A 144,179-nucleotide genomic window follows, 5' to 3' on the forward strand; every position below is an offset into this window, starting at 1 on the left:
AAGAAGGAAAGACGCCTCAGATGCAACGGGACAACCAACGAAAGCAAAGATTTTCCAGCTTTTCCATGATCCATCTGCTCTCTGTTCAAGGCCCTTTGATTGATGATTGTAACGTGAGCGTGTTCGATATGTGCCTCAGCTGAACAAACACCTTTACAGACAAGAGGGTGCAAAGTTGATCCTGTTTGTTTTGTATAAAAGACGTACAAAATGAAAATTGTTCATTGGGTTGTTTTTTTGTTTTTTTTTTCGTATCAAACTTTTTTTTTTTCTTGCTAGGAACACTGATGTGTCGGCTCGATTGCCCTTCAAAAGACGTTAGGGGGAGAAAAGAGCGTCTAACGCTACGTTACAACAGACTAACGCTTGGATACACAGTATCCACAAAAAGAACTGATTGATTTTTCTCAATTTGGTGTGGCTGTCGGCGGTCCTTTTAGTGTCGGTGGGCGTTTGATGCTGGGTGAAAGGGCGAAAGCGTCTCAACAAATCAAAACTAACTCAGAATACTTCATCTGTGACTCTGCTTGGACCAATCGCCAGCTTAGATGATTTAACTGTTAAATGTTGTGAAATTAACGGCATAATCCTGTAAATCTCTGCTTTTTTCCCCACTCTCACCGTCGTTGCTCGAATTAAATATTTATCTAGATTTCAATGCTAAATGTTCCCACTTGAGGGCTGGAATAACATTTAATTTAACTCCCGAGCTTCAGGTTAGAGCCGGGTATTTGAAATCTGATTTAGTATGACGTGGCCGTACCAATGATCCGAACTTTTCGCCCGTCTTCGTGCTTAAGTGGAGTATAAGGACCACGGTTAAAGGAATTATTTTTTTTTTGCAAAACTTTCCTCTTTGTTTTACGTACATTTACGTTAAGACTTTCTCTGTAAATTTACGACTTTATTCTACGAAATTCTGACTTGTGAGACGACGGGCCCGATAGCCGTACTCTCTGTTATTACAGATTCTTGTAAAAGTACAACTTGTTTTGAACAAAATTATGTCCTCATTATGTTATGAACCAAAATTGGAGCTTTTTTTCACTCCAACATAACATTATTCTCAAAATCTTTATTTTTTTAACGAATATTGAAGTACAATTTCTGTCCCAATCAGATTTCGAATTTTTTCGTTCAAATCAACGAATTTATTATTTTTCCAACAGTGGCCCTAATCCTCTGCTTAGGTTGGACTGCCTACTTTGATTTGTTTATCCCATGTTCCTCACCTCTTTCCTTTCTTCATCTCAGCTCCCTGACTGGTAGAGGTTCAGGTTGCCACCACCCTCATCTCCTCTCCCCTAGTGGTCAGTTTTTCTCTCTCGAAATAATCCGTTTGGGGGGTTTCCCGGGGCCATTTTCTCTTTAAATGCCACTTTACACAGCATCAAAGAAGGAAAGCGAATCACACAACGTACAGCCCACCATGCACCTGCTTTGTAACCTGATCACCGTCTCACTGATAAATCTCTCAGCCACTTTTTCTGTTCGTTCGAAGTTGGTTTCTCCCAGAATTTGACCAAAAAAAGACCTTTTTTTTCACCTGGTGGTCTCATCCCTGAACTCTGTAGGAAAATTGCCCGTATTTACAATAGCTGTGTAAATAGTGATTCACAAAAACAATCGTGTAACAGTAAAACTACATCTGTGACGTTTGTTAATGACAAATTGAAAACACAAACATTCTATTTCTACACCCTGATGCACATCAGACTTTTTTTTTTTTAATTATTCTTTTTTTTTACTTTCTTGGACTGTTAAAAACAACCAAAAAAACCATCATCTGCGCTCGTTCCAAAACAGACACCTAAACTGTGTTTTATCTTCACGTGCGCGCGCTCGTGTGTGTGTGTGCATGTGTATCAAATGAACTGTGTGTGTAATATGAACTAACATAACTGGTAATCGTATTTGCTTTTATTGCCTTTCTACTGTACTGACAGACTAAACCAGAAGAGAAAAAAGCACAAGGACTTCACAATAAATAGGAAAAAATACATTTTGCCTGGCAAAATAACCATATTGACTTCTACGCTCCGTTCAAATATTTTACTGTACACCCGTGTTGGCGGCTACAATTGAATTATGTGATTTATTTATTTAAAAAAAAAAAGAAACAATACATTAACTGATCATTGAATCGCTCCCTATTCAAACACTTAAAATATTAGTGCTTCCTTAAATCTTTTTAATCCTCCATGATCTGCGACAGTCCGTCCTTTTTAACCTGAGAAGAAGGTTAAGTCATGGCCGCCTGCTCCTAGCAGCGGTCTCCTAGCAACATCTTCCTCGCTCGTTTTTCCTCCCTGTTGGCGACGCGTCGCTCTCGGATCTTTCGCGTTGAAGTGAGATTGAGTCGTGATTTCGAGTTGTTGGCGTTCCCAAACACACGAAAAGAAAAAAAAAAAGAAATCTGTAAACTTTTGAGGGATCCTGCTGTGCTTCTTTACCACTCGAGCTAAGGAGTTGACTGATTGTGTAGATTGTGTCCCGTGAGATTATGTTTTATTTAAAAGCATGTTCGTGTGCGCGTCACAAATAAATGGTGTAATATCTGCACACTGTGAGCCGTGGCGAGGCAAATGATTAAGAGACGCTTCCCACCTCGGGTGCCTTGACCATCAGCGCCCGCCCCAAAAAAGTCAAGAATCAAACTAGTTTGCATTTTTGAAAAAGTCAATAAACAACAAAGGCTTCGCTGCTGAAGTCCCTTCTTCTCTCCTTTCACCAAGAGAGAGATTATCAGCGTTTTTTTTTTTGTTTTTTTTTTAAAAGTGCTCCTTTCGAGGGGAGGTGTTGCAGGGTAGAGCGGCCTGTGGTCCAATCAGGACAGTCCCATTGCGAAGGAAACTTCTGAGACTGGGCGCTATAAAGACAAGATGGCCGCCAGGAGCATGAGAGCGGAGCTGAGCAGCAGGACTGAAAACTGGTGCCGGCCGACAGAGTTTACATCCCTTCTCGCTGGTTCTGGTGACTCGTGACTGATGCCATCTGACGGGGAGAGAAAGGATCATCATCATTAAAGGGACAACAGCTGGAAAACCACAGCCTGAAAAAGATGAGCGCGTCTTCACTCAGTTGATTAGACGTTAATGTTTAAGCTATAGACGGGTAATTTATTATTAGAATTAGCCAACAGTCTGTTGTCTGAGACGTTTTATCTTAAAAAATCTATGAGCAACTGTGGTGGTGATGGTAAATTAATGTATTTAAAGGGATAGTTCGCCTCTTTTGACATGAAGCTGTATGACGTCCCATACTAGCAACATCATTTATGAACATTTTCTTACCCCCTGCTGCGTCCTGTGAGCAGAGTTCCAGCCTCGTTTTGGCGTTGACGAAAGTAGTTCCGGCTAGTTGGCTGGGGTTTAAAAAATAAACCGTTTTGCTTCTCAAAACAATATGCGTTCAAAAGAGTAATACATTTACATCACAAAATGGTTCTCCAGGAAAAAGTCAGACCTCACAATCGCTTGGCACTATTTTCTCTCCCTTTGTATCACTGCCTGCTGCCGACAGCCGCACCTGTTACAGTGTTTGCTGCTCAGTCTGCACTTCGGTCTGCACAGCAGGCAGTGATACGAAGGGAGAGAAAATGGGGCCAAGAGATTGTGAGGTCTGACTTTTTCCTGGAGAACGATTTTGTGATGCAAATGTATTACTCTGTTGAACGCATATTGTTTTAAGAAGCAAAACGCTTTATTTTTTTACACCTCAGCCAACTAGCCGGAACTACCTTCTGTGTTTTTAACTTTTGGAGGGACTGTGAACTCCTTGATTCATCCAGAATAAGTAAGTAACATTTGTCTAGTGTACCATTCTGCTTTTTGCTATATTTTGACTGCTAAGTAAGCTTGCTGCTGGTTTAGTTTCTCTGTGTGATAACAGCCCCCATTGAAACTAGTTTCAGCCAATTGTCTTCCCATTTGTCTCGGTACCTAACTTATGATTTCTTGTGACCTGAAGTTCTTTTGCCTACTGATGTGGAACACACTTATTGTAAGTCGCTTTGGATAAAAGCATCTGCAGAATGACCGTAATATAATATAATGTACTTTCGTCAACACCAAAATGAGGCTGGAACTCTGCTCACAGGACGCAGCAGGGGGTAAGAACATGTTCATAAATGATGTTGCTGATATGGGATGTCATACAGCTTCATGTCAAAAGAGGCAAACTGTCCCTTTAAGAATAACCTGCACAGACCGCTGAGCGTAAACACAAACATTATGGGATGTATGTTCCCACTCACCTCTGGGTTCCAGGGAGTTGTGACTGTTCTCGTCAAAATCCACTCCTTCCTGCACGCTTCCCGAGTTTTTCACACAATTGTCTTCGGAAAACAAAGAAGAGATCGGACAAGATTAGCCGAGTCAAACGGGCCCGATCACAAGAGAACGTGCACAGCAGACACAACAACCTGCGACTCACTCTGGGGCCTGACGAAGACTTTGAGTCGAAGGCAGCTCCTCCTTCCTTTGATGTCGGTGATGGAGGCTGTAGGTGCACAACACAGGGTAGAATGAGAACATTACATTCAATTTTACACATCGAAATACCTCCGCTGATCTAATCTACGGCTCGGCGATGTTGGGAAATGTCATTACAAATTAAAATGTCAGTTTAAATGTCAGAATTATTACTGCATTTGAACCAAGATGTAATTAAAATATCAAATAGCATAATTCGATTACATTTCAAGCATCCAGGTTTAGGCAACGAACCCTTTCAGGGTAATTTTCTGTCATTCAGTCCATTGTTTTATGCCTATTCTAACCACCTCGCACTCAAGCTTTAGTAAAAAGGACTTAATAGGTACTCAGCGCTGTTTTTTTTATGAATCAAGGATCTGTACTTTCTGGAAGCTTGCAAGAAATTTCTGTTAAATTCAACTTCTGGTCGGTGTGGTAATGAAAAAAAAGGCTTCTGTATGAAGTATCAAATAAAGAAAAGGAAGGGTTTTATGATCGTTACTGAAAGCATTGTGCCTTCAGTGCCCCAGTGGCAAAATATATCGATTCATTTTGCCCGCAGATTCATTTATGCTGAGATCAAATCATGAAAAAGCCTTTTATTGACCCCCATCTGCAAGATGGGGACATTAAAAGTTTATCTCAGGGGTAATTAACCAGAGAAACAACATAAAGTGGGAGAAGAATTCCCACCATGCTGGTCAGCGGGCCCACGGAGGTTCTCCCAGGAGTCACCTTATCTGCCTACACAAATGCAGAAATACACTGGGAAAAATGCCCCTCCAAAAATAAGTAAAAAAACAACAAATACGAGACGTTTTTGCATGAAATAAGCAAAAAAAATCTGCCAATGGAACTAGTGAAAATCGGCTTGTCAAGATATCTTGAAATAAAATGTGATATTTAGGACTTTTGAGATAAAAATGATCTGGAAATTAGCTTAAAAACCTCTTCAAATGAAAAAAAAAAGCTTGTTTCATATGAAATCTGACTCAAAACAATTTGTTTTCAAGACTTTCACTTAACAAGATGTATTGTATTAAAACAAGTCCCTATATCTGGCTGAAATAGTACTTGTTTGGCAGTTGTGTCTTATATTAAGTGTAATGAGATACTCAATGAGAAAAATATACTTGGTAAAATTTAGATTTTTTCCAGCGTATACTTTTCTGGATCAGTCTCCATTCACATCAGTATTCGCTCGCTGATTGAACAACTGAACCTCGGACCTCTTCACACAATACATCTATCTTTGCCTCAAAAAGAATCAGCAAACACCCGGAAACAATCCAACAAGGTCGACTGTTTCTGCATCTTATCTCCTTTTGAATGGAGACTTTGGAGCTTTTATCTCCCCCCTCTCGCTCTGATGTGAAAGGGTCTCTGCTACATATTTTATATCAATGTCACCCTCCCTTTTCCAAGTCTAATTTGGCCACGGGCACTCGTATCTGCAGATGTGTGGCACACCGATACGCTCACCTTTAAAAAATCTCATTTCCTGTGTTTCCTGATTGTGAAAGGCAGAGATTAAAAACTTCTTTTTTTTCCTCATCAATTTTCAAGGAGTAGCTGAGAGTATCTAGCTGTGACTAATGACTTGAACTTTTCTTTAAGAGTATTTTCTTCTGTTTGGTCCGGATCTTATCTTCATCTGACAGTAGATTTTGTCTTCCCTCCCTCTCCGACTTCGCCTCTCACGTCTCAACGGCCTGACCTTTGTCATTTCCTGCAGCCTATCGAGTGTCTCAATCTGCTCTTGATCTGACTGCACAAACACGGATTCGTTGAGCACGTGTGCGTGCGCGTATGCGAGGTCGCGGTTTCCCGCCCATGTGCATCTGTGCACAGGCGTGTCCGCAGTTTGTCCGCAGGCCGATCGGCCCAGCAGTGAATTCCTAGTAAAAGTAAAACCGTGTCAATGTTTCCACTGTCGCAGACGACTTGAGCTTTTATTTCAAATGGCACTTTATCAGATGCCGTGCAGCCAGGAGAGAGGATAAAAATGATCTTTAAACTACGGCTGGGCAAGTTAACTCGTTATTATCGCATTAACGCATGTTTTATTATTATTTTGGGGGGCTTTTGTGCCTTTAATGGATAGGAAAGTTCAGAGAGACAGGAAGCAGGGGGCAGAGAGAGGGGGAACGACATGCAGCACAGGGCCGTCCGACTCGAACCGGGCCCAGCTGCAGCGAGGACTATAGCCTCTTGTACATGGGACACCTGCTCAACCCACTACGCCACAAACCACCCGTTTTATAGGCTTTTATTTTGTAAAAGTCTGTTGCCGTCTGCTGCGGAACCGGATTTAATTTTTTTTAATTTAAAAAAAAAATTGGGGGGCTTTTGTGCCTTTAATGGATAGGAAAGTTCAGAGAGACAGGAAGCAGGGGGCAGAGAGAGGGGGAACAACACGCAGCAAAGGGCCGTCTGATGCGGGACTTGACCCACTACGCCACAGAACACCCCTGTTTTATTTTTTTCTTATTATTGTAAAAGTCTGTTGCTCACAGGCTTTTATTTTGTAAAAGTCTGTTGCTGTCTGCTGTGGAACCGGAAAAGAAAGTAATCGGCGGATCCACCAAACATGGAGAAGGGTACGGAACTTTTACTCGGCCATTTTCATTTTAAAGTCCTTCCAGACGGCGGAGTCGACAGAACCAAAGTCATCTGTAAACTCTGCCAAGTTGAATTGTCTTCTCAGCGTAGTAGTTCCAGTCTAAAATATCACTTAAAGGCAAAACACACAACTGATAGCAGCAAGTCATTCAAGGAAACAGACAGTGGAGCGAGGCTTCTACATAAAAACTACAGAAAGATGCTGATGTTAAAAGTGTGTTTGCACAACAAATGTTATGGCACTTTCATTCATATGGCAGCACATTTAAAATAAAGCTAAATGCTAAAAGCTATACACTACTTTTGGATTCATTTTTGGATTTTGCGTACAAATGCGATTAATCGTGATTAATTAGATTTAACATTTTAATCGTTGCCCAGCCCTATTTTAAACCCTTTCCTGTTGAAGCAGCAGAGGGAGAAAATAAACGATGTCCGTCACTCTGCTTCTGTCTGTGTCGGCGGGTATCGAGCAACTCCTCTCACACCCAAAGCAGCGGCTGGAACAGAACTGGCCAAACGCCGCCTCTCCTTTTACGTCTTCCTCTCATGCTCCTTTTGTCTGGGTTTCCCCGCCTGTCTTTATCTCTCACTTTATTAGACACCCCGATAAAGAAAAAAAAAAGTACGTAATCTCTGGAGGAACAAAGAAGCCGATTGCTCGGCTTTCCATCCAAAAGCATTGAATAAATCTTAAGAAATGATTTGGGTTAAGGGCTGCGGCTCAAACTTAATTTGCTTGTGAAATCATCTCTGTAGAGTTCCACCGATGAAACCATGAATTTTTTTTAGTCAACACAATGTCAGGGAAAATAAAAAATATGCGTGTTGTGAGCTCCAAAAGTCCAGATGACTTTCTCTGGCTGCTGTTTTTATTGGAGCAACATTCAAAAAACCCCCCAAATCCACTTTATTTGCAATGATACGTGACACAGCCAAGCAGCAAATCTTCATCTCCGAGAGGCTTGGAGGCAGAATCTCCACTTGACAAATGACCGTTGAATTTCTGTGCATTAATCACCTCGGAAAAAAAAGGAACAACAGTACATCTATCTTTTTCCAGGACTACTTCATATATTTTCAAACTCCCGGTAGTCATAGCGACGATACACACACATTTCCCACTACATTGCCAATTAATGTGGCGCAGGAACAGACGCCATATGTAACATATGCAGTCGATTTAAATGGAAACGCTCTGACATTACTGTTATTGGCTGCCGTGACGAATGGGCCTTCTCATTATCTTTATGAACATCGGCTGTGTTCGAAACCGCATACTTCTCCTACTACTCCTACTAACTTTTTGAGTTAGTAAGCAAGTTTGAGTAAGCGAGAAGTTTCCGGATGCATACTAGATTGGCCGAAATGTTGGGTATGCATCATGAGGTTACTACTCATACTCAAACTACCCAAGATGCAACGTAACGTGACGTCGCCGATCGTCATTTCCTGTCAAAACGGCAGTTTCAAGCTAGCTACAACGAGGGTAGGTTCACTTCCTGTTTTCAAAACAAAAGCACCAATTGTATCGTAATGGCTTTCCCTATGATAAAAGGCAACGGGTATTTTATTTTGTGAAAATAACCGGAAGTGCGTTGCTCACTGCGGCTAGCTTTAGTAGCGCCGAATTCGTGGGAACAAAATTGTAAACAGCCGGTATTTTGTCAGGTTTTCAACACGTTGGGGATCTAAACGACTACTTTCTCACCTGAAAATGTTTCAAATGTTGCTAAAGTTTACAGAGTTTAGAGCTTAAGCGAAATCAGCTTCAGGCCGGCCGATTTCGGCTCGGGCAGGAGCGAAATGCATTGTGGGTAAACGCTCTGCATACTGTCTGATCGATCAGTATGCAGTATGGAAGTATGTACACTGGAAAAAATGCCCTTCCAAAAATAAGTAAGAAAAACAACAAATAAAAGACGTTTTTGCTTGAAATAAGCAAAAAAAATCTGCCAATGGAACTAGTGAAAATCGGCTTGTAAAGATTTCTTGAAATAAAATGTGATATTTGGGACTTTTGAGTTAAAAGTGATCTTGAAATTAGCTTAAAAACCTCTTCAAATGTAAAAAAAAATCTTGTTTCATATGAAATCCGACTCAAAACAATTTGTTTTCAAGACTTTTTCATTTAACAAGATATTCCAGATGTATTGTATTAAAACAAGTCCCTATATCTGGCTGAAATAGTACTTGTTAGGCAGTTGTGTCTTATATTAAGTGTAATGAGATACTCAATGAGACAAATATACTTGGTAAGACTTTATTTTTTTCCAGTGTAGTATGTAGTATACGGTTTCGAACACAGCCAGTGTCTTTCTGCTAAAAGATAAGTAGGAAAAACAGCTTGATGATGGATGTGTGCGTTATATCTGAAGTATTTTCAACAACTTGTTGCCTTGCTGTGGTGTTTTTCTTCAGGTTTTCTTCACTGTAGCTTTTAGAAAAGGTAAAAGCTTTTTTCTAAAATCTCGTGCTTTTTCATCTCTCACTGACATTTTGTCACACTTTCTTTCACACTCGCCCTCCTTTCCCCCCCGTGCTGCCATCCCAGTTCACAGATTCCAACTGTCTCTCCTCCTCATCTCATGTCTGCCACTGATGTCAGAGTCTGACTTTTCTATCCTCGAGCAACGCGGCACCGTAACTCCAGCTCTGCCTGCAACTCTAAACCGCAGCGTTAGTCAGGTCATTTAGCGGATACCCGGATGCTGCCTCACCATGACGACGGTGAATTCCCCCGGTCACACACTGTACACGTTCAGTCATGTGCTGCATCACAGATGTAAGGCCCTGTAAGGCCAGGCGGCTGTGAGACGAGTTCCACGGATCCTGATATAAATACTGTGGGATCAGATGTTTTTCCTGTGATGATCGGGTTATCTCTGGGAACAAAGCCTTTTGTCTCTACCTCAGCTTTCAGATTGCTAAAAGAGGGGACCTGAGGGGGCGCTGTGCCGCTGGGGTTCACGTCATTATCGATGTAGATCTGCGCGGAGCGGGACCCGGGCGTTTGAAGCACGAGGGCTTTGCAGGGAGACAGTCATCTCTCTCACACGGGGAGAGCCAGACTCTCAACTGTCTCCTCTGAAAATTGGATTTCTATCCCCAGAGATTAGGATCAGGCTTCCCCCCTCCTCCACGGTGGCTCTATTGGAAAAACACGAGGCCAAGGAGGAGCTCATAGCAAAGACCCTGTCGTCATCTCTGCGACCTTTGACCTTCTGGGACCAGTCATGATACTAATCCCACACCATGGCAGCTTTCCCTTAGGTGTCTGACTGTCTGCCAAACACACAGAGCAACATTCAGCTGCAGGTGTCATCCATTTGACGTGGGCCCACCCTCTCGCCCCTGCGCCTCGGGCAAATGACGATCACTTCAGAGGAGGACAAAAGAGTGTCTGTCTTCAATGAGACAAGCAGACACGAACCTCATCCAAAATTACATTTGACATGTTCGCCTCACGGATTCTCAAGCCATACTATATGTACGGTATTCCACTGGTATTCACTATAATCTGCTGCTGGAGCTACACACTGTCGACATGAAACCAGCAGCATGGATTTTACTCTAACACCAAAAAGCTAGATTATCTCTGGATATCATTTTTCATGTGTAAAAAGCAAACAGCATTTTTTTTAAAGTGACATTAGTTGAGTTTAAGATATATTTCTGTTTAATTCATGGCATGCTCGGGAGATAACAGCCATTTTATATGATGCAACTCAAAGATTTCTGATACTTACATGGAGAAAAAGTCAGAAAGTCAAGTGAGAAGCCTGATAATACATCTTAAAGTCGTACTAAACAGCGTTTCTTTATCTAAAATGTATCAAAACGGTTACTTTTCACATGAATAATGTTGCTCATAATGGAATAATTTAAGAATTTGATACCACTGCAGCTGCCCTCAGCTCTATGTAGCATTTTTGCTTCTTTAAGCTAATGGTTTTAGCTTCTTTAAGTTAAAGGTTTTAGCTTCTTTAAGCCAACAGTTTTAGCTTCTTTAAGCTAAGTTTTAGTTTTTTTAAGCCAAAAGTTTTAGCTTCTTTAAGCCAACAGTTTTAGCTTCTTTACGCTAACAGTTTTAACTTCTTTAAGCTGAAAGTTTAAGCTTCATTAAGCTAAAAGTTTTAGCTTCTTCAAGCTAACAGTTTTAACTTCTTTAAGCTAACGATTTTAGCTATTTTAAGCTAACGTATTTAGCTTTTTTAAGCTAATGGTTTTAGCTACTTTAAGCTAACAGTTTTAGCTTCTTTAAGCTAAATGTTTTGTGTTTTTTGGGGGGGTTTTTTTCTACCCTTTTTGGCTCCAAAATTAGAGATAAAAGGATTCTGGATGTTATATCCCAAGTAGCCGAAGTGCGACTCCGTGTAATGCTGTTAATGTTCTGTACAAACTGACCAACTGTCCCAAGCTGTTCATATTACTGTAAATGTGCTTGCTTTTAGTTCTGGCTCAGTTTAAGATTAATTCAGCATGTCTGGTCTTTTCTTTAGTTCCCTGATGAACAGAAACAGCAGCTAATGTTATTAGCTGTGTAAAGCGATAAACAACATAAACCTATATGCGTTATTCATGCTTCTATGTAGAGGAAACGTCGCTCCTGGAAGCATCATCTCTGACTACAGAAGTACATTAAATGTTTTGACTGTCCTATGTTCCTGGAGGAGTCTTTGTCATCTGTTGTTTCATCCCCTGCTTTGATCTGTTCCCAGAAAAAAACAGAAAAAACAAGCTTCTCCTGAATGAGTCACTAATGTGACTCAGCAAGAGATAACCGACATGGCCTGAAACTGCTCAAAGCCATATGGACCGTCCCTCTGCATTCTTTTCCTTTCGTCTCTGGACGATCAATCATCATCAAAGTCTAGAAGAACCTCGCCTTCGCTCAGCTCGCAGCCAAATGAACAAATGATGCAGAATTACGTATGTTATGACTTTTCTAATCGCCTTCCAAAAGAATTGCAAATAATATCAACAGTTCTCTGGCATGGCTGTCAGCCGACCACAGTTTCCCTAAACAATGCAGTCACTTTTCATGCTAAGGAGTCGCGCAGACGAGCCAGCAGAAACAGAAACTGATGGGTCATACTTCACGATTCAAAACACTGCCACACAGAGACGGATTAAGGTTCAGATGAGTTACACACAAGTGAGGGCAGGCCGAAAGATGAGAGGCTATTTAGTTTGAATAAACCTTCAACTGGGCGACACCTTCTTAAATTTCTTCTCTGAGTCTGAAACCAAGGCAGTAAAACTGCATCAGAGCAGTAGAAGGGGTTCATGGACGGAAAGAAATCCAACTTGTTTTAGCTTCTTTAACCCTCATACCTGATTTAAAACACAACTTAATTTCTGAAAAGGGACATTTTTGTCCCCATAAACATCATATGTTAATATTTTTTTCCGTAGATCTTTTATTCCACTTCAATTCTGATCATAACTACCAAGTTTTCAATTATTTTAAAAAATTTAACCCTTTAAATACTGGTTTATATGATGTAAACGACAATTTCTGTAAAAAAAAAAAAAAACAACACAAAAACTGCTATATTTTCAATATATGGAATGCAAAGTGGAATTGTTGAGCGGGGATAATTATGGTCTGGGATATGTCAATGATCAGCAACAACATTGATTTTTAGGGATTTTTAATTTTTTTGCTATGTCTGATTTAAAAAAAAAAAACTCCTTTACTTCTGAAAAGGGACATTTTTGTCCCCTTTTAAAATGACCTAAAAACATCATATATTAATATTTTTTTTCCACTTTTTAATAACTCCTGGTGGTTCTGTCCAGACACTCCTCATCCTGCAGATACCTTAAAAACAAGGAATTCACTGTAACAATGTTTGAGTTTAAGTTGAATGGAAAGATTGAAACGGGTACATTCACATTCAACTTAGTTAAATCAGCTGCATGGTTTAGGATTATTGTCATTTAAACTTCTTTAATGATCCCACAGAGATGTTATCTTTTCACAGAAATGTTGTTGCTAACACCAGCTTTTTTTCTAAGAAGTCGTTTTTACATGATGTTCATAATATCCTTGTTATCACCAGAGGAATGATGATACTCCATTTCTTTCATAATTACAGCTATTCTCTGTAATTAAATACCTTTTTTTTTTTATTGTTGTTGCTCTTATAGAATATTAAAAGTTGTCAAAAGCAAAATAATGATGAGTTACACACAAGTAAGGGCAGGCCGAATGAGAGGCTTTTTAGTTTGAATAAACCTTCAACTGGGCGACACCTTCTTAAATTTCTTCTCTGAGTCTGAAACCAAGGCAGTAAAACTGCATCAGTGAGAAATCCAACTTGTTTTTAGAGTCTTTTAGCTTCTTTAAGCTAAAAGTTTTAGCTTCTTTAAGCTAACGGTTTTAGCTTCTTTAAGCTAACGTCATACTTCAGGATTCAAAACACTGCCACACAGAGACGGATTAAAGTTCAGATAAGTTACACACAAGTGAGGGCAGGCCGAATGATGAGTGGCTTTTTAGTTTGAATAAACCTTCAACTGGGCGACACCTTCTTAAATTTCTTCTTTAAGCTAAAAGTTTTAGCTTCTTTAAGCTAAGGGTTTTAGCTTATTTAAGCTAACGGTTTTAGCTTCTTTAAGCTAACGTCATACTTCACGATTCAAAACACTGCCACACAGAGACGGATTAAGGTTCAGATGAGTTACACACAAGTGAGGGCAGGCCGAATGATGAGTGGCTTTTTAGTTTGAATAAACCTTCAACTGGGCGACACCTTCTTAAATTTCTTCTTTAAGCTAAAAGTTTTAGCTTCTTTAAGCTAACGGTTTTAGCTTCTTTAAGCTAACGGTTTTAGCTTCTTTAAGCTAACGGTTTTAGCTTCTTTAAGCTAACGTCATACTTCACGTTTCAAAACACTGCCACACAGAGACGGATTAAGGTTCAGATGAGTTACACACAAGTGAGGGCAGGCCAAATGATGAGAGGCTTTTTAGTTTGAATAAACTTTCAACCGGGCAACACCTTCTTAAATGTCTTCTCTGTCTGAAACCAAGGCAGTAAAACTGCATCAGTGCAGGAGAGGGAAAGAAATCCAACTTGTTTTTAGAGTTATCTTTCTTATTTTCTCTGTTTTGGTGCCAGAATACTGCTCCCTTTTCCACTGACTCTTCCACTCTTTATTACTGGTTCTTGTTAATATCCTTGAAGTTCTTGCCTGACCTCAGGTGTCAGCTAAATACCTCGAGTCTACCGCTGCGTCTTACTCAGTCCATCTCTTCTGCCCCTGCAGGGCGCCGACTTCACTTATGAAAACACGAGTTCCCAGCTGCTTGTTTTGCCGAGTCCTTCTCACGAGGAGGAGGAGGAGAAAAGCTTGAGTTCAAGCCAGTCGGCAACAAAAGACACTTTTAGGCGAGACCTCACCAGTTGATATGTTTTCGCTCCCTCAGGCTCGTGTTTTCATTTGGCCCTCATTCCAATAAAATCTGAACATCGCTGCAGGAGTACTCCAAGATGACACTGATATCATTGTTCTGATGCAACGCCGAGTTCAAGCTTGTGAATGCTTTTTCTGTTTGGATATCGGGTGCTATAACCAGCCCTCTCGTCTCTTCTTTTACAAAAGAAGCCACAGTGCACAATGTTCTTTGAGTAATTGGCCCAAAATATCCTTCATTTAAATGATGACAAAACTGAATGCCTTGTGTTTGTGACGGCTGGCTTTGGCACCTTGGCTGTGTTGGAAACCGCATACTACATACTTCCATTCTACATACTGCATACTCATCGATCAGACAGTATGCAGAGCGTTTACCCACAATGCATTTCGCTCCTGTCGGAGCCGAAATCAGCCGGCCTGAAGCTGATTTCGCTTAAGCTCTAAACTCTGTAAACTTTAGCAACATTTGAAACATTTTCAGGCGAGAAAGTAGTCGTTTAGATCCCCAACGTGTTGAAAACCTGACAAAGTACCGGCTGTTTACAATTTTGTTCCTACGAATTCGGCGCTACTAAAGCTAGCCGCAGTGAGCAACGCACTTCCGGTTATTTTCACAAAATAAAATACCCGTTGCCTTTTATCATAGGGAAAGCCATTAGGATACAATTGGTGCTTTTGTTTTGAAAACAGGAAGTGAACCTACCCTCGTTGTAGCTAGCTTGAAACTGCCGTTTTGACAGGAAATGACGATCGGCGACGTTACGTTGCATCTTGGGTAGTTTGAGTATGAGTAGTAACCTCATGATGCATACCCAACATTTAGGATAATCTAGTATGCATCCGGGAACTTCAAAAAAGTTAAAGTTAGTAGGAGTAGTAGGAGTAGTAGGCGGTTTCGAACACAGCCCTTGTCTTCAAAGCTTAGTTCAACCATCAGAAATCTGGGAGTGACCTTTGACCTTTGATCTGAGGTCGGACAATCAAATGAACAATGTTGTCAGGACTAGTTTTCTCCAGTTGCGTCTCCTGGCCAAAGTTAAAATGTTTTTAAGTCGTCATGACCTTGAGAAAGCCATCCATGCCCTGATAAGTTCAAGGTCAGACTATTGCAATGCGCTTTATGTGGGCGTCTCCCAGTCTTCTCTCAGCCGCCTTCAGCTGGTGCAGAACGCAGCTGCCCGTCTTTTAACCAACACCAACAGACGTGTGCACATCACTCCTGTTCTTAACTCCCTCCATTGGCTTCCTGTCCTTTATAGAACTGATTTTAAACTTTTAATGTCTGTTTTTAAAGCTCCTAACGGCCTCGCCCCATCGTATTTATCTGAGCTTCTAACAGTCCTGGTAGAGCTCTGAGGTTTTTATTTGTTTCTACTTATTCTTCTCTTTATTTATTACCTGCTGTAAAGCACTTTGGTACATCATAAGGATTGTCTGTAAAGGGCTGTAGAAATAAAATACATTTACAGTTGCGAAACACACAGTGAAAGTGTGCGGCGTACTCACAGATGTAATAATACTCTCTGCCGGGACGGAACTCGAAGCCCAAGGAGAAAGGAGTGAAGAGCTGGAATTTCTCGGAGAACTTGAGCGGGCCGTTGGGGGACAGAGGCCTGTTGCACTCCCAGCGCTTGAAGCCCTTGGCGGTGTGGTCGCAGGAGCTGTAGCCGTCGTAGTTCACCATGTAGAGGACGTAGCGCTCGGCCCGATCGTCGGACACCGGGCTGATGTAATGCGGACAGTAAACGTCAAGGTAGTCGTTGATGCAGACGTCGATGTGGTAGTCGCCCCGGTAAAATCTGGAGGGGGAAAACAGAAGGGTGGACACATGAATTCAGGGTACGATGCGTTCTCTGAAGAGTTGACGAGAATCCTGAAGGCGAGACACTACAGGTGAATGGGGTAATATTTTAAAATAATAGATATCACCATGAAACTTCCTCAATTGATTACTTATACAAGTATGAAAAAAAAGTGTATTACAAGTTTTAGAAATTTGTACGTTTAATCATGCAAATTAGGCATTGTCTCATTAATTATTGAGCAAATTTGCATATATTTCCAGAAGATAGATCTGAACATATGATAAAGTCAGGTGCAAAATTCTTTTTTTCATTTTGTTTACACACAAAATGAAAATAGAATTACAGAGGGATTTCAGGATATCTGCTTTCATTTCCTAGGAAATCAAAATATACTGTCCATAGCCTAAAAACATCGATTTTTGCCATATCTTTTTATTATAATGTCACATAAATCAGGCCAGGAATTATTTATCAGCAAATCCTTCTATAAATATCAATAGAATACTGCTAAGTGAATATCTTGAAAGTTTGGTGTTAGTAGGTGCTCCATAGGCTGAGATATTGATACTGGAAAAATACAAAAAAAATTATTTTGAGAAAACGGCATTTAAAGATTTAAATAGGGGAATTTAATACATTTGTATTGGAAACAATTGCTCAAAAACAGAATAAATGCTCAGGCCCTTAGTAATACTAATATTGAATACAATAATCTTATTAATAAAGAATACAAGCTCGATAAAATACAATAATAGATCGTTATTAAATCCCTTCGGTTTCCTAACGACAGTTTACGGTCAGGTGTGCTGCTTCCCGGTGCTTCATCAGCTAATCTAATAGATTTTCTTTTATTGCATCTTGCAAAGCGCAATTGTTGCTTCCTTTTCTTTGAAAGTTGTGGTGTTTTGGGGCATTTTCGGAGATTCAGCGAAAGCTGAACACGGGAGTTTTAGAGTCCACGTTAGCAGAAACGAGCAGCAGCCAATGAGATTTTGTCATTAGCTATAAATCCGCCTTTAGACATTCACGATTGGTTACTGATAGAAAGGAAGTGCCATTATTTGGGTGACATATCATTGTGCAGGAGACTCAGAGCTTTCCAACGACACCGGTCATGACAGACTTCAGTAAATAGACGAAGCTCAACATGGCGTGTTGGAATGCTAACTTTTTGGTAAATTCGGGCGAAACATACTGCCGCGAGTAAACAAAATGTAATAAAATAAACATTTTAATTTATGTTTTCAACGTTTTCTTTATAGCAGGTTGAAAGAACACATATTGAAGGAGTAGACTGGCGCAAAATCTCAAAATTGAACCACTGCATTACCCAGTCTCCGCCCTCGCAGTGACGCAACACCTTCGGCTCTGCTACACTTACTCAGGCAAACTGCTCATTCAGGTGGATTCGAGTTCCCGAAAAAGTGGGAACTCCACCCACTTTGTCGGGAAGCAATCAACTTTGAGCAGCGCCAACGGCCCAGGGTAGAGGCGTGTTCAAGGTAGTGACGTGGTTGAACTGCCACTCAACCCATGGATTGTACACGGAAGCGCTTCATTCAATATCAACATGGAGCAGCGTCAAGCTTTTGACACTGCTGTAGATGCTGTAATGAAAGTGTTCGACGGGAGATTCTCGTTAAAAATCGAGCAAAGAACAGCCTTTGAATCATTTCTTGACAGGAAAGACGTTTTCGCCTTGCTCCCTGCTGGCTTTGGTAAGAGTTTAATCTACCAGTTAGCCCCGCTGGTAGCTAAATCATACGTCAGAGGAAAGAGTGGTGTGATTGGCTTAAGCTTAGGCACAGCCTTTTCTGGCCACAACCAGTAGCAACCCGAGGGAGGCGGGTTGACCAGGCCATTTCGAATCGTATTCGTTATGGTCTTGGTCAGACCAGAATCTCGAAGAGATTTGAAAGTTTATGTTAATCAGGCTACCACTGCATGAAAAATCCCTGTTTTTGCCCGCCGTGTCTTGCCTTGAGTGTCTGAGCAAAGCATTTCCATGTGTGCTCGGGAACCGAGGCCGAGCTGTGAGAGACGCATCCATTTGCTCTGGTCGTGTTTACAAGATCTCATCATGTCAAACTCAATCATCCCGACCCTCCTGTGAGACTCGGCCCACCCGTCCGCCCCTGCAGAAACCTCTCCTGATGCGCGCTCGTTAGCCCTAAGCCATATATCAGTGTTGGTGCTCAGCAGCAATGACTTATGCCGGTGCTGAAATTAAAGTCCCCCCCTGCGTTACAGGGCTAATCCCCTGGTTAGCATGTGCCTTTAGCAGCTTTAAGAGGATCCCTCTGTAGAATGAGATTTTCATTAGCCAAATATGACAGCTTGATGGAGGAGCCCCTTGTGAAATCCGTGAGTCTGGGAAAATGAAGTCTGTTCTCAAGCCTCGCATGAACACAGCCTAAAAGTTCCCTGTAAGCCGAGTGGACAGACATGTCAGGTATTCATTCTGGAAGATAGAGATGTGAGACGCATATATATCCCCATCGGCTGCCTTTCCTGAAGCTTTAGGCAGAGACGGACAGTAGTGTGTAAAGTACTGAAATCTCACACTCAAGGAAAAGTATAGGTTCCCCTCCAAAATATGACTTTGGTAAAAGTCCAAGTCACTGACTGAAATGTTACTTGAGTTAAAGTCTTAAAGTATCCGAAACGTCTTGTACTTAAGTATGAGAATTACTGTAAAAATAGATGTACTTAAGTAATGTAATGAAAAGTATAAGTAAAAAGTAAACAAGGCAAATGCAGTTTGAATGTCATTTTTTATATTTTGGTAAACTTTGAAGGTCAAATACACTTAAAATCTGCACACAACCAAGTGCAGGCAACATTTAGACAGAAAATACAAACTTTGTGAACCTTTAAGTTTTTCTTCTTCAAGTAAGGTCAGTGCTGAAAATGAGGCGTACATTACACCATTAAGAAAAAAATGAAACAAAAGAGGCTGCTGCTGTTATTGCCATCACTATAAACAAAATTTAAAGAAAACAATAGGAGAAAACTGCAGCTTATCTGGCATCTGAAGAGGAAGACCTTTTTTGTAAAACTACCTTAAAACCTAAAAAAGGGGAGTTTCTGTAAGATAGAATTTCCACGTCTTTGGGCAGGCAGAACATGCATGGGGTCAAAACACTGTTGTGTTTTTTTTCTCTCTCTCTCTTTTTTTTTGTAACGAGTAACTAAACCGAACAATGAAAATGTATCGGAGTAAAAGTATGCCATTAAGTTTCGGAAATATAGTGACGTAAAAGTGAAGGTTGTCAAGAAATTTTAAACCCGAGGAAAGTACAAAGTATTCCAAAATATACTGAAGTACAGTAGTGAAGTATTTTTACTTCGTTACTATACAACACTGGAGACGGATCGGGCTCGGACAGCCAGCTGCCCGGTCTCTGTAGCTGCTAATGGCCTCTGGTTCAGTATCACTGACATTCTGCGGATGTCTTCAATGCTCCACCTCTGCTCATTGACTGGGTCAGAGAGCGAGCTGGAGAATGCAGCAGACCGGCGATCCGACACCGGTGAACTCGCTGCAGCACCACAGGGGGGTGGGGGGGGTTCTACCCCGACTTCTCCGGCCTCGGCGGTCACAGATCAGCTGTCACAATGGAACCAACAATCAGCTGATCTGAAGCCAGGCGAGCCGGTGACGAGAGTTTAGAGGCAGCTGCCGACGTGGAGGTTTTGGGGAGCAGCTAATGTGGAGGTGTGTGATGGTTGTGGCCTTCCGGGAGTATCGGGTTTATCGTTACAGACTGTGAATGTGCTGCGGGATTAGTGGCCATCCAACGGGGTTTCTGCGATGAACAGACTACTGTAACAGCATCTTTACAGCTCTACCTAACCCAGGGATACTCACTATTGTTTTCACCAGAGCCACATTAGCAGAGCAAAATCAAGGGAAGAGCCACTTTTACGTCAACATACTAAGTTCCCTTTTTGCAAATATGCATTTCTACATATAAAAAAGAAACAGCACAGCCAATATATTTTCAATTCAGACCATATTTTCCTTAATACTAGGATAAGTGGAAGCTGGCGTGCATGTCCTTGACTTTCTTCATGTTGTATTTGTAGTTTGTTGTTGTAATCATAGTGAGACATTCAGGATGAGCATGGTTTTTGTGCTGGTTTTTGCCCTTTTTTAATTAAAAACCGATCCATTGTGCCTGCATCTCGCGCTGGCTAAAGGAGCTAGCGTGCTCTGCGGTCAAGTGTGACGGTGGTTTAAGCGGGCTGCGTTGCCAGGTTAACAGTGTGCCCCCTTTAGGAAACACCATTAAGCCTTAATTAAGACTTAATAAAAATACTTAATACTGTCTAGTATTCGCTGTATGTTATTTGAAACAATGTATTGTTATTGTTACCATATTGTTATAAGCTACTATGTAAGTGCCAGCCGCCAATTAAAGCTTGAGGAGCCGCGCAATGAGTATCTCTGACCTAAAAAGTCAGTTAGACACCTGCAGCTCATTCAGAACTCTGCTGCTCGAGTCCTCACTGAGACCAAAGAAGTGGAGCACATCAGTCCAGCTCTGAGGTCTTTACACCGGCTGCCTGTCCATCAGAGGACAGACTTTAAAGTTCTGATGCAGCTCTATAAAGCTCTGAATGGTCTAGGACCAGAATGCATCAGTGACCTCCTGACCCAGTATGAACCTTCCAGACCCCTCAGCTCATCTGGATCCGGTCTTCCATCAGTTCCCAGAGTCAGAACCAGACATGGAGGAGCTGCATTCAGCTTCTATGCTCCACATGTCTGGAACAAACTCCCAGAAAGCCTCAGATCAGCTGAAACACTCAGTGTGTTTAAGACACACCTATTTTCAGCTGCGTTTGGATAAAGCTCCAAATCTGAAGCCTGAGTTTCAAAACTTAATCACATTTTAACTCCTGATTTTATCTATTGTTCTCATTTCTTTCTTTTTTGTTTAAAATTTAAATCATGCTTTTTATTTCTACTGTTTTAATGTCTCTGTAAAGCACTTTGAATCGCCTTGTGGTTGAATCGTGCTGCACAAATAAACTTGCCTTGCGAGAACCACAAATGAGCGGATGTGAGTGAATGCATGATGGCAGGTTGTGTGAGGGTGTCTTGTCGCGCAGTCATTCATATTCTAATCTTTTTCTCTCCCTCTAATTATAGTCTGGTAAAACGTGAAACCAAAGCCCCTGTTTTCCCTCCCAGTTCCTTCCCCGTGCAGCACCAGCTGAGCGCTTTGGCTCCAGGCAGGCACAGCATGGCCTCCTCGCGGCTCAGTTTCAGAGTAGTTTGCTGATATTATGGCTACCGAGGGTCAGCCGGCTCTACGGTATCATGTCCTCGGTCAGAAGCACTGAGGGATGGCCTGCTTTGTCCTCCTGTCTTTACTAAACAGTGAATGTTGGCTTCGGCTTTGTAAGCGTCAATTGCTGTCAATCAAACTCGCCCCGGGAGTAACGGCTCAGATTAGTCAGGATTAAGAACGGCTTCTGACCAACGCTTTTTTCGAGAGAAAGGTGGGGAATATATTCTCTGAAAGTCGCGGTGACCCCTGCTCCAACGAGGATATTTGTGCTGAGAATAATCCATACTGTGTCTGTAGTGGGAGCAGCGTTAACAAGCAGCAACAAGCTTCTCAAAATTAGTCTCCAGTGACTTATTGATTTAACTTCTGCACTTAAAACTGGAAATAAATGCGTGCTGTCATCATTTTGTCAACATTTCGGTCCTGGAAAATCAATATGACGTAAAGCCGAGGCTGTTCACTCAGCAAGGTAAAGATGCACTTTTCAGATTCTTAGATAATGTAAATGCATGTTGGCAACAGAAACTTTGAATTCCTTTCTTTCTTTTAAAAAAGTTTTGCTTTTCATTGGGTGGTGTCACGTGCTTTGCAAAGACGACTTCCTCACATCAAATCCCAGTGATCGACATTTCCGAACCGGTGCTTTAAATCGATGCATCCTGCTGGATACCATTGGAGGTCCAACCCTGACCTAAAGCCTCGAGCCGCCACCTATATTCCTTATATCCTGCTTCCAAGGAGCAAAACTAATCTTTAATCTTTAAAAGGCCTTTTGGGCAATCGTCACCTTGGCTTTCTGACTGTATTTTAAAGTTTTCCTTCTAACATTTTTTTAACTTTATTTCCCAGATGCATACTAGATTCTCCTAAATGTTGGATATGCATCATGAGGTTCCTACTCATACTCAAACTACCCAAGATGCAACGTAACGTAACGATTTCCTGTCAAAACGGCAGTTTCAAGCTAGCTACAACGAGGGTAGGTTCACTTCCTGTTTTCAAAACAAAAGCACCAATTGTATCGTAATGGCTTTCCCTGTGATAAAAGGCAACGGGTATTTTATTTTGTGAAAATAACAGGAAGTGCGTTGCTCACTGCGGCTAGCTTTAGTAGCGGCGAATTCGTGGGAACAAAATTGTAAACAGCCGGTATTTTGTCAGGTTTTCAACACGTTGGGGATCTAAACGACTACTTTCTCGCCTGAAAATGTTTCAAATGTTGCTAAAGTTTACAGAGTTTGGAGCTTAAGAGAAATCAGCTTCAGGCCGGCTGATTTCGGCTCGGGCAGGAGCGAAATGCATTGTGGGTAAACACTGCATACTGTCTGATCATGAGTATGCAGTATGCAGTATGGAAGTATGTAGTATGCGGTTTCAAACGCAGCCTGTTCCTGCCCTGTCCCTTTTATGGTTGAACCCTTTTATGGCTGAATTGGATTGAAGGGTCAACATTGCCCAAACACTCACCAGAGAGGCCGCGGGGATTGTAGGTGTTCGCGGGATAAGACAATAGAATGCGTAGCAGCAGGAGGAAAAGCACCAACAGATGAGCCAGATGTTTGCCAGATGGAGGCCATGAGGAGATTTTTGAGTGGCACAAGTGAAATATTGAAAAGAAACAGAGCAATAAACACACAGCCCGACTCGAGAAGTAAAGGAACAGATGAGATTACAACACTCTCTGCGCTCTGGTTCGCACCTTTCAAGCAAAAACTTTCAGAGTATCTGTCGCCTTTCCACTGTGGGCTGGATTTAGGTGTGAAAATGAAAGCAAGCAAGATTTATTCATCTGCTCTTCTAAACGGCTTTGTTGTTATAGGCGATTCAGGGAATCATTAAGCCCCGACGGAGCCGATGGAGGGCACTTTCAACATTTGCCGCTTCCTTTTTCAGTTCTCCTGAGCCGCAGGAGGTAGAGAAAGCTGATCGAGAGGGGGGGGGGGGCAGAGAGAATGAGAAAGGGCATGCTTCTGCAGTTCAGTATCAGTTATGAATGTGTCATAATGTGCTGCTAAGAACATAAAGAACCTAAAACCTAAATCCGTTTTGTCTTGGGGATTAATGATCCTTGATTGGATGAATTACTCACGGCCAGTTAGAGGGGCTAATCAATGAATCAGTAACCAGAGCTCTTAACAAAGCACACATCCTGGGATAATCCCTCTTTTCAGCCAGCTCCCCCACTTGTTTGCTTTCTTCAGCCCCATCTGTTGTGTTTGTGTCCCTCTCTGGCCTGGCACAGGTAAGGAATGACTGAGCCCGGAGGGAGTGGGAAAGAGAAGACGATAGAATAACCGAGCTGATTTTCATATTTTAAACCTTTCTTTCATCAATTAGCAAGTCAATCCAGACTCTGCTGCACACTGTACGGTCTTTATTTTCTGTCATACGTGCCAAATTACAAAGATCTTTCCAAGAAATGTTGAAGGAAACTCCCGGGAGACTGTAGAACCATAAATAAAGTGTTTTATTTCCCAACATGAGGGTTTGAATAATATTTCAAAACCTCTCAGTCATGCCAGGAATTACATTCTTGGGGAAACTGAATTCTTTATATATTTACTTTCTATTTTATTGCCGTGAATACAACTGGAAAACACACAAACACACACACATGTGCTTTACCGTCATCAGGAAACACGTCGAAAGTTGTCAAAATGTCAACATTTCAAGTCTAATTTCATTGGAATCGGCTTAAATCAAGTAACTTATTCGGCACATTCAAACTGACCAAGTTAAATACTTAACTTGTAAACAGTGCGCTTTCATTTTAGAGTTAACTTCTTTATAGGAAACATGACCAAAGCTCGTGGGAAATTCAAATGTGGGAATTAACAAATGCGTGACTTCAGTTTTCTCAGTGCAGAAACAGCCCTGAGCAGAGAAAAGGAGGAAAGAGTCCTTTTAGAAATGAAAGCTGAGTGAAAACAAACGAGTAAAGACGGAGGAGGAAAGGAATCAAGTGAGGGAAGCTGGGAGAGGAAGGAAGTTAAAAAAAAAGAAGAGGAGAAGAAACGGGGTGAAAGTACAGAAGAAGGAAGTGGTGACAAAGAACGAGAGCAAGTAAAAGTATGTAGAGACCCAAAGGAAGTAATAAAAATAACCTTGTGTTTGGAATCATGATCAAGGCATTTTTTTGCTTGGACACGTTTTCAGTGTGGAAAACAAGAACAATGCAAACAGCCACCGTGACATACCTATGGTACAGCCAGAGAAGCGGGGAAGACGCTAATAGGCTAGCCACGCTAACAGCTACTGAAAATGGAGAAAAGACAAGAGCAAATTTTCACTATAGACCATAAAAAAAATCTCTTAATTCACAAACTTAAGAGTTGTTTGAGCAAATGTTACATTTTAGATTTTTACATGGTGTCACTTTGGCTTCAGATGGATGTTTTCTTTGGCACTAAACGTTCTAAACGTTGCACAGGTAGCGGTTAGCGGTTAGCCACCACCCAATGATAGCTTTGATGAGTTGCCCATTACTGGCTCAACATGAATGTTCAATCATCTGAAAGCTTAATAGACTGTTTGCTGGAGGTTTGTGAGGTCTGAGTTGGGTTAGTTGGTAAAAATGGCTTCTTTTTCTTGCACTATTTTAAACATCTGTTAGCACGGTTAGCCCCCGACCGCTCACAAGTGCTTCATACAACCCCAGTTGTAGTGTGTAGTTTGGTTTTAGACTTGATATCAGAAGATACCCGACTCTGATTGGAGAAAAAGTCTTGATGAGGACACTATGAAATGGAGAAGAGACGAGTGAAACTGACAAGAAACTAAGGAGCTGACACCGTGACAAACCTATGGTACAGCTGGAGAACAGCCAGAGAAGCGGGGAAGACGCTAATAGGCTAGCCACGCTAACAGCTACTGAAAGTGGAGCAAAGACGAGCGAATTTTCATTATAGGCCTACAAAAAAAACTTTGATTCAAAAACTTAAGAGTTGTTTGAGCAAATGTTACCTTTTGGATTTTTACAAGGTGTCACTTTGGCTTCAGATGGATGTTTTCTTTGGCACTAAACGTTTTCAACCGAACGTCCGTGTTGCACAGGTAGCGGTTAGCCACCACCCAATGATAGCTTTGATGACTTTCCCATTACTGGCTCAACATGAATGTTCAATCATCTGAAGTCTTAATAGACTGTTTGCTGGAGGTTTGTGAGGTCTGAGTTGGGTTAGTTGGTAAAAATGGCTTCTTTTTCTTGCACTATTTTAAACATCTGTTAGCACGGTTAGCCCCCGACCGCTCACAAGGGCTTCATACAACCCCAGTTATAGTGTGTAGTTTGGTTTTAGACTTGATATCAGAAGATACCCGACTCTGATTGGAGAAAAAGTCTTGATGAGGAGTGACGAGTGAAACTGACAAGAAACGAAGGAGTTAACAAGTTGGAGATGACCAAAGAGGAGCCAGCAAAGGGAGGAGAAGATGAACAAAGGAAGAGGAAGACGGGGAAAGGAGTTAAGAGAAGTGAAAAGAGGAGCCTAATTAAATGCAAGAAGAATACAGACAAAACAAAAGGCTAGAAGTAGCTACAAGGGTGAAGGAGGAAAGTATGAAGGCCTCCCGTTGTTTTGTTCATGAATACGGCCGGGTCAGGCGGGGGGCAGCTTTCCCAGGGTTATTCCACAAAGACAGAAAGAGATGTTTCCAAGCCACAGTAACACATGAGCCTCGTGTCTTCATGCATGAACGCACACACAATGACGCAGGAAGATGTTTTCACAGGAATTTAGTTCCCTAAAAACCCTCAACGGCACTCAGAGTGTGTTGTTCCCGACTGCAGCCTCTACGGGGAGCTGTTCCAGAGACCTAAAGAGGTAATAAAAAGCCTGATCGTGTGATGATGTCACCAGATGGGGGTCTGTCCACCCATAGCTGCCCTTAGGGTTGGGAGGTCTCCATCACCCTCCCTCCACCTGTTCCATCATTCATAGCCCTCAACCGCTGGGAAGTTAAAGCCATTACTACTTAGCGGGCTAATTATACACACACATCTGTCCACGAACTCACGAGCAAACAGGCAGAATGCATTTAAACGCACAATATGTTTGCCGGAGGGCAGAGTCCGGCTGGGTGCTGACAGCAGAGAGATGGGAAAAGTTGAGCCTGCAAACTATAGACAGTTGTCTGCTCCTGTGTTTCTTTTTTTTCTTTTTTTTTTGTCCAACTGCTGGGAACAAAACCAGGGAGGTGAATAATTGGCCTCAGATTAAAAACACATTGCTGCTTGTGGGAAGGCACCTCAGACAGTTAAAGTGAGGGCGGGTGGGGGGGGGGGGGGGGGGGGGGGGTGAAGGGAAGGAAAGGAGCAGGGAGAAGGAGATCCTGGTGGTCCCGACTCTGCCATTCACAAACTCGTAATATTCTGATCTCTGTAAACACTATGTTTCGCCCAAAAAAGGTCCTGAATTCTTAAATATTAGCTCAACCCATTGACTATCAAATCATAGTTAGGGCTGGGCAACCATTAAAGTGTTTAATCTAATTAATCACATGATTTCCCTGATTAATCACGATTAATCGCATTTGTACAGAATCCAAAAATGAATCCAAAAGTAGTGTATAGCTTTTAGCATTTAGCTTTATTTTAAATGTGCTGCCATATGAATGAAAGTGCCATAACATTTGTTGTGCAAACACACTTTTAACATCAGCATCTTTCTGTAGTTTTTATGTAGAAGCCTCGCTCCACTGTCTGTTTCCTTGAATGACTTGCTGCTATCAGTTGTGTGTTTTGCCTTTAAGTGATATTTTAGACTGGAACTACTACGCTGAGAAGACAATTCAACTTGGCAGTGTTTACAGATGAAAACGGCCGAGTAAAAGTTCCGTACCCTTCTCCATGTTTGGTGGATCCGCCGATTACTTTCTTTTCCGGTTCCACAGCAGACAGCAACAGACTTTTACAAAAATAAAAGCCTGTGAGCAACAGACTTTTACAAAAATAAAATAAATGATAAAACCTGCGCTAACGCGATAATAACGAGTTAACTCGCCCAGCCCTATTCATAGTGCATCAAGAAAGTGAGAGTGGGGCCTCCATTTCCCACAATGCAACTAATGCAGAATCTGCTGTATTTAGCTGCCCACTTCAACCTAACTCAGCACCCATCTGCTACATCTGGTCATTGAGCACGTGAAGCAGGAGAATGATTTTAAAGTTGCTGGTTCTCGGATTACGAGTCCTGCAACCAAACTGCTCACGAGGCCCTGACCCCTGGAGGGTGATGATTGCAGCGTTTGAAGTCAGTTTAACCACGGTGCGTCCGCTCATTATGCAAAAAGGATCTCCAGCAAGATGCCGAAGGGGAGCGTTTCGAAAAAAAGATGCTGAAGGGACACCGAGTGTGTTGGAAACTGAGGCGAAGAATCACTAAGTGATGAGCTGGGAATGAGAATGTGTTGTTAAAGGACTTTATAAAGTCGCGGGAGGCCTGGAGTCTATCCCAGCTGTCATTGGGCCAGAGGCGGGGTGCACCCTGGACAGGTCGCCAGTCTGGATAGACCTCAGACCAGAGATACTCATTGCGCGGCTCCTCAAGCTTTAATTGGCGGCTCGCACTCGCATAGTAGCTTATAACAATATGGTAACAATAACAATACATTTTTTCAAATAACATACAGCGAATACTGCACAGTATTAAGTATTTTTATTAAGTTTGCGTTTTTGCAGTATTAATTATTTTCTATTAAGTATTAATTAAGGCTTAATGGTGTTTCCTAAAGGGGGAACTGTTAAACCTGGCAACGCAGCCCGCTTAAACCACCGTCACACTTGACCGCAGTGCACGCTAGCTCCTTTAGCCAGCGCGAGATGCAGGCACAATGGATCGGTTTTTAATAAAAAAAGGGCAAAAACCAGCACAAAAACCATGCTCATCCTGAATGTCTCACTATGATTACAACAACAAACTACAAATACAACATGAAGAAAGTCGAGGACATGCACGCCAGCTTCCACTCATCCCAGTATTAAGGAAAATATGGTCTGAATTGAAAATATATTGGCTGTGTTTCTTTTTTTGTGGGATGTTTTATATGTATAAATGCATATTTGTAAAAGGGGACTTTAGTGTGTTGTCGTAAAAGTGGCTCTTCCCTTGATTTTGCTGCCAATGAGGCTCTTGTGAAAAAAATAGAGTATCACTGCCTTCGACGGATTGGAAATAAACTAAAATCATCAGCAGATCTCAGCCAGCAGGCAATCAGACGGAGGCCGACTTCATTTGAGTGACCCTGACCCTTTAAGATGAATATTTTCTGACAGCACACAAACTGACTGAGACAAGTGATTCTCCTCCTGTCCTGCATGGATGAGGCAGGTTAATGACTGACAGCGCTGTTCTGGTGTCAAGGAGGTCAAAGCAGCAGCAGCAGGATAAGGTTAGTGTCCGTCAACACACACACAGCAGGGCTCCATCATTCAGTCAGTGTAAAACCCCAAGGGCCCGACAGAGCCACTCATAAACCCCCTCTAAAGATGCTGCTAAAGATGGTGGCTCAGGTTGTCATGACGCCAGCTGACAAAAACAAAGTGTTCCTGCCATACAATTTGTGGCTTTTTAACAAACCCCGTACAACCTGGAGGCCCACAGCACCTGCTGAGGAACGGTCTATCTAGAAAATTTCTGAAGAAAGTTTGATGGGTGCCAATCTATTGCCCGCCCAATCAATAAACCCTTTAGTTCAGTTAAAGTCGAGTCTCCTGTCACATATAAACTTTGAATGAGGTCTCTGTGATGTTGTATGGCTGAGTTATGAGAACTCCAAAATAGGCCAGTTTTTGGCATTTTTGGCTCGTTAAGTGCTTTTCAATCGATTTTCCCATTGAATTTTTGCCTCTGCGAGGCCCAAAAATTCTAAGACAGGTCTGATGAACACAGTTATGTCATTTTTATCAATGTAATGTTTAAAATACAGCTTTTATGGCATTTTCAAAATGGCCTCGTTAAGTGCTTTTCAATCGATTTTCCCATTGAATTTTGCGCTTCTGCCAGTCCCTAAATGGAGGAGACATTTATGTCATTTTTATTAAGGTCCTGTTTAAAGTACAGCTTTTATGGCATTTTCAAAATGCATTTTGGGGCTCGTTAAGTGCTTTTCAATCGATTTTCCCATTGAATTTAAAAAAAATGAATGTACTATCTAAATAAATGCAGGACTAGCAATGGGAAAATCGATTGAAAAGCACTCAACGAGCCAAAAATGCCAAAAACTGGCCTACTTTGGAGTTCTCATAACTCAGCCATACGACATCGCAGAGACCTCATTCAAAGTTTATATGTGACAGGAGACTCTCAACTTCAACTAAACTAAAGGTTTTGTTGATGGGGTGGGCAGTAGATTGGCACCCATCAAAATTTCTTCAGAAATGTTCTAGTTTTTTTCTCAATTTGGGCTTTTTAACAAACCCGTACAACCAGGAGGCCCACAGCACCTGCTGAGGACCGTTCTGCAGGATGCTGCCGTTCTGGGGATACACAAACGTGATTCTGAGGGTGATCGTGCCGCACGGAGAATGAACATGACCGGTTCCTCCCATCCGACGAGCCGCTCACCCCTCTCGCCTGATATCGATCTGACACCTTAGACTCTGAGCTGAGGTCAGGGGTCGGTGACAGCCAATTATTCAGCCTGAGAGCCGGTGTTTGGTCAGCGTCTGAGCCCAGGTGATGGTCTGACCTCACCGTCGTCTATCTTAGGAGCTGCTGAGGGATGAAAGATGAAGTTCAGAAAGTCTTTAAAAGACCCGACACCCCGCCAATGTTTCGAGTTTCACTCATTTATCTGTTTTCCGCCTGTAAACTGGACTCCCCCGTTCTGCCTCCCCTCTCAGCAGGCTTCTGCTTTATTGGACAAACCGTGGTGCAGATATTGTAATTAGAATAACAGCAGCACAAAGTGATGTTTTACATAAATTCTCACTGCACCATTCATTTTTTCCCCATCCAAGTTTTTTCTTTCCCCAGTAGATTCTTTCCATCCTTTCTTTTTCCATCCTCGCTCTTATATATTCAGCTCTCTGGTTGAATGAGCACTACTGGAGCTTGTTCTGTCGACGATCCGTAAAGGGAAGCACAGATGGACGGACGTAAAGGTGGACGTATGCACAGCCAGATGTGCTTCGGGCTCTCTTTATTATCTGAGAATAGTTTCATGTCTTACGCAGCTGTGTGCTAAACCCTATTTCCAGAAAGGTCGGGAAATCGGTGCGATAAAACTTAGACACATCGTCCAAAGAAATGATGATCTGTTGGCAGAGAGGCAACGAAATAAAGAAACGATTCTACAGTCAACAGATTAACAAGTGAGGGTGGCAGGATTGGGTATAAAAGGAGCATTCGGACAGAACGCCGTTCTAGATGTGCCGATAGATATTTCATCTGAAAGATAACATAAGATCTCATCGGCATAGAAAAATGTGAGGTTATCCAAAGCTGCAACGATTAAATGACTGAAATTGAACGTGTGCTAAGATGTGATTACATTTTCTTTACATGGCTGGCTCTAAGAACGCCGTACTAAGAACGGTCCACCTTGGGTTTCGTTCTGATAATTGCCCTTCCCCAGGGGAACTGTTTCAGTCTGCATTCCCACATGAGTCGGGACCTTGATAGGGACTGATGTGACGCAACATTCAACAACAACACAGAACAAAACAAAACCCGAGACAACATGACAAGGGGCGTAGCTACCAACAACCAAACACCTCCGTCAGATGTGTTCCTATGGAAACCAGAACAGACCCAGCTGAGGAGAAGGAGCTAAAATGGTTCCAGGAACTGAGGGCCGTGGTCCCTACTTCCTGTATGTCCGAATGTGGGAAAAAACGACCCCGTTCCTGAAAAGGTTATAGGAACTGCAGAAGGTTCCTACAGTGGGAATGCGCCTTTAGTCATCAATAAGTTCCCAAAAAAATTTTTCTCTATGTAAAATAGAAAAATATTTTGGTCTTTCAGCATTTCTAGGACATAATATTGGGGAAAAGTTTGGGGAAACCAATGAATTGAATTCCAGTTGACTTAAATTGGACTTTATTATTTAAGTTATTTTAGGTAAAGCACTTTGAATTGTTTGTACATGAAATGTGCTATACAAATAATTTGATTTGATTTGATTTGATAAGTACCTTGAGATGACATTTGTTGTATTTGGCGCTATATAAATAAAAATTAATTAAATTGAATTGAATAATACTGGGGAAAAGTTTGGGGAAACCACTGCTGGATGCACGTGAGCTTCAAACCCTCTGCATGAACTGCATGAGAAACTGTCAAAGGGCTCCGGAGTACCTTAGAAAACCATTTTCACCCAACGCTCATCCATAAAAATTCTACCTGAAACCACATGAAGGAAGCCGTATATAAAACTGTGCAGAAACGCCACAGTCCTCTGGGCAGGAACTCGTCTCAGAGGGACAGAAAGACAGTGGACACATGTCCAGTGGTGGGATGAGTCCACATTTCAGCTGCTTTTGGTAAAAGACCGATGGTACTGCACATCAAAGATGAGACAAACCATCCAGATTGTTATTAGTGAGAGTATAAAGCCAGCGTCTGTGACGGTATGGTGGTGCATCAGTACCAACGGCACGGCTGACTTGCATGTGTGCAAAGGTACCGTTGATGGAACATGTGCCTCCAACAAGGAGACATCTGTTTTAGGGCTGTTTGAGTTGTTATCTTAGCAGGAAGATGTCAGACGTCAGTCTGCAGGACTCCCAGCAGCACGGCTGAGCGTTTGACCGGCTCTGCCTGCAGCTCAGAGACGTTCGGAGCGCTGTGAAGACGAAAAATCAGACAACAGCAAAATGTTTTCAATCTATTTATCCCAAAAAAACTGAAGTAGCTTTAAAGCATGGCTTTACACACCGCCACGACTGCATTCAATGGGAAAATCGATTGAGAAGCACTTAACGAGCCCCAAAATGCATTTGGAAAATGCCATAAAAGCTGTATTTTAAACAGGACCTTGATAAAAATGACATGGCTGTCTACAGCAGACCTGTCTTAGGAATTTTGGGGCTCGCAGAGACCCTAAATTCAATGGGAAAATCGATTAAAAAGCACTTAACAAACAAAAAATGACAAAAACTGCCCTGTTTTGGAGGCCTCATAACTCAGCAATACGACATCACAGAGACCTCATTCAAAGTTTATATATGACAGGAGACTCTCAACTTCAACTAAACTAAACTTTTTTTTTTTATAGGGGGGGCAGTAGATTGGCACCCATCAAAATTTCTTCCGAAATTTTCTAGTATTACATTTACAACTGAACCTCCCATTACCGTCGGCGCCTATCTCCTCCCACAGTTTTTACAGAACCTACATAAATAATACCTCAAAACGAGCGTGTGGGTCTTTTTTTTTAAAGAAATCGAGAAAATGTCCAAACCTTTGTGGAAAGGGGGTAAAATATCTGACCTGAGGTCATCCCAGCATCCCAGCAGCTGTTCTCAGTCAGTTAACTTCTCCATTAAATAAACACAATTCTGCGTTATCTACTCAATGCAGCGTTAACGTCGAGTACGAGGAAACTGATTTAGTAGTTATCTGGACTGTTGCTTGTTTTTTAATTCATTTAAATTCTTTTATTTGTTTCTCTTTATATTATTTTATGTATTTTTAATGCTTCTAACACTCCCTGCTGCAATGCTTTTATTATATGTAAAGCACTTTGAATTGTTTTGAACATGAAATGTGCTACAAATAAATTTGATTTGATTTGATTTGATTTAACAGTCGGCCACAGCTGAGAAATACCAGGAAAACTAATGCGTGCACGCGCACACGCAGCCGAAGCATGGGTGCATTCTGCAGGAAGGCCCCACCTGAAGCATGTTTAGCTAACACGGCCCTGATCTGCTCTGCAGAGCTGGGACTCTGCCCCCTGACCTCCCTCCCCAGGGGCGACCCTCGCCCCCCTGCGCAGTCCTATCGCTTTACTGCACCCCAGGGAGCCGCAGCCCCGCCCGGCCTGGACCCAACACGCTCTGAACCCCCAACCAGAGGACGCACTGGAAAAAATGCCCCTCCAAAAATAAGTAAGAAAAACAACAAATACGAGACGTTTTTGCTTGAAATAATGTCTTAATGTCTTAAAATGTCTTAAAACAACTCCCTATATCTGTCTGAAATAGTACATGTTGTGTCTTATATAAAGTGTAATGAGATATTTTGACTTATTTCCAGCCAATTCACACATGCTGTTAAAGCCTAAACGTCTGCTTTTGCTGAAACTGGTGAAAACATATCTCAGACAACAGCTTCTGCGAAAATAAAGGATTTTGCAGCTGATCTTCTTCGTGCTATTTCAATATATCATGGAGCCCCGAAAGAAGTGAGAAGATCTGAGTTTAAAACTGTAAAAAGCAACAAACGCTACACAGAATCGTGTAATTTCAACATTTCTCAGCCAGAAGAGCCAAACTCGTTACAGATGCTGAGGAACATGCAAAAATACGTGAAAAAAACAACAAATACAAGACGTTTTTTTCTTGAAATAAGCAAAATAAATCTGCCAATGGAACTAGTGAAAATCAGCTTGTCAAGATTTCTTGAAATAAGATGTGATATTTAGGACTTTTGAGATAAAAGTGATCTTGAAATTAGCTTAAAAATCTCTTCAAATGTCAAAAAAAGCTTGTTTCATATGATATGTGACTCAAAACAATTTGTTTTCAAGACTTTTTCATTTAAGAAAATATTCCAGATGTATTGTATTCAAACAAGTCCCTATATCTGGCTGAAATGGTACTTGTTAGGCAGTTGTGTCTTATATTAAGTGTAATGAGATATTTTGACTAGCAATGAGACAAATATACTTGGTAAGACTTTGATTTTTTCCAGTGTGTGATGAGGGGGCGACGGTGAACAGAGGAGCTCACAGCGTCTGGACTCAATCAGCCCGCCCATGACAAGGCTGCGAAGCTCTCAGACACACAAACGCACAGCAACACACCAACACCAGCACTTATCCACCAGTGAGGTCTCACACACATCAAAGGCCGGCGGGGTGACTCGTTTGAGTAATAGGCATTCTGTGGGGAGATGGTGAAATGCTGAAAACTCGGGCTCGGAAAATTGTTGTGCTCTGAGAGGAGAGGGCGGTGTGGGGGGGGGGGCGAAGAGGTGAGAGAGGATTGTGTTTTAGGTCTGAAGGCAGAGAGAGAAACAGAAGTGTCAAAGTGAAAGATTGAGTAGTGAAAGAAGGAGCCAACATGATGTGAGAAAGAAGAGCAGAACGCGGGCCCATCCTTGATTTAAAACTCCCACAGGGTCCTGCACACGAGCTCGGAGGTCCGCGTGTGAACGCGCTTCTTTCTGACTTTTTATTTGTTTGGCCCCGTTTCAAATGTAACGTCTCAGCGGTGCACTTCCCATCCCCGAACAGAGAGATGCAGCATTTCTATGTTTTCCTATCGCACGACGCCCCTCTTTGCTCTCGATTCGTGAACTTTTCTGACTGTCGGGAGACTCGAACATCGCCGGGAAAGCGATGAAAAAAGTATCCTGCATTTTTTTTCTGCTAAATTCCCAGAAACGTCCGTCATGGTTTCATGCCGGTTAGCCCGATACTTCCCATTCAGGCAGCCTGGTAAAGAGATGTCTTTACCTTTGCTGTACACTGGAAAAAATGCCCCTCCAAAAATAAGTTTAAAAAAAACAACAAATACAAGACGTTTTTGCTTGAAATAAGCAACAAAATCTGCCAATGGAACTAGTGAAAATCGGCTTGTCACGATTTCTTGAAATAAAATGTGATATTTAGGACTTTTGAGATAAAAGTGATCTTGAAATTAGCTTAAAAACCTCTTCAAATGAAAAAAAAAAGCTTGTTTCATATGAAATATGACTCAAAATAATTAGTTTTCAAGACTTTTTCACTTAACAAGATATTCCAGATGTATTGTATTAAAACAAGTCCCTATATCTGGCTGAAATGGTACTTGTTAGGAAGTTGTGTCTTATATTAAGTGTAACGAGATACTCAATGAGACAAATATACTTGGTAAGATTTAGATTTTTTCCAGTGTAGTGCTGCTGAGGTGACTGAAGGGGCTGACAGAGCGCTGCTGTTGGACTGAAAACTGTGGAAAAACACAAACAGGAAGGGACTCAACTAAATCTGAGTTGTCTAATCAGTTCTGAAACCAGAACTAAACGATTCTCCAATTAGTTTAAGAAAATAAGTCGATTTATAGGATCAATAGGACTCAGAGGTGGGCAGAATCATTCATTTCAGAAGCTTGGAAAAGCAGAAAATGTCATGTCTGTGGGGTTTTTTGCCACGTTTTTAGTTTCTGTTTAAGTTCTTAGTTTTGCCATGTTTTAGTTTAGTTAAGTTTTAGGTTCAGGTCTTGTTTTTAGTTTTGCCATGCTATGCCACCTTTTTCCTCAGTCCTCAGTATTTAGTTTCCAGGTTCCCCCATGCACTGTGTCAGATCCTTGCACCTTCACGACTCCAAGCCCAGTAAAGTTGAATTCTCTCATAAGTTCTCACATGCAATACCAAGTCATGGTCTTTGTTTTGTTTTTTCTTAGCAATGTATTCTTCACCACAGTCTAGTTTTGTCTTCCGGCTTGTTAACCTTGTTTTTTGAGAATAAATCCGTTTGCTTCTACTTCTGAAGTCCGCATCCGTGTAGTTCTAAGCCTCGCACCCGCCCTCCCGGACAGAAAAAGCGAAAAAAGGGAAGTGGAGTTGGATTGGCAGCACTGTTTTACAGTGAGGAGCTCTAATGAGGGCAGCAGTTGCATGGAAATGTACTTTATTTATACAGCCCTTTACAGACAATCCTTACGATGTACCAAAGTGCTTTACAGCAGGGAATAAATAAAGAGAAGAAGAAGTAAAAACAAATAAAAACAATAAAAGAACAGTGAAAGCAATAAAATATGTGATAACGTTAGTGCTGGAAAGCTTGAACTTGTAAAGGAAAAAATGCCCCTCCAAAAATACGTGAAAAAAACAACAAATACGAGACATTTTTGCTTGAAATAAGCAAATAAATCTGCCAATGGAACTAGTGAAAATCGGCTTGTCAAGATTTCTTGAAATAAGATGTGATATTTAGGACTTTTGAGATAAAAGTTATCTTGAAATTAGCTTAAAAACCTCTTAAATTGTCAAAAAAAAGCTTATTTCATATGATATGTGACAAGATTTTTGTTCAAGACTGTTTCACTTAACAAGATATTCCAGATGTATTGTATTAAAACAAGTCCCTATATCTGGCTGAAATGGTACTTGTTAGGCAGTTGTGTCTTATATTAAGTGTAATGAGATATTTGGACTATAAATGAGACAAATATACTTGGTAAGACTGATTTTTTTCCAGTGGACGGCCGGAGAAAAGCTCCTCAGGAAGCCCGACTCTGTCGCCTTTGCATCCCACAGCGGGCCCAGAAAAGCCAGCACATGTAACATCATGTAAGGGCTAAACATAGCAGCACCCGGCGAGTGCCCCGCATGCCAGCGCCGGGCCCAGCCGGGCCACCTGGCCTGCTCAATCTGGCCCCCTTCCCCTGGAATCAGAACGTCTGTCAGAGTCTCGTCCATCAGCCCGCAAACCGGAGGCCGTCTCAGATCTGCGCATACCGCCTTAAGAGGGCCCCGGCTCAGATTCACGTGCACCGCCTTCAGAAGTCCCGGCTCTCCACCTTAAGAGGCTGTATTTCATATTCACACCCGCCGCAGCATTCCGGTGTCGGCGCCCGCGGAGCCGGCGCTCCTCATTCACATATTCAGCCCAGCGAGGAGCTCCCACTCTGTGAGGTAATGGCCCATCTTCTGGGACCTCCAGTGGGCAAATTTCAATGCATATGAAATGGTTTCCAACTGCTACAAAGCATAAATGGAGCTGAGAGGTGCTCCAAATTTTACATTTATATATACCTGCTGATGCTAATGCCCACAGAGGCAGCAAGGGGGGCCGAAAGTTTAGTTTGGAAAGGTGAGTTTACGTCTGAAAGGAATAAACACAAACCTTTTAACAGAAAGTGTGACCTTTCTGTGTCCGGTTTGGAAGGATTTGATGTTTAAGTGTTTCAACCAATAGAAGAAATACTTCTTTATGTTTTTAAGTAGCTAAAAAAAAGGGTAAACGCTTCTTTTTTTCCAGGCATACAGGCTTGTGCCACCTCTCACTTTGTATTCCAAGCAGCCAGGCTTTCTTTTTAAGTAGTCTTGAGCAACTTTTCCTTTAGACATCGCCTGCTTTTTCACTCATTTTCAGTCCACTGCTTCCTGATCAGTTTCCGATGAATGCACTGGAAAAAATCAAAGTCTTACCAAGTATATTTGTCTCATTTCTAGTCAAAATATCTCATTACACTTAATATCAGACACGACTGCCTAACAAGTACCATTTCAGCCAGATATAGGGACTTGTTTGAAGACAATACATCTGGAATATCTTGTTAAGTGAAAAAGTCTTGAAAACAAATTGTTTTGAGTCATATTTCACATGAAACAAGCTTTTTTTTTTACATTTGAAGAGGTTTTTAAGCTAATTTCAAGATCACTTTTATCTCAAAAGTCCTAAATATCACATCTTATTTCAAGAAATCTTGAGAAACCGATTTTCACTAGTTCCATTGGCAGATTTATTGCTTATTTCAAGCAAAAACATCTCGTATTTGTTGTTTTTTTTAAACTTATTTTTTGAGGGGCATTATTTCCAGTGTGTATTTTCAGTTTGTTAAGCCATTCAACACTGACCAGTGAACAATTCCAGCATGAAAAGGCCCTTAACTCAAGGGATGAATCTTAGCAAAGCACCAATTTTTAAATGGTATCTCTAAACATGTTGTTACCAGGAGCCTGTTGCAAAGAGCCTTGCTTTAAAATGCAAAAGATAACACAGTTCCACAGATATAAAATTGTATTTTTGCTCCAACAAGGTGATTCATAAAGAGCTAGCAACAGACTTTTACAAAATAAAATAAATAATAAAACCTGCGCTAATGCGCGATAAAATATTTACTGGCGTTAAATAATTAACGAGTTACTGATGAGTAAATACTCATCAAAACTAATGTACGCATCAGTTTAAAATCTACATTCACCTAATTAACAATAAGGAGTCAGGTGTCATAAGAAATAAATCCAAAACTATCTTTGCAGCTTGAACCAAAGTTTTGTATTCGTCATTTGAATGAACTCAGCCTGTAATGTTTTTGGCTATTTCGCTGATTTAGAGCCAGATCCCGTAATAAATAACCCCAATATGTCTGAGTGTGCAAGTAAAGTGGCCAAACTCTGTGAATCAGGTTGAAAGTAACAGCAACAGAGCCCCTCCCTCGGTGCGCACACCTCAAAGCTCAGCGGCCCAGTTGCGCTTTGTAGACGCAGCTCACGTTATTAAGAGCGAAACCCTCCGGAAAGCCGTGGAAAGCCGTGGAAAGCCGACCCAGGACGGAGCCGATCGGTTCGATATGGAGGCCCGGCCAAAAGAAAGAAAATATCAAAAAAGCTGCTGTCCGACAGCTGATAAGCGTTAAACCCCAACCGAGCCCACTCTTACACAGAAACACACCTTCCAAATGTTTGAAATCCACATCCATTTTATCCGCATTACATCCCAGGAACGCAGGTGTGTCCGGCCTCCATCTTTGGCAACATCTGGCCGGCTTTCCCAAACTCACAACTACTCTGAGAGCCGCCGCCTCCAACGAATCCGGCCCGGTTGTGAAATCACTAGATAAGAGCCACATGTAGGCAGCTGCATGTGGGTTTGAGGAAGGATTTACTGTGTCTATGTGGTGATGGAGAGGGCCATAAAGGAGGAGCGGAGCGGCTGCTGATGGATGGCCTCACCGCCGGCCGGCTTCCATCTCTGAGAACGCCGGCAGCCGGCTCCTTCACCTTCACACTTTGCCGAAGGGAAGGAGGCACAAGACAGATGTGTATCTCTTTTTCTGACAATCCCAGTGTTGGAAACTTCCCCTTTTCTGTCCTTTCACTGTGTGTGTTTCTACATGTAAATGTAACAGCATGTGCCCGGGTAAAATTACATATCTGGCAGCGGCCGAATGCTCCCCTCCGCCTGTCATTATCGCCGTATTTTAGGGAGCAGACTGCAGTGATTAGCCCTGGCCTCTGGACCGTGGGCCACCTTATTTAACACACCACTTGATGTAATTGTTATTGGAGTGGAGATAGGAGCCGGCTGTTCTTCCTTCTACCCGTCTCACTCGGACAGTCGCTGAGGACAAAACAAAAAGAAGCCAAAGATTTGGCAGAGCTCTAACTGCAGGGGTTGATTTGAAGCCAAAAAAAACTCATGATTTGTTGAATCAAAGCATTAAGGAGGAGGTATAATGGCCTAAACTGCTTTAATGATGTGCAGCAATGCTGATGCAAGCTGGTTAGCATTTATGCTACCTGTGTCGTGGGCACAGGCAAGGATTTTCTAATAGAACAGTCATTAAATTATAAGAAACCTCATAGTCTGTGGCTGTGTTCGAAACCGCATACTACTTACTACTTACTACATACTACATACTACATACTACTTACTACATACTACATACTACTTACTACATACTACATACTACTTACTACTTACTACATACTACATACTACTTACTACTTACTACATACTACATACTACATACTACTTACTACATACTACATACTATATCCTACTTACTACTTACTACTTACTACATACTACTTACTACTTACTACATACTACATACTACTTACTACATACTACATACTACTTACTACATACTACATACTATATCCTACTTACTACTTACTACATACTACTTACTACTTACTACATACTACTTACTACATACTACATACTTGCATACTGCATACTCATCTATCAGACAGTATGCAGAGCGTTTACCCACAATGCATTTCGCTCCTGCCCGAGCCGAAATCAGCCGGCCTGAAGCTGATTTCTCTTAAGCTCTAAACTCTGTAAACTTTAGCAACATTTGAAACATTTTCAGGTGAGAAAGTAGTCGTTTAGATCCCCAACGTGTTGAAAACCTGACAAAATACCGGCTGTTTACAATTTTGTTCCCACGAATTCGGCACTACTAAAGCTAGCCGCAGTAAGCAACGCACTTCCTGTTATTTTCACAAAATAAAATACCCGTTGCCTTTTATCATAGGGAAAGCCATTACGATACAATTGGTGCTTTTGTTTTGAAAACAGGAAGTGAACCTACCCTCGTTGTAGCTAGCTTGAAACTGCCGTTTTGACAGGAAATGACGATCGGCGACGTCACGTTACGTTGCATCTTGGGTAGTTTGAGTATGAGTAGTAACCTCATGATGCATACCCAACATTTCGGAGAATCTAGTATGCATCCGGGAACTTCTCACTTACTCAAACTCGCTTACTAACTCAAAAAGTTAGTATGACTAGTAGGAGTAGTATGCGGTTTCGAATACATTCTGCGACTATCATCTGACTTGGGACTGGCTCGTTTTAAAATGTAAATGGTGGCAGTAACAGATCAACAGGTGAATGTTTCCCTTTTGTCAGGCTGCAGCTACACGTGTAGCTTAGATGCTAAAGGTGCCCCGATAAAAGAAACATACAAAGGCCACAGTTGGCAAAACTTTGTCGGGACTCTGGCTGGTAATATGTTTTCGACGCCTATTTTAGACACATATTGGCAAGTGCACCCAGTGTATTACATTGGAAGTAAAAGTAAAAGGAGAATCAGAATTAAAACACAATGTTTATCTGCATAGCTAGCTAGCTACACAACTAGCTAAGCTACTTAAACTAGCTTAGTTGAACAGGAACAAATCAATTGGCTACAAATGATCAGTTTAGGTGTTTTAGATAAATAGCTGCACCATGGTAGCAGGGTTCTCATGCTGTTCACATTTTTGTCATGTTGTAATGCCAGATTTAGTTACGATATCAGACTCCCACAGCAACTTCTTTCAAAACAACGACAAGTGACAAATCTAACAACTTTTGGGACTAACATCCCGAATGCTGCCCCTAAAGATCAAGGACTCTCCCTCACTGCAGGGGCAGCATAAACTCAGCATAAACTCAGCTGGTTGCACATCTGCAGTGTTGTTTTTGTGGTGCAAGAGGCCGAGGTCTCAGCTCAAATCATGCTCTCTCTTCCAGCTGTCTCTCTCATGCAAATATAACCAAAATCATGGCACAGATGTTGTCTTTCCAAATATTTAGATACAAATGATGCTCTGTTTACAAAAAAGAGATTTCTATTAAAGCAGAGCAAGAAACTGACTGCTTTCGTTTTTTGCTAAAATAACAAAACTAAATTACCTACACGGCTAAACATTTTCAAGTCGTATTAAACATTTTTTTAACATTAGCTTGGCGGATTTTATATATATATATATATATATATATATATATATATTAGGGCTGGGCAACGATTTAAATGTTTAATCTAATTAATCACATGATTTCCCTGATTAATCACGATTAATCGCATTTGTATGCAGAATCCAAAAATGAATCCAAAAGTAGTGTATAGCTTTTAGCATTTAGTTTTATTTTAAATGTGCTTCCATATGAATGAAAGTGCCATAACATTTGTTGTGCAAACACACTTTTAACATCAGCATCTTTCTGTAGTTTTTATGTAGAAGCCTCGCTCCACTGTCTGTTTCCTTGAATGACTTGCTGCTATCAGTTGTGTGTTTTGCCTTTAAGTGATATTTTAGACTGGAACTACTACGCTGAGAAGACAATTCAACTTGGCTGTAAATGCAGGAGTTTTTTTCAAATTTATTTTGAAATACGTGCTTTTATGTTGAAACAAGTAAAACAGGAAGTAGCGCCGGTTAGCTCCGTGAACGGTGATGTTACCTACTAGTTTATCTTTAGTTTATTACTCCATGCTTCGTGGTGTTTGCTGTAACTGTGTGAATGTGATGCATTCAACAGACTTTTACAATAATAAAACCTGCGTTAATGCGCGATAAAATATTTATCGGCGTTAAATAATTAACAAGTTAACGCGATAATAACGAGTTAACTCACCCAACCCAGCCCTAATCTATATATATATAGATTAGGGCTGTGACTCGATTAAAATTTTTAATCGAGTTAACTACAGGCTTTGAAATTAATTAATCGAAATTAATCGCATTTTAATCGCATATACTTTATCCTTTAGAAAATTAACATTTTCAACAATATTTCAACAAACACAGAACATATCCCTATTTGAAATCTGAATGTAGCATGCATGAAAACACAGTATATAGAATCTTGGATGTTAAGCTGCGTTGGGCCCCCGTTAGCTTCCACGCTAGCTGCTACATGTTTAGCGTTGAGGTGATATTTGAGGCTTGATACGCTGCGGTGATACGCGAATTCCTTTTTGCATAATCTGAACACAACCACGCTCTTGTTGACACTTCCATCCGTCTGTATTTAAAAAAATTTTTTTTTAATAATTATAGTGTGCGATTAAAATGCGTTATTTTTTTTAACGCGCTAATATGTGTTTAGTTAATTAATCGAAATTAACGCGCTAAAGTCCCAGCCCTAATATAGATAGATATAGGATTGTTCATACATCTGCCGCATTGCAATACATGTGCACTTTCATATCGTAATCGTGACTTCTCTTTTTTTTCCACACGTCTTGAGACCTGAAAAACCATTATGTCGGTGCTTCCCTGAAAAGGAACAAAAGGTTTCAGAGATAAAAGAGGCGAAAAAAGGTCACAACGGGTGAAAAAAGAGAAAAGAAAATGAAGGGGAGAAAATTGAAAATGAAAGATTTAAAAGAAGAAAAAGCTAAAATGGGGATCTAAAAGGCATTCGATGAGAGTCTTCGGGGTGGATAAATATACTCCTCGCCCCTGAATGATAGGCATTCTCATCTCTCATCTACCCCCCGGGGAGACAGAGAGCAGGAGCAGGGCTGGACCTGCCATCTTAACCCTTCCTCTCCGCTCATTTTACACCATCATTCCTGCTCAGGGCTGCCATCTTGACCCTGCGTCTCTAATCTTTTTAATACAGCCCCTAACCCTCCGTCTCAGCCGGCCTCCCTCTGCCCTTTCCCTGCTATTAGCGGCTCGCCCTCTCCCGTCCTGCATGGCGTGCGACCACCATTAGCGCCTCGTGGAAAAGCGCACAGTCATCATGCGCGCCCTCATTTTCATCCATAACCATTAGGATCATTGTAAAAAGATACGACCACTTTATACGGCGTTCTCAAATAATAGACGGCAGGCACGCGGATGGACTGCACCAGCAGACGCTGTCATTACTTTTTACGACTTCACGTTCTCGGGCCCTTAATGCAGCTCCTTCCTGTCCTTCAGCGGCCGAGGCCAGCGGAGGAGGGAAGATTAGTGGTGGGGGAGACCATCCGGTTATCAAAACAGCCGCAGGTTTGATTTCCTCCCCAATTACTCCAGCTCTGAGAGGAGTTTTTGAGCTCAATCAATTCTGCTGTTATTCGACCAGGGAAGGGGTAGCAACTCAATAAACCGGTATCCTGTTTCATTACAGCCACATCACCACCTGAAATGCTGTCGACCTGCCATGATGCACGATTCCCTTACAGAAAAAATCATTGTATATTCACCTGACAAACAGCTCTCCCTCCCTACCCATCTATAAAAGGAAATTAAAAGATCACCTGTACTCTATGCACTGGAAAAAATCTAAATCTTACCAAGTATATTTGTCTCATTGAGTATCTCATTACACTTGATATCAGACACAACTGCCTAACAAGTACCATTTCAGCCAAATATAGGGACTGGTTTTAATACAATACATCTGGAATATCTTGTTAAATGAAAAAGTCTTGAAAACAAATTGTTTTGAGTCACATTTCATATGAAACAAGCTTTTTTTTTTCATTTGAAGAGTTTTTAAGCTAATTTCAAGATCACTTTTATCTCAAAAGTCCTAAATATCACATTTTATTTCAAGAAAGAAGAAGAAGCCGAATTTCACTAGTTCCATTGGCAGATTTTTTTTGCTTATTTCAAGCAAAAACGTCTCGTATTTGTTTTGTTTTTTTAACTTGTTTTTGGAGGGACATTTTTTGCAGTGTGGGACTGTCTTCATACTTTTTCTTCGCTTTTTTCTTTATAGTTGCCATTGCTATTTAGTCTTTTGATTTATTGTAATTTATTTCTTGATTCATTGCTTGATTATTGATTTTTGTGATGTTTTTTTTCTTTTTTTTCTCTCTCATTAATCCATTTGTTGTTTTATCCTGATAAGATACATTTAATTTTGTTTATTTATCTTAATGGTGAGGTTCTCGATAAGCCCTCCCAGGGTTTCTAATCTCTCCAGCACTCATTCATTGCTGCTTATCATTTATTATCTATTGTATATATATTTGTCTATTAATTTTATTCTATTTCTTTCTTTTATGTGATATACTCTTGTTTGTAATGTTTTATTAAAGTGCAAATAAACAAAACTAAGAACCTGAAGCCATTCCAGCAGCTCTGGGAGGCTGCAGGGCTGTTAGCATCGTGCTAATGCTGCAGCGCTAACGTGCCACCGATGATGCGGATGTTTCTGCAGGTGTAATTTTCAGCTTTCCGTGTTCGTTTGGTATATAAGCAGGCAAATGTTTGGCTAAGAGCCAAGATGTACTGCACCGGTGATGCTGTCAGTCCAAATATTATGGGCAAAACAAACCTCACATATACAGCACATGTTGTTCCCAAAATAATGAAATGAAAGGCTCCGTGTGCCATTTATACACACATCTCACTGCTTTGAGGCAAAACCTCCATTTAATATGTGCATAATCCTAACCTGACTGACAAATCAACAGATGTATGTATTCTGTTAAAGGGATAGTTCGCCTCTTTTGACATGAAGCTGTATGACATCCCATATCAGCAACATCATTTATGAACATTTTCTTACCCCCTGCTGCGTCCTGTGAGCAGAGTTCCAGCCTCGTTTTGGTGTTGATGAAAGTAGTCCGGCTAGTTGGCTGGGGTTTAAAAATAAACCGTTTTGCTTCTCAAAACAATATGCGTTCAAAAGAGTAATACATTTGCATCACAAAATGGTTCTCCAGGAAAAAGTCAGACCTCACAATCGCTTGGCCCTATTTTTGCCTCCCTTCATTACAATTTTTTCCTCTTCTAAGCTATGTTACGATATTAGAAATGTACGAATTTTCATCCGAAACAGACCTTTAAGAGGAGCCAGATGTTGGTATCAACTTAAAGCATCAGAATTAGGCTCGGAGCGCTACACAGATAGCCCGAAAGAACCCACAAGACAGCATTTTAAGAGTCATCATTCTCATTTTTAGCTAGTGATGGGCACAGAAGCTCTTTTAGATGAACTGAAGCATTAGAATCAGTTCACTAAAAAGATTCGTTCAAAAGATTGTAGTCCAGAAAGTAGTCGAAAGTAGTTCCGGCTAGTTGGCGGGGGCCACAAAAATAAAGTGTTTTGCTTCTCAAAACAATATGCGTTCAACAGAGTAATACATTTGCATCACAAAATCGTTCTCCAGGAAAAAGCCAGACCTCACAATCGCTTGGCCCTATTTTCTCTCCCTTCATATCGCTGCCTGCTGCGTATACGCAAAACGCTTTATTTTTTAAACCCCAGCCAACTAGCCGGAACTACTTTCGTCAACGCCAAAACGAGGCTGGAACTCTGCTCACAGGACGCAGCAGGGGGTAAGAAGATGTTCAGAAATGATGTTGCTGATATGGGATGTCATACAGCTTCATGTCAAAAGAGGCGAACTGTCCCTTTAAATTCTGTGAATTCTTAAAGCACCAATTCAAAAAAAATTAGTTCAATTCATGTCCAATTGAATGCAGTCGGATTCGATTCATCCAGGACCGGTTTAATGCATCCCAATAACATGTGAAAAGCTTCGGGAATCCAACGGGACGCATCTTTAAACCTTAAACCTGATGAAGTCCCTGAGCTGAGCAGCTCTGAGCAGCTCTGAGCAGCTCTGAGCTGTGAGTGATGGCGGGGAGGATGAACTAATCACTACCTTTAACAGGAAGAGACCTCCAGCAGCAGGCTGGTGTCGGACGTGTGTTTTCTGTGTTTCCCTCCACAGCTACTCATTCAATGCACTTCCTACTCTTTCAGATGAGTTGTTGGGTTATTTTTCCTATCTTATCCTTTTTGCCATTTTCTCACACAAACATGGGAATTGTCCCTGGACTTGTTCTCCAGTTGCTGCTCACACAAGCACTTCACAGCTGGAGAGTTTCTGCCGATGATAAGCTCTCAGAGCATGAAATGTGAAGGCTGTGTGGAGGAGTGTCTGTTTGGAGGTCAGAAGAGGCAGATCCAAACAGTACCGAGTGGAAAGTGCCGGGTTTCCTTAACACGGGACGACTGGACGACTGTTTTTGGTGTTCATATCAGCACCACATGTACACACACTGGAAAAAATCAGTCTTACAAAGTATATTTGTCTCATTTCTAGTCCAAATATCTCATTACACTTAATATAAGACACAACTGCCAAACAAGTTCTATTTCAGCCAGATATAGGGACTTGTTTTAATACAATACATCTGGAATATCTTGTTAAATGAAAAAGTCTTGAAAACAAATTGTTTTGAGTCACATATCATATGAAACAAGCTTTTTTTGACATTTGAAGAGGTTTTTAATCTAATTTCAAGATCACTTTTATCTCAAAAGTCCCAAATATCACATCTTATTTCAAGAAATCTGGACAGGCCGATTTTCACTAGTTCCATTGGCAGATTTTTTTGCTTATTTCAAGCAAAAACGTCTCGTATTTGTTGTTTTTTTACTTATTTTTGGAGGGGCATTTTTTCTACAGTGAGGAAACGATGGCTTTTTGTGCAAAGTAGAGCAAAGCGACACCACAAAAAACTTCAAAGTGAGTGACGTCTAATGTGAGCTCGGAGAAGAAAATACAGATAAGAAGTAAGAACAACACGGCAGAGCCCAGAATAACACTCAAACACGTGGAATTCAGTGGACGTCAGTCATGATTCACACGGTCGGGACTATCTGTGTCTTTTCCAGGTGAACATACAAAAAGCAAGGCCCGTCCAGAGCCGCTGAGGTCTGATACTCTGAGGTTAAGTCACCAAAAAGCCCGGCTTGAGCTGCGACCACACATCTGTGCGAGGGGCAGAGTTTAAACTCACTCAGAGCACCGTGCACTCAGCGCTCGCCACTTCACGGAGAACACTTCACGTGCTCAACACTCCTCAGATAGTGTTTACCCTCTGAACAACAGCCAATTACTGGTGCAGGGAGGCTTTCAGCGGCTCAACCGGAGACACGCAAACATTTGGACTTATTTCATGCTACTCCACACCATTCTGTTTGGGCTCAATTAAACCAAATCAGAGCCACGGACATGACTCACAGCAGAAATAAATACTCTGTCGAAGCCTGAGACTTCAGCGCTAAACATCCTGAACTCTGTCAGCGCTGTCGTTGCTCAAATCTACGTTTTCTTTCTCCTCTTTTCACAGCATTTCACAACACTTTGATGAAAACTGTCACACAAACACGACTGGGAGGCCTGCACTGGAAAAAAATCAAAGTCTTACCAAGTATATTTGTCTCATTTCTAGTCAAAATATGTCATTACACTTAATATAAGACACAACTGCCTAACAAGTACTATTTCAGCCAGATATAGGGACTTGTTTGAAGACAATACATCTGGAATATCTTGTTAAATGAAAAAGTCTTGAAAACATCTTGTTTTGAGTTACATATCACATGAAACAAGCTTTTTTTTTAACATTTGAAGAGGTTTTTAAGCTAATTTCAAGATCACTTTTATCTCAAAAGTCCCAAATATCACATTTTATTTCAAGAAATCTTGACAAGCCGATTTTCACTAGTTCCATTGGCAGATTTTTTTGCTTATTTCAAGCAAAAACGTCTTTTTTGCCCCCCCCCCCGCCTCTCCCTCAGTCATTGGGGTCACATGGCACTGAAAGGATCGGATTATTGGCTAAATTACAATAAAACTGAGTTATTAAGTGCATGTAGACACCTTAATCTGACTAAGAATTGGATCGGATTAAGACCCTGAGATAACAGTCTATCATACTTGGGACTTGTTTGAAGACAATACATCTGGAATATCTTGTTAAATGAAAAAGTTGAGTCGCATATCATATGAAACAATGATATGTATGATATGTAGGGTATGACATGCTTTGTGCCTATGATTCGATTTGATTCATTCACCGCCATATATCCAAGGATAATTACTATGATTAAAATGTTTAATCTAATTAATCACATGATTTCCCTGATTAATCACGATTCATCGCATTTGTACGCAAAATCCAAAAATGAATCCAAAAGTAGCGTATAGCTTTTAGCATTTAGCTTTATTTTAAATGTGCTGCCATATGAATGAAAGTGCCATAACATTTGTTGTGCAAACACACTTTTAACATCAGCATCTTTCTGTAGTTTTTATGTAGAAGCCTCGCTCCACTGTCTGTTTCCTTGAATGACTTGCTGCTATCAGTTGTGTGTTTTGCCTTTAAGTGATATTTTAGACTGGAACTACTACGCTGAGAAGACAATTCAACTTGGCAGTGTTTACAGATGACTTTGGTTCTGTCGACTCCGCCGTCTGGAAGAACTTTAAAATGAAAATGGCCGAGTAAAAGTTCCGTACCCTTCTCCATGTTTGGTGGATCCGCCGATTACTTTCTTTTCCGGTTCCGCAGCAGACAGCAGCAGACTTTTACAAAATAAAAGCCTGTGAGCAACAGACTTTTACAAAATAAAATAAATAATAAAACCTGTGCTAATGTGTGATAAAATATTTGTGAAAACTTTTCTCAGAAGCGAGTATATTTAAAGGTTTCCACTACTCTAACTGTACGTCTTTACTTTAGACTGGAAACTAGCACCATCCTTTGACCTATATAACAGTAAGAAGACAAACAATTATCATTGATTAAAGCTTGGACTTATTACACAGATAAGCCGCTGAGTATCAGTAATAAGCCGGCATTTATCCGGATTTTCTGCCCCTGCGTGTGCCGTCACTCCTGACCTGAGCTTTGAGGGATTAGGTGGATTCGAGCCTTCACCTGCGGAGAAAAGTCAAAGTAATCGGTCTGTGCGAATACTCCCTCGGCCTCGGTCATACCTCTGGATCCGGACATGTCAAACACACATATACACAACCACAAAGACAGCCACAAACACTCCCACAGCTACCCAAACAGAGCGAAGCCACCTGTGTGAACAGCGCCGGGGTCGCAGCAGTTTGCATTACCTGAATGATGATCGCTCAGGCTGTCAGAGCAGCACGGAGGCTTTGTTGGGGGGGATTAGCCGCCTGCAGGGCAGGGCTCGGGTTACCTCCTGGGTTAGGCTCAGCTAGCGCCTAATGACAGAGGGGAGGCGCACCTTGTGACCTGCAGGTGTTAAACTGAGACCTCTTCTCGACTGTGGTGACCCGACTCGAATGTGCGAGGTGACATCTCCACTCCGGGGCTTCCCACATGGATGAGCTCCACTCGTGTTCTTCACACCCGCTGTGAACGCTCTGAGCTGTTCACCTTTTGTGATGTCACACGCAGGTGAGCGTAAATATGAGGGATCACTGTCACGTAGTCAATTACTCAACAAATTGCCCGTCTGAACTGTCAACCAACCAATCATCTGACAGTTATTACTTCCAGGGTCTTGTTTTATGAGGAATGTCCTGTTAAAGAGGTAATTTCCTAGTTAAAAAAACCGAGGAACGTAGAACTCAAAGGACGGATGAATCATCTGAGATTTGTTTAGGAATATTCACCACATACAATTCAACACAATCAGTGGGGTCACATGGCACTGAAAGGATCGGATTATTGGCTAAATTACATTAAAAATGAGTTGAGCAAGGGTAATTATTAGGGCTGGGAGAGTTAACTCGTTATTATCGCGTTAACTTGTTAATTATTTAACGCCGATAAATATTTTATCGCGCATTAACGCAGGTTTTATTATATTTATTTATTTTTTATATAATTTTTGGGGGCTTTTGTGCCTTTAATGGATAGGAAAGTTCAGAGAGACAGGAAGCAGGGGGCAGAGAGAGGGGGAACAACATGCAGCAATGGGCTGTCTGATGCGGGACTTGACCCACTACGTCATAGACCAGTGGTTTTCAAAGTGGGGGCCGCCAGGGGGGGCATCAGAAAATTGGAGTGGATAAGAAAAAAATGCAAAAATAAAAAAATAGAATTAAATTTTTTTTAAACATTATTATAAAAAATTGTCACTTTTTTTAATCAGTATTGTAAAATACAATTTATAATAATATATCATCGAAATGTTATTAGCCATGCTTGTGTTTCTGATTGGCTGCCAGTCAAAACATCGTAGACCTGGCTGTTTGCGCCTGTTCTGAAGCTGCTCTGCTCCTCAAGCTAGCATGTAGCTAGCTTAGCCAAAATGGACAGATTTTTGACTTGGAAGAGACTGAAAGAACTGGCCGACTAAAATCAGAAAGTATGAGGCAGCATACATTAAGTTTCATACAGAAACTTTCATAATTCATACAGAAAAATGGCGTCCTCTGTCTGGAGACCCTCTCAAATGAGTGTTCAAAACCTTCGAAACTTCAGTGTCACTTGAAACAAAAACATCCGTCAGAGTCCGAAAAAACGGTTGACTTCTTCAGACTTAAAGAAGAGCATTTAGTCAGGCTGCATTCACACAGCGAGCTGCCGTCCGTGAAGAAAAGAAAGAAAATACGTTCTAAAAGTTGATGTTTCTTTACATATTTTGTGGCATTGTCTGTGGTTTGCAAAGGGGGCCAGAAGCTAATACTGTTTGGGGGGCCTTGGCATGGACAAGTTTGGGAACCCCTGAGTAAGACAACGAATCATTCGACAGTTATTACTTCCAGGGTCTTGTTTTATGAGGAATGTCCTGTTAAAGAGGTAAAAATAATGATCCTTGCACCATCACGACGCCAAGCCAAGCTAAGCTAAGTTCTTTCATGTGTTACCCAGTCGTGTTCTTTGTTTTGGTTTTTCTTAGCCATGTTTTCTTCACCACAGTCTAGTTTTGTCTTCCGGCTTTATGTTAACCTTGTTTTTTGAAAATAAATCAGTTTGCTTTTACTTCTGAAGTCCGCATCCGTGTCCTTGTACGCCTCGCACCCGCCCCCCTTAAGCCCCGGATAACAACAACACGGCAGCTCTGAGCCAACAGTGCAATAGTACGCGTTCATTCATTCATTGGTCTTAAAGTATTGGTGAGATAAAGACAGATAATGCCTTATTTAGAGGCTGTATCGTCTCTGCCCTGTTCTCTCCCGTTATATGGATATACACTGGAAAAAATCAGTCTTACCAAGTATATTTGTCTCATTTCTAGTCCAAATATCTCATTACACTTAATATAAGACACAACTGCCTAACAAGTACCATTTCAGCCAGATATAGGGACTTGTTTGAAGACAAAACATCTGGAATATATTGTTAAATGAAAAAGTCTTGAAAACAAATTGTTTTGAGTCGGATTTCATATTAAACAAGCTTTTTTTGACATTTGAAGAGGTTTTTAAGCTAATTTCAAGATCTCTTTTAACTCAAAAGTCCTAAATATCACATTTTATTTCAAGAAATCTTGACAAGCCGATTTTCACTAGTTCCATTGGCAGATGTTTTTGCTTATTTCAAGCAAAAACGTCTTGTTTTTGTTGTTTTTTTTAACTTATTTTTGGAGGGGCATTTTTTCCAGTGTACGCCGATCTCCAGTGATCTAAATATCTTCCAAAGGACGCCGACTTTCACCAAACTGTTATCGGTGAGTAGATGAAGGTGTTTTATGCCAGAAATAAGGTCCAGGTTTAAAAAAAACAAACAAAAAAAAACATTCCCCTTTAAGGATAAACAGGCAACCGGACAACTGGCGTGATATAAAAAGGAAGCGATCAGGCTGGTGGAGATTTCCATGGAGACGTGGCTCTGCCAGAGGCAAACAGAGTCGGAGAACAGCAAGAATTCCCTTAAAGCTGCAGAGAGCGGGCCCAGCGTACTCAGCTCATACTCAGCTCCAACACTCCCAGTGTCTGCTGCATTCCAGTGCGCCTCCTGGCTCTCGTCCCACCACACTTGTCACCGAACAGCGCAGGGCCCTGCAGTGTGTGCCGGCTGGCCTGAAGAGGCTTTCACGGCCCTCTTAGCATGCAGATGGTGTCAGGTGACAAGACCCGGAGCTGCAGGACGCAGATGGAGGCCAGTGGCTGCTGCAGCCTCGGGACTCAAGAGCTTGTTTCCAAAATGAGGCGGCAGCCTCGGGGGGGGGGGGAAACTACTTCACTCAGCTTAGAGTCTAATTTCTGGGATTTTTCACTTAATTACTGCTCAGTCTTATATGACTGGCACTCAAATCTAATGTGAAGATATAAAAACTAGGGCTGGGCAACGATTAAAATGTTTTAATCACATAATTAATCACATGATTTCCCTGATTAATCACAATTAATCGCATTTGTTCGCAAAATCCAAAAATGAATCCAAAAGTAGTGTATAGCTTTTAGCATTTAGCTTTATTTTAAATGTGCTGCCATATGAATGAAAGTGCCATAACATTTGTTGTGCAAACACACTTTTAACATCAGCATCTTTCTGTAGTTTTTATGTAGAAGCCTCGCTCCACTGTCTGTTTCCTTGAATGACTTGCTGCTATCAGTTGTGTGTTTTGCCTTTAAGTGATATTTTAGACTGGAACTACTACGCTGAGAAGACAATTCAACTTGGCAGTGTTTACAGATGACTTTGGTTCTGTCGACTCCGCCGTCTGGAAGAACTTTAACATGAAAATGGCCGAGTAAAAGTTCCGTACCCTTCTCCATGTTTGGTGGATCCGCCGATTACTTTCTTTTCCTGTTCCACAGCAGACAGCAGCAGACTTTTACAAAATAAAAGCCTGTGAGCAACAGACTTTTACAATAATAAAATAAATAATAAAACAGGGGTGGTCTGTCCCGCATCAGACGGTCCTTTGCTGCATGTTGTTCCCCCTCTCTCTGCGCCCTGCTTCCTGTCTCTCTGAACTTTCCTATCCATTAAAGGCACAAAAGCCCCCAAAAATTATATAAAAAATAAATAAATAAAATAAAAAACACGCGTTAATGAGCGATAAAATATCTATCTGCGTTAAATAACTAACGAGTTAACTCACCCTAAAAAAAATGCATCCCTGTTGAACGACAGAACAAAGAGGCACGGCGTGCACGCAGGCGTTCGGCTGCAGTGCTGCTGCTGTGTTTGCTGGAAGACTCGGGGGGTCTTAATTGGAAGGAACAGCAACTGCTCTTTTCCGCTCAGCAGCAGATGTGAAGCAGGTTTCAGACGGACGGCACACGGGGAGAATGTAAATGGCCTTTCTGACCTTTTTCCCCTATCAGTCCGGGATCTGTGTCTCTTCTCTTTTTTTTTCATGCAAGCTCGCTTAAAAAAAGGCTCCATCTAGTCTCTCCTCTCAATTTCAGGACATTTGTTTTCAAAGATCCGCAGAAATCGCTACTCTTTTGAACGCATATTGTTTTGAGAAGCAAAACGCTTTATTTTTTTAACCCCAGCCAACTAGCCGGACTACCTTCATCAATGCCAAAACGAGGCTGGAACTCGGCTCACAGGATCATAAATGATGTTGCTGATATGGGATGTTATACAGCTTCATGTCAAAAGAGGTGAACTGTCCCTTTAAATGGATACAATTCTTAGGTTAATGAGAAAATTTACTGGCGAGAAGTTGAAGGTACTGGAAACATCGATAACTCCCAAAGACTGAGGTTCAATTCCAGCTCTTTGGTCAAGAGAAGCATATATTTGGAGAGTCGCCCTACACCAGCGCCAGGCTTGTTTCCCGTGTTTTCTGACGTATTGTGGTCTGCATCCGAGTGCTTTTCCCTGAGGTAGAAGCCCCACTGAAGGCCTGCAAACCAGCTGTGCTCACTTCCCATCACTCAGGAGACGAACATTACTGCAGAGGATGGGCGAGGGAGTCGACACAACTGGCTTTTTGGTGGTTAATGTGCACAAACGCCTGTCAGCTCTTGTCAAACTCTAATATTTATACAATCTGTAAAAAGTGCAGAATCTACATGGTTGGATCATGTTTACATGTAGCCCAACATGTGGAGCCGCCTCTGCATGTCCCGACATGTTTAGTCGTGTCTGTATATTGAACCTGTTTATGTTTGATCACGTTTCAGTATAAACTGCCGCCATAAAGCCCCCCCGGTGGCAGCGTCATTACAACAAACCCCCCCCCCATCCAACGCTCCCCGGTGGTTAATTGATTCATGAAATGCCCCCTTCTCAAACACTTTGCATGCAGTCGCTGATCTAAAATGGGATCGAATTAAATAGAAGATCACAACATGGATGATTAAAATGGGAAAACTAGTGCATCTTAATTAGAGTTAATGAATATTTGACAGGTGTTTAATTCTGAAACTCGCCCTGTAATTGTCTCCAGAAAGAGGAATTTACCCCCCAGTTGGGCATAAATATTCACCTCGGCGCTTCCTGTCTTTGCACCGATGATCTGACACCGGAGATGAGAGAACTCCTACTCGCACACACACCTCTGGGCCGCTCTGTTTCTCATTAACACCGTAGAGCAGTTCGTAGACGCATGCACCGAAAGGCATCCCAACGCATTTGCATGCTCTCTCACACTGAAAAGCCTGCGAGCTGCAGATGAGGCTTCATTCAGCAGAATCAGTCACTGTGAGCCTGGCCCAATATTTGACACAATTCTTTGCTTCTGACACAGAGATCACAGGCGGCTGTGCTCGATCACTCACTACCCGACCCTCACAAACACTCCTGGGCTCGGCCAGCCTCACTGGTTCACAAATGATGTGTCACAGATTCAGCGCCAGCCATGGCCAAGTTAAGTGGGTGGTGTTGACAGTGAACACTGAACAATAGGATGATATTACAGTCGATGAGTTTTTAAATGGCCCCCGAGTGGACTTCTCAGCACAGAGGCTGTGTTTGAAACCGCATACTTCTCCTACTACTCCCACTACAAAAAAAGATCTCAAATCATATTAATGAAATAACAGCAACTAAGATAACGATGAGTAAACAATTACTAATACTCAAGACAGCTTTTTACTCAATTAGCATTTTAGATATCTGATAACTGAGGCTGTGTTCGAAACCTCATACTTCTCCTACTACTCCTACTAACTTTTTGAGTTAGTATGCGAGTTTGAGTAAGCGAGAAGTTCTAGATTCTCTGAAATGTTGGGTATGCATCATGAGGTTACTACTCATACTCAAACTACCCAAGATGCAACGTAACGTGACGTCGCCGATCGTCATTTCCTGTCAAAACGGCAGTTTCAAGCTAGCTACAACGAGGGTAGGTTCACTTCCTGTTTTCATAACAAAAGCACCAATTGTATCGTAATGGCTTTCCCTATGATAAAAGGCAACGGGTATTTTATTTTGTGAAAATAACCGGAAGTGCGTTGCTCACTGCGGCTAGCTTTAGTAGCGCCGAATTCGTGGGAACAAAATTGTAAACAGCCGGTATTTTGTCAGGTTTTCAACACGTTGGGGATCTAAACGACTACTTTCTCGCCTGAAAATGTTTCAAATGTTGCTAAAGTTTACAGAGTTTAGAGCTTAAGAGAAATCAGCTTCAGGCCGGCTGATTTCAGCTCGGGCAGGAGCGAAATGCATTGTGGGTAAACGCTCTGCATACTGTCTGATCGATGAGTATGCAGTATGGAAGTATGTAGTCTGTAGTCTGTAGTATGTAGTCTGTAGTCTGTAGTATGTAGTCAGTAGTATGTAGTCTGTAGTCTGTAGTATGTAGTATGTAGTATGTAGTCTGTAGTATGTAGTCTGTAGTCTGTAGTCTGTAGTATGTAGTCTGTAGTCTGTAGTATGTAGTCTGTAGTCTGTAGTATGTAGTATGTAGTATGTAGTATATAGTATGTAGTATGTAGTCTGTAGTCTGTAGTATGTAGTATGTAGTCTGTAGTATGTAGTCTGTAGTCTGTAGTATGTAGTATGTAGTATGTAGTCTGTAGTATATAGTATGTAGTATGCGGTTTCGAACACAGCCAGGGAGCCATTGTAGAGAGAGTAGAAGGGGAGTCGTGTGGGAGAACTTGGGCAAACACTCCAAAGATGTTTCATTGAAAGCGATTCAAATGTGAATCCCAAAGCTTTTAATCTTGAATTCAGAAGTTCCGTTTGCAGGTTTTCGTGGCGATTGATGCGAATCTTATGAGCAGTAGAAGGTTAAAGGCGTATGATTGGCCGGTCTCTGTCTGTGTGATGGCTCAACGACATTCCCTCAAAGGGAGTTCGTCAAAAAGACGCGAAATTCATACACGGTATGACTCATGCCTAACTTCTCTCTGGGTGATGGCAGCCATGTTGGAGCTGATGCATGTAAAGATTTCTCACTGGGTTTGAAAGAGATTGCAATAGAATCAACCCAACGGTGAGTAAAACTTTTCCTTTAATTGCATCATTTTATTGTCTTTAGCACCTAATAAATACACCAAAGTAACTCCATTAGGGTTCTAGTTTACAGCCTGGTGAGAGGAAAATGTAGTTTGAATGTAAAATCCCGATGAAATCCAGGTATCCAGAGTACTATTAGCATTTCTGGAATCTCACTCCTCTTTAAAAAGGCATTCGCAGAGAAGCACTTTTGCATCCCTCAGCCAGGGAATCACAGAACCCATAATCTCGTTATCAGCACAGATTCTCGGGTATCGCCATTAAAACAACGAGCTCCAGTAACAGATGACCCTGTAAATTTATGGCTTCAATTTATTCTTTAACCATGTGTGTGCCTCTGTGTGTGTTTATTTAGGTAGTAAATCCCTGACAGGCAAGGCTGAGCCTGGCAGTGTATCTGTGTGTCAGGACTTACTCATCAGTGTTTGGGGAAGGGATTATGAGGGATAAGAGACCTACATTCACACAAAATGGGATGAGAGGAATAACAGGGAGAGAGTCCATTTACAAACACCAGACATGTGTCTTCTACTCTTTTGTTTTCCAGTGCCTCACCGTACCATGCGTGCTCACATTTTTAGCATCGGTGACCCCGGTGGGAAAGCACCGCTGGCCCCGCTGCCACCCTGGTGGAGGCGGCAGTGCCATGCTCTGCCAGCTAAGCTATGCAGGACCACACACCTCTTTTCCGGCTTTCAGTCCTTGTTCTCTGCACCCGCTTCTGTAAATTATTAGAATGCAGCCTGCGTGTGAGGGCTGCTGCTTGGCGAGGAACTTTCATCTGCAGATTTAGTCTTTTCAACAGTTTCACACCTAGGAAAACGAGACGTTTTTTGGGAACAAAGATCAGTCTAGATCTTGCTGATACTGCTACGATTTAAACTGTAGTCATCGAAAAATTGAATAAAGCTGCTTTGTACAGCGAGGCAGGCATGCGTCACGAGTGGGGTCCGCTTTAAAAAACAAACGGTTGATTGCCGTTTTCAGTGGAAAAAGCTCTAAAACTCCACTTCTCAGCTCCAACAATGGCCACAAACATAGTGGCGTCTTAATAACTTTGTATATGCTCTGTTGTTTTGCAGTGGTAATACGATGGATCTGCACCCGCTTCTGTAAATTATTATAATTCAGCCTGCGTGTGAGGGCTGCTGCTTGGCGAGGAACTTTTATCTGCAGATTTAGTCTTTTCAACAGTTTCACACCTAGGAAAACGAGACATTTTGGGGAACAAAGATCAGTCTAGATCTTGCTAGATCTGTTGTTTTGCTGTGGTAATACGATGGTAACCCCCCCAAACTTTGTACATTTTTCACTTTAACTCAACCTGACCAGTTTATTATACTATATCCTGAAGAAGTTGTGGGTTTTTTTTAGCTCGTAAACCGAACTAATGGTGCATAAAAGCTGAGTTACAAAGTTAAACCGAACTGATGAAGATCTGAAAAGCCACAGTTGGTCCTCAAAGAACAACATGTTGGACCGAATTAAAATAAAAATGTAGATGCAGAACATGCAGGTAGCTTCTTTTTTTCCTCCACATGGCATGCTTTTGTCCTTGCCCCCCCCCCCCACCCACCCACCTACCCCATACTGTATCTTCTCATCCATCACTCTGTCGCTGGTCCTCCACAGCTCACCTCGAGCTGTCAGGCCCAAATCAGGGGAACAGATGAGAAACAAATGGGTTTTGTCTGGCACACATGAGGGAGAGAGATACGCTTATCAGGGCTTCAGTGGCGGGCTTTACCCGACGCACCACCGCTGCCCTGAGCCAAAGTTACCCCGCTCAGCCTCCTCCTCCTTTCTACCTGCCTCTTTATCTAAGGAATTTGGGAATACTGGAAGGCCAGGGAAGAAGGGGGAAAGGATATTGTCTCTGGGCGCTGACAAGTCCTCTCTCTGCACTGACACCTTCTTCTAAGCCGAGCAGGATTAGAGCCTCGCTGAAGAGCCTCACCCTTCCAACCACTCATCATTCTTTCCCAGTATACCCCCCCCCCCCACACACACTCCACCTTTCTGCTTCCAACCAGCTGCCCTTCTTTATACTCTGAGTTGTAGTTGAATTTAACACAGGTGTTCACCTGAATGGAATCTGGAGTTTGCACTTCTTGGCTTAAATAAAAGGCGGTTCAGCTCAGTTCCTGCCCCACAGGGTGGCCGGAAACAGCAAAAAATAAGATGCTTTAATGGCCAAAGCCTAATAATTAATGCATTATTTGTGTGTGTGTGTTAATTAGTAATGCAAATATTGATTTATTTGAAGTGCACTCACTTCCTTTCCATCATTTGTTTTACAGTTTCTGTTTCTATGTAGATTATCCAGATCCGCCCTCTTAGGACATCACCTGTTTCGTCCCAGCTTTCTACGCACTTATTTGTTTCCCCATTTGTCTCGGTACCTAACTTATTACACTTACTCTACACTGGAAAAAATGCCCCTCCAAAAATAAGTAAAAAAAACCAACAAATACGAGAAGTTTTTGCTTGAAATAAGCAAAAAGATCAGCCAATGGAACTAGTGAAAATCGGCTTGTCAAGATTTCTTGAAATAAAATGTGATATTTAGGACTTTTGAGATGAAAGTGATCTTGAAATTAGCTTAAAAACCTCTTTAAATGTCAAAAAAAGCTTGTTTCATATGAAATCCGACTCAAAACAAGATGTTTTCAAGACTTTTTCATTTAACAAGATATTCAAGATGTATTGTATTAAAACAAGTCCCTATATCTGGCTGAAATGGTGCTTGTTAGGCAGTTGTGTCTTATATCAAGTGTAATGAGATACTCAATGAGAAAAATATACTTGGTAAGATTTAGATTTTTTCCAGTGTAAAATGGTTCCAGGAACTCAGGGCCGTGGTCCCTAGTTCCTGTATGTCCGAATGCGGGACATGAAAAGGTTATAGGAACTGCCAAAGGTTCCTACAGTGGGAATGAGCCTATTGTAAGTCGCTCTGGATAAAATGGCCGTAATGTAATGTAATGTAATATAATGTAATGTAATGTAATGTAATGTAATGAGTGAAGTGTACAACTCTAAAGCGGCAGACTGATCTCCAGGGGGTCGATGGGAGCTGCCTGTAATCGTGCCCTCATAATTGCAGGATAATCGCTCGTTATACTTCTGTGCATGTACTGTCCTACATTAGGACCTCCACCATATGGAGCCGCTCACTCTGTTGCTTTGTGAAAAATAAGATATTCAGTTGCATGGCTTGAACTTTCATTAGGCTCCCATGCTGCTGTGTTCCAGCTCTCTAAACTCTACAAAAAACTGATACCACACTACCAGATCTGAGTTATTGATAGTGAATGTGATAAAAGCTAAATCTAATTACGTTTGATGAGGACTTGGATGTGAATAGTGGGAACTGATACCGAAACAGAAAGAAAATGTAATCAAATCTAAGCACACGTTCAATTTCGGTCGTTTAATCGTGACAGCTTTGGATAACCTCCCGTTTTTCTATGCCAATGAGATCTTATCTTATCTTTCAGATGAAATATCTATCGGCAGAAAGCCAATATTCACCCCGGTTTCCCATGAGATGTCGCACAGCCTGACAGAATGCAATAAGCACTGGTCTCAGTGGAGATTTTTTTTTCCAGCGGTACATCAGCTCAATGCTTGTCCAGAGGCCAACATCAATTCTGGGGGTGAGGCCCAGTCTAAAACAAAGTTAAAATCTCATCTAAGACAATATAAAGTTTTATGTTCCTCCTAATGCGATACACGGAGCCGGAGAGACGAATGGCGCCCAGGGGGTTTAGGTTTCCCTCACATCCTACTTCCATCTTTCTGCTCACCCTCTTCTCTCTAATGACCATGCTGCTCGCTGGCACATGGCCCATGTCGATCTATAACCACCCATCTGGCCCGTGCGTGCTGCCTGTGCGGCTTTGTGATGAGCCCATGATGAATCCGAATGTCCGTGTTCGACGCTCTTCTTCCACCACACCTGCTCCACATGCAACCAGAGCGCAGCCTTTTAGCTGCACGCAGCACTTTGCACCGTGCTATTAGCCAGCGCGGCGTTGCTAATCCGTAACATCCGGGGTAAGCTGGAGGCTATGGTGCCGCTGTGCTTTGACACAGATGTTTGCTGGGCACTAACCTGCGCCACGCTGTTAAACAAGGGTGACATTTTCCACCATTACTGTTGATTCAAGTCTATCAGAAGCTGCACTGGAAAAAATGCCCCTCCAAAAATAAGTAAAAAAACAACAAATAAAAGACGTTTTTGCTTGAAATAAGCAAAAAAATCTGCCAATGGAACTAGTGAAAATCGGCTTTTCAAGATTTCTTGAAATAAGATGTGATATTTGGGACTTTTGAGATAAAAGTGATCTTGAAATTAGCTTAAAAACCTCTTCAAATGTAAAAAAAAGCTTGTTTCATATGAAATCCGACTCAAAACAAGATGTTTTCAAGACTTTTTCACTTAACAAGATATTCCAGATGTATTGTCTTCAAACAAGTCCCTATATCTGGCTGAAATGGTACTTGTTAGGCAGTTGTGTCTTATATTAAGTGTAATGAGATATTTTGACTAGAAATGAGACAAATATACTTGGTAAGACTTAGATTTTTTCCAGTGTGTTTTGGTTTTGGGGCTTTTTTTTGTACGATTCGGCTTTTGGTTGAGTTCTATATTTTAGTTTCTTGTTCGTTTTTTAAAATATTTCAAAGCTGTTGATGCTGCACCAGATATACGGCGTGTTCAATATGTGTAATCTACAGAGGTGGGTAGTAACGAGTTACATTTACTCCGTTACATTTAGTAGTTTTAAATCACTATAGGTTTTCCTTTTACTTGAGTAGATGTGTGCAGCAGAAGCTGTCCTCTTACTCCGCTACATTAGGCTACAATGAGCTGGTTACTTTTCTTCTTACCTCTTTGGTATTCTACGCCTCATTATTTTTACCCCCCCGCGTACGCCTCATTTTAATGTTTTATTCTGACAGAGAGAGAGACTTCCGCCAAAGGCTCTACCACCTGACTGTGTTCCACCAATCAGACGCAGCCGTGCAGTCTGGTCACGTGACCGTACTCGATCTCAGCGGCGGGACGGGTTAGCTTTAGCATTAGCAGTCGTAGCAAACAAAGAAAGAAACAGATGAAAAATGTCAGAACTAACGGTGGGAAATGAAGACGCAGACGAGGCCTCATACTGAAAGCATGTTTACCTTACAAAGAGTGAGAAACAGCAGCTGCATTATGTGTCTTCTGTGGCAACCAAAACAAACGCACATTTCAGCAGAAACTCAACATCTAACTTGAGGAAACATGTAGCGCTAAGTTTCCTAAACTCGTTTTTCCCCCCATGGATAAGTGAATGTTTGTTTTTTAGGTTACATATGGGTTACATATGTTTTAAACATTTCCTAAGTCTCTTTTATTTTTTTAATTTACCTGGATTATTTTAATTTAAGCTATTTTGTAATTAATTCATTCATTTTAATTTATTTTATCAATTGGATGAACTCTAATTTGCCTAAAGATGATTATTTAGTATTTTTGTCTGTCTGATTGAATGCTTGTGTTAACAAATAAATCAGACGTTACTCAACAGTTACTCAGTACTTGAGTAGATAACTACTTTTTACTTTTACTTGAGTACAATTTTTTAACCTACAGCGAAGGTTGCGGTTCTTACGCTGCAGCCCGCTCGCCGTCGGGAAGTCGACACGCGACACCGCTACAAGATCTGTAAGGCCAGCAGCTTCGTCCTGGTTTGCATATTGAGTGCCTCACCTCTCTGGACTGCACACTTGGTGCAGATGGTGTGTCTTTAAAGGACGCGGCTGCTGCGAGCTGCTTGATCTTTAGGCCCCGGCAGGCAGCGAGAGCCTCGTTCGAGCTGCAGTTGTTGAACGACGGCTGAATTTTTTTGCACGCTCTAAAAGCAAACAGAATTGCTGTTTTCTTTTCTTGCTTAAAAAAAAAAGAAACGGTGCTAAATGGGTTCCTTCCCAGCAACCAATTGGTTGCTTAAATTTTAAGAAAGTTTCCCAGTCTGTTCTTAAAACAAGGTGGCGTGGCAAACAGAGGATGGATTACCGCTTGCATTGACAACAAATCGTTCCATCCTGCTCACAACACCATGAAGGAGTGTTTCTGCAGCCCAGACATCGATTCCGTCCACACTGCACGCATGATTTTTACATGCCCTGTGCATCATAATCACAGCTGCGTCACCCGTCCTGTCACTGAAGGACTCCAGATGGAGCCGTCCTGTTTGCCTTTGTTGTGTTTCTTGTGATCTGCGAGCGAACTGAAAAACACATACTAAAACAATTTCCTTTTTTCTGGGGTTATAAATGTTGCTTTCAAGTCTAAAATGAAGTCAGAATGCATAAAAAGAACATGCTCGCGACATTATATTGACTTGAAATTTGAGATGCTAACTGAGCATGAGGGTAGATGAGGTAGTAGCGCCGCATTAAAAATCAGTTACACGACGCTGAATTTGGCATCCGATTCGCGAATTAAATGGATGGGCATAAAGGGCCATTTCACTGCATTTTTGCATTTTGATTGCCCTAAACTAGGTCCTGTATGGAAACTACAATAGTTAGACTGCTCAAATCTGGATAGAATTATTCTAAACAGGCTGTAGATTCATCAAAACCTTTTTCTGATTTGTGAAACCTTTTTCTAATTTGTGAAAATGCAGAACAGAGCCATTTTATTGCATTTTTTTGCATTTTGATCGCCCTAAACTAAATCCTGTATGGAAACTACAATAGTTAGACTGCTCAAATCTGGATAGAATTATTCTAAAGAGACTGTAGATTCATTAAAACCTTGTTTGGGATTTGTGAAACCTTTTTCTGATTTGTAAAAATGCAGAACAGGGCCATTTTACTGCTTTTTTTTTTGTATTCTCATCACTCTAAACTAGGTCCTGTAGGGAAACTACAATAGTTAGACTGCTCAAATCTGGATAGAATTATTCTAAAGAGACTGTAGATTCATTAAAACCTTGTTTGGGATTTGTGAAACCTTTTTCTGATTTGTAAAAATGCAGAACAGGGCCATTTTACTGCTTTTTTTTTTGTATTCTCATCACTCTAAACTAGGTCCTGTAGGGAAACTACAATAGTTAGACTGCTCAAATCTGGATGGAATTATTCTAAAGAGGGTACAGGATCTTTAAAACACATTGCATGTTGGTGCACTACAAGGGTGGGCAAACCGTTAATATAATACATCCATGGGGCAAACGTGTCGAAACACCCCCATCCCCCACGGGTGCGACGCCCATGCTTTTACAGCAGCTCTCACAGGAACCAAACCTGTGACAACCAGTCCATCCCAACACTCCTGAAACCTTCAGCCCTCTAACGGCAACACCAACTTCAGCAGGAAGACAATGAAGCCATAACTCTTCCCCCCTGAAAGGATGGTTATGACAGCAGGTCCATTAGCTAAATGGAGGAAGAGCATGTGCAGCATGTAGGTCCGGCTATATAAATCTGCATCCCTCTCCCTGACCTCGAGCCAGTCGCTCCCCGGAGGAGTCAACCTAAGATAATTCCAGACACCCCCTGATGGCGATCCCTAAGGTCAGGTCACTATAAATCTTGTGCTGATCAAGACCAAGTGACACCCTGGAACGTCCCTTTTCTCCACCGCAACGGTGTCAGCAGGCGCGAGGTATGTCAAGGACTCGTTTGTGACCAAAAAACTGCTTCGCTGGGCAGCTGGTGGTCAGGAAGCAACCAAAGTCATGTGTCTTCGCTTTCAGCTTCTCCATTCAGGATATTTAAGTGTCTCCCAGTGAGAGAGAGAGAGAAAAGAATCAACTGTGGCTGATAGCCATGTTAGCTAACGGGTCACATGTGCAGAGAGGCTGCGGAACGACTTCCCTCCGTGCCTGAAAACAGATGAGTCGCACAGCAGGAAGAAAGAAGAAAAAAAAAGGGACATAAATTAAGGCATTCTGGTTGAGAAGTGTTGGGCGAAAATAACGGCCTTAAATCAAACGCACCAGTGCACTTCGCCCGGCTCTGGGAAACCAGACCTCAGAAATCCTCAAATAATGCCATCGAGACCCGTAGTTGGAAGTTAGCGGACGGCACATTCCACATCAGAGCGATGGTCTGATCAGTTTCCTATGAAGAGGTGTAGATTTACAGAGGAAACGGCACCACGGGCGCGAGCTCTGATGTCTTTAATTCAATTTGGCAGCGATCTTCTTTAAAAGTCTATTAACGGAGCAGATGTTTGCCGTGCGGCTTTGACCTCAATGAGCAGAGTTGTAATTATTCAACGAGCGCTGATTCAACACGATACTCCGGTTCAACCCTCTGTGTGCCCAAAGTCATTTATTACAGCACACTGGAAAAAAATCTAATCTTACCAAGTATATTTGTCTCATTTCTAGTCAAAATATCTCTTTACACTTAATATAAGAAACAACTGCCTAACAAGCTCTATTTCAGCCAGATATAGGGACTTGTTTGAAGACGATACATCTGGAATATCTTTTTTTTGACATTTGAAGAGGTTTTTAAGCTAATTTCAAGATCACTTTTATCTCAAAAGTCCTAAATATCACACCCATTGCTCATGTTCCCGATCCGCTACATCGACTCTGTCACGTCCATGTTTTTTTTTGCCACACTGGAAAAAATGCCCCTCCAAAAATAAGTAAGAAAAACAACAAATACGAGATGTTTTTGCTTGAAATAAGCAAAAAAAATCTGCCAATGGAACTAGTGAAAATCGGCTTGTCAAGATTTCTTGAAATAAGATGTGATATTTAGGACTTTTGAGTTAAAAGTGATCTTGAAATTAGCTTAAAAACCTCTTCAAATGAAAAAAAAAAGCTTGTTTCATGTGAAATATGACTCAAAACAAGATGTTTTCACTTAACAAGATATTCCAGATGTATTGTCTTCAAACAAGTCCCTATATCTGGCTGAAATGGTACTTGTTAGGCAGTTGTGTCTTATATTAAGTGTAATGAGATACTCAATGAGACAAATATACTTGGTAAGACTTTGATTTTTTTACAGTGTGTGAACACTTAAAGGTGCATTTGCCCCGTTGAAGCACCACCGAAGCTCCAGTGAAGAAACCCCTGAGAGACGAAGCCACAGGAAGATAAGACTCCGTCTTTGATGCTCTGTTATTGCTGTCTGAGTGTGTCCTGCTTTATCAGCACACAGAGATGTAAGGGGGCCTGACCTTATCACAGCGTCTCTTCCTCCTACATCCCATCCTCCCATCCTGCTCTTGAGATCGTCAATACAAACACACTCACACACACACACTCCCACCCAAACAAAGCAGATCAGAGAAAATTCTCCCAAACAGCTCAATACGTCGGCCAGCGACACTCTTTGAAAGGACAGCACTGCTGCCGGTGTGTGGCGACGCGTCCAGACGGAGGATGTCGATGAGAAGCCGGGCCTGGATGGGGCGGAGGGGCAGTGGGACGGTTCCATCATTGACGTGCGGTCGCTTAGAGAGGAGGGCGTGCGGCGGGGATGGGTTTTAGTTTGATTTATGCAGGTCAGCGCCGCGCCACAGATGCAACGAGATGGCGGCGAGGCTCGTTGGAATTCATCAGACGCCGACGGACGGTGCAGCCAGAGTGCAGCAGCTCATCTGGTGTGCACGCACGTGCACACGCTTGCCCCCGTGTAAACACGGCGTAAAGGTGACGCCGAGGCTGATTTAATCCCAGAATTCAGCTCACAACCAGCGTTGGAGTCGATGTAGCGGATCAGGAACGTGAGCGATGGGTGTGTGAGGAGTATCGACTCGTCCTGATGCATCGATTTAGTCTGGAATGCCAAACACATTGATTCCCGATAACTAAATTTGTCCAAAAGTGATCGATTGATTTTAAATTGGTATCGAGTGGAAGTTTGATCCCTCGGCTACAGTTCTGTGCAAAGCTCTTCAGCCGCCGCTTATTCCTGGATATCTTTTAAGGTGTATTGTATTAAAACAAGTCCCTATATCTGGCTGAAATAGTACTTGTTAGGCAGTTGTGTCTTATATTAAGTGTAATGAGATACTCAATAAGAAAAATATACTTGGTAAGATTTAGATTTTTTCCATTGAGGGACTTGTTTGAAGACAATACATCTGGAACATCTTGTTAAATGAAAAAGTCTTGAAAACAAATAGTTTTGAGTTGGATTTCACGTGAAACAAGCTTTTTTTGACATTTGAAGAGGTTTTTAAGCTAATTTCAAGATCACTTTTATCTCAAAAGTCCTAAATATCACATTTTATTTCAAGAAATCTTGACAAGCCGATTTTCACTAGCAGATTTTTTTTTGCTTATTACAATCAAAAACGTCTTTTATTTGTTGATTTTCTTACTTATTTTTGGCGGGGCATTTTTTCCAGTGCAGAATATCAAATGCACACTTTATTTTGCTGTAAAAACATCAGCACGATAAAAATACATACATATCAGATAGCTGCTCCTTCTTTTTTATCCCAGCAACGTATAAAATGATTAATATCTACCCCAGAAAGATATTTTGTTTCCAGTAAATCTGCACCAAGAAGTGTTAAATCCCGTGGACACTGAAGCGAGACTCTTTGTCTCCATGGTGAGAAGAACCCGGCAACTGAAACACCAACAAGGTAAACTAAAATTCCTCGGGCACTCTGACAAAAGCCAAATCCAGACAATAGTCTTATCCCTCATCCAGTACAAAGCGCGCTCAGTTAGCTCTTTCATCTGTGCAAACAGGGCAGGGGGAACAGAAAACATTTGATTAAGTCAAAGTTAATCCTCCAATAGTTTGAACTCGCCGACTTTTGTTTCAAAAGGTCTTTTTTTATTTGTTTTTGCATCCTAACCTGGTGTCCCCGGCAGTTTCATATCAAGGGCTCACAGTTCCTTCTTTTCAAGTGTTTCTTTTTGTCCTCACCCTCCCATTTTCCACTGTTTTTAAATGGCTAAATCAATACGATGACGCAAAAGTGATTTCTGAGGGTCATGAAAAACTCATCAAACCTGTTTCCCTTTAACTGTGAAGGACAGGAAAAACATAGAAAATCACTCAGTGGGGTCACATGGCACTGAAAGGATGGGATAGTTGGCTAAATTACAATAAGAATGAGTTGAGCAAGGTTAATTATTAGGGCTGGGCGAGTTAACTCGTTATTATCGCGTTAACTTGTTAATTATTTAACGCCAATAAATATTTTATCGCGCATTAATGCAGGTTTTATTTTTGTAAAAGTCTGTTGGATGCATCACATTCACACAGTTACAGCAAACACCACGAAGCATGGAGTAATAAAATAAAGATAAACTAGCAGGTAACATCACCGCTACAGGAGCTAACCGGCGCTACTTCCTGTTTTACTTGTTTCAACATAAAAGCACGTATTTCAAAATAAATTTAAAAAAAAAAACTTCTGCATTTACAGCCAAGTTGAATTGTCTTCTCAGCGTAGTAGTTCCAGTCTAAAATATCACTTAAAGGCAAAACACACAACTGATAGCAGCAAGTCATTCAAGGAAACAGACAGTGGAGCGAGGCTTCTACATAAAAACTACAGAAAGATGCTGATGTTAAAAGTGTGTTTGCACAACAAATGTTATGGCACTTTCATTCATATGGCAGCACATTTAAAATAAAGCTAAATGCTAAAAGCTATACACTACTTTTGAATTCATTTTTGGATTTTGCGTACAAATGCGATTAATCGCGATTAATCAGGGAAATCATGCGATTAATTAGATTAAACATTTTAATCGTTGCCCAGCCCTACTAATTCTCCTTGGATATATGGCGGTGAATGAATGGGATCAGAGGCACAAAGCGTGTCATACCCCGGTATGATAGGTGGCGCTGTACCCATTCCAGCTGTTGCTAATAGAGCCACTTCCTGTTGACCTCTTCACCACCAACAACAACAACAAACTCAGGCATTGGAGAAAGATGGAGAACGCAGAGCCAGATGAAGCTACGTCCCTCTACATTTGGTCTGTGATGAGCTGCTTGTTGCACAAACTCGATGCCCAACGGAGCATTCTCCATCGCGTTGTTTGTTTCTTTCTGACGGCGACAACAACAGGAATATCGTCTCCTTTGACTTCCGGGTCACGACCCCGGGAAAACATCTGGAGCATGCCCAGAACGCAAAGTCTGATTCACCACGTGCTTCAGCGTCTACAAGCACGCTTAATTTGACTTTCAACAGAGTTATCTCGGGGTCTTAATCCGATCCGATCCAATTCTTAGTCAGATTAAGGTGTCTACATGCACTTAATAACTCAGTCTGATTGTAATTTAGCCAATAATCCGATCCTTTATGTGACCGTTAACAGAACAGAGCTGTCCCCGTGATCCCTGATCAGGGCGCTGACTCAGAGGGAACAGCCCGGCTGAACTTGGCACACGGGGCAGCAGCGCCACCCGATCCTGGAGCCGCGGGGCCTCGCCACCGTAAATCAAGACGCATCCGAGACGCTGAGCTCGCGGGCGAGACGAAAATGAGAACCACAAGCAGGCAGACAGGAGGGCTGATGTGCCGCTCCGATAACGCACACACTGGGATCTGCGTTTCCCTCGGTGTTCCCGCCCGGCTCACAATGGAGCTCCACACAACAGACCAACAAGAGGAGATCACAGGGCCACTGACATAGTTGTGTACACACTAATTAGGCACACCAGCGCCACCACAATGGGCTTTTTCATGGCCTGCGTGCACGGATCGTGCACACTCTCGTACACAGACGGGATGGATATCAGGACTGGGATCTCTGCCATGTCTGCTATGATACCCCCTTTGATCTGGGGTGAGAAGTTCTCTGCCCCCGATGATAAAAAAAAAAGGAAAACAGGAACGGGACGGCGGAGTTTCTGAGGAGGCGGCGGCGCTCGTTGGGAGCGTCTGACAGCGTGAATGGAGGATGCTGCGTTTTGTTCCGGCTCTGTGTGAACAGTCGTTTTGTTTGCCGGATGACATTTAGACAATGGCTGCAGGACGGGGGGGGAGGGGGTCGTTCCGCGGCGGCCGCCGTTTGAGTGACGTCTGAGGCTTTTGTGGACTTGAATAACGGCAAGGTCAAGACCAGCTGACCTCTGCTGACATCAGGGCACGAAATGACACGAGGACGGGGGAACCAATAAAGCCTCCACGTTGGTTTTCCACTCACAGACTTGTGATTCGACTTCAGCGCCATGTTGCCATCAATCACATTTCCTGCTGCTCCCACCCCCACGAGTCTCACTACTGGTGTGCATCATCTGATTTAAGGAAGCCTCGGCCGCGCTGTTCGGAACCTGAGAGTCTCAAACTGCATTCTTTCACAGGGAAGGTTGTGTAATTACACTCTTAATTTACAAATGGTTCAATTCAATTCATTTTTATTTATATAGCGCCAAATACAACAAATGTCATCTCAAGGCACTTAGATAATGAAGTCCAATTCAAGCCAATTGGAATTCAATTAATTCAAAATAGCGTGTTTTTAAAATACATTATTCCTTTACAAGTTGGGATACTTTCGAAATAGAGGCCGTTTGCAACCTCAAAAAGCAGCAAAACACATCTGATCAAACCTGCATTTATGCAAACTTCTTGTTCTGAGCTTTGATTTTTTTTTTTTAACGGGAAGTTTCCGTATTTTTTCGAGGAAGGGCTGTGTGAGCTATTTTTCCGTTGTCAGAACGCTCTCAGTTTGGAGAATCCGTTTTCAAGAGTGGAGGTTGAAGCTAACGTTAAAGCTAACGTTGAAGCTAACGGTTGGTCCGAACGTGGCCATGAGAAGAACAAAGTTGCTGTTTAACTGAAGCTATATTGTAGATTTTTGTATTACATCGCGTTTGCGATCCAATTAACTCGCCAAACTGAGAGCGCTCTGACAACCCAACTTAAAAACAAACTAAATTTCTCTTTAGTTTTTTCCACTTTCATTGAAATACTAACATCTACATGACTTCGTTAGCATCCCTGTGCTAACGAAGTCATGGGCGTCACCATGAGAACTGAACTGGAGGTAAGTTGCCATGTTGTTACCGACTGTTTGAACAACATCTGATCAAACCTGCATTTATGCAAACTTCTTGTTCTGAGCTTTGATTTTTTTTTTTTTTAACGGGAAGTTTCCGTATTTTTTCGAAGACGGGCTGTGTGAGCTATTTTTCCGTTGTCAGAGCACTCTCAGTTTGGAGAATCGGTTTTCATGAGTGGGGTTTAAGCTAACGTTAAAGCTAACGTTGAAGCTAACGATTGGTCAGAACGTGGCCATGAGAAGAACAAAGTTGCTGTTGCTGGGATTTTTGCAATAAACTCGCCAAACTGAGAGCGCTCTGACAACCCAACTTAAAAACAAACTAAATATCTCTTTAGTTTTTTCCACTTTCATTGAAATACTAACATCTACATGACTTCGTTAGCATCTCTATGCTAACGAAGTCATGGGCGTCACCATGAGAACTGAACTGGAGATAAGTTGCCATGTTGTTAACGACTGTTTGCGATCCAAATGCTGCAATTTACACATATGTGATTATTACGGAGGCCCTGAAGTGCAAATCACAACGGCAAAAGAGAAACGACATTAACCAAAACGGAAATAATACTTTTAAAATAAATTAGCTCAAACAATTTATCAAGAACCCATCTTCAATTTGGAACTTCATACCAATATTGCTCCATATGTAGCATCTATGTGGGGAAAAATTATGTTTGTAGATCAATGACCAAGAAAGAAGCATCTGTTTATGAAAGTAGGATAGGTTTGAGGGGATTTTTTTCAACATTATAATTACAAAGTAAAAAAACATTTAGGCCTCCTAATTTAGAGAAAATCTGGTATGAAGTTATTGGTTATTTATCATTTAAAGTGTAAAAGTCTAAAAAGTTAAGGCTACCATTATCACATGAGTTCATTATTAGTGATTTTTTTTAATATAGTGGTTTTTGTTCCTCCATATAAAGTTTAATAACATCTTTTGAGATCTTTTTGTTAACATCGAGAGATAAAGCATCAAAATATTCTTTAATAGCAGTCCGTACGTTGTCACTAGCAGCGCTCATATTTTGAAAATATGTTAACCATCAGTCCAATCAGCGACGATTCATGGCGCCCGAGGCTACCTACCTTTTCCGTTTTGGTTAATGTCGTTGTGTTTTCTCTTTTGTTGTGATTTGCACTTCAGGGCCACCGTAGATTATAGATATGTACAATCTGCAGGCAAGGGGCAACAGTTTAGACCACTTATTTGTAGTCTGTTTGTAGTCCCAGTGGTATAAGCCCACCATGTTTCACAGGTTTTGGTTTACCTGCATGTAAACAGTTCACGCCGAGGGGTAAAGATGCTGAGGTCGATGATAATGTAGCTTTTTTAAAACGTATTTCTGGGCTTTCAGTTTCTCCACAAGCCTCAGACATGTTTGTCCTTCCCTGCAGAGGTGAGGCCAACAGGCTGCAGGTTAGGAAAAATAAAGAGCTTCATCAAGCCTCTTACACGGTTTTTCGTTTATTGATTTGTTTTCTTTTTATCTCACAGATTTTCATCAGCTGCGTATTGCCTTTTCTACCATTTTGCCCGGCTCCAGCAGCTCTTCTTCTCTCCTAAAACACTGACAGTAGGTGTCGTGGTTAGAGCTGAATCTCATAAGCTGGAGTGAAACCAAAAGTTTCACCCCGTTAAACAAATTAGGCGCTCCTTCTGCCAGGTGTGACTTACCCAGAATCGAGCACTGCACTGGAAAAAAATCAAAGTCTTACCAAGTATATTTGTCTCATTTCTAGTCAAAATATCTCATTACACTTAATATAAGACACAACTGCCTAACAAGTACCATTTCAGCCAGATATAGGGACTTGTTTTAATACAATACATCTGGAATATCTTGTTAAATGAAAAAGTCTTTAAAACAAATTGTTTTGAGTCATATTTCATATGAAACAAGCTTTTTTATTTACATTTGAAGAGGTTTTTAAGCTAATTTCAAGATCACTTTTATCTCAAAAGTCCCAAATATCACATTTTATTTAAAGAAATCTTGACACTTGATTTTCACTAGTTCCATTGGCAGATTTTTTTTGCTTATTTCAAGCAAAAACGTCTCGTGTTTGTTTTTTTACTTATTTTTGGAGGGGCATTTTTTTCCCCTGTGTGAAATCATTTCACAGATAATATTTCTGGGGGAGAAAGGCTTAACTCTGCCAGCGAGCTTTTAACACCGTTCAGGCACCGCAGGGTAACGCCTCAAAACATCGCCCTACTACTTAAAACATCACCGCAAAATCCAGTGTGAAACAAAAGCTGAACGTGTCTTAGATTTGTTCCAGAAGCCAGATGTTACTGAGTTATCAAACCTGACACAGAGGAGACGATTCCCTTAAAGTTCTGGGAGAGAATCCTTCATTATCTCAACTCTCAGAGATAAAAAATGTGTTTCTCTTGCACGTGGCTAATGATCATACAGAAATACTACATGAACAAACCCCCACCGGAGCAAACAGCATCCACTCAAACTGAGATTTGAAACTGGTGTGTGCACGGGAGTCCGTCTCCGGCTGTGAGTGTTGAGTGACTTCCTGATGGCTGTTTGCCGCCTTATCTCGGAGCCAGAGGCCGATCGCTGCGATAAACACACACCCGGGGTCATCGCACACATGTGTGCAAACATGCGGCTCCAATCAGTTTTTGTCGTGTCGCGGTTATTCGACGCGGGAGGCGGCCCGCTGATATCAGCAAACCGGCTTCACAGTCGGACTCGGGCGCGACCCGAGAGGCCCCGAGTTGGGCGAGCGGGGCGGCGGAAGACGTGAGATTAGGTTGTGATTCGGTGCACATGGCGGGAAGTCAGACTCCCTCCGCTGAGAAGTCTGAAAAAGCCCGATGGCGCGTTTGAGATAAGATAAAAATGAAGATAAGGGGTGGATTCAATCTGCTCCGCTCTCTGCAGGCGGCGCCCCACCTGTGACCCTCTTCCTCCTTTTTCTCAGCCCCGACCATCTGTTTCACGTCTTTCTAGAGTCTAAATCATCCCAAAAACATGAAATCTGGGCAAATGTGCAAAAAAAAATCTGCGCCATCGGGAACTCGCACACCTGATTGGAGGAGATTTATTTAAAAAACAACAAAAACAAGAATGCAAATGACTCGCAAGGAGTCCGAATTCTTACATTCTCATACCTTAAGGCGAGACACTACAGGTGAATAGGGTAAAATTTTAAAATAATAGATATCACCATGAAACTTCCCCCAGTTGATTACTTATACAAGTATGAAAAAAAATGTATTACAAGTTTTAGAAATTAGTATGTTTAATTATGCAAATTAGGCATTATCTCATTAAATATGCGCAAATTTGCATATATTTCCGGAAGCTAGATCCGAACATATGATAAAGCCAGGTGCAAAATTCTTTTTTCATTTTGTTTACACACAAAATGAACAGAAAATTACAGAGGGATTTCAGGATATCTGCTTTCATTTCCTAGGAAATCAAAATATACTGTCCATAGCCTAAAAAAACATCGATTTTCGCCATATTTTTTTATTATAATGTCACATAAATCAGGCCAGGAATGATTTATCAACAGATCCTTCTGTATATATCTTCGGAATACTGCTAAGTGTATAACTGGAAAGTTTGGTGTTAGTAGGTGCTCCATAGGCTGAGATATTGATACTGGAAAAATGCAAAAAACTGTTACGGTGTTTGCTGCTCGGTCTGCGCTTCGGTCTGCACAGCAGACAGTGATACGAAGGTAGAGAAAATAGTGCCAAGCGATTGTGAGGTCTGACTTTTTCTGGATGAACCATTTTGTGATGCAAATGTATTACTCTTTTGAACGCATATTGTTTTAAGAAGCAAAACGCTTTATTTTTTTAAACCCCAGCCAACTAGCCGGAACTACTTTCATCAACACCAAAACGAGGCTGGAACTCGGCTCACAGGACGCAGCAGGGGGTAAGAAGATGTTCATAAATGATGTTGCTAGTATGGGATGTTATACAGCTTCATGTCAAAAGAGGCGAACTATCCCTTTAAGTCTATCTTAAGTACAGGAAGGTCATCACTGTGGCTCTGCGTTATCTTCCTGATCTAAACACCTCATCGAACCGGCCTTACACCTCCCCCAGAAATAGCCACTTTCCACAGATAGTGCATGAAATAAAGAGTTGTCTCCGTCCGCCCTGAGAGACTTCTGGCCCATCAGCTGTTCCAGATCTGCGGTTAAAGGGAATCACATGTTTGGCCTGACATGAGAAAACTCTGTCAGAGGAGGAGAGGGGGAAAGACACGGAGAAAATAAAGTGTGTGAGAAAAAGAGCGACTGGTTTTACTGGTTGCCTTCCAGCCCGACTCCGACTCCTCGCTCCGACCAGCCCGGAGAGCTTAAAGAGAAACAGATTTTTATGGGAGCCTTTACTGAGTGTAAAATATTGGGTGTTGATAAGGAGCTGCGCGGCTGCAAACCCCCGAAAGAGGAACCGAAAAGGAGAGGAGCTTTTATTTTGGGGTTAGCTTTCCCATCAATTTCATCTCAAGAGTCTCTAAATGGTCCATTAAGGCGAAGCGAGCAGAACGGCGACTGAGGGCGACCTGACATCCATCACCTCAGCCCGGCAACACACACTGAATGAAAGCCTCCAAAGCAACGGTGGCCAGCTTGTGTGTGTTGGCGTGCGCACAAGCAAAAGCGCCTTCTTTTGTCTACAATCCTATCAATGTCACAAAGGTTACGCTCCTTCAAGATAAGCCGCCGAGTTCGCCGTGGGCTTCGGACAATTTCTTTCCCCTCCTCTCTTTTTGTGATTAGGTGTCAGCAGAATTTCCTTGGTGCGCAGACGACTGCTTTCATGTCGGGGGTTTTCTCATGGTCTCAAGCCGCCCATTCAAACATCGTGCAAAGGGGTTCCAAAGCAAAGGTACACAATGTCTGTTTGTAGTCTGGTCACACAAGCAAGAATCCATATTTATCCGAACACAACAGCGTTCACTCCCGCGCTTCCTGATGCCGTCTGGCAGCGTGGAACGGCCTTTTCTTTTCAGGCAACGTTAACTCCGGCGGTGGAAAAGGTCAAAAGAGCAAAAAGGAGTTTTTTTCACATAAACAGTCACGACTTGCAAAAACAGCTTAAAGGCCTTAGCATAAAAAATGTGACCAAATCTGGATCATGCTCCTAAGACCTCCAGATCGCCTGATTAAAAACATTATATCAACATATTTTAGCGGCGAGGAATGCGGCAGAAAAAGCTTGAGTAAGGGCAGATGTGGCAGCACTGGCACCGGAAAGCTGTCTGGCAGGAGGACAGAAGCTCTGGAAATGGGATTTGTTCCTCAGCGACCCCTTAGGTAGGCTGCGGTTTGGTTGCTATTTGTTCTTTTACATAAACTTAGTCATTTATGCTATCGAATATCCAGAAAAGGCAGCTGGCACTGTGGGGGGGGGGGGGGGGGGGGGGGGTTAAAACTCCAGGTTCAGGTCCTTCTGTGTCTCCACAAATAATCATACGCATTGGTTCAGGAGATCTGATCTCCCTCTGCGTGTCGGTCTGCTATGATGCTGACAGCCATTATCGTATCATATCATATCCCAGCATAGCATAGCATAGCATAGCATAGCATAGCATCAGTCTGGATTTCTGCTAAGCGGTTTACGGCTAAAACAATCTCAGACTGTGTTCAAAACCGCATACTACATACTGCATACTCATCGATCAGACAGTATGCAGAGCGTTTACCCACAATGCATTTCACTCCTGCCCGAGCCGAAAATCAGCCGGCCTGAAGCTGATTTCTCTTAAGCTCTAAACTCTGTAAACTTTAGCAACATTTGAAACATTTTCAGGCGAGAAAGTAGTCGTTTAGATCCCCAACGTGTTGAAAACCTGACAAAATACCGGCTATTTACAATTTTGTTCCCACGAATTCGGCGCTACTAAAGCTAGCCGCAGTGAGCAACGCACTTCCTGTTATTTTCACAAAATAAAATACCCGTTGCCTTTTATCATAGGGAAAGCCATTACCATACAATTGGTGCTTTTGTTTTGAAAACAGGAAGTGAACCTACCCTCGTTGTAGCTAGCTTGAAACTGCCGTTTTGACAGGAAATGACGATCGGCGACGTCACGTTACGTTGCATCTTGGGTAGTTTGAGTATGAGTAGTAACCTCATGATGCATACCCAACATTTCAGAGAATCTAGTATGCATCCGGGAACTTCTCGCTAACTAAAACTAGCATAATAACTCAAAAAGTTAGTATGAGTAGTAGGAGTAGTAGGAGTAGTATGCGGTTTCGAATACACAGCCTCGGTTATCGGTTATCTAAAATGCTAATTGAGTAAAAAGCTGTCTTGAGTATGGGGAATTGTTTACTCATCGTTATCTTAGTTGCTGTTATTTCATTAATATGATTTGAGTTATTTTTTTAAATTTAATTGGGCCCACATAGATATCTTTCCTGTATGTGGGACTGTCCTCTCAGTCCCGCTTCGGTTGGTTGTTTTGGAGCTCCACACGCTACTGATTTGCCGCGAGCCAAATTGCTTATTAATTGCTCTGGTCCGTGAAGTAATGGGTCAACCGGAAAAAGCCTGAAACTGAAAGCTAATTTGGGGCATATTGCCGCTTTTACAGTGGAGTCAGACATATTTGGATCAATAAATCGATCCCCCTCCAATGCTTTGTCAACTGGGACAAGGACAGCAGGCTAATTACTCGTGGCTCAACTTAACTGTACATTTCAGTTCAAACACACCCGTTCACAACTGTAATTGCATTTTTCTGAGGCTTTACCAGAAGAAAACTAAACTTTTTAGGTTTTTACTGTACAAAAAATCTAGTTTTGGTAAGTTGAACCAGGAATTTATAACAGTGATTGGTGATGCTCTATAAATTACATTATTATCAGGGGTTTTGTATCAGAAACTAGAGTTCCAGACGTTTCACAATGCTGGAAATCCTCATATAATGCGTCTAATTTAATTTGTCTTGCAGAAAATGGCCGTACTGAATACATTTCCCTTAAAAACCCTGCCTGGTTGCCTTTTTTTAAGAGTTGTGAGAGCTCCATTTGTGTGTGAACTTTACTTTCTGGTTGGTTGTAAACCTTCTCGCCGGTATCTATGGCAACACCAGAGCGGACCATTATGGTTTTTTAATGCAGTTCTGCTGCGGGTACGAACACAGCCAATCCCATAGCGTCGGCTGCATTCTGGCCGAGGCCCTGAATGTAAATGTGAATGTGATTTACCATGGGAACTTCGCCGCATTCCTCTTGTTTTGTACGACTGTGAAAAGAACCGGACCCGAGCCAGCTGAGGGGAACAAGAGGGGCCTAACAGCCAGGAATCGGCAGCACTGAAGCTAAATTGAGAACGGCATGTAAATCTTGGCTTTTTTAGGGGCTAACATGCAATCACTTACACACGTGTGAACACGCACATGTGCTGCAGCTCCACAAGTCGGTGTTTGCAGCTGAAATTCAGGAGGTTCACCCCCTGCAACTCGTTTACCAGGGTACCTTAAAAGCTCCTGAGTTAACCCCCCCCTCACTGCAAAAAATCAAAGTCTTACCAAGTATATTTGTCTAATTTCTAGTCAAATTATCTCATTACACTTAATATAAGACACAACTGCCTAACAAGTTCTATTTCAGCCAGATATAGGGACTTGTTTGAAGACAATACATCTGGAATATCTTGTTAAATGAAAAAGTCTTGAAAACAAATAGTTTTGAGTCACATATCATATGAAACAAGCTTTTTTTGACATTTGAAGAGGTTTTTAAGCTAATTTCAAGATCACTTTTAACTCAAAAGTCCTAAATATCTCATCTTATTTCAAGAAATCTTGACAAGCCGATTTTCACTAGTTCCATTGGCAGATTTTTTTGCTTATTTCAAACAAAAACGTCTTTTATTTGTTGTTTTTCTTACTTATTTTTGGAGGGGCATTTTTTTCCAGTGTTCTCTTGTGGAATAAGTTGCCAGTAACATCCCATAGTCATGGGCGTCAATTGGGTATGGCAGCTGCCACACCTTGGGCTCCAGGGGAAAATGTAAATGTTCGTTTTTCTTTTTTTCCTTTTAAAAAAAAAAATTAAATTTATGGAATTACTCTGTGTCAATTTGTATTGATTATTGTATTATTTAATATATATAAATGAACTACAACACAATCAATTTATCTAAGTATCATCTCCCCCCCCCTCCCTCCCACGAGATGACAGAACCTGGAGGTCAAAGCTGATGTTATTAGCGGGATTTGTTGTTTGCTAATTAATGTAAAATATGAAAAGAAAGCAGAACACTTTAGATTTATTTATCACCAGAAAAAGGGCAGGTGATGATGGGTGCAATGTTGCCCCAGCGGCGGAGGAAGGAGGACCAGGTAGTGAAGGCGGGATTCCGGCTGTTAGCCGCTAATGCTAATGCTAATGCTAACAGGGAGACGGAGACGAGTCCATTGTTATGTTAGCGGGGTGTTAGTGAGACTGCATTTGCACACAGATAAGCTACATAGCAGACTTTTGTGGTGATTATTTCCATGTATATTTATTGATTGATACAGTAGTCATGTGACTATAGTGACCTTGCCATACCTTAGCTTTGGCTGAATTGACGCCGCTGCCCATAGTTAAGCTGCTATAGGCTTAGACCTTTCCTCACTTTTTCCCCCCGTTTAATTTCTCAAATGATATTATCTACATGTGGCATTATTGTGGTCATTAACTTGTGTTTCCCTGTTCCAACAGGTATCCTTTGAATGGTGTTACAGTGTTTTTTTCCCCTCTTTTCTGTCTTCTCAAACCCCAGCTGGTGGAGGCGGATGGCCACCCTTCCTGGTTCTGGTTCTGAGCCAAGTAAGTGCGAAACATGTGTGAAAGAGGGAGAAAGAGGGATATGGAGGCAGGCAGCAGGAGCAGTGCAAGTGACAAACCATCCAAGGCGCAAGGCATCTTTATTCATATAGCGCATTTCATACTACAGGCAACTAAAACACAGTTAAAAGCAATCAAAGAAGATTCAGCCATCACGGTCAACACACACACCGTAGAAAGACATGTCAGAGGAGAACGTGGGAGAGCATTAGGAGCATTAGGAGGGAAATGGGAAAGTGTGGCGTCTGGACTTCACTTGTAGTGAAGGAGACAGCAGAGAGCAGCTCATCTCCCGGCCGGAGGAGTGGCGTCCGCTGTAAGCTAAGCTAAGTTTGTAGCTAACAACAACAAAGTCCTTAATGCAGAAGACGTGAGCAGCAGTTAGAAACGTTTTAGTCTCTTTGTAATTACGAGTGATGGGCAGAGACAGGGACTCAAGTCACAGTGACTTGGACTCGAGTCGACTCGAGCCGCTGTTTTGATGACTTGTGACTTGACTTGACAAAAAATAAAAGACTTTGAGACTCGACTCGGACTTGGAAGTTAAAGACTCGGCACTTGACTTGAGACACGATGACTTGAATGACTTGAGTCTTAAGCATCTAGCATAACTTCGAACTTTGTTCGCCATTTGAAGATCCATTCTGACCAGTAAGTGCTCGTCAAATTAGCTAATATTATCCTGTTAGCCTAGTCGGTAGTTAGCTAACGTTAGCTTGATATGATACGGGGTGGACAGGTTGGACACATTGGCCAATGATGTTTACTGACAGTTACTTATATCTTGTCTTTTCACTTTATTAAGATCAGATTCTGCAGGTGAAATTGCAATAATAAGGTGACTTTGACTTGACTTGCCCAAGAAAAAATGACTTGGGACTTACTTGAGACTTGAAAGCTAAGACTTGAGACTTCCACATGTGTGACTTGGTCCCATCTCTGGTGATGGGTGTAAGAAAAGAGATCAACCAAAGGTCGGTCACGTAGAATCGTACGAAAGATTTACAGCAAAAATGCAAACGTAGTGATGAATATACGGAGAAAGAAAAGGATGTAGCCAAAATAACATGAAGTTGCTCCCGCTGTGGTTTGTTCTGCAGCTCAGTGGCACTCTGACCTGCTGCTTTGGGACACATTTAGAGCAATAACACACTCCAAAGAGGCATCACAAGATGATTAAGAGGACAAAAAAGTCAAATAATCAACAAAATCTTCCTTTACGCATCCTTCTCAACCATCTGTCCTGAATGTATGATTAGTTCCTCCCCTTCAGGACCTCTAAATGTTATTTAAATAGACTTTATTGAACTTGATGAGGTGATACAAGCCAAAAAAAGTGGGAACCACTTATCATACAGTGATGCTGATAAATAAATCTAATAAAAGCTGTTTTAAATGAATGGAAGCTGGGCTTATTTAAGCTTATTTTTGCTAAAAACCCTGTTTATATTAAGGACCGCATGGCTTTCTTTTACCCAGAGAAAAACACTGAGAATTAGCTCGGGCACTCCGGGGGATTATTAAAATGTTTAATAGTTTTATATACGCTCCTCATGGAGAAACGTGTGTGTTTGGTTGGTAGCGTCAACACGGGGATACGTTGGAATCTGAGGAATGAAGCGCTGACCGAACAGCAACAGTAAAACTGCTGCTTGTGTTTATTTCCTTCTGTGGGTTTTCCCTTCACTCTCTGTCAGCGCACGGAAACTTCAGGCGAAGGCCAAACACCCGCAGGGAGTGACCCTGCGCTTCCACGCCGCTGCCGAACACACGATGCGGCCGCTCTTCGCCTCCCACTTCATCCTCGCCACACACACAAATATGCTTTCCCGGCACGCCGAGACACAAAATAGACCAAATAAACATGGAGGAATAAATCGCTGAGATGTAGAATAAAAACTGCACGGACACTTAAGCCAAGCCGGCTGTGCACCGTGCACCAGCACTGGAAAAAATCTAAATCTGACCAAGTATATTTGTCTCATTGAGTATCTCATTACACTTGATATCAGACACAACTGCCTAACAAGTACTATTTCAGCCAGATATAGGGACTTGTTTGAATACAATGCATCTGGAATATCTTGTTAAGTGAAAAAGTCTTGAAAACAAATTGTTTTGAGTCATATTTCACATGAAACAAGCTTTTTTTTTTACATTTGAAGAGGTTTTTAAGCTAATTTCAAGATCACTTTTAACTCAAAAGTCCTAAATATCACATTTTATTTCAAGAAATCTTGACAAGCCGATTTTCACTAGTTCCATTGGCAGATTTTTTGCTTATTTCAAGCAAAAACGTCTTTTATTTGTTGTTTTTTTCACATATTTTTGCATGTTCCTCAGCATCTGTAACGAGTTTGGCTCTTCTGGCTGAGAAATGTTGAAATTACACGATTCTGTGTAGCGTTTGTTGCTTTTTACAGTTTTAAACTCAGATCTTGTCACTTCTTTCGGGGCTCCATGATATATTGAAAAAGCACTAAGAAGATCAACTGCAAAATCCTTTATTTTCGCAGAAGCTGTTGTCTGAGATATGTTTTCACCAGTTTCAACAAAAGCAGACGTTTAGGCTTTAACAGCATGTGTGAATTGGCTGGAAATAAGTCAAAATATCTCATTACACTTTATATAAGACACAACATGTACTATTTCAGCCAGATATAGGGAGTTGCTTGAATACAATGCATCTGGAATATCTTGTTAAGTGAAAAAGTCTTGAAAACAAATTGTTTTGAGTCATATTTCACATGAAACAAGCTTTTTTTTTTCATTTGAAGAGGTTTTTAAGCTAATTTCAAGATCACTTTTATCTCAAAAGTCCTAAATATCACATCTTATTTCAAGAAATCTTGACAAGCCGATTTTCACTAGTTCCATTGGCAGATTTTTTTTGCTTATTTCAAGCAAAAACGTCTCGTATTTTTTGTTTTTTTACTTATTTTTGGAGGGGCATTTTTTCCAGTGAGCACACACACATTCACGTCTGCAGTGGAGCGAGGTGTCAGAGCCCGTTAGAGGCCTTTGGCTGGACGCAGCTCCAGAACAAGCCGGACAAAAGCGTTGCCTGTCTCCCCTCATTAAGTGATTTAAGATCCCGTGTTCCCCCTACTCCTTTCATCGCCGTCCAAAGTGAACACACTTAAAAAGCCCAACAAGAATGCCAGGGCCTGCTGACATGAATGGGGTGAAGAGAGGCAAGAAAGCCAAGTTCATGGCGGAGGACCAGGGCCTAAAGCTGAGCTACGCTAGCCATGCCTGTTAGCCTCAGGGCAGATGGAAGGGGGGGTGTCTAGCTTGAATAAACCAAGGTACGATTACCGGGTGGGAAACGGCAGCCACTTAATCCATTAAAAGTTTTTCCTCCACAGAAGAAGCTACGTTTCTTCCCATGAAGGTTTAATTTAACAGAAATGTGCCTTTTTTCTTTCACATTCCTGGCTAACAGCTAGCCGAGGGAGGTGGAAAGCAGGACGAGCCGGAGGGAACATCGGCGCTCGGTCCAAAATCAACCTCATGAGAGCTCCGCTTTATGTCATAATTATGAATGATTAAAGCTGACTATCGTATATCACTGCAGCATTTGTTATGAGAACGCCGCTGCTGCCTCTGATCCAGGTTGGATCTGGAAGCGTCTGGATGGGTTAAAGGTTTCAGCAGCTGCCACAGATACACGTCCGTCTTTCCAGCCAATTCACACATGCTGTTAAAGCCTAAACGTCTGCTTTTGTTGAAACTGGTGAAAACATATATCAGACAACAGCTTCTGCGAATATAAAGGATTTTGCAGCTGATCTTCTTCGTGCTTTTTCAATATATCATGGAGCCCCGAAAAAAGTGAGAAGATCTGAGTTTAAAAACTGTAAAAAGCAACAAACGCTACACAGAATCGTGTAATTTCAACATTTCTCAGCCAGAAGAGCCAAACTCGTTACAGATGCTGAGGAACATGCAAAAATAAGTTAAAAAAACAACAAATAAAAGACGTTTTTGCTTGAAATAAGCAAAAAATCTGCCAATGGAACTAGTTTAAATCGGTTTGTCAAGATTTCTTGAAATAAAATGTGATATTTATGACTTTTGAGTTAAAAGTGATCTTGAAATTAGCCTAAAAACCTCTTCTAATGTAAAAAAAAAAATCTTGTTTCATATGACATTTGACTCAAAACAAGATATTTTCAAGACTTTTTCACTTAAGATATTCCAGATGTCTTAAAACATCCCTAACGTCCCTATCTTGCTGAAATAGTACATGTTGTGTCTTATATTAAGTGTAATGAGATATTTTGACCGGATATCTTTCCGGTACATTTGTTTCCCTTGTCCTAAACAGGTGGGGTTGTTCTGTAAACCCAACAAAACAAAGAAAATGAGACCTGAGGAGAAGGGTCTGATGTTTTCATCATCCCTCCCAACTCAAAATGGAGGTATTTGAAAGTTGAAGTGGGCCACATGGATGATGGCAACATGAGAAACATGAAGATTACACTCATAATTGATGTGGAGAAACAAAAAAAAATCTCCCTTTCATGTCATTTTTAAACCCTGAAACAGTTTTCAAGACTTGATGAATTTTTGTGGCCAAACGACTAAACAATAAGTTGAAAATTTAAAAAAATATAAGAAAATTTCAAGATCTGTTGCAAATTCTTCAAACGATTCAGTAAAAGAAAGAAAGAAATTTCTTAAATTATCCTTTTTTGTAGAATGAGTTTGTTGTATTTAATATTTATTGACGATATCGAGCGAGTTTATCGAGGCTGAAAGAAAAATCTCCTTGTTTCGACGACACGACGCATGGCAACAGAATGCCGAACTAAAATAAAGGAAAATTATACTTGTTTGTAGCTCATTTTACAGATTTTTCTGGAAGTTTTGAATAAAAAAATTAAACAAAACAATGCCGAATGGGTGTAAAACAGAAGCATATAGAATAATAACACACGCTCAGCTTTAATTAACGGTAGAAAAGCGTTAAATATCCATCTACTCTCAGCTGCACTGAAAAAAATCAAAGTCTTACCAAGTATATTTGTCTCATTGCTAGTCAAAATATCTCATTACACTTAATATAAGACACAACTGCCTAACAAGTACTATTTCAGCCAGATATAGGGACTTGTTTGAAGACAATACATCTGGAATATCATGTTAAGTGAAAAAGTCTTGAAAACAAATTGTTTTGAGTCACATATCATATGAAACAAGCTTTTTTTGACATTTGAAGAGGTTTTTAAGCTAATTTCAAGATCACTTTTATCTCAAAAGTCCTAAATATCACATCTTAAGCCGATTTTCACTAGTTCCATTGGCAGATTTATTGCTTACTTCAAGCAGAAACGTCTTGTATTTCTTGTTTTTTGTCTCATTTTTGGAGGGGCATTTTTTCCAGTGTGTGACCACTAACTACGCAGATATCACCATAGCAACGATTTCCTCTCGTCTGACAGTTCGCGGCGTTACATCAGGACGAAGAAACGTCAATTAAAAAGAGTTAGTGAGTTGGTGCGGTTTGAAGTGAGCACAGAAAATGCACTATTTGGATTCGGAGAAGAGACGGTTTGAGCAGCCAAAGTCCAATTAGTGCGGTATATGATGTGGGATCCAAACATTTGTTTACAAGAGGCCCTTTTTTATTCCTGCAGCTCTCCGCCTCAGGAATGAGGGACCCCGGTCTGATCCCATGGCGGCTCTTCAACAGAGTGGGTGTGGCCACACCGCACAAACCTCTGGGCCTTTTGACATTACACTGCGTAACCATGAGGTCAGAGGAAGGCTCTTTCTTTCTTGACACAAAGGAGTGATTTTTCACTCGCCCCGTGAGAACAGCAGCAAATAATGAACTCTCGGGCCCCTGGTATCACGTTCGGTTTCACACGCGTCAACTCCATTCTGGAGCGGAACAAAAGGGCAGAAGGAGAAACATTTGTGGGGAGGGAACAGTGTGCCCAGGACATGCCATGCGGGGTGAATTTGATGCATTTTAATGGCAATTAAATAATTGGGAGCATATCGTTTCTTCAGATTTATTTGCAAATCCTCCTCAAAGCAGAACCTTTTGCTGGCTCTACAACTTATGGCAGCATTACGCTGCAGAATGAACATAATCAGAGCTGCACTAATGTCCAGAATTTATCAAAAAACTGGTGCTTTGAGCAAATTTCTGGGTCCTAACTGTGACTTGATGCCACACCAGATGGAGGAGCTTCTGCCAGGGACAGAATGAGAATTTCATTTAGTTAATTATCAAAGAGAGAACGCTCATCACTGACAGTCCCCGGAATAAAGTAAGGCTGCCATATTCCTGCTTTTCATCTCTAATCATATCGTTCATTTCTACAAATACAAGCTTCAGCTTCATTAAAGGGATAGTTCGCCTCTTTTGACATGAAGCTGTATCGTTTTGGCGTTGATGAAAGTAGTTCCGGCTAGTTGGCTGGGGTTTAAAAAATAAAGCGTTTTGCTTCTCAAAACAATATGCGTTCAAAAGAGTAATACATTTGCATCACAAAATCGTTCATCTAAGGAAAAAGTCAGACCTCACAATCGCTTGGACCTATTTTCTCTCCGTTCGTATCACTGCGCCAAGAAAATAGGGCCAAGCGATTGTGAGGTCTGACTTTTTCTGGATGAACGATTTTGTGATGCAAATGTATTACTCTGTTGAACGCATATTGTTTTGAGGAGCAAAACGCTTTATTTTTTAAACCCCAGCCAACTAGCCGGAACTACTTTCATCAACGCCAAAACGAGGGACGCAGTAGTTATATCTCAGCTGCACGAAGGAACAAATCATTTGAGTGAACGTACTGAATGGAATCACTTCCTCAGCTGATTCGTTGCTTTCTCAGTTCAGTAGTTGAGCTCACCAAAGTACTTCGGTTGTATATCTCATCTGCATAGTGCAAAGGCGTTTTGATATAAAGCCTTATAGTAACTGTTTTTATTTTTATTTTGCAGTGATACGAAGGGAGAGAAAATAGGGCCAAGCGATTGTGAGGTCTGACTTTTTCCTGGAGAACGATTTTGTGATGCAAATGTATTACTCTGTTGAACGCATATTGTTTTGAGAATCAAAACGCTTTATTTTTTAAACCCCAGCCAACTAGCCGGAACTACTTTCGTCAACACCAAAACGAGGCTGGAACTCTGCTCACAGGACGCAGCAGGGGGTAAGAAAATGTTCATAAATGATGTTGCTAGTATGGGATGTCATACAGCTTCATGTCAAAAGAGGCGAACTATCCCTTTAATATACCATTAGCCTGAGTCAACTGAAAACACTGACTTCTTCCTAATATGCTTCATGTGGTCGGAATCCGATTTTCACCTGATTTTAAACATAATTTAAAGTAAACAACAAGATTCAAAATTAAAAGTCTGAAAATAATGAGTTCGTAATCAAAGCAACTTGCAGACATAAACATTTAAAGCCAACACGGCACAGTTATACTTGCAAACAGATGATTCTTTAACCACAACATGCTAGCACTATTAGCAACATACTTGCATGCTGGCTTTAATGTTAGGCTAATGTAGTACCGCTCATTTTACAGCCCAAAAACATTTAGAGGATGCCAATAATCCCACAACAGTAAGAGTTTATCAGTTGTTTCTTTGGTTTTGAATAAAAACTAGTCTTTAGGGCTGTCAATAACAGTTAGAATAGAAAATTACAGTCTGTGAGTGCCTCCAGTCGTAGGCTTTATCGACAGACACATCACACAGTTAGAAGTCGTCTGCTTTGTGATCAATTTGAACTGCTGCACGCTAAGCTAATATAGCCACTCGCTAAAATAAGTTAACGTTTGCTGCTTTGTTACGAGAAGACCAAAGCCATCCTAAGAGGACAAACCCATCAACAAATAATCTGTGAAGCAGTGTTTGAAAGTATTTAGGATTCACCTGCTAGCTTGCCACTCGACAGGGCTGCAGATACACCACATATAAGAGAGTCAGCATCTGACTGCCTGCCATTCAGCGCAGTCAGCTACAGCAGGCCTGTTGGGTTATGCCTATAAGCAGTGTTTAGGAAACTGGAGCCACAATCTAAAATGTTTACATATTTAAATACATTTCAAGAATTGCTTGTTTATTCTAAATTTGTTATAAGTTGATTTTTTTTGGGGGGTGACAGCCGTTTTACTCTTTTCTACACTTTTCTTTCTAGCCAATTAGCCGGACTACCTTCGTCAACACCAAAACGAGGCTGGAACTCAGCTCACAGGACGCAGCAGGGGGTAAGACAATGTTCATAAATGATGTTGCTAGTATGGGATGTCATACAGCTTCATGTCAAAAGAGGCGAACTATCCCTTTAAAATAGCTAGCAGTCACAAAATTCCTCCTAAGATCGTGCAGTAACTAAAGCATCTGCATGTGAAGACCAAAGCTACAGATAAGCTAAATCTATTCAGTGTGGCCAAGATATATTGAGTTCAAGACCTCATTAGGACTAAAAAACCTGCGACTTTAGTTATAAAACACTACATAAAAACCAGCAGCAGCACCCGGTCACCCTTCTCTGTGTCATCTGCTCTGCTAAAACTGTAAAGCATTTAGAAAAAGGCCAGACGGATTAGACTGCGGTGACTCTGACACGAAAAGCTGCACTTAATTCAAAAGCTCTCATGGCTGATTAATCACAAATTATGATAAAACAGCTGACTTACAGGCTAAACGTACGACACCCTGCTCGCAACTCCGCATCTGTGTGTGTTTGCCCCCGTGTGCAGACATGCGTGGCCGGCGTGGCGTGTGTGTGCTAAAGTATGCGATTAGCGAGAGCGACCGCACCGTCTCCCCAAAGTCTGCAGACTCATTTTCCACAGCAGATTAAACATGTGTCTGCAACCCACGGAGCACGACACCGAATTAAAGTCGCCGATTAACTGATTTCATCTGAAACTTTCCTGTGCAGGATCACAAACAGCAACTTCAGACTCCCAGGAGTGGCGTAAGACTTGAAACATTCGTGCTGTGTGAAGGCAGACAGAGAACTCAGATTTATGAACACAATAACCTAATGTCCGCCGGGTCCGTGCAGCACACCCGGAGGAAGTGACTTCAGCCCAATTCTGGCTGAGAGATGAGGGATCAGCTGAGCAGTCGGGGGTAAAGGTGAGTTTCTTAAGCGGGTGGAACAAAGCTCTGAAGTCTGAGAGGGTTAAATCACCCTTTCCCGTATCTGATAGCAGAGCGGCAGCAGCTGGATCACAAACATCTGGACGCCGGGGGTTAGCAGAGCTGTGTGGAGAGGCCGCTTGGAGCCCGTTTGTCATCAGCAACTTTCTAAACTTAAACGCCTAAATTTAGCTCCAGACCTCACCAGTTTGGAGAAGTTTTTTTTAATTTGGGAATAATATTGTGGATTGTGACATTTTCCAATGTTTTACTACAGTTTGAGAACTTGATACAGAAAATTCTGGGTTAGCACGAATAAAATCTGGGTTTGCGCGAATAAATTCGAATAAATCCACAATAAAATTGTGAATTATGTAATTTTCCAATGTCTCACTATAGTTTGAGAACTTGATACAGAAAATTCTGGGTTAGCACGAATAAATTCTGGTTTTGCACGAATAAATTCGAATAAATCCACAATAAAATTGTGGATTATGTCATTTTCCAATGTTTCACTACAGTTTGAGAACTTGATACAGAAAATTCTGGGTTAGCACGAATAAATTCTGGTTTTGCACGAATAAAATCTGGTTTTGCACGAATAAAATCTGGGTTAGCACGATTAAATTCTGGGTTTGCACGAATAAAATCTGGATTTGCACGAATAAATTTGAATAAATCCACAATAAAATTGTGGATTGTGTCATTTTCCAATGTTTCACTACAGTTTGAGAACTTGATACAGAAAATTCTGGTTTTGCACGAATAAATTCTGGGTTAGCACGAATAATTTCTGGGTTTGCACGAATAAAATCTAGTTTAGCACGAATAAAATATGTAATTTTCCAATGTTTAATTACAGTTTGAGAACTTGATACAGAAAATTCTGGTTTTGCAGGAATAAATTCGAGCAATAAAACAGTTACTTTAGGGATTGTGATGGCTGCACATTTAATAATAAATATCAGAACTAATCACCGCTTTTGCCTTGATGATTTATACCCAAATTTTTTGGTTTTGCTGCCTGAAAACAATGATAACAAATTTGGAAATTATCTTCTTATCTTCTTCAATCACAGACACGCTTTTAAGCATCCTGCATTGAATTGTTGTGATTTTAATTGTGGGTTTTCATTCATTTCTTTAATTTTCCCATAATATAGTATGAGAACATTATACATATATTTAAAAAAAATTTTTTTAGCATCATTAGTGAAGATAAACTGTGATTGTAAGGTGCCACATTTGGGGAATCTGTAGTTAATAAATAAATAAATCTTCTATTCAATTTCTGGAACTCAACAAATTTCGGGGCAGCACGAAATGCCGGAAAAAAATTCAGTTAAATTAGAGAGTGAAAAATTATTTTGGGTTACTCCATAAAATTTTTGTCTTTTTATTAAAAAATTTGGAGAAAAACAAAAAAAATAAACCAAATTATTGGAGAAAAAAAAAAAACTTTATTGTGGCTCTATATTTAAGTTTTAGTCTATTACGAAAACTTCGAATAGCAACATTTTCTATTATAATAGGAGCGATAAGAAATGCATTTGAGGGCACAATAAACGTGTTCACGTGAAGCATAAAGCGTAGTGATCACAGCTCAGATGTGAATGTTTAAGAAAGAGTAGCCATCTTGTTTTACTGCAATATATATATATATATATATATATATATATATATATATATATATATATATATATATATATATATATATCAGTATCAGTATGGGAAGCGAATTCTAACAGGGAGTTCAGATGAATTTATAGATAAAACTATAAAAATAATAAAAAAAAAAGAGGATGCAGTAAGGAGAGAAAACACTAACTCAGCTTCCTGTCACTTCCCAACATTTCTGCTGTCATGGCCGCTGCAGCTGGGTGCATGTTTCCCCGTCACAGGGGTGACCACGCTGAGAGTTGTTGGCATTTCAGTTTACATTACCCAGAAAGCAGCAGGCTGCTGCAGCATGAATTCATCATGCTGCATTATGAGCTTTTCCTCCTTCAGGCAACGATAATTCTGGGTTATTTCCACCCTGGTGTTTCTGGCACAGTTTTGGTTATCTGTGCTCAACGGGCCAATGAACCTGCAGCTGACACAGCTGCGCCACGCCTCATTGGCTGCCCGAGCTACGAGTTAATTCTGATTGGTGTCTTCATGAAAGAACACTCCTCTGTTTTTTCAAGGGTGGGGGGTCCACTTGGCTCGTATTAATCTATTTTCGCTGTAGTTTTGGAAGGACTGGAGCCTAATTTTTGGACTCACAAAGATGTGATTCACCCTGCACTGGAAAAAATCTCAATCTTACCAAGTATATTTGTTTCATCGAGTATCTCAATACACTTAATATAAGACACAACTGCCTAACAAGCACTATTTCAGCCAGATATAGGGACTTGTTTGAAGACAATACATCTGGAATATCTTGTTAAATGAAAAAGTCTTGAAAACAAATTGTTTTGAGTCATATTTCACATGAAACAAGCTTTTTTTTTATTTGAAGAGGTTTTTAAGCTAATTTCAAGATAACTTTTATCTCAAAAGTCCTAAATATCTCATTTTATTTCAAGAAATCTTGACAAGCCGATTTTCACTAGTTCCATTGGCAGATTTTTTTGCTTATTTCAAGCAAAAACGTCTTGTATTTGCTGTTTTTTTACTTATTTTTGGAGGGGCATTTTTTCCAGTGTGATGAAACCCCAATGCAAAGAAGGTCACAACTGGGGCTGTTGCTTCCAAAGTTGCTCTAATTCAACATGGAATTGGTCGTTCAAACCATTTTTAACAATCTTGAAGCAAATTTAGTTTGCAAATCTCTTTGAAATAGTGAGAAAACACTGGACGGTGTTAAAAGCTGGCTGGCAGAGTTAAGCTTTTCTCCCCCAGAAATATTATCTGTGAAATGATTTCACACTGGGGAAAAAAATGCCCCTCCAAAAATAAGTAAGAAAAACAACAAATAAAAGACGTTTTTGCTTGAAATAAGCAAAAAAATCTGCCAATGGAACTAGTGAAAACCGGCTTGTCAAGATTTCTTGAAATAAAATGTGATATTTAGGACTTTTGAGATAAAAATGATCTTGAAATTAGCTTAAAAACCTCTTCAAATGAAAAAAAAGCTTGTTTCATATGATATGTGACTCAAAACAAGATTTTTTCACTTAACAAGATATTCCAGATGTATTGTATTAAAACAAGTCCCTATATCTGTCTGAAATGGTACTTGTTAGGCAGTTGTGTCTGATATTAAGTGTAATGAGATATTTTGACTAGAAGTGAGACAAATATACTTGGTAAGACTTTGATTTTTTCCAGTGAGAAGTGTGTCAAAGAGCAGCGCTGCACCACAACACCACATCTCCCACTACACCGCTGGGTTGCTGGGCAAAATTTAGAACGGGCCTGCCTCCGCACAGGAGTGGCCTGGTGGATGGTAAACGCGTGTGACGTCTTAGCGGGCGTGTTTCTCCAACCCCCCTGTGTATCGCGTGTCTGGACCTCGGCAGCACTACTTCTGGAAAGACCACGTGACCCGAAGGAGCAGTCACAGGACTTCCACATCCACACAAGATGGTCCATGTTACTCCATCACCTTCGATCGGTTCTTCCCCTCCAATGCAGATTACGATCAGAGAGGCTCAAAGAAGGGAAAGCTGAGGGGAAAGTGACAAGAAACCAGAAGCATGGCAGCTTTGCAGCAAGGCTCAACACTGCAAATGCTAGCTTGACTTAAAAAGATGCTAAAAATATATATATTTTCCCTTAAATTTGGCTGAAGAACCTAAAACCTAAATATATTATTGACATTCATATTTAAGACTGCACATATACTCATTTAAAAAAAAAATTATGGTAAAAAAATAATAAATTTACCATGATATTTTTAATCTTTTAAATGTTTTTTATTACTTAAAATATTTAATTTAAATATATATATGGCATGCATACAAGCCTGGTCAAATATTTCAATATTTTCATCCACGTAACTTTTTTTTTTTTTTTTTAAATGATGCTGTAAATTAAGCTGTAAATTTTTTACAATAATTCCGATTCGAACCTGTTTATATAAAGTAATAAAGGTCTCTTGGATGGGTGGGATGGGTGTTGGGTTATGCAGAAAAATGAAAATGTGACTCTTTGGATGTATTGTTTACCGCAACTGTGAATCAATAAAAAATATTATTAAAAAAAATAATAATAATTCTGATTCGATTCTTTCTTTTTTCTTCATTTATGATCCTAAAAAATGTCTTTCGGATATTTCTGTTTCAGCGTAAAGGCACGACAACTCAACACTAACAGAATGTGCACGTTGGTGCAGAAATAAACGCTCCGATTGATGATAAAAAATGTATATTTTAGGCTAATTTACTGAGCGTCATTAATTCAGCTGCATGCCATATAATTGAAATAATGGCGCCTTGCACTTATTTCCCTGTAAGCTGCACCGTCAGGTGAAAAAGAATAAAAAAAACACACTCCATTGGAACGATATTCATACGATATATTGGAAAGAAAAGTGATTAGTGAACTTTCGGTGACCAGGTTTTTACTACTTACAAAAGTCCACTAAAACTTAGTGGACTTAGTCACCTCCATCCAGAGACAGAAATATGAGCACCGAGCCATAAAGGTTCCTGATGGAAACCTAAGCAGCCGGCACACTCAGGGAAACAAATAAAACATCTTTATGAGTGGGATTTTATGATGCTAATAGGCTCCCACTCCCGGTCCAGCGGCCCCTAAGTGCCCCGCTCGGACAGGTCTGAGCTCCGTGCTACCGTCGCACACAGAACTCTGCACTGCTTATTGTTTTCATTACGCCGGCTGCTGCACAATTTAAAAAGAAACACTTTTCTCTGCCTGTGAAATTGCAATAAATTCCCATTAGCCGTGACCAGCTTCGCCACATCGGGACACGAAATTTGAAACTAATTGATACACAATAAACACAAGGATGCCGGAGTCGTGTGGTTTCTGTGAGAGGCGATAAAGTCAGGAGAAAATTACACTTTTTTTGGGCTTGAAAGGTGGTGATAATTCAAAAGTTTATTCATAAAACCCTATTTTCAAACATCTTATGTGGCTTTTTCCCTAAAAAGAAACAGAGCTTTTACCGACAATTAGCTAAATTCCACTGCATGACTTATTTTTAGTCCTATTTTTGCTTCCCATCATGAAGTTTGATCAAGTATTACAACTGATAAAGTTGTTGCAAATGTGAAATAAGGTGCTTAAACTCGGGACTGTGGAACTTTTTACGTATTTAACCTTTATCAGAATCAGAATCAGCTTTATTGGCCAGGTTTGAGTAAACAAACAAGGAATGTGACTCTGCACTGGAAAAAAATCAAAGTCTTACCAAGTATATTTGTCTCATTTCTAGTCAAAAATATCTCATTACACTTAACATAAGACACAACTGCCTAACAAGTACCATTTCAGCCAGATATAGGGACTTGTTTTAATACAATACATCTGGAATATCTTGTTAAATGAAAAAAAATTGAAAACAAATTGTTTTGAGTCGGATTTCACATGAAACAAGCTTTTTTTTGACATTTGAAGAGGTTTTTAAGCTAATTTCAAGATCACTTTTAACTCAAAAGTCCTAAATATCACATTTTATTTCAAGAAATCTTGAGAAGCCGATTTTCACTAGTTCCATTGGCAGATTTTTTTGCTTATTTCAAGCAAAAACGTCTTTTATTTGTTGTTTTTCTTACTTATTTTGGAGGGACATTTTTTCCAGTGCGGTTAAATTTGACTCTCAAAGTACAACACTCTATGCTAATAGGCCAATACATACTGTATTTATTATACATACTGTATTTATTATTCTCGTACACATCCCTATTTACCACCCATACTCAATTCCATTCTTACTGTTCTGCATTTCTAAATTTTTATTCTTTTATGTTATTGTTGAGTGTTGTACTTTGCCAGTGAGTCAAATTCCTTGTTTGTTTATTCAAACCTGGCCAATAAAGCTGATTCTGATTCAACAATAACATAAAAGACTAAATAATAAATTCATTTTAGCTTAATGAGCTCAAATTATTTGAAAAAAAGCAACAAAATCGTCTTTTTGCACTAAATTTGTTCCTTTTTTCGGTGTGTGTCGTTAAACCGAGACGGCACAAAGACGGGAGCCGGGACCCGTCCCGTCCTTTGTTTTTTATTTCTTTCCCCCCCGACCCGAGTTCTTCAGTTTCTTTGAAGCCGGGCAGGTTATCTGTGACCTTGTCCCCCTTTTGTTACACAGACAATACAAGCTTGTTGGGCCATTAGTTTCTCTTTGTAGGTGCTCATTTAGGTGTGATGTCCATCCTATTCCAGCCGATTCCACATAAAGGCGACACAAGAGCAAAGAAAGCCTTCAGAGGCCTCGGATACACCAAAGTGATTTAAGGGATTTAATCTCTAAAATCCCCATGATCTCATTTTTAAAATGAGATTTAACTTAATGATTTAATACCAGAAATAAGCATCTGAAACTGCTCACGTGACATCACAGGATCCGTAACCCACTTCCAGATGAATCAACTCGTCCTTTAACGTGGAGTAAAAACGCACTTTCAGGACGCTGGGCCAGTTGTTTTAATGCAATGAGGTAGGTTTGGTCAAACAACACCAGCTCCTGATTCTGTTTTTCTTTTCTTTCTACACTGGAAAAAAATGCCCCTCCAAAAATAAGTAAAAAAACAACAAATACGAGACGTTTTTGCTTGAAATAAGCAAAACAAATCTGCCAATGGAATTAGTGAAAATCGGCTTGTCAAGATGTCTTGAAATAAGATGTGATATTTAGGACTTTTGAGATAAAAGTGATCTTGAAATTAGCTTAAAAACCTCTTCAAATGAAAAAAAAAAAGCTTGTTTCATGTGAAATATGACTCAAAACAAGATGTTTTCAAGACTTTTTTATTTAACAAGATATTCCAGATGTATTGTATTAAAACAAGTCCCTACACTGGAAAAAATCTAAATCTTACCAAGTATATTTGTCTCATTGAGTATCTCATTACACTCAATATAAGACACAACTGCCTAACAAGCACCATTTCAGCCAGATATAGGGACTTGTTTGAAGACAATACATCTTGAATATCTTGTTAAGTGAAAAAGTCTTGAAAACAAATTGTTTTAAGTCATATTTCACATGAAACAAGCTTTTTTTGACATTTGAAGAGGTTTTTAAGCTAATTTCAAGATCACTTTTAACTCAAAAGTCCTAAATATCACATCTTATTTCAAGAAATCTTGACAAGCCGATTTTCACTAGTTCCATTGGCAGATTTTTTTGCTTATTTCAAGCAAAAACGTCTTTTATTTGTTGTTTTTTTTACTTATTTTTGGAGGGGCATTTTTTCCAGTGTACATCTGGCTGAAATAGTACTTGTTAGGCAGTTGTGTCTCATATCAAGTGTAATGAGATACTCAATGAGAAAAATGAGGTCCAACTTAATGATTTAATACAGCAGCTGGAAAAGGCAGCATCAACAACCTCTGGTCTGATTCACGAGAGCGTAGTACTCTGCTCAGGCGGAGGCTTCTCATTGGCAGGCCACAGGAGCGCTGCGATTGGCTGAGGCGGTGGCGACGCAGCGCTGGGACCTGTTACGCCAGATGCCCTCCTCTCGTCCCCTGCAATGTTTGCAGCCCGCCGCACGCGATCCCTCGCTCCGCTTGGCTGCACCCTCTCATCGCATTACTTCTGCTATTCTAACTCCTCCATCAATTATGCACTAGAATAACTCAGGGCCCTGATGGAGGCAAGACATGAAAGGGGGGATCATGGGCGCGAGCAGCGTCTGCCCGCAGGTTCCCATCGTGCCGCCGCCGCCGCCGCCACCGGCGACACGACGCACCGATGTACCGGCGCACATGGGGCATCAGCCTGGCACACGCCAACGGATCCACAGGCAGCGTGGATGTGTTAGTAGGTCAATCAGACCTGATAAAAAAAAGGCGAATGCAACACAATCATGAAGCTTTATTTGCACTGGAAAAAATCTGAATCTTACCAAGTATATATGTCTCATTGAGTATCTCATTACACTTAATATAAGACACAACTGCCTAACAAGCACCATTTCAGCCAGATATAGGGACTTGTTTGAAGACAATACATCTGGAATATCTTGTTAAATGAAAAAGTCTTGAAAACAAATTGTTTTTAATCATATTTCATATGAAACAACCTTTTTTTGACATTTGAAGAGGTTTTTAAGCTAATTTCAAGATCACTTTTATCTCAAAAGTCCCAAATATCACATCTTATTTCATAAATGTTGACAAGCCGATTTTCACTAGTTCCATTGGCAGATTTTGTGCTTATTTCAAGCAAAAACGTCTCGTATTTGTTCTTTTTTCTCACGTATTTTTGCATGTTCCTCAGCATCTGTAACGAGTTTGGCTCTTCTGGCTGAGAAATGTTGAAATGTTTGTTGCTTTTTACAGTTTTTAAACTCAGATCTTCTCACTTCTTTCGGGGCTCCATGATATATTGAAATAGCACGAAGAAGATCAGCTGTTTAGGACAAGGGAAAGATCCCTGTTTGGTGAGAAACAAATGCACTGGAAAGATATCTAGTCAAAATATCTCATTACACTGAATATAAGACACAACATGTACTATTTCAGCCAGATATAGGGACTTGTTTTAATAAAATACATCTTGAATCTTGTTTTGAGTCATATTTCCCATGAAAGAAGCTTTTTTTTTTCATTTGAAGAGGTTTTTAAGCTAATTTCAAGATCACTTTTATCTCAAAAGTCCTAAATATCACATTTTATTTCAAGAAATCTTGACAAGCCAATTCTCACTAGTTCCATTGGCAGATTTTTTTGCTTATTTTTGGAGGGGAATTTTTTTCCAGTGGGAAAATTCAACTTTAAGCAAAAATGTGCTTCAGTTGTTTAACTTTTCTTTGATTTTAGTTTATTTTGGTACATAGAAGACCTCAAGATGTGTGGGTTTCACATCAAAGTTAAGAGTGAAAACACAAGTTGATTCGTATTGAGCAGATTTCATCGATTAATGTGACGCGGTTTGGACGAGTTTGAAGGTCAGAGAGAGTTTTTCTGCGGCCTGATTTCAGGAAATCTCACGGAGGAGCCGTGCCTTTGTCTCTGGCTGAGCTTTTTGTTTCCAGGCTTTTCTTTTCTTGTTCCCTCTGGCAGTTGCGTCGCCTTGATTGCACCCAAATTCAGCCTTAATCAGCCAAAGTGTAGGCGAACTTCAACAGAAACTTCTCTGAATTCCTCCAAAAGTAGCACAATCACAGCTTTCAGTTTCATTCGTCAGATTCAACCCTAAAAATCTGAATTTTCTAAAAAATTCTGTTGAAAAACTATTTGATATATGACGAGGAAAGTCAAATTAATCAGAAATACAAGAATAACACGTAGAAATTACTTGGCTGACAGATTTTCTGCACAAGTTTTAGGAAACTCTGACTTTAAATGAGTGAATTACAAACAGAGAAGGAGTTTTTTCCTTTGCAGCAGATCAGAAAAAGATCTGAAACTGCTCACGTGACATCACAGGATCCGTAACCCACTTTCACTCCGCGAAACAAGATGGAGTTGAATTTGGAAAATGGCTGCCCGCGCTCCCCGCTCCTCCTCACGCAGAATAAAAAAGGCCAAAGCGAGGAGAAGTCAGCCACGTCTTTGGGAAAAAGTGTGCAAATCTCGGTAAGGGGGGTCCTGAGATTTCAATTAAAGACCCCGCGGCTCGAGCAGCACGATGACTAAAACACCAAAAAAGTATTTAATCACAGTCGTTCATCACCAAAAGTCACACGGGCCAGCAGAGGATTTGTGAAAAAGGAAGAAAAAAACCGCCGACCTCTCTATTAAAGTGGCGGCGGTCCTGACCTGGATTCCTCCTGGTTGCGTGTGAAGGTTTGTCCAGACTGTATCGTGAGATCACAAACAGCTTTTTTAATATTTTATGGGTCCCAGAGCACTAAGTGTGCAGAAATCCAACAGGAGGAAACGCTTTCGGTTTCAACAGGCCGGAGAGCCACATGTAAGGTCCCGCAAAGTCACACCAAGTTCATCAAACAACTGAAACAACTGCTCATCACATGCGCACAAAGAAACATTTGTTTTAAACACGCACAAACAAGCTGAGGCTCCGAGCCACCATCAGATAAGCATGAGACACTGGAAAAAATCTTAATATTACCAAGTATATTTGTCTCATTGAGTATCTCATTACACTTAATATGAGACACAACTGCCTAACAAGTACTATTTCAGCCAGATATAGGGACTTGTTTTAATACAATACATCTGGAATGTCTTGTTAAGTGAAAAAGTCTTGAAAACATCTTGTTTTCATATTTCATATGAAACAAGCTTTTTTTTTTTACATTTGAAGAGGTTTTTAAGCTAATTTCAAGATCATTTTTAACTCAAAAGTCCTAAATATCACATCTTATTTCAAGAAATGTTGACAAGCCGATTTTCACTAGTTCCATTGGCAGATTTATTTGCTTATTTCAAGCAAAAACGTCTTTTATTTGTTGTTTTTTTTACGTATTTTTGCATGTTCCTCAGCATCTGTAACGAGTTTGGCTCTTCTGGCTGAGAAATGTTGAAATGTTTGTTGCTTTTTACAGTTTTTAAACTCAGATCTTCTCACTTCTTTCGGGGCTCCATGATATATTGAAATAGCACGAAGAAGATCAGCTGTTTAGGACAAGATCCCTGTTTGGTGTGAAACAAATGCACCGGAAAGATATCTAGTCAAAATATCTCATTATAAGACACAACATGTACTGTTTCAGCAAGATAGGGACTTTTTTTAAGACAATACATCTGGAATCTTGTTTTGAGTCATATTTCATATGAAACAAGCTTTTTTTTTTTCATTTGAAGAGGTTTTTAAGCTAATTTCAAGATCTCAAAAGTCCCAAATATCACATTTTAGTTCAGGAAATCTTGACAAGCTGATTTTCAGTAGTTCCATCGGCAGATTTTTTTTGCTAATTACAAGCAAAAACGTCTTTTATTTGTTGTTTTTTTACTTATTTTTGGGGGGGCATTTTTTCCAGTGTAAAACTTATGCAGCCACGTTATTTCTACGTGTTATTCTTGTATTTCTGATTAATTTGACTTTCCTCTCTTTTGTTTCCGCTCGTTGGAAGAAAATTCAGATTTTTAGGGTTGAATCTGACGAATAAAACGTGAATCCCTCTGCAGTCCCATACCCCGGCGATCGCATTAGACACTTTAAGACCGGGAAACAAAAGCAATCAAACAACAGATGGACATTTTGTTGGTGTTTTTGTTTTTGTTTGCGGCTCAGAGCAGCCGCTCGGAGAGCGCCGTCACTTTCCGGATGGCACGTGATTCCCGGAGCCAACTGGAAAAGTAACGCGCTCGCACATCAGCTTTCTCTGATTCCTTCCAACATACACAGAAAGCCCCAAAATCAGCAGCCGTTTGAAAGGAGGAAATATCGTCCACATGCTCTGTGTCTCAGGCCGCCCTCCAAAGACGCACCGACCCAGATATAGTTCCAGAAACATTTACTCAGAAGTTTTGGCCCCGGCTGTCAGAACCATCGCGCTGGCTTTTTATCAGGAACACGTTTGCGTTTCAGCTGTAACCGTGCAGGACGTGGGCCTGCTGGGGTGCCAGCTCTCTCATTGGAAGCAGAAGGGGCGGCCGGGACTTCCCTGTCGGGGACGCAAATAAAACCACAGACATGAGTAAAGGAAACTTTTTTCAATTTGAGCATTTTTCAGTCCAAGCTGAGGCCTCTGCGCTCGCTTAGAGACGGTTCATCTGACTCCGCTTTCCAGATGAATCAACTCGTCCTTTAACGTGGAGTAAAAACGCACTTTCAGGACACTGGGCCAGTTGTTTTAAAGGGACAGTTCGCCTCTTTTGACATGAAGCTGTATGACATCCCATACTAGCAACATCATTTATGAACATCTTCTTACCCCCTGCTGCGTCCTGTGAGCCGAGTTCCAGCCTCGTTTTGGCGTTGACGAAAGTAGTCCAGCTACCGAAGTGCAGTGATACGAAGGGAGAGAAAATAGGGCCAAGCGATTGTGAGAGCTGACTTTTTCCTGGAGAACGATTTTGTGATGCAAATGTATTACTCTTTTGAACGCATATTGTTTTGAGAAGCAAAACGCTTTATTTTTTAAACCCCAGCCAACTAGCCGGAACTACTTTCGACTACTTTCCGGACTACAATCTTTTAAATGAATCTTTTAGTGAACTGATTCTAGTGATTCAGTTCATCTAAAAGAGCTGCTGTGCCCCTTATCTAGCTAAAAATGAGAACGAGGACTCTTAAAATGCTGTCTTGTGGGTTCTTTCGGGCTCTCTGTGTAGCGCTCCGAGCCTAATTCTGATGCTTTAAGTTGATACCAACATCTGGCTCCTCTTAAAGGTCTGTTTCGGATGAAAATTCGTACATTTCTAATATCGTAACATAGCTTAGAAGAGGAAAAAATTGCAACGGTGGGATCATAACATGCAGCATTAAAGGGACAGTTCGCCTCTTTTGACATGAAGCTGTATGACATCCCATATCGTTCTCCAGAAAAAAGTCAGACCTCACAATCGCTTGGCCCTATTTTCTCTCCCTTCGTATCACTGCCTGCTGTGTAGACCGAGCAGCAAACACCGTAACAGGTGCGGCTGTCGGCAGCAGGCAGTGATACGAAGGGAGAGAAAATAGGGCCAAGCGATTGTGAGGTCTGACTTTTTCCTGGAGAACCATTTTGTGATGCAAATGTATTACTCTTTTGAACGCATATTGTTTTGAGAAGCAAAACGCTTTATTTTTTAAACCCCAGTCAACTAGCCGGACTACCTTCATCAACACCAAAACGAGGCTGGAACTCTGCTCACAGGACGCAGCAGGGGGTAAGAAGATGTTCATAAATGATGTTGCTGATATGGGATGTCATACAGCTTCATGTCAAAAGTGGCGAACTGTCCCTTTAATGCAATAAGTAGGTGTGGTCAAACAACACCAGCTCCTGATTCAGTTTTTTTATCAGGGATTCCAGCATCGATGAGCCCCGCTCGGCCATCTTTGATGCTCAGCGATGCCCTGCAAACAGCATCAGCTGCGGCCGGTCCGTTAGCAGCTTAGAGGCTCTTTAGGACCTTTTTGGAAGCACTTTTCAGAAGCTTTACTGCAGTCATTAGGGGCTGAGGCTGATTAATGTGAATGGTCAGGCAGGCCCTGGCTTTCTGAGTGTGGAACAGAGAGGGGTGAAGGGTCCCACAGGAAGTGTTTTGTGTCTCCACACAAAGGGAAGGCTGACCTCTTAAGCCCCTTAGAGCCTCTTTGCTAATACCCTCACCGGTGCCTACAAAGACACAGGGGATGCCATTTCACCACTCGCATTTAGCAGGGTACACACACACAAAAAAAACAACAAAAAAAAGACCCCCACCGAGATTAAAAAAGGCAGAGAAGTGAACCTGTGAGCGGCGGAGTGAGACTGAGTGAGATTAGGCCGCGAACACAGCGACTACTGTGCATCTCCGACTGAAAAAGTATCACATCTGGGCACAATAAGTCTCATCAGGTCATTGTTTTCTCGGCCCAGTTTCCCGCTCTTTAAAATATTTACTGCAAATTATTTGGTTCTTACCAAGAAAAAAAACCTTACATTTAGAAGTGCTAGATATTTTTACTTGTTTTAAGAATTAATTTATTATTCTAAGTCTTCAACTTAACAGTATACTCTTATATCAAGCAAAACTTTACTTTTTTTGTCTCAAACAGGCAGGGAATCATAAAATGAGACAATTAACACTTAAAATAAGATTTTTCCTCCAAAGCCTCATCAAAATAAATCTTGTTTTAAGATTCAATAACAAACTCAACGTGCTTGATTCAAGAGTCACACAGAAAATATCTGAAAACACACTTTATATTCCTTGGATTTTAAGCATATGACAAATGTTTGTTCACAAAACTGCCTTTGTTAAACCTAGAAACAAGACTCCTGCAATCTTAATTTAAGAAATCTTGCCAAGTCAAATTATCTTGCTGCATGGACAGATTTTTTCACTAATTTTTTGCAGTGTAGATCCGTTTTTCTCAGTTATTTCAAACATAATCTGCAACTAAATGCAGTTCAGTTCCTTTTAAAGACAAACTGCCAAACGTTTCTTCACATCTGTTAGTGTCTAAACATGTGCCGATTCACAACAGGTCACCTGAAGGCACCAAACACAGAGATGAAGCCAGTAAATTAGGATTAAATAATGTTTTAAACTGTTGTTCTTTCCAAATAAACTCGCCTTTTCTCCAGATTTTTGTCCGTGTTCAAAGCAAAGACGTCAGACTCTTTCATTCTTCCTACGGACCCTATAATTTCCAATAATCTGGTGACAACTGAACGCGTTCGAGGCCTCGTGTGCTCTGTAATCTGGCTGAGTTGACCTACTAACATGCAACGCATCACGAGTCTGACCTGCAGCTGTTCGGTTATTTAAGGGAAAAATAACGGCACAGTCCAAACCTTTCTCCTAGCTCTGAATCGTCTGTTTTGCTTGCCGTCTGAGCCCGATAAAGACGAGGAAACTCTGCTTTCTGCAGCTTCTTCACACTATCCGAACACGTATCAATATTTCAGCTGCACGCAGTCCGCCGCCGTTTTGTCGAACTCGAAGCTGCGTGTTTGTTGGTTTGATTTAAATCTTCGTGAGAAGACTGAAACACACTGTGATGGTACGGAAAACGCTGGCCTTCAGGTTGTGAGTTTAACAGCTTAAAAATGTGGAAAAGTGATATTTTTAGGCGTTTCATCCCCATTTAAATCGTTATGGTGATTCGACAGGATGCTGTGAGGAAACTGGGACCCTATAAATCATTGCACCACACTGGAAAAAATGCCCCTCCAAAAATAAGTAAGAAAAACAACAAATAGGAGATGTTTTTGCTTGAAATAAGCAAAATAAATCTGCCAATGGAACTAGTGAAAATCGGCTTGTCAAGATTTCTTGAAATAAAATGTGATATTTAGGACTTTTGAGATAAAAGTGATCTTGAAATTAGCTTAAAAACCTCTTCAAATGAAAAAAAAAAGCTTGTTTCATATGAAATATGATTAAAAAAAAGATGTTTTCAAGACTTTTTCATTTAACAAGATATTCCAGATGTATTGTCTTCAAACCAGTCCCTATATCTGGCTGAAATGGTACTTGTTAGGCAGTTGTGTCTTATATTAAGTGTAATGAGATATTTTGACTAGAAATGAGACAAATATACTTGGTAAGACTTTGATTTTTTCCAGTGCAGCACTTGATTTACTGTCCAATCTCACACAAGTGTCACATATTGTGCCCTCCGAGGTATATTTACACTGAATGGCATCACATCAGTAGAACGATGAAGCCATTAATGTCTGAAAGGGCCAAACAGTTCCTAAAAAAGGTTATTTAGTTATTTTTCTGTTGTTTATACGGACAGAACCGCCACCGATCTGCACCCATGTCCCACATTCTTTAAAAAATGATGATTTTTAGCTAGTTTTTCACCATATATTCGTTAAAAAGGACCAGCTTAACTATGCAGCATTGATTTCTGTTTCCTTATCCAGTTAAGCTGTTTGTCTCTCTCTTCTCCTGCAGCAGAACTGTGCAGATCACCGTCTCTTGGCCTAAGCTCAGAAAACATGCCTCTCATTCACAAGATTAGCAATCGGATCCCCTCTGTCGGCTTCTCCAGAAAGCAAATTGGAGTTTTTTTTCCATGTTAAGTCTGATGTGTCACATGTTTGGCCCCCTTTCTTTTATAAAAGAATCTGGCATCTTTGTTTCCTACATCATATTCCAAGTTGAGGAAAAGTCTTGCAGTAGGCTGACATGAGCAGAAGAAGAGGGGACTTTTTCTTAGTTCACGCCACTGAAAACCAAGTCAAAAGCACACTGAATCATCATAGTTTTTACCTCCAGACACGTTTTCTGTAGGATTTCCTTCTAATATGAAACGTGAGCACAGCTGCACTGGCTTCCCGTTTATTTCAGGAGGAGTTTTTTAAGTTCTTTTACTTGTTTTTAAGTCCCTTGCTGCAGCCTATCCGTCTCGGTCCCTCAGGTCAGCTGACCAGATGCTGCGGGTGATTCCCTGATCACGAAGGAAAATGAGCAAAAATGAGCTAATAAAACGAGACTGACATTAATTTGACTGTTTAGTCTGTTTTTATTGCGCTTAACTTTAATTTCTCTCTGTTTTTAGTGTTTTTATGGTTTTTTATCTGTGGGCTCTTATGATTTTCAGCAGCTTTGTTTGGTTTTAAAGTGCCATATAGATGAATATATTAAATATTTTCCTTTTTTGTGGGTTTTTCCTCCTTAACTTTTACAAGAATAAAATTATAGTGTTAAATTTATTGGATTATAACTGTAGTACAATGAAGTGAACTGTATACTTCATCTTAAAGGGTCTTGAGATGACTTTTTTTTTTACACTTAAAAAACTGTCAAACAACCAGAGGTGGGTAGTAACGAGTTACATTTCCTTGAGTAAGTTTTTGAAAACATTATACTTCTAGGAGTAGTTTTAAATCTCTATACTTTTTACTTTTACTTGAGTAGATGTGTGCAGCAGAAACTGTCCTCTTACTCCGCTACATTAGGCTACAATGAGCTGGTTACTTTTCTTCTTACCTCTTTGGTATTCTACGCCTCATTATTTTTATCCCCCCGCGTACGCCTCATTTTAATGTTTTATTCTGACAGAGAGAGAGACTTCCGCCAAAGGCTCTACCACCTGACTGTGTTCCACCAATCAGACGCAGCCGTGCGGTCTGGTCACGTGACCGTACTCGATCTCAGCGGCGGGACGGGTTAGCTTTAGCATTAGCAGTCGTAGCAAACAAACAAAGAAACAGATGAAAAATGTCAGAACCAACGGTGGGAAATGAAGACGCAGACGAGGCCTCATACTGAAAGCATGTTTACCTTACAAAGAGTGAGAAACAGCAGCTACATTATGTGTCTTCTGTGTCAACCAAAACAAACGCACATTTCAGCAGAAACTCAACATCTAACTTGAGGAAACATGTAGCGCTAAGTTTCCTAAACTCGGTTTTTCCCCCATGGATAGGTGAATGTTTGTTTTTTAGGTTACATATGGGTTACATATGTTTTAAACATTTCCTAAGTGTCTTTTATTTTTTATTGAAGTTGTTGAATTTACCTGGATTATTTTAATTTAAGCTATTTTGTAATTAATTAATTCATTTTAACTTATTTTATCAATTGGATGAACTCTAATTGGCCTAAAGATGATTATTTAGTATTTTTGTCTGTCTGATTGAATGCTTGTGTTAACAAATAAATCAGACGTTACTCAACAGTTACTCAGTACTTGAGTAGTTTTTTCACCGAGCACTTTCTTACTCTTACTCAAGTAATTATTTGGATGACTACTTTTTACTTTTACTTGAGTACAGTTTTTGGCTGCTCTACCCACCTCTGCAAACAACTCGAAAACATTTGGAAAAGTCTAAAAAAAAATGCAGCAATTGGCTGATAACTGTGCCGCAGCACGAGACAAATGTTGCTGTAAACCAATGAACCCTGCTTATTAGCAGTGTCTCATCACTGCTTTCTGTCAATCAACCCGGCAGCCCGAGGCCTCGGCCTTATTATGCGCAGCGTGGAGGGAGGGCTGGGGCAGCAGCACCCCCCCCCCAACGTCTGCAAAAAGGCTGAGCATGAAATCTGTGGCTTAACTGACCAGAAATTTCAGTCTTCCTAAGTACATTATGGAAGGTAAAAGTGATTAAAGTACACGCAGTTTGGTAGGGGGGCGGCGGGCCGAAAGAAGAGAATATGGCAGATTCCCTATCTGCGATCTGGCTTTTCATTTCATTTGCAGGGAGCCTAAAGTGCTGCGAGGCTTAATGCTCCTGCACTTTCTAATAAAATGGAGGGTAAACCTCAGATAAGGAGCCTCTCATGCTCTGTTTATTGATAGTTTCTGAAGCCCCCGGTGCAGGAAATCACATTCACTCAGCTCTCTTTGATGCTTCTGGAGATTGACACTTCCTCAGGGTGGAAACAGTCGTCCTGACCCCACCCCAGGACTCCACGGCCCGGGCGCTGTTCCCCTGCTGCAGCCTCTGGCTTCTTGTGTGAAAGCTTCACTGGAAAAAATGCCCCTCCAAAAATAAGTAAGAAAAACAACAAATAAAAGATATTTTTGCTTGAAATAAGCAAAAAAAATCTGCCAATGGAACTAGTGAAAATCAGCTTGTCAAGATTTCTTGAAATAAAATGTGATATTTGGGCCTTTTGAGACAAAAGTGATCTTGAAATTAGCTTAAAAACCTCTTCAAATGAAAAAAAAAAGCTTGTTTCATATGATATGTGACTCAAAACAATTTGTTTTCAAGACTTTTTCACTTAACAAGATATTCCAGATGTATTGTATTAAAACAAGTCCCTATATCTGGCTGAAATGGTACTTGTTAGGCAGTTGTGTCTTATATTAAGTGTAATGAGATATTTTGACTAGAAATGAGACAAATATACTTGGTAAGACTCTCGCTCTCATACCCATGCTCTCCCTCCTGCCCCACCTCGGATAACATATGCACCCTCTCCTCCTTCTCCCAGCCTGTCTCCGCATAGCTGAAAGGCGGCTATGGGCCGCTGGGTACGAGCCGAACAATAGCGGCCTTTCAGGCGGTCTGCGCTGGCGTTTCTGAGAGGGCTGCGGTCCTGAGACCCAGTCAATATTTGGACGTGGTTGCCTTTTTGTGTCCGTTTTTAATCCGAGCGGAACCGAGCGGCGGGGAGCCGGGGAAAAGGCTGAGAGGGGAAAGCGATGGGTAAACACTGGGAACAATGCAAATGGGGGCAACTCACAATGCCACTGGGAAACTATCACAACATCAGCTCACTACCGAGTGGAAAAATGGAGCATTGTGTGTTTAAGTGGAGATTAAAAAGAGAGCGGTGTAAGAAAAGCAAATAGCGGAGGTCAGAAATCTCTGCGAGGAGGTATTTACCTGCAGAGTGTCTTTTAAGGCCGAACGTGAAAACATGAGTTTTCACTCCCACTGAGTTTTGAAGGACTTGTATTTGCCACAGTGGGACTTTAATGACACCAGCAGTTGGTTTTTAGCTGGGTTTCCATTTACATGAGAAACAAATCTTAAGCAGACTTTTAAAAAAGCTAAAAAACATAAATAAGTTGCCTTTTATGATAGGGAAAGCCATTACCATACAATTGGTGCTTTTGTTTTGAAAACAGGAAGTGAACCTACCCTCGTTGTAGCTAGCTTGAAACAGGAAATGACGATCGGCGACCGAGATCCCGAGAACTGGGCTGTGTTCGAAACCGCATACGGCATACTCATCGATCAGACTGTATGCAGAGCGTTTACCCACAATGCATTTCGCTCCTGCCCGAGCCGAAATCAGCCGGCCTGAAGCTGATTTCGCTTAAGCTCTAAACTCTGTAAACTTTAGCAACATTTGAAACATTTTCAGGTGAGAAAGTAGTCGTTTAGATCCCCAACGTGTTGAAAACCTGACAAAATACCGGCTGTTTACAATTTTGTTCCCACGAATTTGGCGCTACTAAAGCTAGCCACAGTGAGCAACGCACTTCCGGTTATTTTCACAAAATAAAATACCCGTTGCCTTTTATCATAGGGAAAGCCATTACCATACAATTGGTGCTTTTGTTTTGAAAACAGGAAGTGAACCTACCCTCGTTGTAGCTAGCTTGAAACTGCCGTTTTGACAGGAAATGGCGATCGGCGAAGTCACGTTACGTTGCATCTTGGGTAGTTTGAGTATGAGTAGTAACCTCATGATGCATACCCAACATTTAGGAGAATCTAGTATGCATCCGGGAACTTCTCGCTTACTCAAACTCACTTACTAACTCAAAAAGTTAGTATGAGTAGTAGGAGAAGTATGCGGTTTCGAACACAGCCCTGGACTACCGCTACAAGCGCTAAGCTAGCAAGCACCTCTGAGTTTGCCTGCCTCCTGAAGCTAACAGAACCTGATTTATTGAAAATGTAGGAATTGAACACATTACCATAATATTAATCCTTCAGATTTCTTGAGAATCACTCGCTTGTTTTGAAGATGTATGGCTAAATATATTTATATTCACTGGGCTTGTTGAACATACGGTTATAGCTCAATGGATGTAAGCGTGATTAAATTAGCTGCTAGCGGGGGAGATGTGGGTGAGGATGGTTTGGCATATTCATAGATCTCCATTCACTGAATGAGGAAGAAGAGGCAGAGGCATATCCTGAGCAATTTCAAAGGTATGAGAGCTTATTCTCCCGGCAAAAAACTTTAAAATGCGCAATTTGGCCCGTTCACAGATGAGTTCTGAAGGACTTGTATTTGCCACAGTGGGACTTTAATGACACCAGCAGTTGGTTTTTAGCTGGGTTTCCATTTACTTGAGAAACAAATCTTAAGCAGTCTTTCATAAAAGCTAAAAAACAAGAACCAGACACATTTCCACCGACTGGTTTGAAACAAACGTAGCTGGACTGCGTAGTTTAGGCTACGTCTCTCGTGGTTGTGCTAACAGGAAAGAAAAGATCCAACAGTTTAAATGTTATAAAAACAACATAAACTTCTTAAAAGCGAAACGGAGAAATTCCAAACGTGTAGTTAATTTTATACTTATACTTATTACACTTCCTGTATGAATACCAGAGCTACTCCTGCGGTGTCTCGGAGCCATTTTCTCCTTAGCGACACCTAGTGTTTAGGAGGAAAACTGCAGTCAGTTGAATGTGTTGCAAGCTTCGGTAAATTTAGTGTAAATATGGGACGTTATAACGTCTTAGCATAATCTCTTTAATAGTGTAAAATTTCTCTGATCCGGTCTTCTATCAGTTCCCAGAGTCAGAACCAGACATGGAGGAGCTGCGTTCAGCTTCTATGCTCCACATGTCTGGAACAAACTCCCAGAAAGCCTCAGATCAGCTGGAACACTCAGTGTGTTGAAGACGCACCTATCACCTACGCTCTGAATCTGGAGCTTGAGTTTCAAAACTTTAATCACATTTTAACTCCTGTTATTATCTGATTTTCTTATTTCTTTCTTTAGCGGAGGTCAGAGATCTCTGCGAGGAGGTTTTTTTTACCTGCAGAGCGTCCTCATATGGATCATCAGCGAGGACTTTTAAGGCCGAGCGTGAAAACAGGAGAGTGAAAAGGTTCTTTAATTGTCTTGTGGAGAAATATGTTGCATCTGCTATGGAGAGCTTTGGACGGGCATTATCAGGGATTAAAGACAACCCCTGGGGTGACAGTGCTTTCCCTCAACGCTGGAATCCCTCTCTCCCAGCTGTCAGGTTGTTAGTCCCACCCATTGAGGTTCTTTGATGACCGGGGGTGTGGGGGGGGGGTATCAGTTTCCATGGCTTCGGAGACACAAACAGCTTGCGAGATTAGGGTCGGAACTCGGCCCTGATTCTCCGCTGATCCCACCTATCAGCAACAAATAAACACCTAGGGCAAAGGCGACGCCTGCGAGTGGACCATATGGACCCGGGTGGGCTTTAATGGAGCAGATAAATAGCTGGTGAGCAGGGAATTCACTAATAGCTGCTTGTCAGAGCAGCAGTAAATACCCAAACTCTTACATTTTATTCCATCATTTGGTTACTAACACAGCCGGCGAAACTGACAAGGAACATATGTGGCTCGTTTTTTTTCCCGACACAAGCCTCTCCAGCGCGAAATGCTACGGTCTGTGTTTCTCTGGATTATATTTCTTCAGATGTTTTGATCTCGCTGCCATTTTCTTGCAGATCCTACCGAATACATGCTGCAGAATTTGTATTCTAATTGTTAATAATAATACGTCATGTCGTAAATCACACCACATGAACTTGGTATTCTTTTATTCTCAGTGTTCTTTAAATAATCTGATCAAACCCAACCATGTTTCATGTAGGCTTCTCCGTGGCTTTCCTAATTATGTCACAAAATCTAATATCTAATAGATCAAAGTTATAGAGAAAAAGAATGTTTTTTCAAACGTATTCTTCATTAAAGTTTATAAGTTGGAACTTATATTAAGGAATAGCTAAAGGGTTAGGGTCTCCCTCTGGTAAAAAAAAAATCAATCTTAACCTTGTTAACATGTCCATAAGATCTTTTTTTTATGCGTTACAAGACGTATTTTAAGCTAAATCTATGGCTGAGGATGTTTTGGGTTCGGGTTAAAAGGATTTAATCTGCAGAGCACCACTGAAAGTCTCAGAGAGACAGCTTGTAAGTGCTACATAGACGATCTGGAGGAACCGGCGGCAGCTAGTCCAGACTACTTGCGGGGTGGGGCTGCAGAGCTAATTTACATGTACTGTGAGGACTCTGCCGCTTTGCTAGGTCCCGGCTAACCTATCTAGCTATCCTGCAGCTAGCGGCTTCAATCCCGTTCATACAGCTCGCCTCCACTGCGGGCCGCTGATCCCGAGAACTGGGCTGTGTTCGAAACCGCATACTACATACTTCCATACTGCATACTACATACTGCATACTGCATACTTCCATACTGCATACTACATACTTCCATACTGCATACTTCCATACTGCATACTACATACTTCCATACTGCATACTTCCATACTGCATACTACATACTTCCATACTGCATACTGCATACTACCATACTGCATACTACATACTTCCATACTGCATACTTCCATACTGCATACTACATACTGCATACTGCATACTTCCATACTGCATACTACATACTTCCATACTGCATACTACATACTTCCATACTGCATACTACATACTTCCATACTGCATACTACATACTTCCATACTGCATACTGCATACTTCCATACTGCATACTACATACTACATACTTCCATACTACATACTGCATACTGCATACTTCCATACTGCATACTACATACTGCATACTACATACTTCCATACTGCATACTTCCATACTGCATACTACATACTTCCATACTGCATACTGCATACTACATACTACATACTTCCATACTGCATACTACATACTTCCATACTTCCATACTGCATACTACATACTACATACTTCCATACTGCATACTACATACTTCCATACTGCATACTACATACTTCCATACTGCATACTGCATACTTCCATACTGCATACTACATACTTCCATACTACATACTGCATACTTCCATACTGCATACTACATACTGCATACTACATACTTCCATACTGCATACTTCCATACTGCATACTACATACTTCCATACTGCATACTACATACTTCCATACTGCATACTACATACTTCCATACTGCATACTACATACTTCCATACTGCATACTACATACTTCCATACTTCATACTACATACTTCCATACTGCATACTCATCGATCAGACAGTATGCAGAGCGTTTACCCACAATGCATTTCGCTCCTGCCCGAGCCGAAATCAGCCGGCCTGAAGCTGATTTGTCTTAAGCTTCACTTAATAAAATTTAAATCGTGCTTTTTATTTCTACTGTTTTAATGTATCTGTAAAGCACTTTGAATCACCTTATTGTTGAACTGTGCTGTACAAATAAACGTGCCTTGATAAGTGGTCCCCGATGAACGAATAAATCATTATAAATATCAGTAAACTAATCTAAAAAAAAAATCCATTTATGAGGCATCTTTCATGAAAAAGTCCACTGAGCTTCAGTGAAAATATGTCGATATAATGAGTGAATATCAGAGACTATATGCATTACTCCTTTAAAACAATATCAGAAACGTGCATAGTCCCAACGGCTTGTAAAGTCACACGGAAAACACTTTGCAGTGTTTAATTTTCCAACTTTATGTCCAAATTTGGAGCATTCCCAGACTTTCCAACAGCTCCAGAGCACAGCAGCTACATGCACAACCCCAGACTAATGGAGCGACTTTAAGTAGACAGAAAAATGCTAAAGATTTTTTTTTCTATAACAAGCAAATTACAGCAGACTGATAAATATCAAAATAGCACGATTATCTGAGGTCATTTTCCGTTCTTTTCAGCAGATTTAGCATCAAAAAACAACTGGAGCGGTCATTATGTGTAGTATCTCGAAGCAGTTTCTGTCGAACGAGCCTCCCTCATGTTGCCGTTTCCTTTAATTTCACTAAGTCGCTCATACGAGCGCAGCCACTCGCTGTCACTGTGGAAGCTTTTCAAACCCCAGCCGAGGTCAGACCGTTCTCGGGGCTGAGCATCCCACATCCTCCACACTGAGTCCTGCTCATCTGAGCCTAACGAGCATCAGGAAGATGTTCCCGCTCACATCAAAGCGTCGCAAACAAGGAGACACGTTTAACTGAATAACAGAGGAGCTCCTTTAAAACAACAGAAAACAACAGAAAACAACAGAAAACAATGGAAAACACATGAGAACGTCGATGCATTTCCATTTTTTCACGACTCACTTCCCATTTCAATTCCAGAGCTCCTGTAGGGGATTTCATGAATGGCTGAGTGTGGACTGCAGCTCGGAGGCCGTTGGTCCCTCGCTTTGGTCAAACGTGCAGCGAAGGAGGCAGGAGGCAGGAGACGGGGGCAGGAGGCAGGAGACGGGGGCAGGAGGCAGGGGCAGTAAGCTCAAATGGAAGCTGGGGCAGGTTCTTATAGCTCCAACACTGAGCATGGTTGCATTAAACAGCGGGGATCTGGCTCGATTTACGCCCTGGGCAAACCATCCCCCCTCCAAAAAAAAGACTTACCCCGCCATCAACACAACAACATATTTATTATATGTAATCTTAAATACAAAAAAGGTACAAAAAGATGCCACATGTAGCTTACAAAATGCCATGTCAATGTATATTAGAAGTTATTTAAGTTATTTAATTTCACATATAGCTCATAACAATAAAAAAAAAATCCACTTCTGTGTGAATTTGACTGGACCAGGTTGCCTTTGGGTGAAATTAGCTGCATGACATGATGCCTCAATTCTAGTTCTAGTTCAGCAAAACTAAAAATCAAACACAGTCGTGGCTAATAGCATCATGTTAGCAAGAGGCTAACAGATAGCCTGTAGCCTACACCACTCAGGTCACTGATAGAAATCTGCATCCCTTTATCTTCTGCCCGTTTCTCCTCTTCTTCTCTTCTTCTCTTTCTAAACTGGGCACCTGATGGCTTCTTTGGTCTTTCACCATGATGATGATCCATGATGACTCCACATTATTACCTTTGCTTTTCCCGTTAACGCCGTCCGTTCACCCGTCAACCAACCGGAGTCACGTGACGTAAGCAAAGATTCACGTAGATGACTGCACAGATTTAGATTTTTCCACATTTTTCACATAACCTTCGTAGATAATTACATGAAGGTATATGGGTCTATGTTCATTTTAGGAATGAAATGCAGTTTATTTGGACTGGAAGCAGATTGTGTTGTGGCCTGGGATCAGGGATCACTCTACTAACTTGACATGGAAATGAGCGGTAGTCTAGAAAACTGGCGATTTTTTAATTTTTTTGTTTTATTTTTCCACACAGAGTGCGCCCTGGGCGGTCGCCCACATTGCCCATAGCAAAAACCAAAAACCAGCCCTGGCTTGTGGAGCTTCTTCCCCGAAGCAGTCACTCTGTTGAACACCCAGGAAAAGCATTCCCACCCATAGTGTCAATTTATTGCAAATGTACACACTGTATTTATCATTCCATACTCAATTCCACTCTCACTGTTCTGCATTTCTAATTTTTATTCTTTTATGTTACTGTTGAGTGTTGTACTTTGTGAGTGAAGTTGTACCAGAGTCAAATTCCTTGTTTGTTTAGTCAAACCTGGCCAATAAAGCTGATTCTGATTCTGGAGTACTGTTGGGTTCTCCTGCGGGTCACGGGGGGGTTGTGGGCTCCAGGCTTTATGCGGCGGCCCTCGTTTACATCATACAGCCTAGGTCAGGTTTAAATTAAAGTCATGAATGAGAAAAGGAGACAGTCATTTAGAGTTACTCATTTATTTAGCCTCCTTTCTGCAGAGACAAAGCCCAGGCGGGGTGCCGTGCCAGGGCCGTCACCGGGCCCCACGGCCGGCCGTGCTGCCCCGGTTTTGACCCTGACAACGGTCCCCTCTGTGCTCCTTAACCCACGACTCGCCTGGTTACTATCGAGTGTGTGACCTCAGCATGTGTGAATCTCTCACAAGACCGAGCCCCACGCTGAGCCTTGGCCGCTGCTGAAATACCCCTGTGTGCCCCCTCATTGTCTGCCCCAGCGTGGGCCGGGAGGGGGCAGAGGGGACGGACGCATGGCAACCAAGAAACCAGACTTGGAAGCTGGGAACCTGCTTGAAAGCCAAAAGAAAAACGGGGACAGAAAGCCGCTATCAGGCTGAGGAAGTCTCTCAGGTGCCTTTGATGTCGCACACACAGCATTTGCATTTCTATCGCTAACATCCTGCCGGTTGAACCGCTCCTTACCAAACACCCGGGGTCACCACCATAAACACACACACAGCAGCAGCTTCCACCGTCAAGCCCAACAAACCAGTTTTCTGCCACTGAGCGTGTCCTGAAACTGCAGCCAAAGCTCAGCAGCACACACTCATGATATCACTATGTGCCACAGCCAGCCACTGACTCACTTCATTAAGGGAGTGCACACACACACACACACACATTATGGGATAAATTTCACAATAGAATCAAAACACCGAGTCACCGTTGACAGGTTTTCGGTGAGCAGACAACCAGATCAACAGATACCAACAGATACCGACACACTGTGGGAGTCACGCTGAGACGGTGGGATCAATAACGAGCCGCACGCTGATCTGACATGCAGCGCCGTGCAAAGGCTGTCACCTGACCCCTCCTTTCTTTGTATATTGCATGGAAAACATGAAAATAGGTGCAGGGATTTATTGGGACATGTTCGAATATAAATGGAAATACACTAAATGAGGCAAAGACGGAGTTTGCATATTCAGCCTGAACCTTCTAAAACAAGCTTTTTTGTCCTTTATTTTAAACTAGTCTTCAGGAACAGTTCTCCAGGCTTCTTGAAGGACATCCCAAAGCTCTTCTTTGGATGTGGGCTGCCTTTTTGTTCCGTTCTCTGCCAACATGATCCCACACTGCTTCAGTAATGTTGAGCTCCGGGCTCTGGGGAGGATTCATCCCTCCATCAGACCTGCTGCCACTGATGTTCAGTCCACTTCTGGTGTCATTTAGCCTGTTTTTCTCTCCCTGTTTCCCTTCATTAAGAATTTCTGACGAGGCTTCAGAGAACTGAAGGTTCAGATGCATCTCTCAGATTCTGTCTCGGGTCTTTGCTCAATTAAAAATGCCAAAAAATTCATCCAAAAAGCTCTTTGGGAAACACCTTGTGGTGCAAAATTACTTTTTCCTGACTGTCAAACTGTGTTATCTTTGCTATTTTCTATATATGCAACTAAATAAATGAGCACAAAATATGTGCCTAAAGATACTAAAGATAAAATTGTTCCTTTGCTATAGTTGTCTGATTTTGGTGCCTTTTCTATGCTGGAAGGATTCATAAATCCCGTTTAGGTGACTTACAAGGGTGAGTAAATGAGTAATATATATATATATATATTTTAAAAATCAGCAAATATCCAAAGAAAAAAACTCCAGAAAGCCTGAAGAACTATTACTCAAATGAACTTTTGGGATCACTTTTAAGTCTGGCTATAAAGAAATGAGGAGCGGTTTAAGACATTTGTTCAGAATATCTACTAAACTCTCACAAGACGAGTCACCAAAAACTCTTTTTCCATTTGAAATCAACAACAGGCCGACAGCTACTCGGCAGCGTTATTTCTCAGCAGCAGCAACAACTTGAACCCTCCTTTGGAGCACTTCTGACTCCTCTGAGTTCGCGTTTCGACCTGATTTGGGAGAACACGCCGGGCGTGTGCGGCTGATAGCGCCTTGTTGTTGCTCTGTCACGGCAGATTTACGGCGCTGAATGTGCTCAGCTGAGTGCAAAGTTGATCGCGATAGAGAAGGAAAATGTAACTGTAACCATCACGGTGAGGACACCGGGGGAAAAGTCAGCGTCGCTGAGTTTCAGGCGCGCAGGATGGAGCACATTCTGCGCCAATAACGTAAAAAAGGTGATAAAATGGTGTAACAAAGAGGTGAAGCAGCATTTTTTTTTGCTGTTACCAGTTAAGTGATAATGCCACAAACAGAGCCCACAGCGTGCAGACTCTATGTAGCCAGTCACACAGCGACTGCCCCGCTGTGAGCGCGCCGGAGCGCAGCCTCAGCGGCCCCTGCGGAACGAGCCGCCGGGCGGGGGACACTTACTTTGGGTTGGTCCGGTTCCAGAAGACGGCGTAGCGGTCGGACACCACCTTGGAGGCCGGGTCCTGGCCGTACACACACATCCCAATTATGAGGACGAGGAAGAGGATCGTGTCCACCTGCGGCATTGTCCCTTCTGCTGGAAAAAAGCTTTCTGGTGAACGTGAGACGCACTTTCAGCTTCTTCCTTCAGCGCAAATTTAAGCTCGAAAACACGCAAATCCGGCCCGTGTTTCCACAGTCAGAGCATTCCCATTAAAGTAAAGTCTTCACTTGTTCAGCAGCGCAGATGTCATTCAGGTGAAGGAGCCCGGAACACGCGCAGCCGTCCTCCGGCTCAAACTCCGCGCAGCGCCGCCAACAGTTCTCCAAGTCGCGCAGGATCTTCCGCTGAGGCGACAGCGCGCGGCGCGGACGTCTCCGGAAAACGAGTGAGCGAAAAAGGAGCAGGAAAGCAGTCGCTGTGCCACTCGCTCTCTTCGGCTGGGGGAGTCTCTCCCAACTGTTTCAATGTAGATCGACAAGAAGACACCGAACCGGCTTCCTGTGTTCCGGCGGATCGAACCCGCTCTGCTCATGCACGGCGGAACTAAACTCCAAAGCGGCGGCTGGACGCTCACGATCTCCGGCTCTCCTGAGGAGCGCACGACAGGCGGTGTTTGGGTCTGAGGGAAGTCCGCAGCGCTGTGGCTCCTGCTGCCATGCTCTCTCAGACCAAACCCCCCCTCCGCCACCACTTTCCTCCAGCCCCTTACGCGCTCCCACCCCCTCTCACCTCGCTCTGCCTCTCTCTCCCTTCCTCCCTCCTACTGTGCCAGCCGCGGAACGCTGGAAGAGAAAATGCGCATTAGGCGTTTATTCTTTTGGACGCTGTTGCGTGTTCTCGGGCTGGTTTGCGGGGTAAAGGGTGAGAGCTCGGGTTCTCCGGGAAAATCCTCACAGAATAAAGCGACGGCACATGTGGGGATCCGATCAGCGCAGCTGCCGCAGTCACTTCTTGCAGTGTACACTTTCACGGCTGCTCTCCGTCTCATTGGCTTGGATGTTTGGGTGACGGGCGTTTCGTTTACAAAACCAACATCCCTCCTTCTGCCCCAGATCATTTCCATAAACACGCAGCACCGCAACTCACCGGTCCCGCTTCTTTTTTTATTGATCAGCCTTTTGCGTTAAAAGTTCCCTCTCGTGGGGAAATAACACATTTTGGACAGTTTTCAGCGCAAATTTCACTCTTAATTTCGCTAAAATGAACCTGGCTTCTCAGCCGTGCCTCACTGAAACCAGCGCAGCATGTGGCAAAAGCAGTTTTCACTGAAATTCTGTTCAAATAACCCATTATTAGCCATTTATTTACCCGGAATAAACTGTTTTTACTGTAGTTTTTGCAGACGCGCGCAAGGAACAAGCTTTCCAAACTCCTCCGCAGTGCTTTCAGTTCACGTCTCAGTGCGCCACGCAGCGGTGGTCTTCGGTAAACCTTCCCAAACTTGTTCCTAAAAGTCTGGCATGCCCCCTGAAAGAGGAGATAATGTTAACGATCTATCTGCTGGGTGGAAGAAAAAAAAAGAGTTTAGAGTCTGGAACGTGTTCAGTGAGTGAGAGACAGAAAAGGGCTGAGACTGGTAGTTAAACTAATCCTCTTTGTAACAACAGTACCACGGAGGGAGATCCTCTGAGGGCCGCTGCAGGGCTCAACGGGCGGATTGGAAACTTCACAGAGACACTAAACAGCAATTTCTGCTCCTCAGACAGACAGAGGCTCTGTTCATGAGCACCTGGGAAGGCCACCTAAACTTCACCGTGACGCCACAAGCGCGCAAGGTTCTTTTTTCTTCCTGTAAACTCTTGAGCACAAGATGAAATGCTTCTCTAATCCAAGAGTTTCCATTTAGTTTTGGCGGTTATAACGCAAAGGAAACACGGTTTCTAAAGCAAAAACAGGGGCTGCGCTGTTCTAATAAGCGTGAAAGTCAATATGTCAAACAACATTTTTAACCATTATTATTTCAGTCCACTTCTTGTGTGATTTGGCAAAGCTCGGCCTTTTCTCCGTTTCCCTTCCTTAAAGGGATAGTTCGCCTCTTTTGACATGAAGCTGTATGACATCCCATATCAGCAACATCATTTATGAACATCTTCTTACCCCCTGCTGCGTCCTGTGAGCAGAGTTCCAGCCTCGTTTTGGTGTTGATGAAGGTAGTCCGGCTAGTTGGCTGGGGTTTAAAAAATAAAGCGTTTTGCTTCTCAAAACAATATGCGTTCAAAAGAGTAATACATTTGCATCACAAAATCATTCTCCAGGAAAAAGTCAGACCTCACAATCGCTTGGCCCTATTTTCTCTCCCTTCGTATCACTGCCTGCTGTGTAGACCGAAGTGCAGACCGAGCAGCAAACAGTCTCATCACTAGGGCTGAGCAATTTTATCGATACTGCGATATATATCGATATTTTGTTTCCCGATAAAGTGTCGATTCTTCTGCCACGAATATCGATTTTTAATTTAATTTAATTTTTTCAAATTTTTATTTATTTTAAAGCAAACCTTATTGAAAAGTCAGACGTTCCAATTAGTGAAAACACAGAACATTAAGGTAATACAATACAATGCCAGGGGGGGGGGTCACATTATACAAAACGGTGATAAATTAGTTCATAAAAATGTTGTATAAAATCGCTACAGCCCGAGTTAGGACGAAGACATGGGCTTTGTTCGAAACCACATACTGCATACTCATCGATCAGACAGTATATAGAGCGTTTACCCACAATGCATTTCGCTCCTGCCCGAGCCCCCAACGTGTTGAAAACCTGACAAAATACCGGTTATTTACAATTTTGTTCCCACGAATTCGGCGCTACTAAAGCTAGCTGCAGTGAGCAACGCACTTCTGGTTATTTTCACAAAATAAAATACCCGTTGCCTTTTATCATAGGGAAAGCCATTACGATACAATTGGTGCTTTTGTTTTGAAAACAGGAAGTGAACCTACCCTCGTTGTAGCTAGCTTGAAACTGCCGTTTTGACAGGAAATGACGATCGGCGACGTCACGTTACGTTGCATCTTGGGTAGTTTGAGTATGAGTAGTAACCTCATGATGCATACCCAACATTTCGGAGAATCTAGTATGCATCCGGGAACTTCTCGCATACTCAAACTCGCGTACTAACTCAAAAAGTTAGTAGGAGAAGTAGGCAGTCCCATGCCACCATCACTTTAACGGATGCCATTTAGACACTTCATATGTTGTTGAGTTTATATATTCTTTGATATAGTACAGTATATATATTGTAGGCTGGGGCCGGGTTAAAGAAACAACACTTTTTTCAATTCATATCGATTTTTATTTGAAAGATTCCATTTTGATTTCATTCAATAACGTCCCTGACCCAAAGTTATTGATTTATTCATTTATTTGCCATGATTTTTGGGGACGACCTCTTTTATAGCCAAGCAATTTGGCAAAACTGAACTATTTGAATCGATATCGAATCAAATCGGAATTTTTAACTGAATCGGAACTGAATCGATTCAGGAAATCAGTCGCAGATACCCGGCCCAACAGAAAACAGTCGTGTGTGAAACATCCAGCTGTTCTGATACCTGCTGCAGAACCACCAACCTGTGAGTCGTTAAAAAAACGTGCACACTGCAGGGACGTGCACACGCTTTACATCCCAAATCACCGGTGAGCGTGTTGAAGCGGCAGCGCCATGCGATGAGGTCACTGTGTACATTTGTGTGAGTTCTGGCACGCCTCTTGTAAATTCATCACTTCCTCTTGACATACACAAACCGGCGGGTCGAGCTATTTGCATGCACGCTCTGCTGCTCAGGTGCATGCTGCTTTTGTGTGTTTAGGCAGAGGCGATGATCCACCTCAGCCAGGCAGACTAATCCATGAGCTATAATCACCTCATCTCCTCAGCTAAAGTGCCTGTCCTACTTCATTTACTCCTGATATACGTCTGTGTTCCCCGAGACAATGGAGTCGTTATAAATTACGGTCAGTGGGGCTGCCAGCGCGACACACAGCAGCCTAATATTTCTCATGGCCTCATAAATGGACTCACACACACACACACTCATACAGGAATGTGATTTCTATAGAATCTGTATATATCACACATAGTTTGACCAGAGAAATGTGAATCACACACACACACTCCTGCACAGCAGGAGCTGCAGACTGTTCATTTGTCTGTTTATGTAATCTGCAATAAAATAGCAGCATCAAAGTGACTGTGAGTGTTTATGTTGTGGAACAGCAACACCCCCCCCCCCATCCCTCCATCCCCCCATCCCCCACCTCAGTCCTCTGCCATTAGCAGCTTGTAAACAGCCTGTAATCACGTTCTGTTCTTTAAAGAAAAATCCATTTCAAAATGTTCCTATCTCAGAATTTAAGAGCCAAACAAATTGCTTCTTTCTATCACAAGTTGCATTTGATGCTTTTTTTCCCCTTTTCGTTGATTAATTCGGCCTTTGTGAAGAATTTTTTTTAAACAAAGTCCCAAGACTGTCGAGCCTTCACAAGTTAACTTTTTAAAATCAATTAAATTTGCTTGAAAGCAGCCACATCTTTTATAAAGTTGTTCCACCACAAAATACTGACACTAACCGGGGAAAAGACGTACAGTCGAGGAGAAGAAAGTAAGTTACACATCCATCAGGATGCAAATACGGCCTCAGATGAACATAAACACATGACATATTACACCGAGTCATTGTGGATTGAACTAAATATAGACCAAAATGTTCATTTATTTATGTATTCCTATTTCTATCGGTCCCTGGGTGCTGGCTGCTTTTCTTTCTGTTTGTTTCAGGCTGGGCGCCGCTCGCACCTTTCACACCTGTGGCTCATCATCAATCGAGTGCCGGTTAAAGGGATAGTTCGCCTCTTTTGACATGAAGCTGTATGACATCCCATACTAGCAATATTATTTATGAACATTTTCCTACCCCCTTCCTAAATAAACCCATTTATTACATCTATTTTCCAGTCTCCTGTTTACTTCTCCAGCCCTGAACAGAAATATGTTTAAGAAACTAATACCTCCCCATATTTCAGTAGCATGTAAACCACCTACAGCAGCAATGACTTCAGCTAATTCCTGTTTGTATGACATATTAAGTCTTTTATATTGTTTTGGAGGGGATTTGGCCCACTGTTCAATTCAATTTAATTCAGTTTTATTTATATAGTGCCAAATTACAAAAAATGTCATCTCAAGTAGAGCTGGGTAGTAACGAGTTACATTTACTTGAGTATGTTTTTGAAAAAATTATACTTCTAGGAGTAGTTTTAAATCTCTATACTTTTTACTTTTCCTTGAGTAGATGTGTGCAGCAGAAACTGTCCTCTTACTCCGCTACATTAGGCTACAATGAGCTGGTTACTTTTCTTCTTACCTCTTTGGTATTCTACGCCTCATTATTTTTATCCCCCCGCGTACGCCTCATTTTAATGTTTTATTCTGACAGAGAGAGAGACTTCCGCCAAAGGCTCTACCACCTGACTGTGTTCCACCAATCAGACGCAGCCGTGCAGTCTGGTCACGTGACCGTACTCGATCTCAGCGGCGGGACGGGTTAGCTTTAGCATTAGCAGTCGTAGCAAACAAACAAAGAAACAGATGAAAAATGTCAGAACCAACGGTGGGAAATGAAGACGCAGACGAGGCCTCATACTGAAAGCATGTTTACCTTACAAAGAGGGAGAAACAGCAGCTACATTATGTGTCTTCTGTGGCAACCAAAACAAACGCACATTTCAGCAGAAACTCAACATCTAACTTGAGGAAACATGTAGCGGTAAGTTTCCTAAACTCGTTTTTTCCCCCCATGGATAGGTGAATGTTTGTTTTTTAGGTTACATATGTTTTAAACATTTCCTAAGTCTGTTTTATTTTTTATTGAAGTACTTGAATTTACCTGGATTATTTTAATTTAAGCTATTTCGTAATTAATTAATTCATTTTAATTTATTTTATCAATTGGATGAACTTTAATTTGCCTAAAGATGATCCGTGGGTCATTTGGTACCCAGAAAGAATAAATAACTTCCATTATTTTCGTTTTATTTATCATCCGATAAATGAACGTTTTATTTTGAAAAATAACCGAATTCTCTCCGTTACATCCGTCTGTGACTCACTCTTGACACGTTTCAAAATGCTTGTTTCCAAAACAAAATAAGTTTTATTTGGATCTGTCATGGAAAAAAAACAAACCCACAGAATATGTTGACATTTTTGTGATTTTTATCTAAAACCGCCATCGTTATCAACCCACATTTATAATGCGAGACACAAAGCTTTGACGTGGCTTCCTCCTGCAGCCATTATCAGGCAGCATTAGCGAACACCTCGGACTCCATTTACTGATGATGTTTGTGGCGGCCTGAGTTATCAGCCATTTCATTTACTACGTACCTGCACTTATTCCCATCTAAGCGGCAGCTCTAAATGAACTCTCAGCTGCGTCTTAATGGGAATCCGCACACAGTTGCCAAAAGAACATTTAGAAGCCAAAGTGTACAATTACATCTGAAACCTTGCAATTTGGGTACAACATGCTAAAGAGGCTCCATCTCCCATATTGATCTTTCTCATGTGCAGCTTCTCCAGTGAAAGCTCAGACTTTAATGTAACGTGCGTTATTTCATTTCAAACTGAGTGCGGTGAGGCATAAAACCTGAGGAACAAAGACTCACCGCGTAATTACTCTCCCAACTGGGCATCGGACACTAATCATTGATCTGGAGTACTTCTAACAGTGTGTGTACACCGGCTGCTCGCTAAGCGCGCCGGTTATTCAACGGTTTCTCCCAAAAACTCCAAACACTGGAAAAAATCAAAGTCTTACCAAGTATATTTGTCTCATTTCTAGTCAAAATATCTTATTACACTTAATATAAGACACAACTGCCTAACAAGTACTATTTCAGCCAGATATAGGGACTTGTTTGAAGACAATACATCTGGAATATCTTGTTAAATGAAAAAGTCTTGAAAACATCTTGTTTTGAGTCATATTTCACATGAAACAAGCTTTTTTTTCATTTGAAGAGGTTTTTAAGCTAATTTCAAGATCACTTTTATCTCAAAAGTCCTAAATATCACATTTTATTTCAAGAAATCTTGACAAGCCGATTTTCACTAGTTCCATTGGCAGATTTATTTGCTTATTTCAAGCAAAAACATCTTTTATTTGTTGTTTTTCTTATTTTTGGAGGCGCATTTTTTTCCAGTGAAGTTTAAAGGTTACAGATGGTCTGATTAAGTTCCTACAGAGTGGCTTTTGCTGCACATCAGACATTACAATCTTACGTTTAACTGCAAAAAAATGTTTTCTCCGTGAAGAAAACAGGGCTTACTTTGTATCTGCCCCCCTGAAAGGCGACATTGTGCGTCGGTATCTGCAGCATTCTGCTGGAGGTCATGGTCACTTAACATCGTACAAGCTCTGCTCGGCTGATTTTCAAAAGGGTTTTTTCAGGAGAAAATAAAGTGTTTCTGAAATAAAATACGCTGTTAAATAAAGATTCCCTTTCTTTCTTTTTCTTCTTCCTTTATTTCCAGCTGCTCGTCAATGCTATCCCCATCCTTTCAGGGAAAAGCAAATGTTTACCTCTCCCCCAAAGGGAGCGCTTTTATTCCTCATTCTCCTCGGCCTTCATCTTTCTGTCCAAAAACTTCAGCCTTTAACAAAAAAAAGGTAAGAAAGTGTTGAAAAATATACAAATTAAGGTGAAATGGGAGTTGAGCGAGGGGGCGGAGGAGTGTGAGGAAGATGCATGATGACAGGTTGACTCGGACCCAGGAAGACGTGGGAGGTCTGAGTTATTTCTGTTGAATCTGCACTTGTGGGTCTGTGTGTGGCACCTGGTTGAACTCTTTTGTATACGTGACCTCTGCGAACGCAAACACACAAACTCACATTTGCGCAGGAAAAAAAAAAAAAAGACCTGCAGATTGTTTAAATGCACCCAGATGCACACACACCTCACAGGTTTGTACTCCACCGGTGATGTTTCCCTGCATGTGGGTGAGTAATGTCTGTGACCCGTGCAGCCGGCCCTGCTTAAAGTCATCGGGAACGAGGGCCGCTGACACTGGAATGCCGGCTATGCAAGTCGGGGGAGGTTCTCAGCAGATTTGTGCATTTATATTTCTGCACATGTTGATGGAAGTGCTCCGGGAGTATGGAGTGCCGGACTCTTTGATACAGGCTGTTCGGTCCCTGTATGACCGGTGTCAGAGTTTGGTCCGCATTGCCGGCAGTAAGTCGGACATGTTTCCTGTGAGGGTTGGACTCCGTCAGGGCTGCCCTTTGTCACCGATTCTGTTCATAATTTTTATGGACAGAATTTCTAGGCGCAGCCAGGGCGTTGAGGGGGTCCGGTTTGGCGACCTCAGAATCGGGTCTCTGCTTTTTGCGGACGATGTGGTTCTGTTGGCGTCGTCGGGCCGTGACCTTCAGCTCTCACTTGAGCGGTTCGCAGCCGAGTGTGAAGCGGCTGGGATGAGAATCAGCACCTCCAAATCTGAGACCATGGTCCTCAGCCGGAAAAGGGTGGAATGCTCTCTCCGGGTCGGGAATGAGATCCTTCCCCAAGTGGAGGAGTTCAAGTATCTCGGGGTCTTGTTCACGAGTGAGGGACGAATGGAGCAGGAGGTTGACAGGCGGATCGGTGCGGCGTCTGCAGTGATGCGGGCTCTGCACCGGCCCGTCGTGGTGAAGAAGGAGCTGAGCCAGAAGGCGAAGCTCTCGATTTACCGGCCAGTCCATGTTCCTACCCTCACCTATGGTCACGAGCTGTGGGTAGTGACCGAAAGATTGCGGATACAAGCGGCCAAAATGAGTTTCCTCCGCAGGGTGTCTGGGCTCTCCCTTAGAGATAGGGTGAGAAGCTCGGTCATCCGGGAGGGGCTCGGAGTAGAACCGCTGCTCCTCCGCATCGAGAGGAGTCAGATGAGGTGGCTCGGGTATCTGGTGAGAATGCCTCCTGGACGCCTCCCCGGTGAGGTGTTCCGGGCCCGTCCCACCCGGCCCGTCACACAAAAACATTTTCTTACCCCCTGCTGCGTCCTGTGAGCCGAGTTCCAGCCTCGTTTTGGTGTTGATGAAGGTAGTCCGGCTAGTTGGCTGGGGTTTAAAAAATAAAGCATTTTGCTTCTCAAAACAATATGCGTTCAAAAGAGTAATACATTTGCATCACAAAATCGTTCTCCAGGAAAAAGTCAGACCTCACAATCGCTTGGCCCTATTTTCTCTCCCTTCGTATCACTGCCTGCTGTGTAGACCGAAGTGCAGACTGAGCAGCAAACACCGTAACAGGAGCGGCTGTCGGCAGGCGGCAGCAGGCAGTGATACGACAGTTGTTCTGTGCATCTGACAATAAAAGACTTGACTTGATAATTGATGTTTATCAGAGGTTAATCAGTACTTTGGTTCTCGGCTATGCTTGTGATTCCACCACAGATCCTTTCAAAGTGCCCCAGAAGTGTCTGAATGGCACTTCTGAAGCTTCTCAATGATAGAACTCCTTGAGGAACCCGCTGGCATAACCAATATTCCATTCTGGTCAGCCTAAATGTCTCTGTTTGACCATAATGAATGAAATGTGCTTCTCGTTAACCATGCTGAGCAACTTAAGTGCCTTTAGTTCTACCAAAATAACTGACTTAAGTGCCCCAACCTGCCCTTCTTATCACCAAAACCAACGACTAAACTTTATCTGGCCAGCTGAAATGCTTCTGTGGTCGAGCCACTGGTGAATCAGTGCCTTAGAGACCATGCAATGTGGAGGACTAAATCAAATCTCCCAAATGGCCCTCTGGTCAGACCTGTAAGTGCGAGGACCGCCCCCCCCAAATCCTTTTTTCACCAGTCAAACCACACTGTAGTCGTCTCCAGTGCCTGTCTCGTGGGCTTTTTGACGAAAAACAACCTAATTACCTCTGAGGAGAGCAAGGTGCCCTACTTTCTGTGCATTCTTAGAGATGCTGAGCATGGTGCTGATCATGCAGTTCATGTAGGGGCAAATGAATCAAACTTAAAGGGGAAGTTCGGGTTGTTTTTTTTTTTACATTATTTCTGGCATAAAATACGTTCATCTACTCACCGATAACAGCCCCCGATAACAACAACACAGCAGCTCTGAGCATTCATTCATTGGTCTTAAAGTATTGGTGAAATAAAGACAGATAATGCCTTATTTAGAGGCTGTATTGTCTCTGCCCTGTTCTCTCCCGTTATATGGATATACGCCGATCTCCAGTGATCTAAATATCTTCTGAAGGACGCCGACTTTCACCAAACTGTTATCAGTGATTAGATGAACGTATTTTATGCCAGAAATAAGGTCCAGGTTAAAAAAAAACGAACTTCCCCTTTAAGGACGAAGAATTCCAGTTATGGGTTGAATACAGTTTTATGGAAGTTTGGGAATTACTTTGGGAATACAACTTTTAAGGGGCGAAAAGGCGTCATGGCCGTCCACCAGGAGATCCCCGAGTTTTTCTCTTTGTTCCATAGCTCCTTAAAGTTATTCAGCTGTCATTTACTTTTGCTCTCAGTCAATTTTAGGTTAGGTTTAGGTATTAAAAACAACTTTGTTGGGGCTCATAAATCATTGTGACTTGCTTTCAAGCAGACAGGTGACCGATTGGCATCCGTGTGAAGGCAAAAATTTTGACTCAGAGAGGCATGCACTGTGAGGTCAAAGGTCAGGCCCTGGTCTGCTCCTTGATCACCTGTTATTGCCCCTTTAAATCGGTCCCGATGAAATGCGAGGAAGCGTTTTAGTTATTTTCTTATCTTATGGTTGTCATTCTTGCCAAATTTTTTTTTTAAAAACATCAGAAATATGTGAATTCCTTCCAATCTTTCTTTGAAGAAAAGTTTTTTAAAAAGTCAGATGATTTTTCTCACAAATGGAGATCTTTGGTCCTCCATCTGTGCTGCTGTTGTGCTAAATCTGTTATTAACGTCACCTGCTCTGAATATCTCGTTTTTTTTTTTTTTTTAATGCTTTGTCATGTGTTCCAGGCCTGAAATACAAGAATGGATGCTTATTAACAAAAGGAAGTTGATGGGAAGATACTAAATATTTCAAGTTCATATTGCCAGCAAGGAAATAAAAGTCCCACTAATGTAAGTTCCATACCATCCTAATTTATTCTGAATAGGGATTGTACCACAGAATTGTATTTTTGCCCATTTTGCCAGGTCTTTGAGCCCCCTTAGTTCAGCACAATAATGTGGAGCATGTAAATGAGAAGTGACCCCTTAAAGCTGCTCTTTTACTTAATGCCTATTACAACGATTATTCACACCCCACTTCCACCTTTTAGTGCGTCCAGTGGAAAGAGTATGACCGTTTTCACCCATTTGAATGGAGGGATCGCACGCTGAAGTGGACACTTGATCATGAACAGGACTCTGAGGAGCGGAGAGTCACTTTGAGAAAACAGATTAAATTCATGCACGGCCAAATGAATCTGAAGATAATAGCTGAGAGGACTCATCAGTTCAATGGAAGATGAATGAAGTGGAGGGGGGGGCGACAGATATCTGATCCGCTGCTGGGAGGGCTGGTGTGAAAAAGAAACAAAAAGAGTTTGTGGTTTTTCATACAGATTTAGAAAATAAACTATTTGTTCCCTTCTGTTGGCTTTTAGAAAGAGACCCCCCACCCCCACCCAGCTCTTGATCTAAAACAGAAACATTTAATAATCGCAGTATAGACTAGCAATGATATTCGGTGACATGCATAAACAACGGAGGTACTGTGTTGCAGTGAGTAATGTTGGAGTTAAGTCAGAGTGAAGCATAGGCAGGCCAAACACCGGGAAACTACGCCTCAATCTGGGGCTGTAACTGATGACTGTTTTCTTAATCATTTAACTAATTCTGATTATTTTCTCAGCTAATCGTGCGTTTTATAGAATGAAAAATATGGTGAACAGTTAAAGGGATTGTTCATGAAGCTGTATGACATCCCATACTAGCAACATCATTTCTGAACATCTTCTTACCCCCTGCTGCGTCCTGTGAGCAGAGTTCCAGCCTCGTTTTGGCGTTGATGAAAGTAGTTCCGGCTAGTTGGCAGGGGTTTAAAAAATAAAGCGTTTTGCTTCTCAAAACAATATGCGTTCAAAAGAGTAATACATTTGCATCACAAAATCGTTCACCAGGAAAAAGTCAGACCTCACAATCACTTGGCCCTATTTTCTCTCCCTTCGTATCGCTGCCTGCTGCCGCCTGCCGACAGCCACGCCTGTTACAGTGTTTACTGCGCGGTATATGTCAAAAGAGGCGAACTATCCCTTTAATGTTAAAGAATTCACAGAGATTCTAAATAACTTGTTTGGTTTAACAGCATCCAGGCACATTGGAGAAGCTAAACGTCTTGAAAACATAGTTTGAGACTGTTCACTGATCAGATGTAGGGCCAGTTGATATTATCAGCAGCAGCGCGTGGGTTTACTGAATAAAACGTTTGAGTTCTGTTGTAACATTAATAGTTACGATAGAGAAACACATGGTTTGAATCTGTTTGGAGTGTATACGTTCTCCTCGTGCATGCAAAGGTTCTCTCTGGGCACTCTGGTTTCCTTCCACGGTCCAAAAACACGCATGTGAGGTTGACTGGTGATCCGAAATTGACCGTAGGAATGATGGTGAGCATGCATAGTGTTCTGTCTCTGTGTTGGACCAGCATCAAGGCAAGTTTATTTGTATGTTACAGCTACATAAAATCACATGAAGGCAAATAAAATCATTAAAACATAATAATAATGGATATGGACATTGTCACCGATACCCGATCTTGAATTTTCTTCGATATTGGTACCGGTATCCGATCCAAATATCGGATATCGGTGCATCCCTAGTCAAATGTTTTCTGGTTCAAGCTGCATAGAATTAACTCATACACATCTCTCATCTCTATAAGGAAATAGTTTCACAATCCATGGTTGCAAACTGTAAGATGCAAAAGTATGTGTTGGCTGTTGTTTTGTACAATCTATATTTAGATATTAATGAATGAATAAAGAAGTTTTTTTTCCACGCAAGTTCTGCTCTTTTGCTCAAATGTTAAAGACATAACTGCACATCTTCTGAATTCTAAATACCATTTCCCCGAAAAACAACAATAACTGCAGCTCTTTAATAAATTCTGACATTTAAACATTGATGTTGATTGCTGCTTTAAGAATGAGCTGTTACCTTTGTTTCCCTATTCGAACACCTCTGAAATTCAAGGGTTTGGACTTCCAACAGCATCCTGCAACCACTAAATCAATGAGAAAACCCTGTGAAAGAGCCAACAGGAAACAGCTGCCAGGTGTAGCACCGGTGGCATTTCAGAGACTGACGTGGACATGTGGTACCATCAGCATGTGGGCGATACACACAACAACGCTCCAACGACTACCTGAAAGCGGTCATCAACATTTACCCATTCTTCTGTGTTCTGTGGAAAGATGGTGAGGCATCACAGAAAGATAAATCTTGTGTTTTATGGCTTATATTTGAAGGTTTTGGGCCTTTTGAAAGAATGAAACGACGTAGTCTTATCTATCAGTACCACTTATCCTCAGGACTACGTTTTTTCGGTTGGAAGTTTTCTTATTTTTGGAAGAAACTTTTGATACAACAGCTTTATTTAAACATCACCTCACTGTGCTAAATCTAAAATATCCCTGATAACTTGCACTGTGGACCATATTATATTGCACTGCAGCTACCTCTCATCTCGCTGCTTCTAATTAGCAGACAGCCTGCGGAGCAGTCTGGGGCTGAGGTGACTCTGCATTGGCTGTGGCTGGTAGTGATGGATCACGGGCGCCTGTGCCAGACCAGCAGAGCCTGGACTCAGTAGATAGAGAGCCGCAACATATCTGCATGTTAAGATGCTAATCAAGTAGCGAGTCACTGAAATGGAACAATGCAGAATTAAAGTGTTTTTTATCCTTAAATTCTCTCTCTAGGCAAGGCAAGTTTATCTGTACAGCACAATTCAACAACAAGGTGATACAAAGTGTTTTAAAGATACATTATAACAGTAGAAATAATAAGCATGATTTAAATTTTAAACAAAAAAGAATTCAATACTACTAATAATAATAATTATCATTATTAGTTAGAAAATTAAACACTGCAAAGTTGTTTGAGAAATGTTTTACGTGCGACTTTACAAGCCGTTGTGACTGCACGTTTCTGATATTGTTTTAAAGGAGTAATGCATATAGTCTCTGATATTCACTCATTATATCGACATATTTTCACTGAAGCTCAGTGGACTTGAATAAATGGATTTTTTTTAGATTAGTTTCCTAATATTTATAATGATTTATTCGTTCATTGGGGACCATTTATCAAGGCAAGTTTATTTGTACGGCACAATTCAACAATAAGACGATTCAAAGTGCTTTACAGAGACATTAAAACAGTAGAAATAAAAAGCATGATTTAAATTTTAAACAAAAAAGAAAGAAAGAAGAACAATAGATAGAATCAGGAGTTAAAATGTGATTAAGCTTTGAAACTCAAGCTTCAGATTTGGAGCTTTACTCAAACGCAGCTGAAAATAGGTGTGTCTTCAGCCTGGACTTAAACACACTGAGTGTTTCAGCTCTAAACATAGTTTAGAACGTACATATGGGACAGTGATGCTTTGGCAAGTTTTATATGGGGGTTTTGATGCCTTACTTTTTCATCACACTGGGTTTCCATTGCAGTGAAATACCCTTTATATGTGGGACTCAAACAGATCGATTTTCAAAGCCTTGTGGGATTCAGGTGGGCCTCCCAAATGAAAAATGGCAGGTGTGAAAAGCTGATGTTTACCCGCGAAGAATAATGTCTGGATGAGAGGACCATCGCTGCAGCTTTTGGGACACTTTTGCTTTGCAGTTTAGAGCTACAAACTAAAACAACGTGTTGCTTGGCATGAAGTAACATACCTTTTATAAGAGCCCTATCAGACAGTGGGGTTACATGGCACTGAAAGGATCGGATAATTGGCTAAATTACAATAAGATTGAGTTATAAAGTGCATGTAGACACCTGAATCTGACAAGAAATTGGATCGGATCGGATTAAGACCCCGAGATAACTCGGTTGATAGTCAAATTAAACGTGTTTGCAGACGGTGAAGCATGAATTGGACTTTGCGTTCTGCGCATGCTCGAGATTTTTTCCCGGGGTCGTGCTTTGTGCCTCTGATTCGATTCATTCACCGCCATATATCCAAGGAGAATTACCCTTGCTCAACTCGTTCTTATTATAATTTAGCCAATTATCCGATCCTTTCAGTGCCATGTAACCCCATTGATATTTATTCAAGCAATGGCTGTCCTCTGTGTTAGACTCAATAAACACGATGTTTATATATCTTTTGTAACTTTATTCCCGTGCAGAACAGGACAACTCTGTGGCTACCATTGCCACTGCGACAGGTCTTCATGCACACCCTCCAACTCACCACGCATGCGCACAAGCGTTCCCAGGGTCAAAGGGTAAAACACAAAGAGGGAAAATACAAGTTAACACTCTGTTTTTAACTAGTCTGGTCAGTTACTTCTAAAAGTAGGGTAACCCTAACCCAAAACAAGACCTAGTTGTTTGAAAGCAGAGTAAAATGTTAACATGCACAGCAGATGGGGCGGTCGGTGGCGTAGTGGGTTGTGCAGGCGCCCCATAGAGGCTACAGTCCTAGGTCATTGTCCCGGTTTGAGTCCTGCATCGGACGGCCATTTGCTGCATGTCAATTCCTGTCTCTCTCTGCTTCCTGTCTCTCTTCAACTGTCCTGTCCATTAAAGGGCATAGAAGCCGATGCATTCCATTAGATTCCATCGTCTTTTACCTCCAAACAAAACATTTTCAGCTTATGAAAGTTGTTGCGTTAAAGCAGCACCAGATATGTTTGTGAACTTTAAACTATATGCTTCTCATGTGATTTTAAGTACTTTTTTATGCACATTCCCTGGCAGATGCCGCAGTTCACCACTTTGGTGTCCAGCCCCACATGACACCATTTTCTGTACTGTTGCATGACAATTTTGTGGCATTCAAATGTCTATGGCTGTATATTTGCAGGGTCAAGTTGGGATTTGTGCGTTAAATCCCAACACTGTCAGGGGAGCCTAAATTTAGCAAATGTCTAGTGTTACTTTAAGATATATTGAAAGAAAATATAAGTGGAGACACTACAACAGAACAGGGTAACAATTCATCAGTATACGTTATGTATGAACATTTTACCTGCTGATTACTTTTGTGAAAGCAATCTTTTCACGTCTTACAATTGTTCTGAAGTATTTTTTATACGCTAATCAGGTATTATCTGATTTTATATGTACTTGTATCAAAGGTCTTTAACTATTTTAAGCACAAAACTGTCCAACTGAGACCAAATCAGCCAGGAAATGACAAAAAAAAACATTAATCTAAATTGTACCATATTAAACTACAAGCAATTTTTCATCTCTTGTCTCTGGGAACGTGGGCTCAGTAGAAAATAAAAATACATTTCCAAGATAATAGATTCAAGCAAGATAATGAGGTTAAACACACATTCTGACAACCCAGTGCTCTAAATCCTGCAAGGCAACACACACATACTCCCCCAAGCTATCCACAGACCATCCCATCACTATACAAGCGATATGAAATCAATGAGACAGAGATGATGTTTAAGGAGAAAACTCCCCAAAGGCAACGATTTGGTGCCTCCTAAAAATAAAGCAGCGGATGCGATTCTCAGAATAGATAAGAATAAAAGAACGATTCCGTTATTTGTTGTGTTTGTCCCCACGTCTCACCAAAATGAAATTAGGTCCCAGCAACAGTCAAAATTTAGCACCAAAGATGTGTTCACACTCCTTAGAATTTAGAATCTCTTTTTGGAACATTCGTGAATATGATTCATATTCAGAAAACTTTATTGACCCTACAATGGGTAACACACACACACTCATACAGTCAAACAAACACAGCACGAACATCTGAAGCAAGCAGCATTGCTGTAGGTCTAAAAAAAGTTGAGCTTAAACATGATTCATGGTGCGAAAAAGGGGAAATTTCTTCTTTAACAGGGTTTCTTCTCCCCAGTGGCACGCTAAAGCTGGGCATACACTGTGCGATTTTTTTCAATCGCGGTATTCAGCTGCTGCTCATACTGTACGAGTGAATCGCAAGGGTTAAAACGTCACAGCTCACGATTCCTGTTCTCACACTGTACGACCCGATGGTCTGATGCGATCTGGCTGCTCACACTGCACGACACGTCGGACTCGGTCGCCGGTTGTTGCCATGCTTTTCTGTTGTCTTCTTCTTCTGTTGACAATTTTCTCTTCCGTATCTATGTTTGCGCATGCGTAGTGTGACAGGATGAGGTAAATCGGCTCGTCCAGCTGCTTCAACTGTGCGAGAGCCTCACGAGGGGGGACCAGGATTTCAAACAAGTTTGATTTTCATCCGATCGTTCGGGAGGTGGTCGGGAGGGCTTAATCGTTTGTCGTTACCCCATGTATACTACACGATGCGAGACGCACGATTGAGCCAAAACTCGGCCCGATCTCCAAAATAGTCGCACGAGTGAAAATCTTGTCGACATCGGGCCAAAAATCGCACAGTGTATGCCCAGCTTAAGAGATTTCAATGGACAAGACTGTCAGTTTGGGTGGGTGAGAAAGGATGCGGAAATTCAAAAAAGCAAACTTGATTTATTTACAAAAACACAAAGTTCAAACAAAAAGCGCGGCTGAGTCGGATTCAAAAACCTAAACTGTGGAATAATTATTTAACAAAACAAAACACTTGGCATAGCATGGAGAAAAAAACACTTAACTGGGGCGTGTTGGGTCGTGTTAGGTCGTGTTGGGGCATGGCATGGCATGGCATGGCATGGCATGGCATGGCATGGCATGGCGGATGTTGACGGGTAAGGATCTCACAAAACAATGAGGGAATCTGGAAACTAAATACTGTGGAGGGTGATTAGGGATAGAGTGCAGCTGATGGGGAAAACACAGGTGAGGGACGTGAGGCTGATGGCAGGGCAGGAGAGGGTGGCATGACATAGAAAAAACTAAACACAAGACCTGAACCTAAAACATGAGAAAACTAAGAACTTAAGCAGAAACTAAAAACATGGCAAAAGTCACAGACATGACAAAGACATGGACAGGTTGATTAATTCTCCCAGTGGAAAAAGCTCCACTATTAAAACTTCTTGTTGTCCATCGCAGAAAATATGTTCAATCAACAAATAAATTAAAAAAAAGTAAAAAGCTTTCAATAAAAGATTGAGAAAAGATGTATAAAAAGTCTCCTCTGCTGTGCTGCTTTACCACCAAATCAAGTCAGAATAAAGAGTATAAAGCTGCTTAGACACCTTATTGTATGTTGCTTGCTCTGAAGGTATCTTTGGTATGAACAGACCCTGACCTCCGATTTCACGATTGTGTCTATATGTTCAAACTGCAGAATCAGTGGAATGTGCATTTACTTCATCTTTGTCAGACTTGAATTGGTAAACTAATGCTGTGCCCAAATATTTGTGTCTACAATTTCAACAATTTTTCACCCTAGTGGAGTTTAACGATCAGATCTTAAGTCTTGGATATGTTCATATCAAGGAAGTAGTCATCGCAATGTATGCTTAATTAAATTGTGGGCAGCATTTTGTTCAAAGATGAGAAAAAAACACATCTGTAAATGAATGTATAAATGAGATTTGGGTCACTCCAGATGTTGGGGGACAAATGACAGCGGGTCTAGTTTTCCATCATCGAGAAAATCAGTTCTGTCCTTTTTAAAATCTCAAAAAACGTAAACCACAGCAACAAAAACACACTGTTTTACTTGCCGATGTTGGACTTTCACGTCACTTTTGTGATTCAGTAAGAGAGCTGTGTGATGTCTCATTGGTAAAGTCGGTAAGACATGCAATGACTTTGAAAATCAAACTGCATTGAAAGTCACTCTGGAAGGTGTTTGTGACAAAACTGGGTTATTAGACTGAGGAAGGACACGAAGTTTTGCATTGGGAACTTGTGGGTAAATATTGTTTATTTGTTTTCTTATTGCAGAGACTAGATGATGCAGACCCCCCCATATCTGATCCTAATGGGGGGGAATGTTGGCAATAGGGGTTTCCAACACCACTGACCATTTGACATGAGGTTATGGGGAAACCCTAATAAGACCCAATAAATCCACCTTATGCTCTTTGTTTACTCTATGGCACATCTATATCGATATGATGTAGTAGAGAGAGCGGCGACTGTTCGCTTTCTAGAGAAAACAATCTTCTGGGTGACTCCGACGCCGATGAAAAAGACTGAATCTGATGGATATAGACAAGCTCGGATAAATCCTGATTACTTTTAAATGGATTTATGGGCTTCTGTCCCTGAAGGACACCACAGACAGACACTGCTCCAACAATGAATACTGGTGATTACAGCGAGCTTTGATGTGATGGCCAGCACTGAGGAGATTTTAATGTCAGTTCACTTACCAAAAAAAAGATGTTTCTCCTTGAAGTTAGGGTAAAAAAAGAAACAATGTGTTTCCAATGTATGGACCACCATAGATGTTTTACCCATTAAAACATCCCTGTTTGTGGGGAGGTTGCTTTGGAGGGCCCCCAGCTCGCTTCTCAGGCTGTCGCTTAAAGACACAGGCCTTCAGCTGTTTAACCATTTTCATGTGGGTGTTGCAGCGCTGAACATTTCAAGCTGACACTTCTTATTCATGGGAGTTTCTTTTGTCATTTCGCTATCGTTTTCCGCTATGATTCCCCAAATCCATTAAATCTACGGAGTACCGCAAGACTTGTTGATGTTTGTAACCACAGCACTTAGTTTTGGCCAAATTTAACACAACCTTGAAGGAAGTACCAGAATTTCCAGACTTTGTGTGCATGAAGCTGGGGTCCACTTCCTCCTCGATACAGCGTTCTAATTTGACAAATTTTCACAGGACTTTGGACTACAGTGACAATATTTGGCTTGACTGAAAAGTTCCTGGACATTTAGTCTTTGGCGCATTTCAACCAAAAGCCCCCAGAACTTGAACAGCCTGAGGCTTTATTCAAGGGGCTGGAGGATGTTTTTCAGGCCTGAGGATCCTTTATATTGTCACTGTAGTCTAAGGTACGAGGTAGATTAGACTAATTAAGTTTCACTGAAGTGTGAAATTCATTGAAATTGACTCCTCGTCAAAGTGCTGTAGGGGCAACATTGGTCAGTGTAGCCTTCATAGGGAAGCAAAGTGATGAAGTTGTATTAACGCCACACATAATTAAAAATTTCTATGAGACTATTGGTGTTTTTATGATTGGTACCATAGAACATAACCGCTGTGAAACATTCAGATTAACATTTTTTTGCCCGAGCTCACAGCCAGTGCTGGCATTAACAACTATTAGCGGTAACAACTTTTCCTATTGTACTACTTATAGTTAACAGCTTTTACGATCTATGGTGGTAATTACAACTGAAAAGACTGACAGACCCACTGCCAGCCCATAAAATGTATCCCTGCTGTTTAGCCCTGGTTCTTGCTGTGGAAATGAAGGGGGCTAAGGAAAGTGCCCGCTAAAAAAAGTCTGGTTCTTGGAAAATGGTCCTGATGTTTATGCGTCATTGATCTTTCCTTTTCAAACCCAATGCTCCCTATTGAGCTCCAGGCACCAAGGTGCTAACTTTGAACTTCCTTTGGGTATTTTTTGACAAAAGTGTCCCTTTACATCAGTTTGTAGTTTTTAATAAAAGTCACTATCACTCAGTGGGGTTACATGGAACTGTAAAGAATCGTATTAATGGCTATATTACAATAAGACTGAGTTATTAAGTTCATGTATACACCTTAGTTTGACTAAAAATTGGACTGGATCGGGTTACTCGCAGTCGGATTAAGACCCCGAGATAACTCGGTTGAAAGTCACACTAAACGTGCTTGTAGACGGTGAAGCACGTGGTGAATCAGACTTTGTGTTCTGCGCATGCTCGAGAATTTTTCCCCAGGATCGTGACCTGGAAGGGGACGATGGCTTTGTTCGAAACCGCATACTACATACTGCATACTGCATTCTGATCGATCAGACCGTATGCAGAGCGTTTACCCACAATGCATTTCGCTCCTGCCCGAGCCGAAATCAGCCGGCCTGAAGCTGATTTCTCTTAAGCTCTAAACTCTGTAAACTTTAGCAACATTTGAAACATTTTCAGGTGAGAAAGTAGTCGTTTAGATCCCCAACGTGTTGAAAACCTGACAAAATACCGGCTATTTACAATTTTGGTCCCACGAATTCGGCGCTACTAAAGCTAGCCACAGTGAGCAATGCACTTCCTGTTATTTTCACAAAATAAAATACCCGTTGCCTTTTATCATAGGGAAAGCCATTACCATACAATTGGTGCTTTTGTTTTGAAAACAGGAAGTGAACCTACCCTCGTTGTAGCTAGCTTGAAACTGCCGTTTTGAAAGGAAATGACGATCGGCGACGTTACGTTGCATCTTGGGTAGTTTGAGTATGAGTAGTAACCTCATGATGCATACCCAACATTTCGGCGAATCTAGTATGCATCCGGGAACTTCTCGCTTAATCAAACTCGCATACTAACTCAAAAACTTAGTAGGAGTAGTAGGAGAAGTATGCGGTTTCGAACACAGCCGATATTAATGTTGTTGTCGCCGTCAGAAAGAAACACACAACGCGATGGAGAATGCTCCGTTGTGCATCGAGTTTGTGCAACAAGCAGCTCATCACAGACCAAATGTAGAGGGACGTAGCTTCATCTGGCTCTGCGTTCTCCATCTTTCTCCAATGCCTGAGTTTGTTGTTGTTGTTGGTGTTGAAGAGGTCAACAGGAAGTGGCTCTATTAGCAACAGCTGGAATGGGTACAGCGCCACCTATCATACCGGGGTATGACACGCTTTGTACTTGGATAATTGCCCCTTGCTCAAATAAGGAGCATAAACCAACTATAGCTATAATCCAATTAATCTCATCATGAGTTACTATCACATTGATTGCTACACATATGAAATAAGTCTCATGATATCGCCCTGCTGTCACATACAGACACCTTGGTCCCAGCCATTGTCTTTATTTCCCAGCACCGAGGCTCCTTGAAGACAGATTTCGGCTCCAACTGTATTGATGCATTTGTTTAGTTAATCTCCTTCACGATCCTGAAAGCTTTCACTGCTGAACAAACTGTCAGCAGAGGTTAGGGGGTAGATCTATGAGGGGCTGCTTGGAGAGAAAGCAGAGGAGGGGCTCATATTTTCTGCGAGAGCAAATCTCAAACGCAGTCTTGGTAATTTTATAAAACTGGATGATTACAGTCAAGAGTTAATGAATTTTACATTCAAGCTGAAAATGATACATTATTACTATCCCCAGAAAAGCAGAAACATACATCTACCTGACAGGAGGAAAACACAAAGTGACTAAATTCCTCACGATATCTGCTTTGTTTCACACAGCGAATGCAGCTGAAGTGATTCATAGCGAGGCTGAATTTGAGCTGGCAGTGATAGCTGAAGGTAATCAGTGTTTAACAGCAATGAGGCACCTGGTTATTGTAACTGTCGTGAAAAAAAACAAGTTTCTCATTCTGGACTAATTAGAGCTGGGTTGAAGAGGGAAAAAAAAACTCAACGTATACCATTTTTATAGCCTTATACCAATAATAACGGCCCACAGGACCCCCAATCCTAATGCAGCTCTCGAATTTGAAGCAATGCCTGTTAAGAGATTGCTCCCAGGACCGAAAGGACTTCTGAGTCATGAAGCTGTGCTCACAGCTGCTTTGTTCACCACCACTGCAGAAATTAGCATAAAACAGAAACATTTTGGACAAGAGCTGTAATTAATTTATTTGATAAGATGATTCAGATTCCTCTGAACAACTGATTGGATGCCAAATGAACTCCTTTAATATGACAGCTGCACCTCAGACTTTAGGGGATCAATTCCCACTCCACACCTTCGGATTTCAAAGGATTCATTTTATGCAGTGTGAGTCTGAAAAGGATGTGTTGGGCTTCTTCCACATGTATTTGTTTGTTCCATAGTTTGTTCTATCTACCCTCTAACCCCCCCTCCTGAGTCTGGTTCTGGTTTCCTCCTGTTAAAAGGGAGTTTATCCTCTCTGTGGACCATCACCCCCATGCACACTCAGGACGGGGGATTGATTCGAATAAAACGTTCGATACAATCCGTGGGTTTCTTTAGCTGAAATATATCAAAGTTAAATTAAATTAAGTAAACTGAACTGAAGTATTTTGCTGGGATATGCGCCACTCTTTTGACACCTGATAGGAAATATTTGTCTAACAACATTCATTAATTGCAAATTATTTAAGATTACTTTAGTGTCATGTCACACGAAGTCGCACAAAATTTCTCCTTCACATTTAACCCATCCCGGTTGGCACCTGTTGAACACACACATGCACAGGGTCACACACTCATAGAGACAGATGCCATACACTGGAGCGGTGGGCAGCCAATCACAGCTCCCGGGGAGCATGTATGGTGCCTTGCTCAAGGGCACCTCGGCCGTGGCAAGGAGGTGGACTGCCACCCCTCCAGCTGTCACGCCTCTAAATTTAACAATGTTTATCAATAATAAGACTTTAAATTAGGGCTGGGCAACGATTCAAATATTTAATCTAATTAATCACATGATTTCCCTGATTAATCACGATTAATCGATTTGTACGCAAAATCCAAATATGAATCTAAAAGTAGTGTATAGCTTTTAGCATTTAGCTTTATTTTAAATGTGCTGCCATATGAATGAAAGTGCCATAACATTTGTTGTGCAAACACACTTTTAACATCAGCATCTTTCTGTAGTTTTTATGTAGAAGCCTCGCTCCACTGTCTGTTTCCTTGAATGACTTGCTGCTATCAGTTGTGTGTTTTGCCTTTAAGTGATATTTTAGACTGGAACTACTACGCTGAGAAGACAATTCAACTTGGCAGTGTTTACAGATGACTTTGGTTCTGTCGACTCCGCCGTCTGGAAGAACTTTAAAATGAAAATGGCCGAGTAAAAGTTCTGTACCCTTCTCCATGTTTGGTGGATCCGCCGATTACTTTCTTTTCCGGTTCCACAGCAGACAGCAACAGACTTTTACAAAATAAAAGCCTGTGAGCAACAGACTTTTACAGAATAAAAGCCTGTGAGCAACAGACTTTTACAGAATAAAAGCCTGTGAGCAGCAGACTTTTACAACAATAAAATAAATAATAAAACAGGGTCCGTGGTCCGTGGCGTAGTGGGTTGAGCAGGCGCCCCATGTACAGAGGCTATAGTCCTCGCTATAGTCATTCCCCCTGCTTCCTGTCTCTCTGAACTTTCCTATCCATTAAAGGCACAAAAGTCCCCCAAAAAATAAAAAAATAAAAATAGAAATGTTAAAAATAAACAAAACCTGCGTTAATGCGCGATAAAATATTTATCGGTGTTAAATAATTAACGAGTTAACTCGCCCAGCCCTACTTTAAATCTTAATAGTTTATTCTTTTTGTTGTGGATCAATACATGTATTGATGCATCTCATACTGGTCGTATGAGAGAAACAACCTTGACTGTAGTTAATGCATCATCATTTATTGTTCATCATTACATACCTCCTGGTTCAGAATGCTTTATGAAACATATGAAACATGCGTCTGTATCTGTCTAAGTTTTATAGAAAGTTTTGACTCTTGTGTTTCATTTGGAATATCTCAATTTACTTCTTTTTGACGCTTCTGCTTCATGACACGAGAATAAATGACTCTTAAGATGTCACTGGATGCCTGAGACGTTTGCTTGTTAATCATCTACAAACCCACCATCCCGGTGCTGTTTCATATAGTCTCAAAAGTTTTTAAACTTTGGCCGAGAAGACAAAGATTAGAAAGTGAAATAGTCTGCCGGTCTGTTAGGATAAAGCAGTCTGAGACACTCATTCCAGTTATTGTTGTCATGTGTTTTTGAAAAGTAACCTGTTAGTTCTTAAAATCAGAGTTATTTAAACATAGTTGATCTTTATTAAATGGTTTGCACTTATCAAAACAACTTTTACTGTTATCAGTACTTAATTTATTCTTGCATGGAAACACTTCAAGGACGCTACAATTTGGAGAGGAGCTAACGATTTAAACTTCCAACCTTGGGATTAGCAGACAACCTGCTCGAGCATCTTTAACGCAGTCTCTCAGAAAAACGTGAAGTAGTTGCATAGATATTAAATCTACACTTTACTTATTTTCACAAAAAAATATCTGAAAACTCCAGGAGTCAGAAGAATAAAAATATTCAAGACTAACACTGTGTGTTAAACACAAAAGCAAAGTCCTGCTCGTGCGTTGTTATTGCCACATTTATTAAGCTGTGAGTACTTATGGCTTTCTAATATAAATCAGTTGCCATGAAATTGTACACGCGTGTACAAACCTGGTTTCCACTCCAGTCTTTAGGCATGAATGGATGAATATAATCTACTAAAAAACACACTGGAAAAAATCTAAATCTTACCAAGTATATTTGTCTCATTGAGTATCTCATTACACTTAATATAAGACACAACTGCCTAACAAGAACCATTTCAGCCAGATATAGGGACTTGTTTTAATACAATACATCTTGAATATCTTGTTAAGTGAAAAAGTCTTGAAAACATCTTGTTTTGAGTCATATTTCATATGAAACAAGCTTTTTTTTTTACATTTGAAGAGGTTTTTAAGCTAATTTCAAGATCACTTTTATCTCAAAAGTCCCAAATATCACATTTTATTTCAAGAAATCTTGACAAGCCGATTTTCACTAGTTCCATTGGCAGATTTGTTTTTGCTTATTTCAAGCAAAAACGTCTTGTATTTGTTGTTTTTTTACTTATTTTTGGACGGGCATTTTTTCCAGTGTATTGTTTGCGCCACAACTGCACAGTGTCATGTTCTGTGTTTTTGTCTAGTCTTTAGTTTTTGCATTTCCCCACTTTTTGCCTCAGTCTGTCTCCTGCCCTGCCATCAGCTCCACTCCCTTCACCTGTGTTCATTCTCATCAGCGGCACTCACTCAACAATCACCCTCCACAGTATTTAGGCTCCCGGTTTGTTCATTGAATTTAATTGAATTGAAAATATTTCATGTATCCCTTGCGCTCCAGTGCACAAATTACAGCTTAAATATAGCGAGAGTCACACAATTAAAAATGACCCAAATTTACAAACAATGTACAAAATAAAATATAAGCCTAGAAAAAAATAAGATATAAAATGAAATTAAATGAAATGTCAGGTGAGCTGGATTATTTTACATGAAAGCAAAAAGTGGGCAAATGGAAAAACTAAAGACAATCTAACTGATTGTGAAGCTGATGCACTCGTTGGGTTAACATGAACAAACAGAGATCGGCACCAAATACTGTCCAGGAGCGAGGAAAGAAAGGAAAAGTCTACTTATCATTACAATGTGCATACAAAAGACCAAAAAAAAGTTTATATATCCTTTTTATTTGATTAACTCAATTGAATAACCATGATTTAAAAATATTTTGCTGTACTAGCTTAAGCATTTGTCAACGTGGCCCTTAAATGCCTTCTTTACGAGATACTTTGGATGAGAGTAGTAGGATTCAGATTCACATTTTCACCAAAAACAAAGAAAAAGGCCTCGCTAAGAAAAGGAGGATTTCCATTAATAAAAAACAACAAGGGATTTTCATTTGATGTGGTGCAGGAAGCGTTATGTGTGTAGCGTTAGCTTGTGAAGCCAATA

General features: G+C 41.3%; 1 protein-coding gene across 1 annotated transcript; it reads right to left on the minus strand.

Annotated features, from left to right (window-relative positions):
* Positions 1-282: 282 nt before the first annotated feature.
* Positions 283-118,100, minus strand: LOC142373317 (ephrin-A5b-like). The gene is made up of 5 exons (XM_075456519.1): positions 117,369-118,100; positions 16,031-16,323; positions 4,435-4,500; positions 4,256-4,336; positions 283-2,994 (listed from the first exon to the last, which is right to left on the minus strand). Exons 1-5 carry the CDS (start codon positions 117,491-117,493, stop codon positions 2,870-2,872), a joined length of 690 nt encoding a protein of 229 aa, XP_075312634.1. The 5' UTR covers positions 117,494-118,100; the 3' UTR covers positions 283-2,869.
* Positions 118,101-144,179: the final 26,079 nt, after the last annotated feature.

Source organism: Odontesthes bonariensis, chromosome 22 (assembly GCF_027942865.1).
Source record: "Odontesthes bonariensis isolate fOdoBon6 chromosome 22, fOdoBon6.hap1, whole genome shotgun sequence".
Taxonomy (NCBI): Eukaryota; Metazoa; Chordata; class Actinopteri; order Atheriniformes; family Atherinopsidae; genus Odontesthes; species Odontesthes bonariensis.

Bases quoted from the DNA above. Each gene is read 5' to 3' on its own strand.
- LOC142373317 (XM_075456519.1), bottom strand. From the start codon at position 117,493: ATGCCGCAGGTGGACACGATCCTCTTCCTCGTCCTCATAATTGGGATG. The intron at 16,324-117,368 runs GTAAGTGTCCCC...TTCCCCCTCCAG, and splicing joins TGGAACCGGACCAACCCAAA to ATTTTACCGGGGCGACTACC. The intron at 4,337-4,434 runs GTGAGTCGCAGG...TGTTTTCCGAAG, and splicing joins AGTCTTCGTCAGGCCCCAGA to ACAATTGTGTGAAAAACTCG.